The sequence below is a fragment of the Triticum aestivum genome, chromosome 6D (genome assembly GCF_018294505.1).
Source record: "Triticum aestivum cultivar Chinese Spring chromosome 6D, IWGSC CS RefSeq v2.1, whole genome shotgun sequence".
NCBI classification, from domain to species: domain Eukaryota; kingdom Viridiplantae; phylum Streptophyta; class Magnoliopsida; order Poales; family Poaceae; genus Triticum; species Triticum aestivum.
Genome location: NC_057811.1, coordinates 351013666 through 351157844, shown reverse-complemented (window position 1 = coordinate 351157844; position 144179 = coordinate 351013666).

The window sequence follows — 144179 nt, the reverse complement described above, 5'->3', positions numbered from 1 at the left end:
GGTGCACTCTCCTGCTCCCCAGCCGCCGCGGGCGTCGGCCCATCGTGACGACGCTTGTGATAACATCTCTATAGCGTCGTCCGACCCGCGAACCCACCGCGACCAACGCAAGTTCTTCGAGAACGAGCTCACGAAGATGCTCGACCCACTATCGAGCGCCGGCGTGATACATGCCACCAGTCGGACAAGCGGGCGGGACCCACTATGGACCACCCAGCACCGGGGGGCTCCGGCGGCCTACCTTACGAGGTGGGCTGCCCAGCCTTTACCCGCGAGCTGCGGTAGTTCTAGTGGCCGTCCCACCGCACGTTCAAGCCCGACGTCGGCGAGAAGTACACTGGCAAGACCCATCCGTCCGAGTTCCTCAGCATCTACACCATCGCGATGCAGGCTGCCGGAGCTCGCGACGACAAGGTGCTTGCCAATTACTTCCCATTGGCAATGAAGCCCAATGTTATGTCTTGGTTGATGCACTTGCCGGCGGATTCCATTTCTTCTTGGTCGGATCTGTGCCATGAGTTCGTTGGCGCCTTCACTGGAGGCCACCAAGCTCATGGCCAGGCTAGTGATCTGCATATCATTCCCTAGAAGGAAGGGGAAACCCTGCGCAAGTACATCCAGAGATTCAGCCGGGTGCAGTACAACATCCCCGACATTCATCCCGCCGCTGTGATCAGCGCGCTCCATCATAACGTGCGCAACCGCAAGATGCACGAAGAGCTAGCGATGACCAAGGTTAAGGATGTGGCCCAACTCTATGTTCTGGCTGATAGGTGCGCCCGGGCTGAAGAGGGAAGGAAGTACCCCGGCGAGGACACCGACGCGGAAACCGACTCTACTGATGAAGACACTGCCGCCTCGATGAAGAAGGGCCGGCGTCACAACAGGAAACGCAAGGGCAAGGTCGTGCTTGCCGTTGAAGGGTCTGACGACACCGGCGCTGCCAAAAAGGTCAAGGCAGATGACCCCGGCAAGGAGATTGCCGGATGCGTCGCCTGCCGGGCCTTAGCAGCTGCCGACAAGCCAGGGGGCTCTGGCAAGCAGTATTGCAAGATCCACCGCACCAAGGGCCACGACCTCCAGCACTGCCGGCAAGTGGAGCTGCTTGCTGAAAAGCAAAAGGCCGAGTATGAGAGGCGGGACAAGGAGAAGGGCCTGGACGGTGCTGAGGGATTCGGCAAGAAGCGTGACAGCCAGGGAGGCCGCCGCGACAAGGACAGCCAGCAAGAGAGGCCTGCCCGGGGCCATGACAAGAAGCAAGAAGATGATGATCATGACGAGGACGATGAGTCCGGCGAGCAAGAGTTCCAAAAGGCTACAGAGGCCATGTGCGTTGACGGTGGCACCTCGCTACATACTTCTCACCGCCAGCTCAAGCAGTGGGCTCACGAGATTACAGCAGCGGAGCCGTCGTTCGACGCTTAGAAGCCACTGAAGTGGTCCAGCACGCCCCTCATCTTTGACACCGAGGACCACCTTGACCGCACAACCGCGGTCGGGTGTTTGCCATTGTTGGTCTCGCCAATGATACGCAACCTCAAGGTGAACAAGATGTTGGTCGACGGCGGGGCCGGCCTGAACTTGATCTCGCCCCTCGTGATCAAAAGGCTGCAAATCCCTGATGGAGACAACAAGGAAATGGGCACGTTTCAAGGGGTCAATCCGGGGAGGAGCCAGCCGAAGGGGAAGGTCACGCTGCCCGTGACGTTTGGAGGGGAGTTGAACCACAGGACGGAGAGGATCGTCTTTGACGTGGCCGAGATCCCCTTGCCCTACAACGGGATCCTCGGCCGCCCGGCCCTAGCCAAGTTCATGGCGGCGTCGCACTACGCTACAACATGCTAAAGATGCCCGGGCCGTTGACCATCATCTCCGTCCCCTCCGACAAGAAGGACGCGCTGATTTGCGCCGACCAACTCTACCGGGAAGCAGTTGCAGCAGCTGCCGCCAAGGCACTTGCTCCTGCCGCTGAAGCCCGGGGAAAGAAGAAGAAGCCCGGCAAGACCTCTCGCACCCACTCTGGCAAGCGCACCTCCTCGGAGTGTTGTGCTACCGTCGAGGACGTGCCAGAGAGCTCTACCGGCAAGAGCAAGAAATCCAGAGCTGAGCCACCACAGACCAAGAAGGTGTCCGTTAGGGAGGATGACACGGGAGGGGCTTTCACCATAGGCTCCACCCTCGACAGCAAATAGGAAGGCGCGCTCGTCACCTTCCAGTGGGCGAATGTCGACGTGTTTGCGTGGCAAGCATCCGACATCCCCGGTGTTCCCAGTGAGGTGATTGAGTACCACCTAGCTGTCTGTCCTCATGCGCGACCCGTCAAGCAGAAGGTCAGAAAGCAGGCTCTGGAGAGGCAGGAGTTCATCACAGAGGAGATCAGGAAGTTGGAAGCGGCGGGTTTGGTGAGAGGAGTTCTCCATCCGACGGGGTTGGCCAATCCGGTAGTGGTGCGCAAGGCAAATGGGAAGTGGAGGCTGTGTATTGACTACACAGATATCAATAAGGCTTGTCCTAAGGACCCCTTCCCGTTGCCGCGCATCGACCAGATTGTCGACTCCACAGCCGGGTGTGATCTGCTGTCATTCCTTGACGCCTACTCGGGCTACCACCAAATCTTCATGACAAGAGAAAATGAAGAGAAGACAACATTCATCACCCCATGTGGTACGTATTGCTTTTTACGGATGCCTTTCGGGTTGAAGAGTGCTGGCTCGACGTTTGCAAGAGCAATCCAAATTGGTTTTGAACCCCAGCTCCATAGAAATATGGAGGCATACATGGATGACATAGTGGTCAAAACCAAGGACGGGGCAACTCTTGTGCAGGATCTGGAAGAGACATTTGCCAACCTGCGCAAGATCAACCTTAAGCTGAACCCTGAGAAGTGTGTCTTCGGCGTTCTGTCCGGCAAGCTTCTCGGATTCTTTGTATCGCAGCGCGGGATCGAGGCAAACCCAGACAAGATCAAGGCTATTGAGCAGATTGAGGCGCCCAAGCGGATCAAGGATGTGTGTCGGCTCACCGGCTGCGTCGCCGCCATGAGCCGATTCATCTCCAAGTCCGCCGAGCGCGCCCTTCCCTTTTTAAAAATCTTGAAGAAGGCGGGCCCGATGGAGTGGACCCCAGAAGCCGAGGTGGCGTTGCAGGATCTGAAGAAATACCTTTCCTCCATGCCACTACTGGTTGCGCCTAAACCAAAAGAACCGTTGCTGCTGTATCTAGTGGCAACGAATCAAGTGGTCAGCGCCGCACTGGTGGCACAGAGGGAGGTCGACGAGGAGGCAGTGGCGACGGCAGAACCAGCGGACGGCGAGCCAAGATTCCCCCGGCAGGGCCTGGTGCTGGAAAGGCAAGGCCCTGGCAGAGTCTGACGCCATCAGGGCAACACCCGCACAGTCAACCGAAGTGGTGCAGAAGAAGATGATGCAGCACCCGGTTTACTTTGTCAGCTCCCTCTTGCAGGGGGCTAGGTCGAGGTACTCCGGTGTGCAGAAATTGCTCTTCGGCCTCCTTATGTCCTCGAGGAAGCTGCATCATTAGTTCCAAGCCCACGAGATCACTGTCATCACCCGCCTCCCGCTACAACGGATACTGCACAACCCAGATGCAACCGGAAGGATTGTGGAATGGGCCTTGGAATTGTCAAGCTTTGGGTTGAAGTTTCAAAGTACCTCAACAGTCCAGAGCAGAATCTTGGCAGAGTTCATTGCGGAATGGACCTCAACACCTGGCGAAGAAATCCAAGAGACTGCTCTCCCCGGCAAGGAAACGGACCGCGACTGGATCATGTACTTTGATGGGGCCTTCTCGCTGCAAGGCGCCGGTGCTGGTGTGCTGCTTGTCGCACCCACCGAAGAGCACCTCAAGTAGTTGATCCAGATGCACTTTCCCAGGGAGATGTCCACAAACAACACTGCTGAGTAGGAGGGGCTGCTTGCCAGTCTCAGGATCGCGGCAGACCTCGGGGTGAAGAAGCTCATCGTTGGGGGTGACTCGCAGCTTGTCGTCAGACAAGTCAACAAGGATTACCAGAGCCCATTGATGGAGGCCTACGTAGATGAAGTGAGGAAGCTAGAGGAGCGCTTTGATGGTATCCAAGCGGAGCACGTTCCTCGAGCGGAGAACGACATCGCTCATTACCTGTCAAAGCGTGTTGCATTCAAGCTACCTATGGAACCAGGTACCTTTTTGCTCCGGTTAACTCAGCCATCCGTCGAACCATCAACAGGGCAGAACAAGCGGAGGAAATCAGGTCCCAGCAAGTACTTTCCCGCCAATCCCCCTAGGGCTGCCGGCAAGGATGCTATCGTGGACGCTGAGCCTGCCAAAGAGCAACTGGCTCTGGCAGGGCGTCAAGCCCTGGCCGTGGAGACAACCGCTCCCATGGCGGAGGAAATGCCTTTGGTCCTTGCCGTTGAGCTCCGGGCTCTGGCGTGGGTGCAACATATTGTCCGATTCCTCCAAACAGGGGAACTTCCTGAGGAGCGGGAAGAAGCGGAAAAAGTAGGCCGTCCGTCTGCCCTATACCAGTTCGTTGATGACGTCCTGTACAGGAGAAGGCCGAACGGTGTGAAATTGAAGTGCATCCCCCGGGAGGAAGGACTGGAGCTGTTGGCAGAGATACATCGAGGCATATGTGGCTCCCACATAGGGTCGAGGGCCCTTGCTGGCAAAGCATTCCGGCAAGGTTTCTTCTGGCCCACCACCCTCGAGGATGCGACGACACTAGCAGTAACCAAGTGTGAAGCATGTCAGTTCCATTCAAAGAAGCTTCATCAACCAGCTCAAGCCCTTCAAACGATCCCTCTCTCCTGGCCATTCTCGGTCTGGGGGCTCGACATACTGGGCCCTTTCCCCCATGCTGTCGGGGGCTTTGAGTACTTGCACGTTGCAATCGACAAGTTCACGAAGTGGCCAGAGGTGGAACCAGTGAGGAAGGTGACAGCACAGTGAGCCGTCAAGTTCTTCAAAGGACTAGTCTGCCGTTTTGGTGTGCCAAATAGAGTCATCACCGACAACGGCACGCAGTTCACAAGCCACACCTTCATGCAGTACATTCAAGACCTCGGCAGCAAGGTCTGTTTTGCTTCCGTGGCACACCCGCGGAGCAACGACCTAGCAGAGAGGGCGAATGCTGAAGTGTTGCGAGGCCTGAGAACGAAGACCTTTGACAGGCTGCACAAGAGCGGAAGGCACTGGACTGATGAATTGCCGGCGGTTCTTTGGTCGATCAGAATGATGCCAAAATCGAGCCACCGGCCAGACACCCTTCGCCCTAGTATATGGGGTGGAGGCAGTTCTCCCCACGGAACTCATATACGGGTCACCTCGAGTGCTCGCTTATGATGAGCTTGAGCAAGAGCAGTTGCGGCAAGATGACGCGACGCTCCTTGAGGAAGATCGTCTTCGAGCGGCTGTGATAGCAGCATTCTACCAGCAAGCCTTGCACCGCTACCATAGCCGCAAGGTTCATGCCCGAAGCTTTGAGGAAGGCGACCTTGTTCTTCGGCGCGTTCAGTTGGCCAAGAATTCCAACAAGTTGACGCCAAAGTGGGAAGGCCCTTATCGGGTAATACGAGTCACCAGGCTGGCGCAGTCCACTTGGAGACCGAAGATGCTATCCCAGTGAGCAACTCCTGGAACATCGAGCATCGTCGCAAGTTTTACCCATAAGGCACAGCTTGCCGGGCCTCCCGGCAAGCCAGCTTTTGTACAAGATTTGCCGGCAAGGCATGTAACCCTTTGTACAAAGCCAGGCGCAGACCCTGAGCATAAATAAATGAAGCGCTGGCGCCCTAAGTTATAGCATGCATGCTAGGTCGAGTCTCTTCCTTGGTTAGGGTTGATAGTGCTTAGCGGCGACTAACCCCTAGCCTAGAGGTCGAGTGCGCGTCTCTCTGTTCTTTTCTGCCCTCCTTTGGTTCGCAGGGCACATGGGCACTTCTGCTGAGCTACTTGGAAGAAAGGGAACGGACCGGCGCCCCGACCCCGGCGAACCGGAGTTGCCGGGGGCTGCAAGTACAAGTATCCAACCGCGGCAAGACAAGGTTGCCGGGGGCTGCAGATGCAGATAAGTTTTTCATCCTCTATCATGCATTTCGGTACGGAACTGGGATATGTGAATACTCGTTTTATTTCTAGGCCACCGTGCTCCCCTTTTCTATACCCAAGGATTATCTCCTGGGCCTGGATTTGGTCGCAGTCGCGGCGGCGAGGAAATAGAACGAGGAGCCTAAGCCCACTTCATCCCTGCCTCCGCCAAGGGTGCGAGAATGGTCGAGCGAAGTGGGGGGACGGCAAGGCCTGTTGCCGGGCGGAAAACTTTTATCTTAAATAATAACAAGGATTCGCTCCTTGTCGCGGGTTCCACCCATGAACGAAAACCCCGGAAAACACCCCTTTTTCATTAAAAATATCCCGTACAGGTACAGTTCATATGAAATAAAAAACATGAGCAAGGGGATTACAAGTTCTAAATTTAACGAAGGCCCGAAGGCTTACAAGCTAAAAAGAGATAAAGTGCCCGTAATCCTTTTCATGTCCCTCTCATCAGAGGACAGAGAAAGATGGCAGAAGGGCAAAAGGGGCACCTAAGCGAGGTACGAGCAGCAGAAGACACCAAGAGAACACCTCGGTGGCTACCCAAGGGTGGGCCGGTGATGACGGTGCCGGGAAAGGAGCTGGAAGACGAGGCGGCAGGTCGCCAGACACGCGACGAAGGCGTCGGTGTCCGCGTACTCCGAGTTGACGGCCCTACTGCCCGCCCTCTTCCTCTTCCACAGCCTCCCGACGCCAGCCGCCCAAGGAGACGGCCCCGAGAAGTTCTAGGAGCTGGCCCCTCCCCCGGCAAAACTCCGCCGGAGGAGCGGCCAGGTGCAAATGCTGCTGCTGCCGCACCCGCCCAGGCGCGGGGCGTCTGACGCCTAGTCGGACTCATCCCCGTCATCTGCCTCGCTGTCCGCCTCGTCACTTTCGCTCGAGGAAGAGCTTCCATCGTCGGAGTCTCCGTCGGAGGAGCTCTCCACGCAGCACTTCAGGCGAGTTCCAAAGTCTCCGAAGACCTTGACGGAGAGCAGGCCGTCCTCCATTAATTTGAAGTAGAGGATGAGCCCCGCCGTTAGGCTGTGGATGTGAGCGAACGTCTTCCATCCACGGCGGAGGTACATGACCCGAGGAGCCGGGAAGTCGACGTCAACCCGCGTGCCCCCATTCCCGCAGCCCCTCATGTGCAACCTAAGGGTCTGGGACAGGTCACGCTCCATCCCCCGAGCAAACGGGGCGGGAAGGCGAAGACGACGATGCGGAGGCCGGCGCAGCCTGATGAAGAACTCACGGGGCTGGTCTCCAACAAGGCCCTCCATCGGGAAAGGCATCATTGGCGGGGGCGTGGCCGGCGCGCCGCCCCGTCCTCCTCTTCCCCAAGCACCACGACCTCTGCCACGGCCTCGCCCATGGCCTTGCCCCTCCCCCTTCCCCTCGCGGCTGGTTCCACCACCGCGGGCTCAGGAGGAGGAGGGACGCGCTGTCGAGCGGCGACCCTCGCTGCCACCATCGAGGGACCGGGATTCCCCTTCTCCATGGCGGGTGAAAGGAAGGAGCAGAAGCAGGAGGAGATAGATGACCGAAGAGTGCGGGATGCAATCCCCCCTTCCCTCTCCTTATAAAGGAACGGGACCGGGGCTCGGCCGCCCTGCTCAGCCAATCCAGCCACTAGAGGCGCAGGGAATTGAGATCGACCCGCTGCACCAACCAGCGACGGCCTGGTTTCCCGCCTCCACCGCTTGCCACCCCAGGCGCATGAAGGACGCGTGGCAAACGTGCAGAACCGAGGGGACGGGTGAAGCAACCTCTCCCCACCCTGTGATCGTGGGGTGTGGACGCCTTGAAGACCGCGACCCGGCCCCATTCAGTAAATGGGCCGCGCCTTTACGCCTCTTCCTCTTCATGGGGAAGGCGCAAGCCGCCCCTGTACCGTGATGTGACGCATGCCTGCGGAAACCGCCCCACGCATGTCGCCCACGGCACGCACGCCCCCTTCCCACGTCGCGCATTCAACGTGGGTCGTGGGGAAGCGCAGCGGACGAAGAGTTACTGCGGTGAAAATCCGCCGCGCCTGCCCGCGCACCGTTTTGGGCCTGGCCCAACAACGTGTCGCGCTTATGTGTGGCCCAAACCCGGGGGCTCCTGTCGGTGTACAAAAGTAGGGGCTCTCCTTTTGACCCCTTTACTTGTGCACGGGCAGTCAGAGCCACGCGCCGCGGCCACACGAAGCAGGGCAAGGGAGGGAAGCCAGAGAGAAGACGGAGTACAAGACAGTCAAGGCAACGCCAAGGCCAAGAACACAAAGAAGCAGAAGGACGAAGCAGGCTCCCCCGGCAAGATCCTTGCCAGTGACAGCCTCAGCGGCCCCGGCAAGACCCTTGCCGGGGTGGCTCGCCCACACCAGCGGAGAGAGCCACCCTCGAGCCCACGGGCTCCAACTCAACCAACCATGTTGGAACTAGGGCTCGGGAGGCACCTCCATGGTGGCATGCAAATCTTTGTCAAGACCAAGCTATATTCAAGATCAGATGAGGATTAAAAGACAACGGTCCTCGGCAAGATCCTTGCCGAGGAGAGCCACAAGACCCCCGGCAAGATCCTTGCCGGGGACGACAGCGCGCCACGGCAAGACCCTTGCCGGGCCACCTGGCAAGGCCCTCACCGAGGACGCCAGCAGGGCCACTGCCAGGCCCGCATCAACCAAGTCTCCACCGCTGTTCGCATGCAGCTGCCAGCCCAACCAGCTGGGCAGGTACCTGCGAGGCAACATGCAGCTCCGAGGCCAACTCATCAAGCGCCTGCGTGGCGGCATGCAAACCTTTGTGAAGACCCTACCATCGCGCCACCTCAGATGCATGCCTGCCTACATGGCGCCGCACGCATCGCTGGCCAGGGCGCATGTCGAAGCGAGAAGGAGCGGCGACGGACGGGACGGGCCTCGCTCCCGCCCCCGATAAAGCTAGGGGACACCTCAGCGGCGCATTAAATGTGTCTTGGCCAATAATACGGGCGATAAGCTCGCAATACTGTACGCCTTTCCACCTACTGTGTGCCACTGTGGCAGCCCCTTTTGACTATAAAAGGAGGCCCATGGCATACTGGAGAGGGATTCGGCTCTTTGAAACCACGCATCCACCATAGCTAGTTCGAGAGCACAAGAACTCTCTGAAATACATCCACCAAAGCAGGACTAGGGTTTTATGCATCCTCGCGGCCCGAACCTGGGTAAACGATCCTTGTGCTGATTACTAATCCTGCTCTTCTCACAACCCTGCGCCCCGGCAACCATAGTAGGGATTCTTGTGATCCCATAGGTGTCGTTCCACACCGAAACTGACGCACCACTCAGCCGTATTGGGGCTCCGAGATCTCTCTCAAACTTTATATCTCCCTGGTTCACACATACACATATCTTGCTCGCGCTACATAGACCCATCTAACACTCTCTGCCCTGGTTCTCTCTCTATGCGACCCCCCCTAAGTACCATAATCCCTCACCCCATCATAGGCACACGCACTCCCCCTAAGTATGACTATCTCTCACTATCCATCAGGAACACACGTATTGTCTCCTTCCATCCATACGTCTATCTCGATATCTCTTGGGGTATCTTCTATCGCGCACACACCTTGTCACACGATCTCCCACCCATGTAGTCCCATCACAATCTTCAGGGGATCTCTCTGTCACAAACACACACACTCTCCTCCCCATGCCTACATTTTCTCCATACGTCTCTCTCGACCTCTCTCCCTTGTTTGTTAGACCTCTCTTGGCCACGTGCTAGGGGTCTTTCTGTCTCGGTTGCAAACAACCACACACTGTCTCCTCACCTTGCTTCCGCCGTCGAAGATGCAAGTGTGATCATAAGACACACACGCTTTTTCTCTACTTTATCATGTGTTGTCCATGTCTCTTTCACACACGCACACACACTTTTTTCACTCACTCTTTCTATTTCACTCTCTCTCTCTCTCTCTAGTTAGGTACTCTCTCACGTCCATAAACATATGGATGTTTTGAAAAGTCAAACCTCAGAAAATTCTGACCAGGTATATGTGGAGAAAAACATTTACATCTAGAACGATCATTAGATTCATCACAATATGTACTTACTTCTTACTATCATTTATCTTTGGTATTGTAGATATAAGTAATTTCTTTATAAACTTGGTCAAAGTTTCAAAAGTTTGACTTTAAAAAAATATAGGCACTACATTATCGAAGGGAACGGAGGGAGTAGCTCTGTCTCTCTCTCTCTACTATCTCTCAGAGGCCTCCCCTCTCACTCGATCTCTCTTTACCGATGGATTATACGGTCATTGTGTCAGCGTATAGCTCCATATATTGTTTAGTTGACCGGTCAACCGGTCCACATGCTACCTTGTCAGCTCATGTTCTCTATCTTCGTGTGCTGGCCCATGTGGCAGTGGGTGACAACAAGTAAACTACATGCCCATCTGACATGTGGTGAAGTAAACAAAGTTGAAACCACTCGCGGTAGCACCCCACACGCTAGTAAATTGAGGGCACACTTCTTCTGCGTGAAGGACGCACTCGCGCACACTTCACCACTGCGCGGCGGCATGCACACAAGGACGCACTCGCGCACACCCAGTACACAATACACACCAGCACACGTGTACAGCGGCGTCGCCGCCGGCTTAGATGGACGGCCAGGCAGCCAACTAGCAGAGGCGGCTCGAGCCAAAACCGCATCCGGCGAGCCTGGACTTCATCACCAGCCTCCCCGACGATATGCTGCTCGTCATCATCAGCCTCCTCCCCACCAAATTTGCCGTGCGGACCACCCTGCTCTCCCGGTGGTAGCGCCCCCTCTGGCGCCGCGTCCCCCCTCAACCTCACCGTCGACAGCTGCCTCTACGACGGGGATTGCAAACACATGGCCGCAGTCTCCAAGATCCTTTCATCGCACCCTGGGCCAGCTAGACGCCTTGACATCTGCATGTTCAGTACCAACTGCAAGGTCCAAGCCAAGTTCGATGAGTGGTTCTTATCACCCGACCTAGATCAGCTCGAGAAGCTCAGGTTTGAAGCTGGAGCTTCGGAGCTTGCTTGCTAAGGGCTGCCCACTTGGTTCTCACACTATCACCTTCTCTCCAGATCTAAAAAAGATAGCGGTGTCCCCTCTCTCTCCCTCCTCACCGGTGGTCACAGATCCGTCGGGGAAGAAAAGGACATGCAGCGTTGACGCACTCGCCGTCGGCGAGCGAGGTCACACACTGACGAAAAGGCCGTCCTCTCAGACCTAGCGCCCGCGCAGGACGGCCTCTCCCCAAGCTCGCTGCCGTAGTGTGTGCAGAGGATGACGGCCACGAGCGAAGCCACTTCCCGCCGACCCTCAGGTATGCTACCTCTTTTCAAACCATACCCTTGTTCTGTTGCCCCATCTGCCACGTCGCTGCATGTGGATCTTTTTCCACTCCACCATCTCCCCAATTTGTATCCTCTGCTGTGCTGGTCACGCAGACTAAAACCTTAATTTGCACTATTAAAGGAAACCCTACTTCATGCACACTAATCCATGTCCGGGTTGAATAAGGAAAGGAAGGGAGAAAGTATTGTCGAAGAGACTAGGTATCGAACCTGCATCTAGGTTGAAAAGTGTAAAATCAATAGCTAAGGAACGCATCTCGTGCTCTTGGTTGAAAAAGGGTAGAAAGGCATGACAACACAATAGACGATGAACAGGTCGATCGGTTTGTTGTCCTCACATAGGAAAAAGGTGGCTAAAGAGAACAAAAATGGGACGTAACCCACATATGTTGCCTGGATATTTGTTGCTCCGGGCAACCATCCCTCCCTCACCATTCTATGCGTCCGTGGAGGTACATCGTACCGGGGCGCCCACTGTCCGAATGGGCCTCCCATGCTCTTATTGCCACTTTTTCTGCTAGTATAACGCCACTGATAAACTGAAGTAATGCTACTGCTAAGGTGATGCCACATTTAACTAAGGCCGCACTCAGTCTAATGCCATCGATAAATTTAAGCAATGCCATTTAATGTCACTGGATTATTTCAGGGTTAGCTGTTGATTGTGGATGTATTAAATTTTTTTTCAGCTAAGGTATTCTAATGCTGTTGCACAGCCAGTATACCAACGATGAAACTTTTTACTACCTTCAGATTTTTGCACTGTTAATGCTTATAGATTACATACCTCACTTTCATGAGATAAGTCAATTTTTTTTGTACAGTGTCACCAAAATGCCAAGGCGCTGATGTCATTTTATTTTGATGAAACTACACAAAAAATTATGAAGAGAAGAGGAAAGGTCAAGAGTGGGCACCTCCTCCTTCAGTTGTTTTCTTGATTCAGTTGATCAAGTTTTTATGTTTGATCGATTATCAAGATTGGGATAGCAATTTTTAGGTCCCCTCGAGTTCGAAATGATATTTATCTTGAAGGTACATGGTTTGTAATTTTTTTATACTGTCATTAGTTAATAATGCTAGTTACCTTCAGACTTTTGTATTTGGTTTAACGCTGTTGCACAACTAGTATACCAATGCTGAAACTTGTTACCTTTACATTTTGTACAGTTAATGCTTATAGAAATCTTCTAGTGCTAGTACTGTACCCCGTAATAAAAATACTACTCTACTGTTTCAATAACCATTGGATTAGTGTATATTTGTACTATTCGGATGGTGTTGCATTAACGTATAGACATATATAAGGTGTGGCAAGCTTTCCCAGATATGTGCTCAAGAAAACTACTACCTGTTTTTCTAAATACTAGACGTCTGGTTACTTTAAATTGAACTACGAAAACGTCTTATATTAAGGAACAGAGGGTGTAGAGTTCACTCAAACTATGCCGGTAAAGCTAGTCACACCTATGTTAAAATTAATGTTCATTATGTTATCGGAGGAGGTCTGCATGTTTGTCTCTAATGCCTATCGATTACATACCTGACATCATGATGTAATGGTAAGTCATTGCTTTTTGTACAGTGTCACTGAATTGTCAAGGTGGCGATGGCGTTTTAGTTTAGTTGAACTGCACAAAATATGCTTAAAAGAAGAGGAAAGGTCAAGAATGGTTCAATCTTTCAGAAAATACAATGTATGCCTTCCTGACATCAGCCGTTGTTGCCTTATTTATTCCTTCAAACAGGTGGTTAGAAATAGTCTTGCTACGTTTTCCCATTAAGAAATTGGAATGCTTATATTTGTGAGTCTATGCTTCAACTAGTGCCACTTTTATAGTAATCACACTTTCAATATCTGTGCAAACAGGGATGCTCGATTTTAGTGGAGCTGCACAAAACGTCCAAATGGTTCAACATTATGAGCCTGTTTTCTTCCAAATCGTTATATCCAATTGGTGGCACTATGAAGTTATAGACAGGGTGGACCTACATTGGAGGTGCAGGACATGATTTAATGATTGGATGGTCAATTTCGGTTGTCTCGATTTCACCTCTTCCATCACTGCAAACATGGATATCCTTGGTCTGATGAAGAATAGGTGCTATATTTCTACTCTGTACCAGCAAATCAATTCAGTATGAAATTGTCCAGGGCAAAACATGACAGTATCAAATTGTCAAGTGCAGAACATGACAAATGCTAAGCGAAAACGACTAGAAGAGACGTGTTTAAACCGAAAATACAAGGTGGGGTATATGTTTACTAGCTGCTTGATATTTGTGCAGACAGATGTCTGCCTGTTGCTATTTGGCAAACCAACAAAGTGACCTCAATTTTGGTGGAACTTCACAAGAGAATAGTATAGTCACTGCATGCAGTGCCATTTGAAAATAGACACAAAAAGATTGGATAGTTACTTCATGGAGTGCACAAAGGTAGTACTGTACTATTTATTGGCCAACACTAGGTGCTTCATTGCTTTGGTCTGATTATACAATGGGCATCATTTTTCCTAAGTTAAAGTTTGTATTCCGAAAATAGTCTCGCCGTGTGATCGAGAGAAGACCAAATCATATTGCAGTGGATGTTCCTCCATCATGTGTGGTTCATTCTCATGGTTCCAGTTGTTGGTGAAACCACTAACGTTGCAAGAGGAAATGTAGACTTCACAAACAAACGAATGTTGGTCCAGAGAAGCATCCATATTAGTAGCAAGAACAGATGCTTTTTTCTAGATCTTTGCTTTTAGAGCTACATATTTGTATATGATCTGTGAATCATTGAGATGCATTAACATGTTAATCTTATGTATGGGAATCACACTAGTTGGTTATGAATTTGGGCTACTAATGTGAACATACTACAATACTAGGCCTGTGAGTCTCGTGTGAACATTTCGAACGGATCGGCTCTTACTACTGTGCACAACATGATCCTTATTTTTGTGTGCTCAGTGTTTACAAGTTACTAACAGTTCCTTATTTCTGTTCGCTCAGTGTTTACAAGTTACTGATCAATCACTAGCTAGCCTACTAATACGCTCCTGGCAGTTTTAGTTGCGACGCAAGATCCGAAGGTGGCAGTTTTTTGAATAAAAATGCCTACCTCTGAAGAAACTGACATGTTGTTCTGAAGAAAATGCCATGCGAATCTGAAGAAACTGTTGGGTAACGTAGTAATTTCAAAAAAATTCCTACGCACACGCAAGATCATGGTGATGCATAGCAACGAGAGGGGAGAGTGTTGTCCACGTACCCTCGTAGACCGACAGCGGAAGCGTTATCACAACGCGGTTGATGTAGTCGAACGCACGGCACCTCCGAAGTTCTACACACGTTCAGCTTGATGACGTCCCTCGAACTCCGATCCAGCCGAGTGTTGAGGGAGAGTTTCGTCAGCACAACGGCGTGGTGACGATGATGATGTTCCACCGACGCAGGGCTTCGCCTAAGCTCCGCGACGGTATTATCGAGGTGTAATCTGGTGGAGGGGGGCACCGCACACGGCTAAAATATCGTATATCAAGTGTGTTCTTAGGTGCCCCCCTGCCCCCGTATATAAAGGAGCAAGGGGGAGGCCGGCTGCCTATGGGGCGCGCCAAGGAGAGGGGGGAAGTCCTCCTCCTAGTAGGAGTAGGACTCCCCTTTCCTAGTCCTACTAGGAAAAGAAGGGGGGAAGGAAAGAGAGGGAGAGGGAGAGGGAAAGGGGGCTGCGCCCCCCTCTCCTAGTCCAACTAGGACTCCTCTGGGAGGGGGCGCACCACCTCCTGGCTGCTGCCCTCTCTCTCCCCTCAAGGCCCCCTAAGGCCCAATACTTCCTCGGGGGTTTCCGGTAACCCTCCGGCACTCCGGTTTAATCCGAAACTTCTCCGGAACACTTCCGGTGTCCGAATATAGTCGTCCAATATATCAATCTTTACGTCTTGACCATTTCGAGACTCCTCATCATGTCCGTGATCACATCCGGGACTCCGAACAACCTTCGGTACATCAAAACATATAAACTCATAATAAAACTGTCATCGTAACTTTAAGCGTGCGGACCCTTTGGGTTCGAGAACTATGTAGACATGACCGAGACACCTCTCCGGTCAATAACCAATAGCGGGACCTGGATGCCCATATTGGCTCCCACATATTCTACGAAGATCTTTATCGGTCAGACCGCATAACAACATACGTTGTTCCCTTTGTCATTGGTATATTACTTGCCCGAGATTCGATCGTCGGTATCTCGATACCTAGTTCAATCTCGTTACCAGCAAGTCTCTTTACTCGTTCCGTAATACATCATCCCGCAACTAACTCATTAGTCACAATGCTTGCAAGGCTTATAGTGATGTGCATTACCGAGTGGGCCCTGAGATACCTCTCCGACAATCGGAGTGACAAATCCTAATCTCGAAATACGCCAACCCAACAAGTACCTTTGGAGACACCTGTAAAGCACCTTTATAATCACCCAGTTACGTTGTGATGTTTGGTAGCACACAAAGTGTTCCTCCGGTAAACGGGAGTTGCATAATCTCATAGTCATAGGAACATGTATAAGTCATGAAGAAAGCAATAGCAACATACTAAACGATCGGGTGCTAAGCTAATGTAATGGGTCATGTCAATCACGTCATTCTCCTAATGAGGTGATCCCGTTAATCAAATGACAACTCATGTCTATGGCTAGGAAACATAACCATCTTTGATTAACGAACTAGTCAAGTAGAGGCATACTAGTGACACTTTGTTTGTCTATGTATTCACACATGTATTATGTTTCCGGTTAATACAATTCTAGCATGAATAATAAACATTTATCATGATATAAGGAAATATATAATACTTTATTATTGCCTCTAGGGCATATTTCCTTCAGAAACTGCCAGCAAAGACGTTCGCAAATGCCTTATCTCCCAGTGAACGTTCATCAGCTATTGCGATCCTACACGTACACTATCCGACCGACTCGATCCTACGCGAATAACCAGCGGATCACGCACGTACCTCATCTGGATGAATCGAGTGCACTCGTTTGACCGTCATGCCGACGTGCGACCCAGCACGGGCGGGACGCACCACTGACGGGACGGGACGGGACATAATTTTAGTTTTTCTAGTTTTCCACGGCAAGCTGGCGCGCAAAGCCATACCTGCTTATGCATTGAATTCTGATGACTGCGATGACCGTCGCATTTCCCAGACACGCTGGTCACCTACCTTCCGCCTATAATTACTGGTTCCTAGCATTCTCCGGTGGCACCATCACCCAACTGGCCAACTCGCCCTATCCTCATAAGCCCCCACCGGCCCACAGTCACCGCCGAAACTAGTATTCGGTTTTTCACCGGAAGGCTGACGGAGGGAGCAGGCATTCTATCAGTCTTTAGATGGCAATGCGGAGTATGAGGACTTGTTGGAGCGCGACCGCCTGGCGGTGGAGCAGCATATCACCGATTTGTGCCACTAGCGGGGCATGGAAGAGCAGCGCACCGACGCTCTGAGTCGCGAGCAGAACGCCCGCAACTGGGCCGACTACGTGGAGGCCGGCGCCCGGAAAATAGCCCTGGAGGCTGTCGGGCATGCATGCGTTTGCGACGCCGAATTTTACTACCAGCTCGTCAAGTGGGTTTCCCGCTTAGAAGCCGAAGCTTCGGTGGACCACACCGTCATGGAAAGGGCCAACGCGCGCGAGCAACATGCCCTATCGCACCTCTGGCAAGTCCGAGGGGAGGAGGAGGACGTTGGTGCCGGCGTTTAGCGTGTACCGCAGATGGCGGCCGGCATCGTCTAGTTAGCTAAGAGTAAGTTAGTACTTGTACACTACTAGAGTATTAGTGGGAGTAGATAGTTAACTTGGCTATCATGGTTGTCAATGTGGAAGTTCAGTACTCTATATTTGGATCAGACCTATTACTTTGCTCTGAATGTTGAACTTTCCGTTTGAATGTATAGAATGTGTTGTTATTTTTTTTTAAATGGGCTGTATTTGTCTGCCACGGGTTTAGAGGTTGACTTGTGGGCCTACTAGGTTGACACGTACACAATAAAGAGATGATTGTACATGGGGAGGATGACAGCAGGGACCCACCAGGGTCATGGCAGTACGCAAGAAAGTGCCTCCATATTTCAAGCCAAAAAAGGTTCCTCCTAATGGATTTCTGACATCTGGGTCCCATGCCATTGCCAACATAGTCAATAAACGAGAGAATTGCACAACGAGCAGCTGACCCTAGGGACCCAGCAGCTCGCCCAATTCTTTTTGTTTTTGAGACGGAAGTAGGGTATCAACTGGGCTGCGCGGGGCACTCTTGCCTGTCTAGCCAGCCTTTTATTTTATGGTTACCACAAGACCATCCCAGTAGTTTTTTCCTTTCTAAAAATGGCTAGCCCAGTTTTTTTGTTCTTTTGCATAACACCCAACCAAGGCCTACTTGCTTTGTCAGCCCTGCTGGGCTGCAAATCTTTCAAGACAATGAGAGTTTCATTCGGCTTGCCCAGAAAATGGGCTATCAGTAATGAGAAATGGGTTGTACATTTTAAAACATATCAAACCGGCATTTAGTTTCATATCTCTTTTTTCTTGTTCAAGTTTGTAAATTCCATTGACTTTTATGCGTGGGCAATTATTTGGATTTTATATTGATATAAATTTATTTTTCAAATTAGTTTGAATGTGACTCGAAATTTCGGGATTAAAAACAGTTCGGACCGCACCAAAATATGCAAATTTTCATATAATTTTTTAACCGTGGCCACAATATTGGTTGTAATGCTAACAATACGGGCTCCAAAAAAATCCTTAAGAATTAGCAAATGGTCTATAAATTACTAGAAATAATGGCAAATGGGTTGTATGCTGTTTTCCACAGATTTGAGGCTGACTTGTGCGCCTACTATAGGTTGAGACGTACGCTTTCCTAAAAAAAGGTTGACGCGCACGCAAGGCCGTGTCAACTTAGTCAACAGACGAGTGCAGTGACTGTTGGATGTCCATCCAATGGCGATCGTGCTTCATCAATCTCTGCTCTTCCTGCTCCAACCGCTCAAACCAGCGCCGGCGGGACTGCCTGCTCCCTCCCACCGCGGCCGGATGTGCTGCCGCACAGGCCTCACCGCCCCACCGTACTCCCATCGCTGGCCTAGCTATCCCTCTACTCACCCAGACCTCCTGTTATTCTCCCACGACGACAGCCTCACACTACAGCAGAACCAGTAAACCCTCGTACTCCCCTCCGCGTGGGAAACAACTGCCGAGTCTTCCCCGGCTCCGGGTCATTCCCTTCCTAGGCCTCGCCGTCGTCCACCGCCTTTGTGCTCTCGGCATGGCGTGGTCAACGTGGTCAAGGAATGACTTACATCAGAAGAGGACTGTACGTGGAGAGGCTAGCAGCTGGGTCCACGACCGCAGCAAGGAAGTGCCTCCTTATTTTGCGCAAAATAATGATTCCTCCACCTGACAACGGGGACCCACCGGAAGGGCCTCTGTATTTTGGCTTAGCTGTATTTTGCAAAAAAAGTTTCCCCGTGACAACTGGGACCCACTAGCTACATCTTCGCACGCAAGGAGGTGCGTCCATATTACAGGTAAAAAAATGATTCCCCCCACTGACAGTTGGGGCGCACCATCTATATCTTCGCACGCAAGGAAGTGCCTCCTTATTCTCCCTGACAGCTGGGACCGACCCGGTCGAAGCATACGTAGCCTTGTCTGTCTGGTCGCGAACGTGTACGTACATACTAGTCGATCGGTCTCTCTACAACGATGAACCGTGGCCGAGCAAGTAGCAACACGTGTAGTAGTAGAGCCCCTGACATAGCAGTTCAGGCGGTCCCTTCTAAACCGTGTACACGTACGTACAGCCACATGCAAAAAAATACGGCCATGTATGTACATACTGATGGAAATATGCCCTAGAGGCAATAATAAAATAGTTATTATTATATTTCCTAAATCATGATAAAGGTTTATTATTCATGCTAGAATTGTATTGACCGGAAACTTAAATACATGTGTGGATACATAAACAAATACCGTGTCCCTAGTGAGCTTCTACTAGAGTAGCTCATTGATCAAGATGGTTAAGGTTTCCTAACCATAGGCATGAGTTGTCATTTGATAACGGGATCACATCATTAGGAATGATGTGATGGACAACACCCAACCGTTAGCATAGCATATGATCGTTCAGTTTATTGCTACTGTTTTCTTAATGTCAAATACATCTTTCTTCCACCATGTGTTCATGCAACACCCGGACTCCGGAGGAATACCTTGTGTGCTATCAAACGTCACAACGTTACTGGGTGATCATAAAGATGCTCTACAGGTATCTCCGAAGGTGTCTGTTGAGTTGGCATGGATCAAGATTGAGATTTGTCACTCCGTGTATCGGAGAGGTATGTCTGGGCCCTCTCGGTAATACAGCATCACAAGAAGCATGAAAGCAAAGTGACTAAGGAGTTGGTTACGAGATTATGTATTACGGAACGAGTAAAGAGACTTGCTAGTAACGAGATTGAATTAGGTATAAAAATACCGACGATCGAATCTCGGGCAAGTAACATACCGACAGACAAAGGGAATTACGTATGTTGTCATAAAGGTTCAACCGATAAAAGATCTTCATGGAATATGTAGGAATCAATATGGGCATCCAGGTCCCGCTATTGGTTATTGACTGGAGAGGAATCTCGGTCATGACTACATAATTCCCGAACCTGCAGGGTCGCACGCTTAACGTTCGTTGACGCTAGAGTAGTATTGGGATATTTGATGAGTGGTAACCAAATCTTGTTCGGAGTCCCGGATGAGATCCCGGACGTCACGAGGAGTCTCGGAATGGTTGAGAGGTAAAGATTTATATATGGGAGGTCATATTTTGGGTTCCGAAAAAATGTGCAGTTTTTTCGGTATTGTACCGAGAAGCTTCCAGAAGGTTATGGAGGATTCCGGACTTGTCCGGAAGTCCACAAGTGGGTCCACCACGACCCAAGGGATAGCATGGGCTGTGGGGAGAGGCCCTGGCCTTATTGGGCTAGGCGCACCAAGTCCTCAAAAGCCGATGTGGCTAGGGAAGGAAAAAAAAGGAAGGAGTCCTAGTAGGAATAGGATTGGACTTGGAGTCCAAGTCCTCTCCCCCTTAGCTGCGCCCTAGGGCTTGGAGGGGCTGTTTCCCACGCCCCTCCACCATATAGAGGGGAGGGGGCGCCCCAAGAGGATACACCAAGCCCTTGGCACCCCTCTCTCTCCCGTTACTCCGTAGTTCCATCGCCTCGTCCCGGCGATGCTTAGCGAAGCGCTGTCGGTGCTCCACCACCACCACGCTGTCGTGTTGGTTGTGATCCCATCTACTTCTCCTCTCCTTCTTGCTGGATCAAGAAGGAGGAGACGTCATCGAGCCGCACGTGTGCTAAAATCAGAGGTGCCGTCCGTTCGACACTAAATCGGTTGGATCGTGATCGGATTGCGAAGAGTACGACTACATCAACCGCGTTGATAAACACTTCTGCTTAGCGATCTACAAGGGTATGTAGATGCTCTCCCCCTCTTGTTGCTATGCATCTCCATGGATAGATCTTGCGTGTCCGAAGAATTTTTTGTTTTGCATGCAACGTTCCCCAACAGTGGCATCCGAGCCAGGTCTATGCGTAGTTGATATGCATGAGTGGAACACAAAGAGTTGTGGGCGGTGATAGTCATACTTCTTACCACCAACATCTTATTTTGATTCAGCGGTATTGTGGGATGAAGCTGCTGTCAGTGTCAAAACCGACGGATCTCGGGTAGGGGGTCCCGAACTGTGCGTCTAGGATCGATGGTAGCAGGAGACGGGGGACACGATGTTTACCCAGGTTCGGTCTCTCTATATGGAGGTAATACCCTACTTCCTGCTTGATTGATCTTAATGAATATGAGTGTTACAAGAGTTGCTCTACCACGAGATCGTAATGGCTAAACCCTAGAAGTCTAGCCTATGTGTATATGGTCATGAATATCTGCTTTCCGGACTAACCCCTCCAATTTATATGGACACCGGGGGGGATCTAGGGTTTACATGGAGTCGGTTACATAAGAAGGAATCTTCATAGTTGGTCGCCAAGCTTGCCTTCCATGCCAAGGAAAGTCTAATCCGGACACGGGTATAGTCTTCGGCCTTCGTATCTTCCCAGCCCATCCGTCCAGCCCAATGAATAACATGCCGGACGCCCGAGGACCCCTTAGTCCAGGACTCCCTCAGTAGCCCCTGAACCTGGCTTCAATGACGAGGAGTCCGGCGCGCAGATTGTCTTCGGCATTGCAAGGCGGGTTCCCCTTTTTCCGAACTCCAAGATAGTCTTCGGACATGATAATTGTATCCGGACCTATTATACACCACACACAACTGCAGAGAGGATATAATATTTGCACGAATCTAATCTGTTGACAGCTTCTTTTCAACACAACATCGCGTCTGTTCGGTCATAATTTCAAACCGTTTTTCTTCTGCCATCCCACGTTTACTGACACGGTTGCTATTGGCATGTCTTGTCAAAGCAGATATCGTGTCCCCTTATTAAGGGATTCTCATCAATGCGGGCATGGGTAACCCAACCGCGCCGTTTACACAGCCCTTGGGAATAGGCGAATCTTAAGGAGAGTGAGGAGGCGTTTAATGTTTGCTGCCTTTATAAGAGGATAAGGATCCCCTCTTCCTCTTCTCACGTTTTTTCTCCGTCTCCACCTTCCCGATCTCGAGCTCTAGCGCCCAAGTTCTCATCTCCTTTCCACTCAAGCAACCATGTCCGGCTCCGGTGGTCAGGGCAAGTGGATGGTCTCCTCCGTCAAGGAGGAGGACATTACTGAGCTCCGAGTGTCGGATGTGGGATTCTGACAAACCCTTAAGGTTCGAACACTGGGGTGCGCGCGAAGTCTGTCCCTCCTACCGATCTACGCCCCAGCTCACTAAGATCTCGCGGACGAACTCGACGAACTTGCAACACAGAAAGACACGAGGTTTATACTGGTTCGGGCCACCGTTGTGGTGTAATACCCTACTCCACTCTTGGGCTGATGATGAACAGTACAGGGGAAGAACAGCCTCCTGAGGTTGAGGTGTTCTTGTGCGTACGAGCTTGTGCGCGTCTCTGGATTCGATGGCTACTACTTTGGTGGCTAGACCTATTTATAGAGGCCCTAGTCCTCTTCCCAAATATCGAGCGGGAAGGGAGCCAACAACGGCGGGCAAATTTGAAGGGGGACAACTAGTACAAGCTATCCTGACAAAAGCGGTCTTCGCCTGCGAAAAGCTCTGGTGGTGACGCCGTCTTGGGCTCCACGATGACCTCCGTCTCGCCGTCCTCCTGGTCTTGGTCTCGTTGCACCAATATAGCAACCTTTGCCTGATGCATTGGTACTCTTCGCCTGCGCTGGCCTCCTTAGCACCAAAGAGGAAACAAGGACGCTGCGCGCGCTGGCGCCCACCTGGCGCCCGCCTGGTGCCGTTCGTCATGGCTCACGTCACTAGAGCCTCATGACGTTTGCCCCGCCTTGATATCTCCGCTCCTCGCGAGCCTGCCTGGCTAGGCCACTCTAGAGGAGGTCTTGCGTCGTCCGCCTCGCGAGGCTTGGACCCTCGCGAGGGTCTTGGATGCCTTGGTGATGAAGATGGGCCATACGGCCTGCTGGCTTAGCCACGCTGTGGGCGGCAGGCAGGCAAGTCTGGGGACCCCCGTTCCTAGAACGCCGACAGTAGCCCCCGGGCCCAAGGTGCGCTCGGGCTTGGCTTCGCGGCGAAGCCAAGGGTCAAGTTCGGAGCACCGCGGGCCCCAAAAGCCTACGGCCTCGATTGACATGTGGCGGTTGATTGGACGTGGGCATCTCCGCTTCCCACTGCCTCGGCAACTGCTTGACCTGACAAAAGGCTGGTGCAGGCAACAGTTGCCTTCATTGCTTCTTCCTTGCCTCGCTCCAGATCCCCTTTCTTGCTCCTCGCCACCGCTACCTTCAGATCCGCTCCAACCTCATCCTGCACCCGCAATCCATGGTGGTGCGGAAAGTCAAGACTTCCTCAGCGCCGACTTGGTATGAGCCGGCCCTTGAGGCGCCCACCGTCACGGAGAAAAGCCTCACCTCCGTGCGCCTGCTGATGGCGGGCGAGAGCAATGAGTGGGGGGCGACCGAGCTCCGGCTTGCCTCCGATGTGCCGGAGCCCGAGGGCAGCACCTTCTTCCCCTTCTTCTCGAGCGGTGTCGCCGTCGGGTTGGTTCCTCCCTTCTCTGATTTCTTTTATGAAGTCCTCGACCACTACGGTCTACAGGCGTTGCATCTCCATCCGAACTCTGTCCTCCTCCTGTCCATCTTTGCCTACTACTATGAGGCGTACCTGGGCGCGATGCCGTCCTTGGTGTTGCTACGCCATTTCTACTTCCTTCGTGTCAGCGAGGGTCACATCTCCGGATGCGCTAACTTCATCGCATGCGGCAAGGCCAACTCGATCTCGAGCACCGGGAAGAAGGCCGACAACATCCGATCCAAATGGGTCATGATGGATGCCCAGCGTGCCGATCCGTGCCTGGCGTTGCCAACGGCGGCGCCCTCTTCCAACGGGGGGTGGCCCAAGGCGGAGCTCACCGATGAGCGGGCATCGCTAGTGTTGGGGCAGATGGTGACCGACCTGAAGCCAGGCAATGCGAGGGCGGCCAAGGTGACGGGGGTCATGCTCGTGAGGAAGTTCCTGACGCTGCGAGTGGCCCCGCTCCAGGCGCGCGCGTGCCCCCTGTGGGAGCTTGAATAAGAGGGAAACAAGGCCCGCCTGAGGCCGGGGGCCCTGCCTGACGATGAATTGGCTGCTGTTCTGCGCCTCATAGTTGAGGACAACCAGGAGTACCCGCCAAGCGCCTTCGTTCCCCTGTTCCAGCGTAGGGATCGGGAGGAATTCGTCACCTCCAGGCCGACCTTCGACGTGCACGGGTTGGTGCCGCCGGCGCTCCCAGGGGCTCCTGTGGCGCCGAAACCGGTGGAGGTGTCCTCTGGCGAGTCCCTCGGGGAGGGGGAAGAGGAGGTGGACTCGGAGAAGACTCTGGAAGAGGTGGGGGAGACCTCCCCTCTGAGCAAGGCCGAGATCCTCCGCGCCTTGCCTGACGACGCCGAGGTCGACGCCCGCCAGGAGGTGAGGGAGCAACCCCTCATCCCGACAAGGGGTAGGTCGTCGTTGGTGCCTCGCGATGCCGCCTCCGCCCCGACGCCTCCTGGCGCTGGCTCCGGCCCTGCTGCTCCGCCTGCTGCCGCCGAAGCCCGCACGCCTACTCCCCAGGTCCCGACGCTTTCAGGCTTCAAGCTCCCCAAGCGGAAGGTGGAGTACTTCGCGGTGGACCGGTAGGTGTCTTAAGCTTCGCCTTGTCCTTGTTTGTACTCGTCGTTTCCTGACACTCACCCTTGGTCGATCAGGCCGGCATCTTCGGCAAAGAAGAAGAAGGAAGACACAGCGGCCGTGCCTCCCCCCGCAGAGAAAGGAGGCAGCTGCGCCCGAGTCACCCCAGAACGGCCGTCCTCGCGAGGCCAGGAGGAGCATCGCCGCGTGGAGTCAGCCCCCAGGGTCCCGCTGGCTCCGGAGGTGCCGGCGCCTGGTGCGACTGATGAGGTTCCAGCTGCTCCGGAGGCCGCGATCCCTCAGGCCCTGGTGATGATGTCGCCTCCTCCCGCTGCTGCACCTCCACTCCCAGGTTCTTCTGCTACTGTTGCTCTGGCGTGCTCTTTCGGAGATGACCCAGCTGCAGGCGGATCTCCTGAGCGCGGATCCACGTCTTGTGGCCGGGCGCCTGGAGCTGGCCTCAGGCTGGCTCCACTCCGATTTGGCTGTTCGCGCGGCGCTGGGCCAGGCCGCCGCGGCTTCTGAGAAGGAGAAGCCGAGCGCCGCCAACGCCGCAGCCGATCGCGAGACGACGCTGAAAGACGCCAAGGGCGCCCGCGACCGCTGCCGCGCACTTGAGGACGAGTTGCAGAGCCTGCGCGACCAGCACGCCGAAGAGGCACGCTGCCGCCAAGCGAAGGAGGAGGAGGTGAAGGCCCGGGAGGACGCCGTGAAGAACCGCGATGCCGAGCTGGCAGAGTTGGAGAAGACACAGGCCGCCGTGCGGAGCCGGTTGGAAGGGCTGAAGCGGAAGGTGAAGGCGAGGGAGGCCGATCTCGATGCCAAGGCGCGTGTCCTAGCCAAAGATCGCGCGCCCTTCGCCGACCTCGTGGAGAGGTCTCGCAAGGCGCTGAAGACGCTCTACGAGCAAGGCCTGGAGAAGTCGCTGGCCACTGATGAGGACGGCCCCGCCCGGCTGCTTCCTCTCTTGATGAAAGTGCTTGAGGAGGTCGTTGATGGCCTCGGTCCCATGGCGGAGGCGGAAGCTCGCGTCCTGTCTTCGGCTGCGCTGACTCGTGTCTTCAGCCACCTGCACCTTCGCGACCCGAACGCTTGCCTTAACGAGCTGCTGGAGCCTGTAGCTGAAGATCACTGCCAGGCGGCTGCCGCGGCCGTGCAAGGTCAGGTGGAGGCCTTGCTAAAGTTCCGCGGCTTTGTCTCCGCTCCTCTGTCTAGCGATGTCGCCGATCTCGCGGCGGGTGGTGAAGGCAAGAACATCGTTGCCCACGGGGAAGCGCCTTCCGCAGGCGATGGCGACGTCCAGGGGTGACCTGTAGCTTTTTCTCCCGTTTCGTTCCTGCAACATGTATTAGGCCTTGTGGAGGCGTTAGACTTTTCGTTTGATGTCGCGAGGACAATGTGTGTGTAATATTTGCTTCGAGATTTTGCGATTTCCTTCCTATTTGCTTTGCGTTCTGCGTCGGCAGAGCCCGGCCCCGCGCATACCTCGACTGCCATTGGGCCGACCGGAGACCAGGACGGACCAAGGAGTAAGGGGCTACGTGACCAGTTAGGCTCCTGAGTCGCGATGCTCAGGAGTCCCCCTTGACGCGCAAACAGCATATAGGGAGAGTTCGTGAGGATAGATTAATGTTCTACGTCGGCAGAGCCCGGCCCCGCGCATACCTCAACTGCCATTGGGCCGACCGGAGACCAGGACGGACCAAGGAGTGAGGGGCTACGTGACCAGTTAGGCTCCTGAGTCGCGATGCTCAGGAGTCCCCCTTGACGTGCAAACAATTTGCATACCTGCCCTCGCCGAGGCCTCGGGAGGGGCGCGCGACGCCCAGATCTGGGGGACCTGGTTGGGTGGCGTGCTCTTGGGCGTGACGCGAGTGCAGCCCCCGTGCCCAGCCCCGTCGTGCGGCTCTCCTGAGGGGAGGCGTTGTGGTGAGGCTGGGCGCTGAGCTCTGGGCTCCCTGAGGTTGGTACGACCGTGGGGCCGCCCTCAGTTGTTTATCACAAGCGCGGAGCATAGTGCTTCTGCTTGTGCACGGGCATAGCCGCTCCTCGGCAGTGTCGACATCCAGCGCGGAGCATGGTGCTTCCACTTGGGTGTGGGATGGGGGCCCACCTCCGGGAGGAGCCCCCAGGGCGTTTACAGCCCCGCTCTGCCACGTGGCTTGCACGGCAGGGCTGCGAGGTGTATCTGGGCACTCGTGAGCCAGCGCGGGACTCACGAGGCCCTACCTCAAGGCGGGTTGCGCCTGGTCTTGAGTCTTGGTGACTGTATGTTCCTGCAATGCGGTTAGATGCAAGCACTCTACGTCCTCTGGTCCTGGCCCTCGAGCGAGCTCAGCCGCCGCTGGTATGCCAGGTTGCGATGCCGTGGTCAAGGCCAGGGGGTGAGGGCTGGAGAGCCAGTAAGAGCTCCTGAGTCGCGATGCTCAGGAGCCCCCCTTTTAACGTGCAAGCGAATTGCATAGGATGAACAGACCCGTGGCGGGCGGCAATCGAGCAGGCGATAGCCGTAGGCAGGCCGGGCATAGAGAGCAATTCAACTTGGACAAATGCAGGAAGATACATGCCACTGGGTCCGGCCCGAGCGGCTTGGGGATGATGTAGCCCGAGGGGCGCTCCCAGCAAGGTAAGCTAAAGACATAAGCAAAAGGGATACATGCCACAGGGACGGACCCATGTGGCCTGGGAATAATGCAGCCCGAGGGGCGCTCCCAACTTAAACGAGCTTGGAAGATGTCACCTGGTTGTGTAGACGAAGTAGAGTTGGTGCAGCTGAAGGCGTGCGTTGAAGAAACGACTCCTCACGAGCCACCGGGACCCTGAGCCTCGGGAGGCAGGGGGCTCGGGAGGTTCCCTGAAGACCGTCCCCATCTCCTCCAGGACGGCGTGGTACCTGGCCTCCTGAGCTGCCAGGACACGCCGCAGGTCGCGTTGATAGGCTGACACCACGCTCGGCAAGCCGAAGGGCATGCGAACGTAGCTGTGTGGTGGGCCCTCGCAGCGGCCCACACACGATGGCCAGAAGCGCTCCTGAGATGTGGCCCTGTTGAGCCCGGGGACGTTGATGCAGACACGCAGCCCAGCATCCTCGCCAGGATGCGGAGCTGCGCCTCGTGAGCGGCTCTCGCCGCGCATGGCTCTTGCTTGTGGTCTTGGTGACGAACTCCTGAGTGGTGGGCACTCCCTGCCCTGTGCTCTCCTGAGGAACATGTGCCGCGAAACACGCTTCCAAGTGGTGCCCAAGCGCCTCCCTCGTGAGGTTGGCAAGGTCAGAGGCCCTCCAGAAGAGAGCCCCCAAGCCCTGCCCGAGGAGGGCGCTGGGTGCGCTTTCCTATGCGGTGGAGGGAGGCGCCCCTGGAGCGGGCGCTGATCCCGACGAGGCTCCTGCCACGACGCCATCATACTGAGGTCCTGCGCGGTGCGGCTTCTTCTTCTTGGGGATGGCTTCCGGGGGGCCTTCACTTCTGCTGTCGGGGTCGTCGATTGCTGCGGCTTGAAAGGCGCGCTCGAGGGAGCACACTGCATCCCTCTCTTCACACGGGACCGTGATGATTCCTCCACTTCCTAGCATCTTTGAGAACGTTGTAGCCGTGATGAGTGACTGCCATGAACTTGGCCAGGGCTGGATACCCGAGGATGGCACTGTACGGCAGGCGGATGTGCGCGACGTTGAAGTCGATGAGCTATGTGCGGTAGTTCTTGCGCTCCCTGAAGGTGACAGGCAGGCGGACCTGCCCTATCGGTGTGGTGGAACCGTCGGTCACCCCTGAGAAAGGCTTGGTGGGCTGGAGCTGTTCATATGGCACTTGGAGGTTGTCGAACATGTCGACGGACAGGACGTTGAGCCCTGCGCCGCCGTCGATGAGGGTCTTGGTGACCTGCACATTGCTGATGACTGGGGAACACAGCATAGGGAGGGCGCCAGCGGCGGCTGCGCACTTGAGCTGATCCACCGAGTTGAAAGTGATGGCGCATTGGGACCACTTGAGCGGGCGCGTGGCCTCGAGTTTGGGGAGCACCGCGTTCACCTCGCGAGCGAACTGTTTGAAGATGCGCTGAGAGGCTGGGGCCTAGGCGCCGCCCAAGATGCAGGCGATCGCGCGCGGCTCCTGGAAGCCCCCAGCCCCTCGTCCTGGTGGTGGTCGTCGTTCCTTCTTGGTGGCGGTAGCGGGGGAAGACCGGTGTTGCCCTGGGGGTGATCCTCACGAGGCGGGTCCCTCCAGGCACCCTCGCGAGGTTGGTCCTGCCAGCGGTCCTCACGCGGCCGGTCGCGCCACTCCTAGCGCGGGCCACGATCGTCCCAGCGTCCGCCTCCACGTCCTCCTCCGCGGCCGTAGCCCCGGTCGCTGCGCTCGGGGCATCGACCGAAGCGTCCTTCTCTTATGGCTCTGAGCTCTTGACAGTCGCTGGTGTTGTGGGTGTTCAGGTTGTGGAAGGCGCAGAACGGTCGGCCGTTCTTGGATGATTCGGGCTGATCTCTGCCCCGCTTGGTGTCGGGCTCCGCTGCGAGCACAGCTGCCTCCTTGTGCTTCACGTCCTTGGCCTTGGCCTTCTTCTCCTCCGCACCCACGGCTGGCAGCTCAAGGAGAGAGAGGCGCCCCTCCTCAGCTCTTGCGCACTTGGTCGCCAGGTTGAACAACTCCTGAGAGGTGCAGAGCTCCTCGTGGATGGTGAGCTCTTCCTTCATCTTGACGTCACGGACACCGTCGGAAAACGCGGAGATGATGGCCTCATCCATGACCTTGGGGATCTTGAGGCGGGTGTTGTTGAAGCGCTGGATGTACTTCTGGAGGGTCTCTCCTGGTTGCTGCCTGATGTGGCGTAGATCGTCCGCGGCCGGTGGGCGGTCGCGAGTGCCCTGGAAGTTGGCGACGAAGCGGTCGCGCATCTCGTCCCAGGAGGAGATCGAGCCGTGCTGCAGGTTCAGGAGCCAGGAGCGTGCTCCATCCTTGAGAGCCATGGGAAACCAGTTCGCCATGACTTCTTCGTCGCCGTTGGCCACTTCGATGCTCATATCATAGAGCTGTAGGAACTCCGCGGGGTCGGCGGTGCCGTCGTAGCGAGGAGGCAGGTCCGTCTTGAACTTGCCTGGCCAGGCGACGCTACGCAGCTCAGGGGTGAAGGCGCGGCGGCCAGCCGTGGTTGCCGGGGCTCGCTTCGGATGTGGAGCTTGGTCTTGACGAGGTCCACGCTGCGCCAGTGTGGGCGGTGCGCGGTCTTGACGAGGTGGTGCGGGGAGCGCAGGTGCAGCTTCTCGCGGCCGCGGAATTTCTTGGCAGTTTCTCTCTTCGCGCGCGGGCGCCGGGCGTGGTGGATCACACCACGGAGGCGCGCGCCTTGGTGCCAAGGCACCTTCTTGGGGCTGAGGTGGTGGAGGCACGCCATGAGCCTCGTCGCCCGTGGCTGGTTGAGGGGGAGGCACAGAGTGGGACGGCGCCGGAGAGCCCCCTGCGGCGCGGACCAGCTCGGCGACGCGGTCAAGCCACTCCTCATAGAGGTCGTCGACAGGGCGGTAGCGCAGGAGTTCGTTCGCTGCGAGGAGCACGGCCCGTGCCTCCATGGGAGCGCGGCGCGCGTGAGACGATGAACCGGCAGGGGTCAGCGATGGAGTGGCGGTGCGGCCGTCCTGCCGCACCGAAGGATGCAGCGAGGACGCCTGCTGCTCGTTCCCCGCCGGGCCGGTGGCAGCGTTAGCGACGGGAGACGGAGAACGATGAGGTGGCCCGCCAACGGGAGCCGTCTGAGCGACGATGGCGGTGAGGGCAGCCCGACGCTCAGCTCGAGCACGGCGAGCGTCTACCATGGAGACGACGGAGCGACGAACTGATGGAAGGGAAGCTACGGCGCACCCCTACCTGGCACGCCAAATGTCGGATGTGGGGTTCCGGCAAACCCTTAAGGTTCAAACACTGGGGTGCGCGCGAAGTCTTTCCCTCCTACCGATCTACGCCCTAGCTCGCTAAGATCTCGCGGACGAACTCGACGAACTCGCAACACAGAAAGACACGAGGTTTATACTGGTTCGGGCCACCGTTGTGGTGTAATACCCTACTCCAGTGTGGTGGTGTCGGATTGCCTCTTGGGCTGATGATGAACAGTACAGGGGAAGAACAGCCTCCTGAGGTCGAGGTGTTCTTGTGCGTACGAGCTTGTGCGCGCCTCTGGATCCGATGGCTACTACTGTGGTGGCTAGACCTATTTATAGAGGCCCTGGTCCTCTTCCCAAATATCGAGCGGGAAGGGAGCCAACAACGGCGGGCAAATTTGAAGGGGGACAACTAGTACAAGCTATCCTGACAAAAGCGGTCTTCGCCTGCGAAAAGCTCTGGCGGTGACGCCGTCTTGGGCTCCACGATGACCTCCGTCTCGCCGTCCTCTTGGTGTTGGTCTCGTTGCACCAATATAGCAACCTTTGCCTGATGCCTTGGTACTCTTCGCCTGCGCTGGCCTCCTTAGCACCAAAGAGGAAACAAGGATGCTGCGCGCGCCGGCGCCCACCTGGCGCCCGCCTAGTGCCGTTCGTCATGGCTCACGTCACAAGAGCCTCGTGAGGTTTGCCCCTCCTTGATATCTCCGCTCCTCGCGAGCCTGCCTGGCTAGGCCACTCCAGAGGAGGTCTTGCGTCATCCGCCTCGCGAGGCTTGGACCCTCGCGAGGGTCTTGGATGCCTTGTTGATGAAGATGGGCCGTATGGCCTGCTGGCTTAGCCACGCTGTGGGCCGCAGGCAGGCAAGTCTGGGGACCCCCGTTCCCAGAACGACGACACCGAGCGGCCGGATATTTGGCGAAGGGAATCGCCCACCGCTTGCCGGCTGAGGGACAAATCGTCCCCACGCCGGAGCCCAACAAGAGGGTAGTATTCCTTCCTCATTTCTTCGGCGGGCTGGGGTTTCCACTCCACCCTTTCGTTCGCAGGCTGATGTATTATTACGGGATAGATTTCCATGATCTGTCCCCAAATTCCTTCCTCAACATCTCGGCGTTTATCGTCGTGTGCGAGGCCTTCCTCCGCATCCAGCCCCACTTCGGGTTGTGGCTCAAAGTCTTCAACGTAAAGACGAAGGTGGTAGATGGCCAGCACGCGGAGTGCGGAGGAGCCATGGTGAGAAAGCTGTCCAATGTCTCCTGGCCCAAGGGCACCTTTGTGGATACGGTAAAAGAGTGGCAGAAGCAGTGGTTCTACATCACAGAACCACGCGGCACTACCTGGGCCGCAAGTACCGAATTCCGCTCCGCCACTCCTATGCGACTCACCTCCTGGGTCGAAAAGAGTTCGGACTGGTGTTCACCTAACGAGCTGATAGCGTTGCAGACGCGCGTTCAAAGCATGGTGACCAAGAATGTAAAGCTCGTCGACGTGATCCAGGTGATGTTAATTCGCCGGATTCAGCGACGAAGCCGCCCCCTGTGGGAGTTCAACTCGAAGAAGCACCAGACCTTGGTGAGGCTTTTTGAGACTACTCACGAAGGCACCTGGAAGTTGCTTTTTAAGGGCAACGAGAAGCCACCGGCCATGGATTCAGACCGTGGTCACGATTGTACACACCTCGCCGGCAAGGTATGTTATTTCGGACGTATCCCCAACCTTATTGTTTCGAGGATGATGTCTGAGCTTTTATTATGGTTTCTTCATGACTGGATGGAGAGGGCGAAGCGGATCCAGTGTCCGGCTCCGCTGGCTGAAGAACCAGTCATCCCGCGTCTAGCGAAGATGCTAGTGCCGGCGCCATATAAGGCGCTGGAGAAGAAGGCCAAGAAGAAGGCCAAGAGTGGCCTCCGCCATAAGGGCACTTCGGACGTGGCGTCCGAAGACGACGAAACTCATTCCTCTGTCCCTGAGGAAAATGATGAGGAAGAGGAGGAGGAAGAAGACAATCCTCCCCCTGAGGAGAGGAAGAAGAAGAGGGCGGCTCCGGCACATCTGGAGGTGGAGACGCCCAAGAAGGGGAAGGGCGTTCCAGCGGTCAACACCGCGTGGGACATTGACAGCAGTCCGGAACGACGCCCCCGCACTAAGCCCCAGGCCGCATTGTAAGTGACAGGGCTCGCTCGTGCGCACATCCAGCCCTTTCTCTCCATTATCTTGATGTATTTAACTGTACTATTATAGTCCGGCCCGCGACCTAATCCAGCGATCCTTGTGTGGAGGTTCGTTGGCTCTGTCGGAGATGGCGAGCCAGTCGCCACCGCCTGCTTACTCCCCCGGGGCCAGGGACGACATCAAAGTACTGTCCCGGAGGACCGCTCCGGAGGGAGGAGCCCAGGACGTTGTCCGGGAGGCGCCACCAGGCGAGACCTCCACTGCCGGACACATGGAGGAGATGATCCCCATGGAGACTGGCGAAGAGGGCCGCATCCAGTTTGGCCCTCAGCCAAACACAATTTCGGAGACCCATATGGCTCCGGGCGAACAACCCCCTTTGAAGGAGGGGGGTGCGCCGCTTCCGCCGGTGGTCCCTGTCCATCCAGGGGCGCCGGATAACCTGATGGAGGCGCTACGAGGCGCCTCCGTTATGGACGAGCACCGTGCCCTTATGGGCACGGTGATCGAGAAGGTTCAGTCCGCCAAGGGTGGACTGAATGAAGCCTGCAGCAAAATGTTGACAGGTTTCGAGGTAAGTGACATAGAAAGAGAAAAACACCCATGTAGTCAGTATCCCCTGAGACACTGTCCGGTGTTCGGCGAGAAGAATCGGATAGAGGATCTATTGAAGGACACTAACATAGCATGTATGCATAAGCAGGCGTCGCTGTTGGCCACAACCTCGCATGCTGCCGACATCTCTGAATTGAAGTAGAGGCTGGAGCGGACCGAGAACGAGCTCGGCGAGGTTAAAATTCGTCTTCAGGAGAAGCAAGGTGAGTATCGTCTTGCTGTGTGTTCGGAAAAGCATAGGCACTGTGTATTGACTGTAATGTCGTAATATGCGCAGGAGCCGCGACCGAGGTCGAGGTCCTGAGGAAGGCCTTGGGCGAGGCCGAGGAGAAAGCTGTCCAGCAGCAGGCCGCTTGTAAGAAGCTCAAGGCCCGGGTCAAAGAAGTCCAGCAGGCGCTCCAAGATGCGGTGAAAAAATGTGAGACCTTGGAGAATAATGCGTCGGCTAAAGAGGCCAAACTCACCAAGGCTTGTCAGAGCGCGGAGACCGCACGGAATGAGGCCCAGGCCGCCCTCCAGGAGATCAAGGAGGCCAAGAAGATCATGGCGGGTAAGGCATTTAAGATGCAAAGCAAGTATGCGGAGCAACAATACCTTTTACTAACCCAGGTTCGGAGTTCCCCAGGGGCTTTTGTGGATCTACCACACAGCGTATCAGATGCTGCAGAGTTCTATCGAGCCGCAGGAGGAGGTTCGACGGAGAAGCTATTCTGGTCGCAGTATGCGACGCCAGAGCATCCCGTGTCCTTCACCGATCAGCTGAAGCAGCTGGTGGAGCTGCACAGGGTGGTCGAACTAGCCATGAAGGATTTGACAATCCGGCTATGGCCAGCCGAAGCTATGCCCGGCAGCTACTTCGGACTCGGGAGGCGGCTGGTGAACGCCTGTACTCGGCTGGACGTCATCAAGCGCTCTGCCTGTATTGAAGGTGCCCGTATGGCCTTCGCTCGCTGCAAGATGTGGTGGGTGAAGATGAACGCTGTTGAAGTTGCCAGCGGGCCGCCGGAGGGCAAGGAGCACCATACACCCGAGCGATATTTGAATAAATGTATCCATGTTGCCCTTGCCTTGTATTATGGGAACAAAGCCACTTTTTGTAAAATAATTTTATTATGCTTTGAATTGTTTCCTCTTGTGCGGCCGTGTTATTTGTAATCTGAGGGTTGGCCAGTCGTCGGCTTCTGCCCTCGTGTAGGTAGTACGGAGGTGTTCGGGATGGATTCTAAACAATCTTGATCCAATTATATGGTCCTTTGGAGGAGTTGTTTAGCGCAACGAACAAGGCAATCGGACTATACGGCTTAAACGCCCTCACTTAGCCATAGGAGTTTTATAATTAAGCAAGTGCGCATCCCCTGGTCCAAGCCAGGGTGCTGTCAGCATTTGATCGGGAAGTGCCGATCCTTCACATGGCGCGGAAAAAATCTCCAACGATTTTGTAACCCTCGAATAGCTGACCGACTCTCGCCGTACCATGACAGTAAGTTTTCGGCTTTCTCTACTGAGGTGCTCATCCGGTCAAGGCCAGGGCACAATCGCAGTAGTTCTCCCTTTACTACCCTAGCCGATAGAGCGGAATGTAGGGTAGCAAGCACAGGAGCCGGGCAACCCAACTATTGACCAAAGACATGATTCAGAGCCAATGAATATAATGCTAAATTCGGGGTGCCGAACTTATGTGTAAGAAGAGTTCGGACTTTGCTGCCGTATTGTGGGGCGATAAGTAGCCCCTCGCGAATATCAAACGTACAGAAGAGTATCGATGCAGCAAATAAGCAGATCGAGATAAAACGAAGTAAGAAGCAAAAACCATAGAAACTGGGCCATGAACCATTTTTATTATAACTGGATGGATACGTCAAGGCGTATCTTGTACAGATGGTGCTAGAAGTATCTGGGCTATTTAACATGCTAGAATAAGTAGGGCGCCATGTGCGGGTCCTGAGAAATAAGTATGAATACCGTCAAGAAGAATGTATAAAGGTTACCCTACACACCTATGCTGCTTGCCTCCGTTGTATGCCAATCCTTCTAAAGGACTTGCGATCAGGCCCGCGAAACAACAAAAAGGAACCTGAAACAAAAAAAGTTAAAGTATGTGTGTCCGGGATCGGTCTGGCCGAACTGTAGGCCCCGGGTTATCTTGTGCCTCCGTCGATGTCCATGGAATTTTGAGTGCGTAATTGTGTACGCGTGGTACAAATGCCAGTACCTTATTGGGACTGGACGGAGGCCGAATTGCTAGTCGAGCTCTTGACGAGCCGCGCCGTCCTGTTGCAGTGTAGTCCGGAACCTCTTAATGATGTCCGAGGGCTCGACAGCCGTACTATGGTGCTGCTTGAGAAGGCCGCTCTGTACTTCTGCTGCTAGGGCGGCGGTGTGCTCCTTTGTTCGGAGGGAACGTTCAGTATTGCCATTGACTGTTATGACGCCACGTGGACCGGGCATCTTGAGCCTGAGATAAGCATAGTGTGGCACTGCGTTGAATCTAGCAAACGCGGTTCGTCCGAGCAGTGAGCGATAGCCGCTGCGGAAGGGGCCGATATCGAAGATTAACTCTTCGCTTCGGAAGTTGTCTGGAGAACTAAAGACCACCTTCAGTGTAATTGAGCCCGTACAGCGGGCCACTACGCCTAGTATGACTCCTTTAAAGGTAGTCTTTGTTGGTTTGATTCACGAGGGGTTAATGCCCATCTTCCGCACCGTGTCTTGATAAAGCAGGTTGAGGCTGCTACCACCATCTATCAGGACCCGTGTTAGGTGAAACCCGTCAATAATTGGGTCGAGGACTTGTGCGGTTGAACGGCCATGGCGGATACTAGTTGGGCGATCCCGGCGATCGAAGGTGATCGGGAATGATGACCACGGATTGAATTTTGGGGCGACTGGCTCTACCGCGTAGACGTCCCTAAGTGCTCGCTTACGCTTCCTTTTGGGGATGTGCGTAGCGTATATCATGTTCACCGTTTTGACTTGAGGGGGAAATTTCTTCTGCCCTCCGGTGTTCGGCTGCCGGGGCTCTTCGTCCTCGTCCTCACTTTGTGATCCCTTTTCTTTGTTTTCGGCATTTAACTTGCCAGCCTGCTTGAAGACCCAACAATCCCTGTTGGTATGATTGTCTTGCTTATCCGGGGTGCCGTGAATTTGGCACAGACGGTCGAGTATGCGGTCCAGGCTGGAAGGTCCTTCGTTGTTTCTTTTCTATGGCTTCTTCCGTTGGCCGGACTTGGAGCCGCTGAATCCGGCGTTGACTGTGGTGTCATCGGTGTTGTCGCCGTTGCTTCGGCGTTTGTGTCTATTGGGCCGGAGCTTGTCGGTGCTGTTCTTGGCCTCAATTGGGTCTGCCTCGCTGGCTGTGTTTTTACTACGAGCCAGCCAGTTGTCCTCACCCGCACAGAAGCGGGTCATGAGTGCCGTGAGGGCTGCCATAGAATTCGGCTTTTCTTGGCCGAGGTGGCGTGCTAGCCATTCGTCACGGATGCTGTGTTTGAAGGCTGCTAGGGCCTCGGCATCCGGACAGTCAACGATCTGGTTCTTTTTGGTTAGGAACCTAGTCCAGAATTTTCTGGCTGATTCTCTAGGTTGTTGAACTATGTGGCTTAAGTCATCGGCATTTGGTGGCCGGACATAAGTTCCTTGGAAGTTATCAAGGAAAGCCTCTTCCAAGTCCTCCCAGCTGCCGATGGAATTCTCGGGCAGGCTATTCAACCAGTGTCGAGCTGGTCCTTTGAGCTTTAATGGGAGGTATTTGATGGCGTGGAGGTCATCTCCTCGAGCCATATGGATATGGAGAATGAAATCCTCGATCCATACTGCGGGATCGGTTGTGACGTCGTATGGTTCAATGTTGACAGGCTTGAACCCCTCTGGGAATTCATGATCCAGTACTTCATCTGTGAAGCAGAGAGGGTGTGCGGCGCCTCTATATCGGGCCGCGTCGTGGCGTAGCTCTGATGGAGTCCATCTGCGGTATTCGGCCCGGGCGTGGTTAGGTTTATCACGTCCGAGTAGGTAGCCGTCGTCGTGCCTCGAGGCACGCCCTCGCAATCCGTAGATCGATCTTGTATGTCCTGATCTATCGTCCAGGATCTGCCGGAGGTTGTATGTGTGACCCCGAATTCTTCTGTCTCTATTTTTACGAGGCGGTGGGGGAGGCTGCTGTTCCGCCTGAGTTGCCGCTTTATCCCGGCCGTGGGGTGGCCGGTCGGCCGCCCTGTCTCGACCACGTGGTGGTCGTTCCGTATTACGCGAGGGAGATGTGTGCTCCGGTGCTTCCTCATCGAATTGAGGTAGCAGTCTGCGTTTCGGGTAGCTCTTTGTTGGGCGCCTGAGGCCATATTCTTCGGCTATCAGGACATCAGTCCATCTGTCGACGAGCAGATCTTGTTCAGCTTGAAGCTGCTGCTGTTTCTTTTTCAGGCTCCTTGTAGTGGCTATGAGCTGAAGCTTAAAGCGCTCCTGCTCCAGAGGATCCTCAGGCACGATGAAGTCTTCGTTGCCGAGGCTTGTCTCCTCCTCAGAGGGTGGACGGTAACTATCGTCCTCCGAGTCATCTTCTATGGCCTGTTCATCAGGGTTGTCTTGCCTGTTGTCATGTTCCTCCTGTTCGGATGTAGCTCCAACAGGGTCTTCATTGTTTTCGGCGTCACCTGGAGTACTATTCTCTCCGGTGCCGGTGTTGCCTTACTTTGAGCGACGAGGCTTAGGACGACATTTGGGGCACCGGCGCTTCGGCTGCGTCTCGGAGGTTTTATTCGCCTCTTGCTCTTCTTTGTCGTCGCCAGATCCTTTGGGTGTATCAACCATGTACACGTCATACGAAGAGGTAGCCGTCCATCGTCCGGTGAATGGTGGGTCTTGGCCTTGCTCCTTATCGACATCGTCATCCATACCGTCGATGTCTTCGGAGCCATAGTCAAGCACGTCGATTAAGTCATTGACGGTGGCTATGAAGTGGGTGGCGGGTGGGAAGCAAAATTCTTCGTCATCCATCTCTAGTTCGAACCGGACGTAGTTCGGCTGTGAGTCCTTCTCCAAGGACAAATTCTTTAAAGATTTTAGCACGTCACACAAAGGTGAGTGCTGGAAAACGTCAGCGGCGCTGAACTCGAAGATCGATGACCGAACTAGCTCGGTGTCCTCGGGTGTACACAGTCCGGAACTTATAGCCGGAGACACGTCCGAAGTTCTGTTAAAGCGAATATTGCAGGGCGTTGAGTCCGTGTGCGGCTCCAACGCCGCGGACTCTGCGGCCTCGGATGGCACGATCCGCTTTGGCTCTAAGGCCATAGCAGCAGCAGGAACCATCTCCTGGGTGTGATCCGATGACCGATTTTGGTCACGTTCATCGGGGTGAGGGGGAGCGATCGCCGCGGGCTCAGATCCCTTGAATATCAAGTCTCCACGGATATCCGCGACGTAGTTCAAGTTTCCGAATCTGACCTGATGGCCAGGGGCGTAGCTGTCAATCTGCTCTAGATGGCCAAGCGAGTTGGCCCGTAGTACGAAGCCGCCGAACACGAAGATCTGTCCGGGGAGAAAGGTTTCTCCCTGGACAACATCATCATCGACGATTGAAGGGGCCATCAAACCTTTTGTCGACGGCACAGTGGAACTCTCAATGAAAGCACCAATGTCGGTGTCAAAACCGGTGGATCTCGGGTAGGGGGTCCCGAACTATGCATCTAGGATCGATGGTAACAGGAGACGGGGGACGCGATGTTTACCCAGGTTCGGGCCCTCTCTATGGAGGTAATACTCTACTTCCTGCTTGATTGATCTTGACGAATATGAGTGTTACAAGAGTTGATCTACCACGAGATCATAATGGCTAAACCCTAGAAGTCTAGCCTATGTGTATATGGTCATGAATATCTGCTTTCCGGACTAACCCCTCCAGTTTATATAGACACCGGGGGGATCTAGGGTTTACATGGAGTCGGTTACATAAGAAGGAATCTTCATAGTTGGTCGCCAAGCTTGCCTTCCACGCCAAGGAAAGTCCAATCCGGACACGGGTATAGTCTTCGGCCTTCGTATCTTCACAGCCAATCAGTCCGGCCCAATGAATAACAGGCCGGACGCCCGAGGACCCCTTAGTCCAGGACTCCCTCAGCGGCCCAGACCAACCTTACTTGTCCACGCACATGAGATCGGTTCCACCGACTTACGTGCACCTAGTTTTGCATAAAAGGTGGCTGGCGGGGGTCTGTTTCTCCTACTTACATGTCCGGTCCTTGAAGAAGGTTAAAACATCAAACTTGATGAATCACCGTTGTAGTTTTTGCGTAGGTAAGTACGGTTCTTGCTAGAAAGCCCGTAGCAGCCACGTAAAACTTGCAACAACAAAGAAGAGGACGCCTAACTTGGTTTTGCAGGGCATGTTGTGATGTGATATGGTCAAGATATGATGTGATATATGTTGATGTATGAGATGATCATGTTTGATAACATCGACAACCGGCAGGAGCCCTAGGGTTGTCTCTTTTATTGTATGAAGTGCAAGCGCCATGTAATTTCTTTATTTTATCGCTATGCGTTAGCAATAGTTATAGAAGCAATAGTTGGCGATACGACCCCGACGCTATGATGGAGATTAAGGTGTCGAGCCGGTGACGATGGAGATCAAAAGCACAAGATGATGTTGGCCATATCATGTCAAATATTTTGATTGCATGTCATGTTTATCCTTTATGCATCTTATTTTGCTTAGAACGACGGTAGCATTATAAGATGATCCCTTCACTAAATTTCAAGATAAAAGTGTTCTCCCCGAGTATGCACCGTTGCCAAAGTTCATCGTTTTCGAAGCACCACGTGATGATCGGGTGTGATAGGCTCTATGTTCACATACAACGGGTGTAAGACAGTTTTGCACATGCATAATACTCGGGTTAAACTTGACGAGCCTACCATTTACAGACATGGTCTCGGAACACTGGAGACCGAAAGGTCGAACGTGAGTCATATAGTAGATATGATCAACATAGAGATGTTCACCATTGATGACTACCCCATCTCATGTGATGATCGGACATGGGTTAGTTGATTTCGATATGTATCACTTAGATAACTTCAGGGATGTTAATTTAAGTGGGAGTTCAATAGTAATTTGATTAATTGAACTTAATTTATCATGAACTTAGTCTTAATAGTTTTTGCATATCTATCAATAGCTCGCGATATAGCTCCCCTATTTTTGATATGTTCCTAGAGAAAACTAAGTTGAAAGATGATAGTAGCAATGATGCAGACTGGGTTCGTGATCTGAGGATTATCCTCAGTGCTGCACAAAAGAATTATGTCCTTGATGCACCACTAGGTGACAGACCTATTGCAGGAGCAGATGCAGATGCTATGAACATTTGGCAAGCTCGATATGATGACTACTTAATAGTTTAGTGCGCCATGCTTTGCGGCTTAGAACCGGGACTTCAAAAACATTTTGAATGCCATGGAGCATATGAGATGTTCCAAGAGCTAAAATTGGTATTTCAGACTCATACCCATGTAGAGAGGTATGAGACCTCTGACAAGTACTTTGCCTACAAGATGGAGGAGAATAGCTCAGCCAGTGAGCATGTGCTCAGAATGTCTGAGTACTACAATCGCTTGAATCAAGTGGGAGTTAATCTTCCAGATAAGATAGTGATTGACAGAGTTCTCTAGTCACTATCACCAAGCTATTAGAACTTCGTGATGAACTATAATATGTAAGGGATGACGAAAACAATTCCCGAGCTCTTCGCGATGCTGAAACCGACGAAGGTAGAAATCAAGAAAGAGCATCAAGTGTTGATCGTTAATAAGACCAGTAGTTTCAAGAAAAAGGGGAAGGGAAAGAAAGGGAACTTCAAGAAGAATGGCAAGCAAGTTGCTACTCCCGTGAAGAAGGCCAAAGCTGGACCCAAGCCTGAAACTGAGTGCTTCTACTGTGAAGGAAATGGTCACTGGAAGTGGAACTGCCCCAAATACTTCGCGAATAAGAAGGATGGCAAAGTGAACAAATGTATATTTGATATACATGTTATTGATGTGTATTTTACTAGTGTTTGTAGTAACCCCTGGGTATTTGATATCGGCTCAATTGCTAAGATTAGTAACTTGAAACAGGAATTGCATAGACTAGTTAAAAGCGAGGTGACGATGTGTGTTGGAAATGATTCCAAGGTTGATATGATCACCATCGCACACTCCCTCTACCTTCAGGATTAGTGTTGAACCTAAATAAATGTTATTTGGTGTTTGCGTTGAGCATGAATATGATTAGATCATGTTTATTGCAATACAATTATTCATTTAATTCAGAGAATAATTGTTGTTCTGTTTACATGAATAAAACCTTCTATGGCATACACCCAATGTGAATGGTTTATTGAACCTCAATCATAGTGATACACATATTCATAATATTGATATCAAAAGATGCAACATTAATAATGATATTGCAACATACTTGTGGCACTGTCGTTTAGGTCATATTGGTGTAAAGCGCATGAAGAAACTCCATACGGATGGACTTTTGGAATCACTTCATTATGAATCATTTGATACTTGCGAACCATGCCTCATGGGCAATATGACTAAAACTCCGTTCTTGGGAACAATGGAGCGAGCTAATGACTTATTGGAAATAGTACACACCGATGTATGCGGTCCGATGAGTGTTGAAGCACGCAGCGGGTATCGTTATTTTCTGACCTTCAAAGATGATTTGAGTAGGTATGGGTACATCTACTTGATGAAACATAAGTCTGAAACATTTGAAAAGTTCAAAGAATTTCAGATTGAAGTGGAGAATCATCGTAACAAGAAAATAAAGTTTCTACGATCTGATCGCGAAGGCGAATATTTGAGTTACGAGTTTGGCCTTCATTTAAAACAATGTGGAATTGTTTCACAACTCACGCCACCTGGAACACCACAGCGTAATGTTGTGTCCGAGCGTCGTAACTGTACTTTATTTGATCGGTGCGATCTATGATGTCTCTTACCGATTTACCACTATCGTTTTGGGGTTATGCATTAGAGACAGCCGCATTCACGTTAAATAGGGCACCGTCTAAATCCATTTGAGATGACGCCGTATGAACTGTGGTTTGGCAAGAAACCTAAGCTGTCATTTCTTAAAGTTTGGGGATGCGACGCTTATGTCAAAAGGCTTCAACCTGATAAGCTCGAACATAAATCGGAGAAGTGCGTCTTCATAGTATACCCCAAACTATTGGATACACCTTCTACCACAGATCCAAAGGCAAGATCTTTGTTGCTAAGAATGGATCCTTTCTAGAGAAGGAGTTTCTCTCGAAAGAAGTGAGTGGGAGGAAAGTAGAACTTGATGAAGTAATTGTACCTTCTCTCGAATCAGAAAGTAGCACATCAGAGAAATCCGTTCCCGTGCTGCCTACACCAACTAGAGCGGTAGCTAATGATGATGGTCATGAAACTTCGGATCAAGTTACTACTAGACCTCGTAGCTCAAACAGAGCATGTTCCACACCAGAGTGGTACGGTAATCATGTCCTGGAAGTCATGTTATTAGACAATGGCGAACCTACGAACTCTGAAGAAGCTATGATGAGCCCATATTCTGATAAATGGCTCGAGGCCATGAAATCTGTGGTAGAATCCATGTATGAGAACAAAGTGTGGACTTTGGTGAACTTTCTCGATGATCGGCAAGCCATTTGAGAATAAATGGATCTTCAAGAAGAAGACAGACGGTGATAGTATAGTGACCATCTACAAAGCTCGACTTGTCGCAAAAGGTTTTCGACAAGTTCAAGGGGTTGACTATGATGAGACCTTCTCACCTATAGCAATGCTTAAGTCAGTCCGAATCATGTTAGCAATTGCCGCATTTTATAATTATGAAATCTGGCAAATGGACGTCAAAACTTCATTCCTTAATGGATTTCTTAAAGAAGAGTTGTATATCATGCAACCCGAAGGTTTTGTCGATCCTAAAGGTGCTAACAAAGTGTGCAAGCTCCAGCGATCCATCTATGGACTGGTGCAAGCATCTCGGAGTTGGAATATACGCTTTGATGAGGTGATCAAAGCATATGGTTTTATACAGACTTATGGTGAAGCCTGTATTTACAAGAAAGTGAGTGGGAGCTCTGTAGCATTTCTGATATTATATGTGGATGACATATTGTTGATTGGAAATGATATAGAATTTCTGGATAGCATAAAAGGATACTTGAATAAGAATTTTTCAATGAAAAACCTCGGTGAAGCTACTTACATATTGGGCATCAAGATCTATAGGGATAGATCGAGATGCTTAATAGGACTTTCATAAAGCACATACCTTGGCAAAGTTCTGAAGAAGTTCAAAATGGACCAGTCAAAGAAATGGTTCTTGCTTGTGTTGCAAGGTGTGAAGTTGAATAAGACTCAAAACCCTATGTCTTAGCCATAGGTTCTATAAAGTATGCCATGCTGTGTACCAGACCTTTTGTGTGTCTTGCCATGTGTCTGACAAGGGATACAATAGTGATCCAGGAGTGCATCACTAGGCAGTGGTCAAAATTATCCTTAGGTACATAAGAGGAGTAAGGAAATGTTTCTCGGTTGTGGAGGTGATAAAGAGTTCGCCGTAAAGGGTTACGTCGATGCAAGCTTTGGCACCGATCTGGATGACTCTGAGTAGACATAGAAATTTGCAAAATACATACGGATCTGAATGTGGCAGACCCATTGACTAAACCTCTCTCACAAGCAAAACATGATCACACCTTAGTACTCTTTGGGTGTTAATCACATGGTGATGTGAACTAGATTATTGACTCTAGTAAACTCTTTGGGTGTTAATCACATGGCGATGTAAACTAGATTATTGACTCTAGTGCAAGTGGGAGACTGGTGGAAATATGCCCTAGAGGCAATAATAAAATGGTTATTATTATATTTCCTAAATTGAGATAAAGGTTTATTATTCATGCTAGAATTGTATTGACCGGAAACTTAAATACATGTGTGGATACATAAACAAATACCGTGTCCCTAGTGAGCCTCTACTAGACTAGCTCGTTGATCAAAGATGGTTAAGGTTTCCTAACCATAGACATGAGTTTTCATTTGATAACGGGATCACATCATTAGGAGAATGATGTGATGGACAAGGCCCAACCGTTAGCTTAGCATATGATCGTTCAGTTTATTGCTACTGCTTTTGTCGGGGGTATACCCCGCTGTATAAACTGCCAGATGTATGACCTGGCTAGAGCTTGGCGATTCACTGGCGACCTGCCCTGACCAGACGGTTTACAAGCAACCTGCGTGAACATTATGATGCACTGGTAACCCGGCAGGCGGCGGATGGATGACAAGGCCCAAGGCCCAGAAGGCCGGTTTATGTTAATGGTGGGCCGGTTTGAGAGGAAAGGCATGAGGAATATTTACCTTACAAGGAGTTAAGACCCGGGCTTGTATCCAGTTTGTATTAGAAGGTAGACTAGTCCTAATCCTAATAGGACTCCACATGTAACCCGCCCCTCCAACTTATATAAGGAGGGGCAAGGCTCCCCAAAGAAGGACAGGCAACAATCAATAATCTCTAGCGCTAGACATAACTAGAGGAGAGCCGGTTTACGACGACTCCCTCATGAGCGTAATGAGATCTAGCCTCAAACAGATGTAGGGCTATTACCGGATGATGTTTTCCGGGGCCCGAAGCTATCTAAATCCTTGTCTTGTGTGATGATCCGCCTCGCGTCTCTCATCCCGATCAACCCCTCTCAAGCTACTACATAGATGTGCTGGCCTCACGACTAAGTCCTTACGCCTAGGACATCTGCCGTGACAAAACCACGACAGTTGGCGCCCACCATGGGGCCTGCGCACGGTGGTGTTGAGTTCTTGGAGGGATCTTTCCTAGGGTTTGAGAAGTTTGCAATTTTCCGGTTCGACAAAAAGCCGGCGTGGAAAATTTCACATCAACCATGTTACACGCTGTGCTGTTGCTCTGGCACGCGATCTGTCCACCGACGTTTGGATACGCCGAGTCTGAGACAATTTATTTACGGTGTTTTGTACTCAGAGGTCAACCGAGGATTGATCTTTGCTGCTACGCCGCCCTGTAAAAGTTGCTAGCTGCCGAAATCAAATTTGAAGATTCCGCTGCGTGTCCGAGACTCCGATTACTAGCTGTACAAATCACTGCAGCCTGTTTTGCTGATTGAAGGCGTCAGCTGATTTTTGTATTCATGTTCGCTGCAACTCCCAAGAAATTGATCAGTCGCGACATTGCTGCTACTCCATCAGCCATAGCTACTGGTTCCAGACGTGAAGGAAAAAGTGACCCATCCATTGATCCATTAGCACGAGGAAAAGTCAAACCAACGGCTGCTCGGAGGAGGATTTGATCTCCGAGCCATTTTCAGTCTCGCACGCGACGACTCTGAGCCGTCTCCAAACTTGCGCTGACCAGACCCATTTCTCCTTGGCCGTTGTGGACACGGGTGCGGCCTCAGTCCGCCGGCTGCCTCCGAGTCGACCCGCTACTGCTGCAACGCCCCGCCTCCTGGGCCTTGTGCTGCTCCGCCTGCGGTCGGCCTCCCTTGCCGCCGTGGGAGACACCCTGTTCAGCCGTCCTGTTCCACTTTTGCCCTAACCAAGGTTCAGGCCACTGCCGCGCCACCAGAGTTGCTAAGCCCCTCGCTGGCTCCTGCTCCTGCACGCCCATGTCGAGGCGCCTCGACCCTGAGCCCTCGAGCCAGGACTCGCGTCGCCTGCTGTCATCTCGGCCTCGTACCGCCCCAGCCTGTGGGTCGCCTTCCCGTCGGACTTCTGCAGAGAGTCGCCCTTGCTGGCCGTGCCACAGACTGCTGGCGCCTTACTACTCCTTCCTCGTCCTACGCCGAGTCGCCCACGGCCTCATCCCTGTGGCCCTGTTCCAAAATTGCCCTGACCTCAACCAGCTGGCCGCCGCTCCGTGGCGGACCCGCCTGCGCCGAGCCACCGCCGTGGCCTCGCGGCAGCCGTCGAGCCGCCCGCGACCTCGCCGTGCGTCGAGCCGCTCCCTCACCGTGGTTCTGCTTGCCGCCGCCTTCAAGTTTCCATTTTTTCTCCTAAGGCCCTGGCAAGTCGCTGTCGCGCCTAATTTTCTCCGCGACGGGTGACCAAGCCAGCCCCAACAGTGGAGTTGATCAAAAGGAGTGTAGTACATGGACATGTATTACAAAATCAATACAAGTAGTTTTTTCCTTACTGATCTGCTGATCTGCTAGCAACAAGACATGAGGAGTCAGAGTATGAGAAACAAGCATTATGGCTTGGCCCCCTAGGTCTGATGGGAAGCTACTGCCATTGGAAAACAAGGAAATTATTATCACCTGCAGTTAATACAGGGGAAGATCGCTTTAGCAGTATGTCACTTCAGCAATTGTTATGAGCAAGGCTAGCTGTTGCGCGGAGACTTTGTGAGTTTATACGTAGACATACTGGGGAAAACATCAAGTGGTTTCAGGGCTTTCTTTGCGATCGGCTACTGATTATTATTCAAAAAATGGGAGAGATGGAGTCAACGAGTGCTTGACTACAACAATCATTTAAAGAATGGTGTCTTGGAGGCCTACTCTGGACAAAGTGGCTAAAATTGCCATTGAAATTACTGGAGGATATGTATGGACGCTACTTACGGACCATTGGTCATCCTTACAAATTAGGTGATATTCATCTAAAATTTATTTTTTAACACATATTGTTTTTGTCAAAGAACAATTACTTGGTCTATGATATTTTTTTCGCAGGACAATTATTCCTTACAAAAAGGTGTTGCAAAAGGGGCGTGATCAAATATTATTTTTGCACTAGCGCTCATCCTGCGCAAGTTGCCACCCCCACTACATCAACACACGCGATTGACTTATTGTCTGCCCCTGCGGCCGATTCTCCCGCCCGCGCCGGTTTACAACGCCGCGGTCGATTCAACTGTCTGTGCCGCCTCTGATGCTGCGGTCGTATTTTCCGTCCGTCTCTCGCGGCCTGGTCTACATCAACACGCCAGGCCGCACCTGTCTACATGAGCTATTTATTGAGTATGAGCAAGTCACAGCTTGGGTAGCCCGGTTTCCTTTCGAATAAAATGGAGGCAAATTATCATATACTATCAACCGTCGTCTGCACTGGGTGGCTCAATGGGCAGGTGCACAAGTCGTCGCCACTACAGTTTGGTTAACTTCAAATCGCCATTTGGAAGGAACCATTAGCCGAGTTTCTGACACGGCTCATACGGGATCATTTATAACCCGCCGCAGTCACCTCAACCTTCTGTGGATTCACATCGGGCTATCAACACCAATGATATACAACTTATGCCAGTTTATAGCACGGTCAAAATTGGAGAATCTCAAGCCAACTCCTCGAGTCACCTTGAGACTCGGGGGCGACAATGATATGACTTAGCAAATATTGCTGGTTTTCAGTGAAGTCAAGAACCCCAGGACGTTGAAGGGGAAGATAACCCGGTCCCAGAGGCTGCCGTTATATTAATGAAAATTTAAAGGCCGTCAGAAAATTTCTGGCTTAGAAAGTATATGACAGTTACAAAATCACGGCTCAATGAAGAAGTTCCGGGTCATCAGAAAGGATTCCGGTTTAAAATCCGGCCCAAGGGAAGCCAGTCTCACTGAAGCTCTCAAACATCCGGTTTACAATCCGGTTCAAGGGAAATCTGTCTCCCACAAAGCTCTGAAGCTCTCAAATCCGGTTTAAGAATTTCCGGTTCAAAAAGGAATTAACTTCTCGCAAGTTCAAGCTTAAAGGCCGTCAGGAAAATTTCCGGCTGAAAATGAAGATTCCGGTTTAAAATCCAGTTCAAGGGAAAGATGTCTCCCACAAAGCTTTGAAGCTCTCAATATCCGGTTCAAAATCCAGGTTCAAGAAGAATTTATCTTTTGCAAAAAGTTAAAGGTTGCCGAAGAGGACCTGCTGCCATGATGCGCGGTTCAAACATGGGTATCCTGCCTTATTGGCTTATCATATTATTGATCACCTAGTTGCTTCTGTTATAAAGCGGCGTCCTATTTGCTCATTGATCCGGCTTATAAAGTCATATATGAAGAATCACTTGGGGGCTTGGTCGTACCCGAACCATAGCTACACCTCTTGATCGGCGCAAGGCCACCAGAAAAATCACTTGGGGGCTTGGTCGTCTCCGAACCATAGCTACACCAGAAAACTACTTAGGGGCCAAAGAGAGTGTTGCAACAGAACAACTCAAACATAGGCACCCACTGAGCACAGCTCAAAATGTTACTTGGGGATTCTTTGCCGTCGCAATGAACAAAGAATCTACACTTGTAATAGGCTATGAAGCCACGGCTTGGAAGCCTGGTGTATACACCTAAAACCCCGGGTTAGCCTGCCTTTTTAAGTAAGTCACTCCGCCCAGGTAAACCTGGTATGACCCGTTGAACTTTGACAAGTTACTCTGATAAGACCCTGAACTTCTCAAACGACGATTGGTTAAGGATTGAGGACCATCTTAAAAGGCTTTCAAAATAGTTTAACTCAGTGGCCTGGCAGCCCATGAAAAGCCTCGAATTTGGGGCCTGGCAGCCCGTGAAAAGCCTCGACTACAAGTTTTCATCTGCTTTTATTTGCTAAGTTTTTTCTCCTTTGATGAGATTTATAATGTTTTTGATAAACCGGCGTTCATTAACCCGGTTCAGCTTTCAACTACAAGTTGTGAGTACATGATCAGTTATAATCCGGTGCTTATTAACCCGGCCTGGTTTCAACTATAAGTCACCAGTATTATATATGTTTAATCCGGTGTTTTTCACAACCCGGTACGGTTTTATCATAAAACCGGCACAATATGGAAGGAGTTATCAGTACTCAAGATTGGGGTTATCACCCTTACTACAATAAAGTTGGCCAACCAATGATGTGATTCAATGTCACAGGTATGATATATTTCATATTTGATTATTCTTAAGTGCAGCCTTGGTTATCAACCCGGGTTATATGTTGGGCACTATGACCCGTCCGGCGATAAACCGCCAGGACACTTTAAACTTGTTGTATGCAGAATCAGGTTGAATAAAGCATGATTATAAATCACCGGTGTTTATTAACCCGGCCTGGCTCTCGACTATAAGTCGCCACTATGATGATAAATTATCCAGTGTTTATTAACCCGGACTGGCTTGGGATTATAATTTGCCAGTATATATTTGGATTGCGCCATTGGAATCATGCGCTCATAAATCATTGGATTATATTATTCAAATCTTCAAATAGCCAACATGGCTGGATTTTATTATGGTTATCAGTAACCAGTATTATGATTAAGGTTTTCAAAGTCACTTTAGTGCAATGGCTATTATATTATCAATGGATATGATGTATTCTACAATTGAAGGAATAGTCCCGAGTCGCTGCAGGCTTACGACCTGGCACTTGGGGGCTACATTATTTAAGTTGAGACTATATCAAATATGCAAGTCTCATGTCACCGCAAGCATGCACCATGACACTTGGGGGCTAATGCAAGTCATTTTTCATCACCTTATTGAAGACCCGACTCATCACACATTGTAATGAGCCGGCCCTTGGGGGCTACCAATTTCTCCTATCAATGATTCAAGGTACACAAGTCTTAATCCATTATATTCAAGGGTCCACTGCTCAGTTGGTAAAGCACAAGGCTCTTAACCTTGTGGACGTGGGTTCAAGCCCCATGATGGGGGTTACATCATATGATGTTCTTTTCAAAGAAGTATATATAAAGTCACAACTCAATATTATCTTACTGACCCGGCCCTTGGGGGCTACTAGTTGCTGTTCAAATCTACATGATCATATTTATAAAGTCCCTGCTCATTATTGCATAATGACCCGGCCCTTGGGGGCTACACTGGTTGAATTTTTTTAAGCATCAGGCAATTACAAGTCCCAGGTTGCTGCAAGCATGACAACCCGGCACTTGGGGGCTACATAATATGGAATATTCAGTTGTGACTAGTGACTGAGATGAACAATCTGGATTTCTTCAAGGTTGCAACATTTATATTGAAACAAGTCTTAAGCTATCACTATGTTCTCCTCTTAAGACTTGGGGGCTACAGTCATAACCCAGAATCATCAGCTTTTATAACCCGGCAATTTTGGCAATGAATAAACCGGCAAGTTCTACATTTTCAAACCGGCAATATCAGGTTGAATATCTGAAGACCAATATTTTATCAAGTCAGAGCATTGAAGGCCGACTCAAATGGATTATTTTCTTATAATGTTTCTTTACAAGAGCCAATGTCAACAATGGTTATGAAGCTAGCCTCGTTGACCCGGATTTTTCAGGAGAATATCAGGATTTAAGGATGATCAAGTACCGGTTTATAAAATATTTAAACCAGAGCACAAACCGCCAAATTTTGCTTGTTTATATTGCAGATCAGTTTAACATGGATAAATCCAAATTAAACTGGGGCTAATGCCGGGGATATACCCACGGTAAAACCGCCAGATGTATACCCGGCTAGAGCTTGCGATTCACTGGCGACCCGCCCTGACCAGACGGTTTACAAGCAACCTGCCTGAACATTACGATGCACTGGTAACCGCAGGCGGGGACGGATGACAAGCCCAAGGCCCAGAGGCCGGTTTATGTTAATGTGGGCCGTTTAAGAGGAAAGCATGAGGAATATTTAACTTACAAGGAGTTAAGACCCGGGCTTGTATCCGGTTTGTATTAGAAGGTAGACTAGCCTAATCCTAATAGGACTCCACATTAACCCGCCCTTCCAATTAATATAAGGAGGGCAAGGCTCCCCAAAGAAGGACAGACAACAATCAATAATCTCTAGGCAGACACAACTAGGAGAGCCGGTTTACGGCGACTCCCTCTATGAGTGTAATGAGATCTAGCTCAAACATCATTGGCTATTACCGAATGATGTTTCCCGGGGCCCAAGCTGTCTAAATCCTTATCTGTGTGGGATGATCACCTCGCGTCTTCGTCCCGATCAACCCTCTCAGCTACTACATAGACGCTGGCTCACGACTAAGTCCTTACGCCTAGGACATCTGCCGTGACAAAACCACCGACAGCTTTCTTAATGTCAAATACATGTTTCTTCGACCATGAGATCATGCAACTCCCGGACACCGTAGGAATACCTTGGGTGCTATCAAACACCACAACATAGCTGGGTGATCATTAAGTGCTCTACAGGTATCTCCGAAGGTGTCTGTTGAGTTGGCATGATTGAGATTGGATTTGTCACTCCGTGTATCGGAGAGGTATTTCTGGGCCCTCTTGTAATACAGCATCACAAAAGCTTGCAAGCAAAGTGACTAAGGAGTTAGTTATGAGATGATGTATTACGGAACGAGTAAAGAGGCTTGCCAGTAACGAGATTGAACTAGGTATAAAGATACCGACGATCGAATCTCGGGCAAGTAACATACCGACGGACAAAGGGAATTGCGTATGTTGTCATTAAGGTTCAACGGATAAAAGATCTTCGTGGATATGTAGGAATCAATATGGGCATCCAGGCCCCCTATTGGTTATTTATCGGAGAGGTGTCTTGGTCATGACTACATAATTCCCGAACCCACAGGGTCGCACGCTTAACGTCCGTTGAAGCTAGAGTAGTATTAGGATATTTGATGAGTGGTAACCAAATGTTGTTCAAAGTCCCGGATGAGATCCCGGGCATCACGAGGAGTCTCGGAATGGTCGAGAGTAAGGATTTATATAATGGAATCATATTTTGGGTTCCGGAAAAAAGGTGCAGTTTTTCCGGTATTGTACTGGGAAGCTTCCAGAAGGTTCCGGAGGATTCCGGAGGGGTCCGGAAGTCCACAAGTGGTCCACCACGACCCAAGGGCTATCATGGGCTGTGGGGAGTTCCCCTGGCCTTATTCGCTAGGCGCACCAATCGCTCAAAAGCCCATGTGCTAGGGAAAGGCAACAAAGGAAAGATCCTAGTAGAATAGGATTGGACTTGGAGTCCAAGTCCTCTCCCCCTTAGCTGCGCCCTAGGGCTTGGAGGGGCTGTTCCCACGCGCCCTCCATCTATATATAAGGGGAGGGGGCGCCCCAAGAGACACACCAAGCCCTTGGCGCCCTCTCTCTCCCGTTGACTCCGTAGTCCACCGCCTCGTCCCGCGATGCTTTAGCGAAGCGCTGTCGGGGCTCCACCACCACCATCACCCACCACGCCGTCGTGTTGGTTGTGATCCCCATCTACTTCTCCTCTCCCTCTTAATGGATCAAGAAGGAGGAGACGTCATCGAGCCGCACATGTGCTAAACTCGGAGGTGCCGTCCTTCGACACTAGATCGGTTGGATCGATTGGATCGCGAAGATATGACTACATCAACCGTTATGAAAACGCTTCCGCTTAGCGATTACAAGGGTATGTAATGCTCTCCCCTCTCTGCTATGCATCTCCATGGTTAGATCTTGCGTGTGCGTAGAATTTTTTTTGTTTTCCATGCAACGTTCCCCAACACATACGGCCGGGGTCTCGAACGCCTAGCTACTCGCGCATACGTACGGCCAGGGCTTGTGTACATCTAGAGGCAGCAGACGGCAGCAACGGCGTCATGTTCATCGGCAGCCAACCGGCTTGGTCGGAATGGAGAAACTGCATCATGTTCATCGGAAGGCTACAGAATGCGTCGTGTTCATCGGGAGCCAACCGGCTTGGATGGAACAACCGAAACGAGGCCTGGTGTACCACACAACGGAGGAAACGGACTTATGTTCGAGCTCCTACAGTCGAAACAGGGTGCTGTTGATCGGGAGGGGTGTGGCATACCACAAAATGGAGGAAACGGACTTGTGTTGGAGCGCCTACGGTCGAAACGGGGACCTATTCATCGTGAGGGGTGTGGCAGACCGCAAAACGGGACTCCACGGGCTACTGTTCATCCACCACTGCCTCGCTCCAGCCTCCACGGGCTATTGTTCATCGACCGTTGACTTTCTCCAGCCTCCACCTGCTATTGTTCATCCACCGTCGACTTCCTCCTACCTCGACGGGCTACTGTTCATCCAGCCTCCACCGATTACTGTTCAACCAGTGCTCCACGGGGTCCTGTTCAACCAGCCCTCCATGGGGTCCTGTTCATCCAGCCTCCACCGGCTACTGTTCAACCAGCCCTCCACGACTGGGGTCCTCCTGTTCATCCACCCCCAACTGGCTCGGGTGTGTGGTGGCCTCCACTCGATCGGGGTCCTGTTCATCCAGCGGCAACGACCTCTACTACCACGGGGTCCTGTTCATCCAACCCCCACTGGGATCTGTTCATCCAACCCCCAACAATAGTCACTATTTATCAAGAGGCAGCAGGTTCGGTCAGCTTCAGTTAGCAGCAGTAGCGAAGGAATCGGTCGGGTTCAGTTAACAGCCAAGGGATCGATCGCTCGGGTTCAGTAACGTAGCTAGTGCAATCGCTCGGGTTCAGTAAGCGAACGCCACGCTCGGGTTCGGGTAGAGCCCAAACGCCTCGCACACACATGCGTACGTGTACGAGAGAAACGCGCAAACCTCCGTGCATCGCTCGGCCCCGACCACCCATCGTAACCGGGAACTCCTCGATATTTTCCTCGCCCTCGCTTCTACCACGATTTTTTCCATCATGGACGACCCAAAGAATGTCATGCAACTGTGTCCCCGGCCCGCCCAAAAAAGCCCATTTTCTATCATGATTTTGTGTCATAGAAGTAGGAGCCCACCACATCTATGATGATACGTGCTTTTGTCACAATTACCGTCATAGAAGTGTCATAAGCATGACAAAAAATCCGTTTGGCCCAAAATGTCACGGATGTGTCTTTTTTTTGTAGTGATTCTATAATTCCTAATACGTCCAGATGTCACATATACCCCCACTCAAAGGAACTGACATCCTCGTTGGCCCACAAGATTATTTCCCCTTTGTCACATGTCTGTGCCTCTAGTCTAGCACATATGCCATGCCATCTGCATGATGAGACACAAATGTCATGTACCACATGCTTGTGAACCTGACCCACCCACGCTCGTGTTACTGTGAGGGTCGACTCTGATACTAATTGTAACACGCCGTCCAAACCCACCATTTCCTGTTGGTTGCACCTCCCTACCACCAAGGATCCATACTGGCCCAGAGTCCAAAACTAGTCTTTCCTACACACTTTGTCCTCACTCATGTGCACCCTGGATCAACTTGCCTGTCAGTCAACCATTCTAAAATTTCTCCAAGACAAGCATGATTAACTTTGAGGTTCCTTTTAAATGGCCGCCCATAAAAGAAGCTATACCTTGTTGACATGAAGTAGTCTATCATTTCTATTAAGTCTGGATGTAACATGTATGCACTTGTGCAAAAACTTTCATAGGTAGATTTTAAATGTCCATATGATTATACTCAATAAAATTTGATGGTTCGTATGTTCTTTCAGAGCTTCATTCATGGAGATAGGGACACATCTCGTTGATAGAATTTCGTAACTGGAGCGTGCAAGTAGAAGTTAAATGGATATATTATTATACTCCATAAATTTGGTGGTTCATATCTTATTTTATAACTTCCATGCAGATATAACAACATTTTTTAGATAGAATATTAGAAACTAAACATACATATCTTCTAGATAGGATCAAACAATCATATCTTTGACTTTTTTAGGTCTCATCTTTCTCGACTATTATATATGGTGCAACCTATTTTGATGTGCGTATATTCTATGATCGCTTAGTTGCTTTTGTGACCGATTATTCTCGAAGACATGGGATTCATCAAGGTGACAAGCCTATTATGCCTACTACTTCTCACACCACTTCTTTTAGTTCCTGGTAAGCGTTGTCTAGAAATTTCACATGAATAACAAGGCACGTCATGCATTCTTTTTGCATTTTCTACTCATATGTGGCATTCATACTCCATGCCAGTTTTTATATTTTGTTCCTCTGTGTAACATTGTAGAATCTGAATTTTCCATACACCATATTGTGTGGTTGTTTTTTGTAGGCTCGGAAGCTAAGACCTGCACTTCATATAGTAGGACCTATATGTCTTTATTATGCAAGAAGGATTCATGTGTTGAGGCCTGCCATAAGGAGGGATTTACGAACGGGTTCTGTTTCGTATTCCCAGAACCCATTATGTTAATTTGTTTCTGCGAAAAGATTGTTGAATAAAAAGAATGTTGCAACTATCATAGGATGCGGGCTATAAGAAATAAAAAGGTTGTGTAGTATGATGAATTGACAATGTGCCATGGAAGAAGTTGAGAATCCACTCAATGTTCCTTTCTTTTTTCACTTCAAAGTACGAAGAGGACTGCTCACGACACAGGAATATCTAACATATGTTGCAATGGTAAAAAAATAACATGCTAGAAATGTGGGATCCAATTATTTTAATCCCCACCCAGTCATCAAAAATTTGTTCTTACCATCTTATCGCAGATTTGTCCTTCCCTTTTGTGGTTCTTCATGGATTCTTAATGAGAGCATTTTGCATGACGTTCTGCTTAGTTTTTATTTTTACATCATACACTACTGGAATCAGCTTCTTTGCCGTCCGCCATGGCGGACGGCAAAGGCATAGATCACGGACAGCAAAATTCATTGCCGTCCGCTAGCGGACGGCAAACTGTCCAGATGAACGCCTGCCAGCAAAGGCCTTCTTTGCCATCCGCTTCTTAGAAGCGGACGGCAAAGGATTACATCGTCCGCCATCCGAGGCCAGCAGACGGCAAAGATAGCGTACGGCAGTGTGGTGGCGTGAGAGCCGTTAGGGGGTTAACAGCGCTCTTTGCCGTCTGCCAGCGGATGGCAAAGAGTCAAAGATCTTTGCCGTCTGCTGACAGACGGCAAAGAGCCCAGCTAGGAAGCACTGGGAAGCTGCCACGTTTCCATATATGCCGTGCGCCAGCAGACAGCAAAGAGGTTTGAATCTTTGTCGTCTGCTGGAAGACGGCATACCTGGTCACTTTGCCATCTGCCAGCAGACGGCAAAATGACCAAATAGGCAGCCAGTGTTCCCAGTTTGAACAGGTGACTGCCACATGTGCTCTTTGCCGTCTGCTAGCAGACGGCAAAGCTCTTTGCCGTCCACTAGTCGATGGCAAAGAGGCTATATATCCCCTGTTTTTATTTAAATCCCATTAATTAGACATGGTTTCAAACACAGATATACATGCATACATATCCAACAGCATGTCCAACAACATATTTCATCCAATCCAACAACATAGTTCAACAAAGTCCAACATATCCATATATACATAACCAGAAACAAGTTTCCAACAACATATCCATATAGACATACATATCCAAACAAGTTTTCATAAACAACAAGGAAGCACCAGAAGAATAGTACACTCCATGAATCCAAGCTTCCTCATGTAAAGCAAATCTGCAAATTGGGAAAGATGAAAGTTAGAAGAAGAAGAAGAAGACTAGTTAGAAGAAAGTTAAAAGAAGAAGAAGAAGACTAGTTAGAAGAAGAACAAGAACAAGAAGATTTTTTCTTCTCTTTCTTTTTCTCCTCTCCTCTTCTTTATCTTCTTCTTCTTCTAACTAAGGTAGGTAAAAATGTCATTTTATTGCTAAGCTAGGTAAAAATGCTAAGTGTAGGTTATTTTAGAGCTAAGGTAGGTAAATAGGTCATTTTGGAGCTTAGTAAGGTTATTATGTCATTTTCGAGGAAAATAAGCTAAGTCTATATCATTTTGGAGCTAACAAAGATTATCATGCCATTTTTACCTAAGTATGCTAAGTATGTCATAAATGAACTGAATAAGCTATGTATAGCTTATTTTTTTATCTAACTTAGGTAATTATGCCATTTAGGAGGAAAATAAGTAAGTATCCATTTGTAAAGCAAAACACTAGAGAAAACTTACCCTCATCACAACAAATGTGATGAAGATCGCAACTAAGGTAACAATTGATCCAACGGCATAATGATACCAAGCCTCATTATCAATGGCATATTTTCTAATCTTCTTAAGCTTCAGGCGCATTGCATCCATCTTCATCTTGTGATCATCGATGGCATCGGCAACATACAACTCCAATGTCATATTCTCTTCTTCAATTATTTTAATTTTTTCTTTCAAATACTCATTTTCTTTTTCAACTAAATTTAACTTCTCGACTAGAGGGTCCGTTTCAAATTCGTGTTCATATACCTCCTAGATTAAAATATCTCTATGTCAACTTGATGGCCATAATTGTCATAAATGCGAAATGCAACAAATAGTTATGAAAGAGAATTTACCACATCCGAATCATAAAGTGGGCGAGGGCCGACCGGGACGGAAATCAAGACCATGGCACTATGTATAAGAAACAATCATACAAAGTAAGAAAATTATAAATACCAACTATATAAATCATACAATCATACAAATAGCTATGTAAATCAAGTACAACATAAAAATTTGAATACCTACTAATCATTATCGGCAATGACGTGCTCGTCATCATCATTAATAAAAGCATCATCATCATCACTATCGGTAATGACGTGCTCATCATCATCATTAATAAATGCATCATCATGTGGAAGGCCACCTTTACGTAATCGTTCAAGCATTGACAGGTCATCTGCAGCAAAACTTCTTCTTCTTCCAGCTCTTCTTGTTCCGACTCAGCGGTGAAGTTGGCTTCACTATTGTTGTCTACTTCAATGTTCTGGGGTGTAGAGCGGTTCTTGAAATGTTTTTTGGAAAGACGTGTTTCTCGGAAGAATTCTCCTGCGTCATATGTGTCTTGGTTAATGTGAGGTTCATAATCCTTTTCATTGGGGGGAGGTGGTCTAACACGTGGCGGCACTTCATAAACGACGTCCCAACCACTGAGATTTGGATCACTTTGACAGGCCCACGGTAGATAGAGAACTTGGGTTGCCTGTTGAGCCGTAATATAGACATCGGGAACATCCAAATGGGTATTTTGTTTGATTTCGACTAGCCCTATATGTTCATGAGTCCTTCTAGTCTCCCTCGGCTGGAACCAATAACATCTGAAGACTACGACGTTTGGTGGGTTTTCACCATAGAATTCAAGTTCATAAATTGCTTCAACTCTTCCATAATACTAGATACCTCCTTCGCCGATAGCAGAGACACAACAATTTGTAGACTTTCGGTCGGCCATAGATAGCTCTTTGCCATAGGTACGAAAGCGATACCCGTTGATGTCGTATTTGTCAACTGAACGGACCTTATAGTCAAAACCATTAGCTACTTGTCTCAATTTGGCATCCATAATCTCTGAATTAGCCTACAATTTTAATACGAAAGGATTGTTGCATTAGTCGCAAATTAGCCAAAGAAAAGAAAGGGTCTAATGGAAATTACCATTTTCTGAACCAAGAGATGAAACCGGGATGTTCGGCTCCTTGTTTTGCCAGAAGCTCATACTCTTCGACGGAATCCTTTTGGATCACCGCTCCATAAGAGAATATGGCGACGTATCGACTGCATCAAATATCCAGGAATAAGAGAAGTTCAAAGGAATTAGAAGTTGTGAAACAATGTACCGAGATCTTACTCGATGTACGGCCGCACTTCTGTTAGGTTGTTGAAGACATACAGAAAAATGGCCCGCCATTCTTCAACATCCAACCTTTCTGGTTTCCAACCACTGGCTGGTGCGAGATTCCCTTTGAATAGGCTGAGGTTGGATTGACCCTTTTGAGGTTCGTCAGCATTGTACCGAGGCTTCGGATTATGCAAATGACGATTTTTGGCTTCGTAGTGTGCTGTCACGAAGTTTGCCGCCTCCTCAGTGATGAATGCCTCCGCCATCGATGCTTCTATTGTACGTTTATTTTTACATTTTGCTCGAAGCGTCTTCTGCATCCTCTCAGTTGAGTAGCACCAACGATTTTGCACGCCCCCCAATCGTGCCTCGGTCGGGAGATGCAAAATCAAGTGTTGCATTGGATTAAAGAAGCTTGGCGGAAATATCTTCTCTAAATTTACAGATCAACTCCGGTGCGAACTGTTCCATTTCTTCTAGGAGGCCAGGCGATAGTTCTTTCGCACAAAGAACACGGAAGAAATAGCTCAGCTCTGCCAGTACTAGCCATTCATCCTCAGGGATGAAGCCACGCAACATCACCGGCATTATCCGCTCAACCCATATGTGCCAATCATGACTTTTTAGACCAAATATTTCAATTTTTGAAGATTCGCTCCCCTCTTTAGATTTGCTGCATAGCCATCAGGGAACATCAACGGCATTTTCACCCACAAAATAATTTCCTTCATAGCTGGCCTTCCAAGATTGAACCATGCCTTTCGCTTCGTCCAGTTCCCCTTTCCTTTCGGTTCTTTCATGTTTTGTAACGGTCTATCACATAGCTCCTCTTGATCGACTCTAGCCTTAGTATTATCCTTTGGTTTCCCCTCTATGCCGAACAATGTACCAAAAATGGCTTCGGCGATATTCTTTTCAGTGTGCATCACGTCGATGTTGTGTGGGCAAAGGAGGTCTTTGAAGTAAGGCAGATCCCAGAAGCATGTCTTGTGAGTCCAGGCGTGTTCCTTATTATACCCCTTGAAATACCCTGGACGCTCTGGATCTAGCTTGAGAGCGTTTAACTGATCTAGGGTCTGTTGGCCTATCAACGCTGGTGGTGCAGAGTGTTTGACAACTCTACCTTTGATGAAGTTCTTCTTGTCTTTCCTGAACTTATGGCCAGGATGTAGAAACGGTCTATGCAAGTCGAAGCAACTATACTTGTGCCCTGCCGTCAGCCAACGAAACTCAAGAGCTCCTTTGCATGTGGGGCACGGGAACCTTCCATGCACACACCAGCCAATGAATAGCGCATACGCCGGCATGTCATGCGTCGAGTACATGTACCAGGCACGCATTATGAAGTTCTGTTTGCTAAAGGTGTCGTATGTCTTGAACCCATTATCCCAAGCTTCTTGCAATTCGTCCTTAAGAGGCTGCATGTACACATTCATATTCTTCCCCGGATAGTTGGGCCCTGGAATTATCAACGTCAGGAAAATGTTCTTTCTTTGCATAATCTGCCCGGGGGGGGAGATTGAGTGGAATGACAAACACGGGCCAATAGTTTTATGGGGTTGCCATCTGACCAAACACACTAAACCCATCTGTGTTGACAGTGACTCGAGGATGCCTTGGATTTGCCTTTTTTCCTTATGTAATGCATCGAAGCGCTTCCACGCTTCACCATCCGATGTGTGCACCATCATCACATTCCCATCTGCATCTAGTTCAGTTCTTTTGCCCGTTTTGTGCCATGTCATCTGTCTGGCCGTCTCTTCGACCATGAAAAGACGTTGAAGTCTTGGTACGATTGGCATATACCGAAGAACATTAACGGGTATTTTGGTCTGCGTCTTCTCACCCATACCGTTGTCTACCACAACATACCTTGAAGAATTGCAAATGGGACATTAGTTCAAGTCCTCATACTGAAGCCTAAATAAGACACATCCTTTCTCACAGGCATGTATCTTCTCATTGGGCATCTTAAGAACACGGAGGATTTTGGCTGACTGTTACAGGTTTGGAGCTAGCACATGGCCTTTGGGTAGAAATCATCCGAATACTGTCATCATCGCATCGTAGCATTCTCTGCCCAAGTTGAATTGAGCCTTCAAAGCCACTATTTGTGAGATGGCATCTAGCTGACAAAGCTTAGTGTGCTCATGGAGAGGACGTTTTGAGGACTCCAACATTTCAGTGAAGGCCTTTGCAGATTCCTCCATCTCCTCGTCCGAGTCCCGAGCATCGTCAAAGTCTTGCACCATGTCTGCGGTCCTGGTACCATGCTCGTCGGTGCGACGACGAACCTCGGCTCTGGCATGTTGGGCAGACTCACCATGTAATGCCCAAACCGTGTAACCAGGCGTAAAACCAAACTTCTGCAGGTCTTTACTCATTTCAAGCTCGTCCCTGTTTTTATAGTTGTTGCAACGGGCACAGGGGCACCATCTAAATTCCTGGCCATTTGCAAATGCGGCTCTAACAAACCCCTTGGTTTTTGTTAACCATTCCTCGGTCCAAACTTTCTGACTAGTGTAACCGGTGTACATCCATGCACGATCACTCATATTGACTTCCTACTGCACAAACAAGAAATATATACATAATTAAGCAAATCATATCCATCAGTTAATGGAGTTTGTTAGTTTTATTACGTCCATGCAACCTACACGCTAATAGGTAAAGATAGGTCCTAATCCCACCTGAGTATGTGTAGATCGGGTTCGTTTTCCCATGCTCTGCTCCGGATCCGACGCAAAATTTCGGCAGCACCTCCCCGCTGTTCTCCTGATACATGTCTCGGCAATAAGCAGAGAGGATGTGTACCCGGAGAACAACATGGAGGCACTGACGAAATTCTGCATCGGATCCGGAGCTGGGCATATGGGAAAACGAACCCTATCTACACATACTCGGGCTGTCCATGGATAACGTTGGACAATTTAAAAGAATCATGATTATAAATATGCAAATGCATGCATATTTATAGATGTAACCCTTTCGAACGGGAGATGCATAGTGGTTACGCATACTGATGATTGACACCTATAGCTAGCAAGTTTTATCGGCATGAAGATCGGAACAGAGCAAATGAAGGGGGGAGGAGGAGATGTCATTTGTGCTCACCAACGAACGCAGGGGCAGAGCTCGTCGAACACCAGACCCTCACAGCGACGAAATAACTGCACATTTAAATCGATAGATGAATAACATAGCAAGTATTCGACACCGACGGCCACATGTACCTCGCACTGACGATACTTGCTATTTACGGTACCATCGACACCGAGGAACCCTCTAACCCGCTCGTCCCCGGGTAAACTAAATAGCAACTACCATCGGTGCAAGGTACATGAGGTGGTCGGCGTTGAACAATAGATCCACATCCCACAAGTGAAGCCGGCGCCCGTCGTCCCGCAACAATAGTTCTGGTGGCCGATGACGGTCGAACACCTTGGAGAATTTGTCTGGCAGCCTCTGCGATGAGGATTAAAGCCAAGTTTTGAAATTTCAAACAACCAAACCGACTTGAGTTAGTTTGGGTGTTTCAAGTTTCAACACTTAGCTTTCAATCGTCATCTCTGAGGCTGCCAGACAAATTTGCAATGGTGTTCGACCGCCATCGACGCCGAGAACTGTTGCTGCTGGACGCAGGACCCCTGTGTCACTTGTGGGACATGGATGTAGTATTCCACACCGACGGCCACATGTACCTCGCACTGACGATACTTGCTATTTAGGGTACCATCGACACCGAGGAACCCTCTTTTTCTTCTTCTTCTTCTTCTTTCTATTTTTTCCTTTTCTTCTTCTTCTTCTTCTTCTTCCTCTTCTTAAACCTAGCACTAACCTAAAACAAAACAGGAAAAAACTACACCTAAACCTAGCACTAACCTAAACCTAAAAACTGAAAACTACACCTAAACCTAGCACTAACCTAAACCTAAAAACTCAAAACTACACCTAATTAAACCTAGCACTAACCTAAAACAAATCAAGAAAATAGAGAACAAAAAATAGGAAAAAGACAGAAAAAAATTACCTCGGGGAGGAGGACGACAGCGGGGCGGGGCGGCGCAGAGACCTCGGGGAGGGGTCCGGCACTGGGGTGGCCCGGCGCAGGCCACTCCGGCGACGAGGTGCGGCGGGGCAACTGGGCGCGGCAGGGCGACGGGGCGCGGCGGGGTGACGGGGCAGCGGGGCGACGGGGCGCGGCGGGGCGACGGGGCGGGGATGGCCGGCGGCGGCGACAGAGGAGAGAGGCGGGCGCACGGGAGGGAGAGAGAAAGAGAGAGAGGGGGAGACGGCTCGGCCCGTTAAGTGGGCCTTCTTTGCCGTCTGTTAGCAGACGGCAACGAGGGCCACCGTTAGGGCTGGCCCACGTCTCCTCTTTGCCGTCCGCAAGCAGACGGCAAAAGACTAACATTGTCGTCCGCTAGCTGACGGCAAAGTAATCACCTCTATTGCCGCCCGCTAGCGGACGACAAAGAATCTGACCTAGCCACGCCGTGCCCTGTGGGGCCCACCTGGCTCTTTGCCGTCTGCCTTCTAGCTCTTTGTCGTCAGCTGGCCGACGACAAAGAAGCAGCTGACAGCAAATAGCATTTTTGCCATCTGCACTTTCTTTGCCGTCTGCGTTGTGGAAGCGGACGGCAAAGTGCCTCTTTGCCGTCAGCTGGCAGACGGCAAAGACGTGGCGGACGGCAAAACGCCAGATTCCAGTAGTGATAGACATAGTATTTTCGACACTTACAATGTTTGCTCAACCATTTTTTCCTTATTGTACGAGGATCCCAGGAATGAGATGATTTGGAGTGTTAATTGTTAAAAGCCTATTTTTTGGAAAAAATTGTTAAGTGGACATCATAAAACTTTCCGTACGATGAGGTGAACACGTGGGATGAAACTGCACTATGTTTGGTTCTCCAAAAGAGAAGACTACATGTGGTACAAGCATGATCGCTTGTACAAATGGTGGTACCACGCACCACCTTCTTCTTCTGGTGAATTATTTCCAGCATGTGCGATTCGTTATCATAGACGATGAACCTAGAGACTCCAACTGTAACGACTTGCATCTAGTACACTCTAAAATTCTATGTTTGTTGTGCGACTAGATTACCCGTTGCGCTGAATGGCGCAAGGTACCAGGCCATAACCAAAGTTATTTCAGAGAAGATGATTTCCAATATAGCAATATTTTGTATCCCGTTGCACCAAATAGAGCAAAGTACAATTCAAACCAAGAACTAAATGCAAATGTTTGCTTAATGCAAGAATATAACATAATAGATGATGAGACAATTACAAATTTCCCCCCTAACTTTGGCCCGACCTCATCTTTAACCCTAAATAAAAATAGTGCTCAACTATACCCCTCTTCCATAGGAGCCATTATGGAAATACCCTTTTGTGTCGTTTTCATCCGGTCAAAGCGGTTTGACTTCGTTCAGGACATTTCCTAGAAAAATTTCCCCATGCCTTCATCCGTCACATACATGTGGGGTCAAGAAAAAAGTATCACTAGTGGGAAAAGTGCTAGCCACAACTTTCGTTGGTGGCGCGCCATTTTCCATCCATGCCAGCACTATTATTTTCAAATAGTGCTGGCGTTGGCCAAATCAGCACGACAGCTTTACAAGCATAGTGTCGGGGTTGCTTTTTGTGGAAACGCCACAAATCTATTGGCCCATATGCACTCACCATTTGGAAAGCACTGGTGACGTTGGTTTTCTTTGCATGCCATAGTTAATTTGTTAGTGCTGGTGTTCTTTTTCTTCACACGCGAGAAACACTTTCCCCATTTGATTAAGTGTTTTAAGTATTTAATTATATTATGCTTTCTTTGACATTATTATTTTAACAATTTTTATCATTTTAGGAATTTTATTTCTTTACCACTAGTTCAAACTTTGAGTCTTTTATTTTGTCAAGTCTTTCTTTGATTTTAGTCATTTTTATTTGGCCTGTGATTAGCTATGGTGTTGCCATTTTGTGCAACCCCAACAATAACCTATCTGAGTCAACTTAGTAAATGACCTAAGTCACCGCTCTCTCTCATTTCACACCCTACCCGGCCTGGTCGCAAACACAACTCTGCCTGGACCAAAGCCGCCGCCGCCGCTGCTGATGTCTACTACGCAAATTTATTCTTGTAGACTCGTGTTGGGTCTCCAAGCATAGAGTGTTGTAGGACAGTAGCAATTTTCCCTCAAGTGGATGACCTAAGGTTTATCAATCCGTGTGAGGCGTAGGATGAAGATGGTCTCTCTCAAACAACCCTGCAACCAAATAACAAAGAGTCTCTTGTGTCCCCAACACACCAAATACAATGGTAAATTGTATAGGTGCACTAGTTTGACGAAGAGATGGTGATACATGTGTAGTAATGATAGTAGATATTGATTTTTGTAATAGGAACAATAAAAAACAGGAAAGTAGCAATTGATAAACCAGAGCACAAACGATATTGCAATGCTTGAAAACAAGGCCTAGCACTGGTGCGTGTCGGTGCAATACAAACGGTTTTTAACCCCTTTCCACGACGACATTTGGAACCGTCGCCAAGTGAGTGTGTGCGATAGGGGGGTTCTTCCCACATGACCTAGAAATAGTTGGGGATAGGCCCTCCTGGGACACAGGCTAGGGCCGTGTGCGATCGGGCGAGGCATCGAAACCCAATCATTTCCGTAGGTATGTACATCCCACACGGTAATCCGAGAAAAACATTTCCATAGGTATGTACATCCCACACGGTGAATCCTAGAAAAACATTTCCGTTCATATGTATATCACACACAGTCAATCCAAGGAATACGTTTCCATTCTTATGTACATCCCACACAGTCATTTCAGGGAAAACGTTTCCGCTCGTATGTACATCCCACACAGTTTTATATATACGCTCATGTGTGAAAGGTGTAACTATCACACAAGCTCTGCCTTGGTTAACTGTTTGCTTTCATTAACTACATCACACACGATTTGATGTAGAAAACTGTGTGGCATTGGGCTATCCATCACAAGCGCTTTTACTGCCAGAACCGTTTGCAAAGTTCCATGACCGTCTGTTCTCTTTTTATTTTTGCCTGTAATTTATTATTCAAATTGGAAAATTTGAAATATGAAACATGCAATTCAAATTCTCAGCACAATGGTTCAACAACGAATCCATAAATAAAATTGCCAGTACAATATGTTCAGTAATTACAGGATTAGGCAGCAATTAACTATGATGAACCACAATATTTAAAGGCGGTAAAGGTGAAGAGACATGTGTAAATCATTTTGACTGCCGACGGTGTTGAAGAAGCGGAATGCCCATAATGTGCCTTCCTGCATGCCATAGGCACGTACCACTTTTGTCCAACCCCTTGTGACGATCGCCCGCCCATCCTTGACCGCCTTCAGGAAGACTTCTAGAGCATTATCATGGTAGCATGAATTATATACCTTAACCTTAGTTGCCTCCACTCCGGTCATGTAGTTTGCAAGGTAATCATCAGTAAATAGCTTCGGAAACCACTGAAAAGAGAAAAATATCAGATACTGAGGTCTAATAGAGTAACTTGTTGTGGGCAGGGGGAAAAGGCAACACATTACTTACCATCCTAAAGTTCACTGTTGTCTTCGACAAAGTGTAAATAAAGAGCTTAATTCCAATCACCCTTTTTTTCACCTAACAATCTTTCTTAGTTTCCTCACTTGACGCTTGTTCATGAATATCTCATTGCCCCATACGCAAAAGGGATCAAAGCGTGGATCAGTACCACTCATATATGTACCTACAAGCAACCAGTAAATGTTAGAAGCTAAACTGAGATTGCACAAATGATGTAAAATACAACTACCTATGTTCCTAAGTACAAGTATTTTTTTTGAGATTTCAATATGAACTACATACGGATGTATATAGAATTATAGATATAGTTTAGATTAGAATCTAGATTCACTCATTTTGCTCCTTATGTAGTCTATATTGGAATCTCTAAAAATACTTATATTTAGGAATAGATGGTGTATACGACATGGGATGCAGCTAACCTCGACGGCAAACAACAGCATCGCCCATTGTAGCCCTGTGTAAGTACATGGAAAGCCAATGTTAACTACAACAGGGTTAACATCCACCAAAAATAGCAAATGGTAATAAAACGGCAGCATCTATAGTGATATCTTCATTTCGAAAGAGTAGCACGGTAGCAAAGGAACGGATTAAAAAAAGGATACAACTGTTAATTGCAACAGGCTTAACAACATCCTAATTCATGTTTTGTAAGTTTGTAGCCATTGAAAAACAACTCTTCAAAAATGGATACAACTGTTAATTGCAACAGGCTTAATGGCCATTGAAACCGGTACTGATAAAAATGCAATTGGCAGAGTTAAACATCACAGGGCAGGTGCTGCCAGAGCAGATAATGGCCCAGTTGTCTATAAAAAGGTAGGGAAAATAGCTAAAACGTGTTAGGCATTTTTTGCTACAACATGCTTAATACATCGACCGTACAAAACATAGCCATTAATTGCAACTAGTATTGGTATGATTGAACTGGTGAGTACATACTTGGTAAGTCCTGAGAGGTAGTTGCTGGGGCACTTCATCTTGGCCAGAGCCCGCCCAAAGTCAGCGGCGGCGGAGGCAAGCTGTTCCCCCGGGTCGAAGCGTGGATCAGTGCCACTGACATCTGTACCTACAGGCCACCAGTAAATGGTAGAAGTTAAACTGCAATTGCACAAATTATGTGAAATACTATAAGACATGGGATGCAGCTCACCTCGATGGCAAACAAAAGCATCGGCCGTTATGATCCTGCGTAAGTACATGGACAAGCATGTTAAGTACAATAGGGTTAGCATCCACCAAAAATAGCAAATGGGCAACATCTCTAGTATATCTTCATTGCGGAGAGTAGCATGGTAACAAATGGACAGATTAAAAAATGGATACAACTGTTAATTGCAACAGGCTTAACAGCATCCTAAGTCATGTTTTGTAAGTTTGTAGCCATTGAAATACAACTGTTTAAAAATGGATTCAACTGTTAATTGCAACAGGCTTAATAGACATTGAAACCGGTACTGATAAAAATACAATTGGCATAGTTAAACATCACAAGGCAGGTGCTGCCAGAGCAGAGAATGGCCCAGATGTCTATAAAAAGGTAGGGAAAGTAGAAAAAACATGATAGGCATGTTTACTAGAACATGCTTAATACATCGACCGTATAGAACATAGCCATTAATTGCAACTGGTATTGGTAAGATTGAACTGGTGAGTACATACTATTGGGGAACGTAGTAACTTCAAAAAAATTCCTACGCACATGCAAGATCATGGTGATGCATAGCAACAAGAGGGGAGAGTGTTGTCTACGTACCCTCGTAGACCGTAAGCGGAAGCGTTATGACAACATGGTTGATGTAGTCGTACGTCTTCACGATCGACCAATCCTAGCACCGAAGGTACGGCACCTCCGCGGACTGCACACGTTCAGCTTGGCGACGTCCCATTAACTCACGATCCAGTAGAGCTTCGAGGGAGATCTTCATCAGCACGACGGCGTGATGACGGTGATGATGAAGTTACCGACGCAGGGCTTTGCCTAAGCACCGCTACGATATGACCGAGGTGGAATATGGTGGAGGGGGCACCGCACACGGCTTGGAACAATCAACTTGTGTGTTCTAGGGTGCCCCCTGCCCCCGTATAGAAAGGAGCAAGGGGGGAGGCCGGCCGGCCCTTGGGGCGCGCTAAGGAGGGGGGAGTCCTCCTCCTAGTAGGAGTAGGACTCCCTTTTCCTAGTCCAACTAGGAAGAGGGAAGGGGAAAGGAAAGAGAGGGAGAGGGAGAGGGAAAGAGGGGCCGCGCCCCCTCCCCTAGTCCAATTCGGACTCCCCTTGGGGGGGGCGCCACCTCCTGGTCTGCTGCCCTCTCTCTCCCCTAAGGCCCACTAAGGCCCAATACTTCCCCGGGGGGTTCCGGTAACCCCTCCGGCACTCCGGTTTTCTCCGAAACCACCCGGAACACTTCCTGTGTCCGAATATAGTCGTCCAATATATCAATCTTTATGTCTCAACCATTTCGAGACTCCTCGTCATGTCCGTGATCATATCCGGGACTCCGAACTATCTTTGGTACATCAAAACACATAAACTCATAATACCGATTGTCACCGAATGTTAAGTGTGCGGACCCTACGGGTTCGAGAACTATGTAGACATGACCGAGACACGTCTCCGGTCAATAACCAATAGCGGAAACTGGATGCTCATTTTGGTCCCTACATATTCTACGAAGATCTTTATCGGTCAAACCGCATAACTACATACGTTGTTCCCTTTGTCATCGGTATGTTACTTGCCCGAGATTTGATCGTCGGTATCTCAATACCTAGCTCAATCTCATTACCGGTAAGTCTCTTTACTCATTCCGTAATGCATCATCCCGCAAATAACTCATTAGTCACATTGCTTGCAAGGCTTATAGTGATGTGCATTACCGAGAGGGCCCAGAGATACCTCTCCGACAATCGGAGTGACAAATCCTAGTCTCGATCTATGCCAACTCAACAAGTACCATCGGAGACTCCTGTAGAGCACCTTTATAATCACCTAGTTACGTTGTGACGTTTGGTAGCACACAAAGTGTTCCTCCGATAATCGGGAGTTGCATAATCTCATAGTCATAGGAACATGTATAAGTCATGGAGAAAGCAATAGCAGTAAACTAAAACGATCAAGTGCTAAGCTAATGGAATGGGTCAAGTCAATCACATCATTCTCCTAATGATGTGATCTCGTTTATCAAATGACAACTCATGTCTATGGTTAGGGAACTTAACCATCTTTGATCAACGAGCTAGTCAAGTAGAGGCATACTAGTGACACTCTGTTTGTCTATGTATTCACACATGTATTATGTTTCCGGTTAATACAATTCTAGCATGAATAATAAACATTTATCATGAAATAAGGAAATAAACAATAACTTTATTATTGCCTCCAGGGCATATTTTCTTCAGTCTCCCACTTGCACTAGAGTCAATAATCTAGATTACACAGTAATGATTCTAACACCCATGGAGTCTTGGTGCTGACCATGTTTTGCTCGTGAGAGAGGCTTAGTCAACGGGTCTGCAACATTCAGATCCGTATGTATCTTGCAAATCTCTATATCTCCCACCTGGACTTGATCGCGGATGGAATTGAAGCGTCTTTTGATGTGCTTGGTTCTCTTGTGAAATCTGGATTCCTTTGCCAAGGAAATTGCACCAGTATTGTCAAAAAAGATTTACATTGGCCCCGATGCACTAGGTATGACACCTATATCGGATATGAACTCCTTCATCCAGACTCCTTCATTTGCTGCTTCTGAAGCAGCTATGTACTCCGCTTCACACGTAGATCCCGCCACCGCTTTGCTTAGACCTGCACCAACTGACAACTCACCGTTCAATATAAACACGTATCCGGTTTGCGATTGAGAATCGTCCTGATCAGTGTCAAAGCTTGCATCGACGTAACCATTTACAACGAGCTCTTTGTCACCTCCATAAACGAGAAACATATCCTTAGTCCTTTTCAGGTATTTCAGGATGTTCTTGATCGCTGTCCAGTGATCCACTCCTGGATTACTTCGGTACCTCCCTTCAAAACTAATAGCAAGGCACACATCAGGTCTGGTACACAGCATCGCATACATGATAGAGCCTATGGCTGAAGCATAGGGAACACTTTTCATTTTCTCTCTATCTTCTGAAGTGGTCGGGCATTGAGTCTGACTCAACTTCACACCTTGTAACACAGGCAAGAACCCTTTCTTTGCTTGATCCATTTTGAACTTTTTCAAAACTTTATCAAGGTATGTGCTCTGTGAAAGTCCAATTAAGCATCTTGATCTATCTCTATAGATCTTGATACCCAATATTTAAGCAGCTTCACCGAGGTCTTTCATTGAAAAACGCTTATTCAAGTATCCTTTTATACTATCCAGAAATTCTATATCATTTCCAATAAACAATATGTCATCCACATATAATATTAGAAATTCTACAAAGCTCTTACTCACTTTCTTGTAAATACAGGCTTCTTCAAAAGTCTGTATAAAACCATATGCTTTGATCACACTATCAAAACATTTATTCCAACTCCGAGAGGCTTGCACCAGTCCATAAATGGATCGCTGGAGCTTGCACACTTTGTTAGCACCTTTTGGATCGACAAAACCTTCTAGTTGCATCATATACAACTCTTCTTCTAGAAATCTGTTGAGGAATGCAATTTTGACATCCATTTGCCAAATTTCATAATCATAAAATGCGGCAATTGCTAACATGATTCAGACAGACTTAAGCATCGCTATGGGTGAGAAAGTCTCATCGTAGTCAACCCCTTGAACTTGTCGAAAACCTTCCGCAACAAGTCAAGCTTTGTAGACAGTAACATTACCGTCAGCGTCAGTCTTCTTCTTGAAGATTCATTTATTCTCTATGGCTTGCCGATCATCGGGCAAATCAACCAAAGTCCACACTTTGTTCTCATACATGGATCCCATCTCAGATTTCATGGCCTCAAGCCATTTTGCGGAATCTGGGCTCACCATCGCTTCTTCATAGTTCGTAGGTTCGCCATGGTCAAGTAACATGACCTCCAGAATAGGATCACCGTACCACTTTGGTGCGGATCTTACTCTGGTTGACCTACGAGGTTCGGTAGTAACTTGATCTCAAGTTTCTTGATCAATATCATTAGCTTCCTCACTAATTGGTGTAGGTGTCACAGGAACCGGCTTCTGTGATGAACTACTTTCCAATAAGGGAGCAGGTACAGTTACCTCATCAAGTTCTACTTTCCTCCCACTCATTTCTTTCGAGAGAAACTCCCTCTCTAGAAAGGATCCAGTCTTAGCAACAAATTTCTTGCCTTCAGATCTGTGATAGAAGGTGTACCCAACAGTCTCCTTTAGGTATCCTATGAAGACACATTTCTCCGATTTGGGTTCGAGCTTATTAGGTTGAAGCTTTTTGTAACGCCCACGATGCGGCTATATCTCCCACGTGTCGAGGCACGACTTAGAGGCATAACCGCATTGTGGTATTGTCGCAAGAAGGGTTATCTTCACACAATCCCATGTAATGAACAAGAATGGGATAACGAGAGTTGGCTTACAATCGCCACTTCACACAATACATAAATATAATTCATACATCATCCAAAATCCACACATAGACCGACTACGGTCAAGATCCAAATGAAAACAAGATAACCCCAAATGCTAGATCCCCGATCGTCCCAACTGGGCTCCACTACTGATCATCAGGAAAAGAAACATAGTAACGACCACGTTCCTCGTCGAACTCCCACTTGAGCTCAGTTTCGTCATCTGCACTGGCATCGTCGGCACCTGAAACTGTTTTGGTAGAATCTGTGAGTCACGAGGACTCAGGAATCTCACACCCGCGAGATCAAGACTATCTAAGCTTATAGGAAAGGATGGTGTAATGAGGTGGAGCTGCAGCAGGCACTAAGCATATATGGTGGCTAACATACGCAAATGAGAGCGAGAAGAGAAGCAACGCAACGGTCGCGAAGCTAGAAATGATCAAGAAGTGATCCTAAAACTACTTATGTTCATGCATAACTCAAACCGTGTTCACTTCCCGGACTCCGCCGAGAAGAGACCATCACGGCTACACACACGGTTGATGTATTTTACTTGGGTCAAGTGACAAGTTCTCTACAACCGGACATTAACAAATTCCCATCTGCCTCATAACCACGGGCACGGCTTCCGAAAGATAATACCTTGCAGGGGTGTCTCAACTTAGCCCATGATAAGCTCTCACGGTCAACGAAGGATAAACCTTCTCCCGAGAAGACCCGATCAGTCTCGGAATCCCGGTTTACAAGACATTTCGACAATGGTAAAACAAGCCCAGCAAAGTCGCCCGAATGTGCCGACAAATCCCGATAGGAGCTGCACATATCTCGTTCTCAGGGCACACCGGATAAGCGAAGCGTACAGGTACCAACATAACCCAAGTTGCCAAGGGACGGTCCCGCACGGTGCTCTAGTTTGGAACAGCACTCAGAGGAACACTGGCCCGGGGTTTAAATAAAGATCACCCTCGGGCTCGCGAAAACCCATGGGAAAAGGCTTAGGTGGCAAATGGTAAAACCAAAGTTGGGCCTTGCTGGAGGAGTTTTATTCAAGGCGAACTTTCAAGGGGGTCCCATAAATCACCCAACCGCGTAAGGAACGCAAACTCAAGGAACATAATACTGGTACGACGGAAACTAGGGCGGCAAGAGTGGAACAAAACACCAGGCATAAGGCCGAGCCTTCCACCCTTTACCAAATATATAGATGCATTAACTAAATAAGAGATATTGTGATATCCCAAAATATCCATGTTCCGACATGGAACCAATCTTCAACTTCACCTGCAACTAGCAACGCTATAAGAAGGGCTGAGCAAAAGCGGTAACTTAGCCAAACAACGGTTTGCTTGGAAAGGATGGTTAGAAGCTTGACATGGCAAAATGGGAGGCATGATATAGCAAGTGGTAGGTAGCGCAGCATGGCAATAGAATGAACAACTAGCAAAGCAAAGATAGAAGTGATTTCGAGGGTATGGTCATCTTGCCTGCGAGGTTCTCAGAGTTGTCGAAAGCTTGATCCTCGTAAGCGTACTCAACAGGTTCCTCGTACACGAACTTGTCTCCCGGCTCTACCCACAACAAGAACACAAGCAACGGAACCACAATCAATCACGGGAAATGCACAAACAACATGATGCAATACATGTATGATATGCGAGATGTGGTATCCGATGCATATGCGTGCTCCGGAAGAAAAATGATGAACAAGGCAGTAACTTGGCAAACCAAGCATGCCAATGGAAAGATGAGATGATTTCGGTCGAAAACGATATAAAGATCACCGGAAACGGATGCATGGTTTGCAAATGGCAAGCAAAACAGGAATGACACGAATCTGCGATTAACAGCATAATAGCACTTAGAATACATCAACTAACTATGCTACAGCACTCCAACATAGCAATAAAGCATATGAAAGTAATCTACAGGAGATGCTTGACAAAAGAGGAACACTGAGCTACGGCTAGATCACAACATAACAGGTTCAAACAAGCATGGCAAAAGTGCAAAAGATATATGGTTCACAGACTTCGTGAAATTACTGGACATGGCAGAAACAACATCAGGTAGCAATGTTCAGAGCAAAAAAAATACATGCTACAGGAACTTAACATGGCAAAACAAGGCATGACATGAATATAATAAATGCATATAACAAAAGTCCCTTACTGACCCTAAGCCAAAAAGAATCAGAAGATATGATGGGAACCATGTAAACATAGCAAGTTTCGTTAACAGGTTTCAGACTTGGCAGAAAACATAGCATGGCAGAAACAGACATTATGAGGGCATCTTTGCGAGCTTGATGCACTCATCACAAAGCAATGCATGACAAAACAAGCATACCTACAACAATATGACAGGTTTATGAAGCTATACATGGCAAGAGCAAGTTCATAGCATGTATGAAACAACTACAACAACCTTGGCAAAATTGAATAACACGTAAACAATCTGCCAGGAACATTTTATAGCAAAAGTAGAGCAAGATTGAGTCATGCTATGGCTCTCCATAATTGCAAACAAGGGCATGGATGGATAGAGAACAACTATATCTACAAAACAACCTTACTGAACATCACCAAAAGGAGCATTGATCTCTCTGTAGCCACAAGGATACATGGCAACAAAATAACAGCAGTCACAGACTTAACAAAATTACTGTCCATGAAATCAGAAACATCACGAAGCCTAGTTTGCATGCTTTTCCTAGTCACCACAGAGATTACAAAAATACATGGCATACACCTATGTAAAGATGGCATGGCATACATCAAAACACATGTAGAGCTCATGCCCATAAGATGCACACATCATATGCAACAAAAATAACAAATCCTCAAGTTCTGATAAGTAACAACAGTTAACAGCAATTAGCACTCTTGCACCAGAGATTTTGGCATCAATATGGACTCAAATGAACATGGCACAATGGAACACAATGAAGAGCATCTCGTAACGAACATTTCGATATATTACACGCACGAAACGGAGCTATATGCAGAGAGTTATGATGCAATGAACATGGCAAGATATTGTAAAATCTTCAGGACTTGGAGATTTCGGGGGAGGAGGAGAAAAGTCAACCGAGATTTGACCCGATCGGATCTGGATCGGGGCGCGACCGAAGCTCGCCGGGCTGCTCGCCGGAGCTCAGGGCGGAGCCGGCCGGAGGAGAGGGCGACGATGAGACCGGCGACGTGGGCTCGGGGAGGCGCTCGGGCGGCGGGGCAGCGCGGAGGAGGAGCAGCGACGGGCGGCGCCGGCGGCCACCGAGGCGGCGGCGTTGGCGGACGGCGCCTCGGGCGGCGATGGCGGCGGAGGGCGGCGGCGGCGCGGGGCCCGGCGGGCGGAGGCGGAGGCGCTTGGACCGCGGGGGAGGAGACGGGCCTCGGGGCCGGCTGCGGGCTCGCCGGGCCACGGGCGGCGCGGGGGACGCGGCGATGACGTGGCGCGCAGAGATTGGTCGGGCGCGGCGGCGGACGCGTCCGGCCGCGGGGAGGGGAAGGGGACTAGGGTTTTGCACCGCGAATATTTCGGAGGGGGAGGTGTTTTTATTGGTAGAGGGAGCTAGGAGACTCCAAATGAAGTGCGGTTTTCGCCCACACGATCGTGATCGAACGACCTAGAGCATGGAAGTGACTTAGATGGGTTTTGGGCTGTTTGGAGGGGGTTTTTTTGCTGCAACACACAAAAGGACTTTGCGGTTACCCGGTTAACCGTTGGAGTACCAAACGACCTCCAAATGGAACGAAACTTGACAGGTGGTCTACTGGTGGTATACCAAGGCCACTTGGCAAGACTCAGTCCATTTGGGGAACGTTCAACACCCGCTCACGAAAACAAACAAGAGGGGTGCGCCGGAGGAGGTGGGAGTGCCGGATTGCAAAACGGACAACGGGGAAAATGCTCGGATGCAAAAGACGAACACGTATGCAAATGCAATGTACATGATGACATGAAATGAGATGCATGACATGAACAAAATGCAAAAATGAAAATGAAACCCAACCACGGAGGGAAAATCATAACACATAGCCGAAAATGGCAACAGTTGGAGTTACAAATATGGAAAGTTACATCCGGGGTGTTACACTTTTTCACATAAGCATCACAGCCCCAAACTTTAAGAAATGACAACTTTGGTTTCTTGCCAAACCATAGTTCATAAGGTGTCGTCTCAACGGATTTAGATGGTGCCATATTTAACGTGAATGCAGCTGTCTCTAAAGCATAACCCCAAAACGATAGCGGTAAATCAGTAAGAGACATCATAGATCGCACCATATCTAGAAAAGTACGATTACGACGTTCGGACACACCATTATGCTGTGGTGTTCCGGGTGGCGTGAGTTGCGAAACTATTCCGCATTGTTTCAAATGAAGACCAAACTCGTAACTCAAATATTCTCCTCCACGATCAGATCGTAGAAACTTTATTTTCTTGTTACGATGATTTTCCACTTCACTCTGAAATTCTTTGAACTTTTCAAATGTTTCAGACTTATGCTTCATTAAGTAGATATACCCATATCTGCTCAAATCATCTGTGAAGGTGAGAAAATAACGATATCCGCCATGAGCCTCAATATTCATCGGACCACATACATCAGTATGTATGATTTCCAACAAATCTGTTGCTCACTCCATTGTTCCGGAGAACGGCGTTTTAGTCATCTTGCCCATGAGGCATGGTTCGCAAGTACCAAGTGATTCATAATCAAGTGATTCGAAAAGTCCATCAGTATGGAGTTTCTTCATGCGCTTTACACCAATATGACCCAAACTTTTTTTCGGTAGTGCCACAAATAAGTTGCACTCTCATTATCAACTCTGCATCTTTTGGCTTCAACATTATGAATATGTGTATTACTACTATCGAGATTCAACAAAAATAGACCACTCTTTAAGGGTGCATGACCATAAAAGATATTACTCATATAAATAGAACAACCATTATTCTCAGATTTAAATGAATAACCGTCTCGCATTAAACAAGATCCAGATATAATGTTCATGCTCAACGCTGGCACCAAATAACAATTATTTAGGTCTATAACTAATCCCGAAGGTAGATGTAGAGGTAGCGTGCCGACGGCGATCACATCGACTTTGGAACCCTTCCCCACACGCATCGTCACCTCGTCCTTAGCCAATCTTCGCTTAATCCGTAGTCCCTTTTTCGAGTTGCAAATATTAGCAACAGAATGAGTATCAAATACCCAGGTGCTACTTCGAGCTTTAGTAAGGTACACATCAATAACATGTATATCACATATACCTTTGTTCACCTTGCCATCCTTCTTATCCGCCAAATACTTGGGGCAGTTCCGATTCCAGTGGCCAGTCCCTTTGCAGTAGAAGCACTCAGTCTCAGGCTTAGGTCCAGACTTGGGTTTCTTCTCTTGAGCAGCAACTTATTTGCCGTTCTTCTTGAAGTTCCCCTTCTTCTTCCCTTTACCCTTTTTCTTGAAACTGGTGGTCTTGTTGAACATCAACGCTTGATGCTCCTTTTTGGTTTCTACCTTCGCAGCCTTTAGCATCGCGAAGAGCTCGGGAATTATCTTATCCATCCCTTGCATATTATTGTTCATCACAAAGCTGTTGTAGCTTGGTGGCTGTGATTGAAGAATTATGTCAATGACACTATCATCCGAAAGATTAACTCCCAGTTGAATCAAGTGATTATTATACCCAGACATTTTGAGTATATGTTCACTGACAGAACTATTCTCCTCCATCTTACAGCTGTAGAACTTATTGGAGACCTCATATCTCTCAATCCGGGCATTTGCTTGAAATATTAACTTCAACTCCTGGAACATCTCATATGCTCCATGACGTTCAAACCGTCGTTGAAGTCCCGGTTCTAAGCCGTAAAGCATGGCACACTAAACTATCGAGTAGTCATCAGCTTTACTCTGCCAGACGTTCTTAACGTCATCAGCAGCATCTGCAGCAGGCCTGGCACCCAGCGGTGCTTCCAGGACGTAATTCTTCTGTGCAGCAATGAGGATAATCCTCAAGTTGCGGACCTAGTCCGAGTAATTGCTACCATCATCTTTCAACTTTGCTTTCTCAAGGAACGCATTAAAATTCAACGGAGCAACAGCACAGGCCATCTATCTACAACAACATAGACATGCAAAATACTATCAGGTACTAAGTTCATGATAAATTAAAGTTCAATTAATCATATTACTTAAGAACTCCCACTTAGATAGACATCCCTCTAATCATCTAAGTGATCACGTGATCCAAATTAACTAAACCATGTCCGATCATCATGTGAAATGGAGTAGTTTTCAATGGTGAACATCACTATGTTGATCATATCTACTATATGATTCACGCTCGACCTTTCGGTCTCAGTGTTCCGAGGCCATGTCTGCATATGCTAGGCTCGTCAAGTTTAACCCGAGTATTTCTGCGTGTTCAAAACTGGCTTGCGCCCGTTGTATGTGAACGTAGAGCTTATCACACCCAATCATCACGTGGTGTCTCGGCACGACGAACTTTGGCAATGGTGCATACTCAGGGAGAACAATTGTACCTTGAAATTTAGTGAGAGATCATCTTATAATGCTACCGTCAATCAAAGCAGAATAAGATGCATAAAGGATAAACATCACATGCAATCAATATAAGTGATATGATATGGCCATCATCATCTTGTGCCTTTGATCTCCATCTCCAAAGCACCGTCATGATCACCATCATCACCGGCTTGACACCTTGATCTCCATCGAAGCATCATTGTCGTCTCGCCAACTATTGCTACTAGGACTATCGCTACCGCTTAGTGATAAAGTAAAGCAATTGCAGGGCGATTACATTGCATACAATAAAGCGACAACCATATGGCTCCTGCCAGTTGCTGATAACTCCGTTACAAAACATGATCATCTCATAAAATAAAATATAGCATCATGCCTTGACCATATCACATCACAACATGCCCTGCAAAAACAAGTTAGACGTCCTCTACTTTGTTGTTGCAAGTTTTACGTGGCTGCTACGGGCTGAGCAAGAACCGTTCTTACCTACGCATCAAAACCACAACGATATTTCATCAAGTTAGTGTTGTTTTAACCTTCACAAGGACCGGGCGTATCCACACTCAATTCAACTAAAGTTGGAGAAACTGACACCCGCCAGCCACATGTGTGCGAAGCACGTCGGTAGAATCAGTCTCGCATAAGCGTACGCGTAATGTCGGTCCGGGCCGCTTCAACCAACAATACCGCCAAACCAAAGTATGACATGTTGGTAAGCAGTATGACTAGTATCGCCCACAACTCACTTGTGTTCTACTCGTGCATATAACATCTACGCATAAACCTGGCTCGGATGCCACTGTTGGGGAATGTAGTAATTTCAAAAAAATTCCTACGCACACGCAAGATCATGATGATGCATAGCAACGAGAGGGGAGAGTGTTGTCTACGTACCCTCGTAGACCATAAGAGGAAGCGTTATGACAACGCGGTTGATGTAGTTGTACGTCTTCACGATCGACCGATCCTAGCACCGAAGGTACGACACCTCCGCTGACTACACACGTTCAGCTCAACGACGTCCCACGAACTCACGATCCAGTAGAGCTTCAAGGGAGAGCTTCGTCAGCACGACGGCGTGATGACGGTGATGATGAAGTTACCGACGCATGGCTTTGCCTAAGCACCGCTACGATATGACCGAGGTGGAATATGGTGGAGGGGGCACCGCACACGGCTTGGAACAATCAACTTGTGTGTTCTAGGGTGCCCCCCTGCCCCTGTATATAAAGGAGCAAGGGGTGAGGCCGGCCGACCCTTGGGGCGCGCCAAGGAGGGGGAGTCCTCCTCTACGAAGATCTTTATCGGTCAAACCGCATAACTACATACGTTGTTCCCTTTGTCATCGGTATGTTACTTGCCTGAGATTCGATCGTTGGTATCTCAATACCTAGCTCAATCTCGTTACCGGTAAGTCTCTTTACTCGTTTCGTAATGCATCATCCTGCAACTAACTCATTAGTCCCATTGCTTGCAAGGCTTATAGTGATGTGCATTACCGAGAGGGCCTAGAGATACCTCTCCAACAATTAGAGTGACAAATCCTAGTCTCAATCTATGCCAACTCAACAAGTACCATCGGAGACACCTGTAGAGCACCTTTATAATCACCCAGTTACGTTGTGACGTTTGGTAGCACACAAAGTGTTCCTCCGGTAATCGGGAGTTGCATAATCTCATAGTCATAGGAACATGTATAAGTCATGGAGAAAGCAATAGCAGTAAACTAAAATGATCAAGTGCTAAGCTAACGGAATGGGTCAAGTCAATCACATCATTATCCTAATGATGTGATCCCGTTTATCAAATGACAACTCATGTCTATGGTTAGGAAACTTAACCATCTTTGATCAACCAGCTAGTCAAGTAGAGGCATACTAGTGACACTCTGTTTGTCTATGTATTCACACATGTATTATGTTTCCGGTTAATACAATTCTAGCATGAATAATAAACATTTATCATGAAATAAGGAAATAAATAATAACTTTATTATTGCCTCTAGGGCATATTTCCTTCACATACTTGGTAAGTCCTGAGAGGTAGTTGCTGGGGCACTTCATCTTGGCCAGAGCCCGCCCAAAGTCAGCGACGGCGGAGGCGAGCTGCTCCACCGGGTCAAAGCGTGGATCAGTGCCACTGACCTGTGTACCTACAGGAAACCAGTAAATGGTAGAAGTTAAATTGCAATTGCACAAATTATGTGAAATACTGTAAGACATGGGATGCAGCTCACCTCGACGGCAAACAAAAGCATCGGCCATTATGACCCTGCGTAAGTACATGGACATGCATGTTAAGTACAACAGGGTTAGAATCCACTAAAAATAGCAAATGGGCAGCATCTCTAGTGATATCCTGAGTCATGTATTGTAAGTTTGTTGCTGGTATTGGTGAAATTGAGCTGGACATGGTAATATTTGAACATCACACAGTGTGCAATATTGAAATAAACAAGGCACGAACATGCTTAATACATCAATCGTACAAATCATAGTCGTTGCAAGTGGTATTGGTAAGATTTAGCTGGTCAGATCTTTACCTGTTAAGTCCTGGGGGGTAGTCGCTGGGGGACTTCAACTGGGCCAGAGCCTACACCATGTCGGCGCCGGCGGCGGAGGCGAGGTGTTCCTCCGGGTTAACACGCACAGCGGCCATCGCGCCATGGACCTCCATCATCTCCTAGCGGGGGGGGATTTGGAGGCATGAGGATGTTTTGCAAGTGCCATTTAAGCAATCAGTCCAGGGCCATGATAGAGATCAGTGGGTTACCTGACTGGATCCGCGCAGAACGTAGATGTGGTTGAAGCTGTGGTTGCGGCGGCGGCAGTTTGAGATGCCGGTAGGGGGAGGCACGAGGGGGGGATACTGAGGGTGGGGATGTGGTTGGAGGAGTAAATTCTGAAATCACGTGCATAACGAAAATTTCGCTGCGAAACTTGAAACTTGGGCGGGGGAAACACACAACACAGACGAAGCGCGTAAAATACTCGTGTGCGAGAAAAAAGAAAGTTGGCAGATCCCGTCTCCAAAAAAAGGTACACGTGTACTTGATTTTTTCGTTCAATGGTACGCCTGGTTTATTAGGAAACATCACACAGGTAACTGACTTGTGGGTCATTAACGCAAAAAACACAGACGGGTACGGCATAGAAACTGTGTGTTTTGTGATCTTCTAATGATTAACACAAAAAAAGCACACGGGCACACATGCTAATCAACGCTCAAAGCCCTCAAAGGATGCTCTTACCGACATTGTACGTTAATACTACAAACTTAAAGTACTACTGGTAATTTGCTCTAATACTACAAACTTAAACTACTTCTCACATGCTGCCATCGAGGCATGCTGGTCAGATGTCGGTGTTCTCCTTCCCGGCCTTGTAGGCGGCAGCACACCGTGCTTTCATCTCCGCCAAGCTCTTCTCACCATGGCGTGAAGCCTCTTTTTTCTTGCGGCGGCGGGACTCTCTTTTCTTGACTGCTTTCTGCCTTTTCCCCTCCTTCTGTGCGGCTTTGGACGCCTCTAGATCCACTACCCATTCAACCATGGCAGCCTCAAAGTCCGCCAATGTAACTGTTTGGCCGCCGGTGGCGGTGAACTCGGTGCGGCGAGATGCCTTCGCTTCCTTACCATGAGTGCGGTCGCGGGCGGCGAGGAACGCGGCGCCGCGGGATGCCATCGCTTCCTTACTAGTTACTATGTGCTGCAGTGCCATGGACGATGCCTGGAGAGAGCTCTAGGACGGAGGGGCCGGGCACCCGTACAGTGCGGTGGTATTCAAGAGCTCAACGACAAACGACAACAGAAATTTGGCTTCCCTTACAATTTCGCTCGTTCATTATCGCATACGGTTCATATCTGTCGCTTCCGGAAACAGTGTTCGCTGAGCCTATTGTGTGTTGCGTCATGATTGGCCGAAACCCCAGCCACGTGGATCGCGCGTGTGCACCGTAGGATGTGCTATCTCTTGAGCATGCGTTGGTTTTCCCTTGAAGAGGAAAGGGTGATGCAACAAAGTAGCATAAGTATTTCCCTCAGTTTTTTAGAACCAAGGTATTAATCCAGTAGGAGGTTACACACAAGTCGCCTAGTACCCGCACAAACAAATAAGAACCTTGCAACCAACGCGATAAAGGGGTTGTCAATCCCTTAACGGCCACTTGCAAAAGTGAGATCTGATAGAGATAGTAAGATAAATATTTTTGGTATTTTTGTTGCATAGATTGAAAAGGAAAGATTGCAAAATAGTAAACGAGATGCGATGTAAATAAAAAAGATATAATATGATATAAAAGAGACCCGGGGCCATAGGTTTCACTAGTGGCTTCTCTCAAGATAGCATATCTTGCGGTGGGCGAACAAATTACTATCGAGCAATTGATAGAAAAGCGCATAGTTATGAGAATATCTAGGCATGATCATGTATATAGGCATCACGTCCGTGACAAGTAGATCGAAACGATTCTGCATCTACTACGATTACTCCACACATCGACCGCTATCCACCATGCATCTAGAGTATTAAGTTCATAAGAACAGAGTAACGCATTAAGCAAGATGACATGATGTAGAGGGATAAACTCAAGCAATATGATATAAACCCCATCTTTTTATCCTCGATGGCAACAATACAATACGTATCGGTTCCCTTTCTGTCACTGGGATCGAACACCGCAAGATTGAACCCAAAGCTAAGCACTTCTCCCATTGCAAGAAAGATCAATCTAGTAGGCCAAACCAAATATATCAAATCATACATAAAAGAATTCAGAGAAGAATCAAATATTGTTCATAGATAATCTTTATCATAAACCCACAATTCATCGTATCTCGACAAACACACTGCAAAAAGTATTACATCGAATAGATCTCCAAGAGGATCGAGGAGAACTTGGTATTGAGAATCAAAGAGAGAGAAGAAGCCATCTAGCTAATAACTATGGACCCGAAGGTCTGTGGTAAACTACTCACACATCATCGGAGAGGCTATGGTGTTGATGTAGAAGCCCTCCGTGATCGATTCCCCCTCCAGCGGAGCGCCGGAAAAGGCCCCAAGATGGGATCTCACGGGTACAGAAGGTTGCGGCAGTGGAAATAGGGTTTCGTGGTGCTCTTGGATGTTTTCGGGGTATATGAGTATCTATAGGCGAAAGAAGTAGGTCGGTGGAGCCACGAGGGTGGGGGCGCGCCCTCCTACCTCGTGGCCGCCTCGTTGCTTCCTTGACGTCCACTCCAAGTCTCCTGGATTGCGTTTTTTCCAAAAATAACTCTCCCGAAGGTTTCATTCCGTTTGGATTCCGTTTGATATTATTTTTCTGCGAAACACTGAAATAGGCAAAAAACAGCAATTTGCACTGGGCCACCGGTTAGTAGGTTAGTCCCAAAAATAATAGAAAAGTGCATAATAAAGCCCATTAAACATCCAAAACAGATAATATAATAGCATGGAACAATCAAAAATTATAGATACGTTGGAGACGTATCAAGCATCTCCAAGCTTAATTCCTGCTCGTCCTCGAGTAGGTAAATGATAAAAACAGAATTTTTGATGTGAAATGCTACTTAGCATAATTCTCAATGTAATTTTCTTTATTGTGGCATGAATGTTCAGATCCGAAAGATTCAAGACAAAAGTTTAATATTGACATAAAAATAATAATACTTCAAGCATGCTAATTAAACAATTGTGTCTTCTCAAAATAACATGGCCAAAGAAAGTTCATCCCTACAAAATCATATAGTTTGGCTATGCTCCATCTTCGTCACACAAAATACTCAAATCATGCACAACCTCGGTTTCAGCCAAGCAATTGTTTCATACTTTAATTTTTTCAAACTTTTTCAACTTTCACGCAATACATGAGGGTGAGCCATGGATATAGCACTATGTGTGGAATAGAATATGATAATGGAGGTTGTGTGGAGAAGACAAAAAAGGAGAAAGTATCACATTGACGCGGCTAATCAACGGGCTAGGGAGATGCCCATCAATTGATGTCAATGCAAGGAGTAGGGATTGCCATGAAACGGATGCACTAGAGCTATAAATGTATGAAAGCTCAACAAAAGAAACTAAGTGTGTGTGCATCCAACTTGCTTGCTCATGAAGACATAGGGCATTTGAGGAAGCCCATTGTTGGAATATACAAGCCAAGTTCTACAATGAAAAATTCCCACTAGTATATGAAAGTGACAAAACAAGAGACTCTCTCTCATAAAGATCATGGTGCTACTTTGAAGCACAAGTGTGGAAAAAAGATAGTAGCATTGTCCCCTTTCTTCTTCTTTTATTTTGGCCTTTCTTTTTTTATTTGGCCTTTCCTTTTTTATTTGGCCTTTTTTTCTTTTTTTTCAAGGGACAATGCTCTAATAATAATGATCATCACACTTCTATTTATTTACAACTCATGGATTACAACTCGATACTAGAACAAAATATGACTCTATATGTATGCCTCCGGCGCTGTACCGGGGAATGCAATGAATCAAGAGTGACATGTATAAAAATTATGCATGGTGGCTTTTCCACAAATACGATGTCAACTACATGATCATGCAAAGCAATATGACAATGATGAAACGTGTCATGATAAATGAAACGGTGGAAAGTTGCATGGCAATATATCTCGGAATGTCTATGGAAATGCCATATTAGGTAGGTATGGTGGCTGTTTTGAGGAAGATATAAGGAGGTTTATGTGTGATAGAGCGTATCATATCACGGGGTTTGGATGCACCGGCGAAGTTTGCACCAACTCTTAAGGTGAGAAAGGGCAATGCACGGTATCGAAGAGGCTAGCAATGATGGAAAGGTGAGAGTGCGTATAATCCATGGACTCAACATTAGTCATAAGGAACTCACATACTTATTGCAAAAATCTACAAGTCATCAAAATCAAGCACTACACGCATGCTCCTAGGGGAAGGGTTGGTAGGAGTTAACCATCGCGCGATCCCGACCTCCACACAAAGGATGACAATCAAAGAAATACCTCATGCTTCAAATTTGTTACACAACGGTTACCATACGTGCATGCTACGGGACTTGCAAACTTCAACACAAGTATTTCTCAAATTCACAATTACTCAATTAGCACAACTTTAATATTACCATCTTCATATCTCAAAACAATCATCAAGTATCAAACTTCTCATAGTATTAAATGCACTCTATATGAAAGTTTTTATTATACCCCTCTTGGATGCCTATCATATTAGGACTAATTTTATAGCCAAAGCAAATTACCATGTTGTTCTAAAGGACTCTCAACATAATATAAGTGAAGCATGAGAGACCAATAATTTCTATAAAATAAAACCACCACCGTGCTCTAAAAGATATAAGTGAAGCACATAGAGTATTTTAATAAATTCCAATTCATTTGTGTCTCTCCAAAAGGTGTGTACAGCAAGGATGATTGTGGTAAACTAAAAAGCAAAGACTCAAATCATACAAGACGCTCCAAGCAAAACACATATCATGTGGTGAATAAAAATATAGCCTTATGTAAAGTTACCGATAGACAAAGACGAAAGAGGGGATGCCTTCCGGGGCATCCCCAAGCTTAGGCTTTGAGTTGTCCTTGACTTTTACCTTGGGGTGCCTTGGGAATCAGCAAGCTTAGGCTCTTTCCACTCCTTGTTCCAAAATCCATCAAATCTTTACCCAAAACTTGAAAACATCACAACACAAAACTCAACAAAAAATCTTATGAGCTCCGTTAGTGCAAGAAAACAAACCACCACTTCAAGGTACTATAATAAACTCATTCTTTATTTATATTGGTGTTAAACCTACTGTATTCCAACTTCTCTATGGTTCATACCCCCCGATACTAGCCATAGATTCATCAAAATAAGCAAACAACACACGAAAAACAGAATCTGTCAAAAATAGAACAATCTAAAGTAATCTGTATCAAATGCATACTTCTGGAACCCTAAAAATTCTATCAAATTAGGAAGTCCTGGGTAATTTGTTTATTAATCTTCTGCAAAAAAGAATCAACTGAAAAGCACGTTTCTGTGATTTATGAAAACTAATCTCGTGCGCGCAATTTTTTTTGTTTTTCAGCAAGATCAAATTAACTATCACCATAGGTTATCCTAAAGGTTTTACTTGGCACAGACACTAATTAAAACATAAAACCACATCTAACCAGAGGCTAGATGAATTATTTATTATAAAACAGAAAAGAAAAATATTGGGTTGTCTCCCAACAAGGGCTTTTCTTTAAAGCCTTTTTAGCTAGGCATTGAGATTTCAATGATGCTCACATGAAAGACAAGAATTGAAGCACAAAGAGAGGATCATAAAACACGTGACAAACACATCTAAGTCTAACATACTTCCTATGCATAGGCATCTTATAGGCAAAAAAAATTCAAGGCAAGCAGAAACTAGCATATGCAAGGTAGCAGAAAGAAACAATAGCAATCTCAAAATAATGAGAGGTAATTTAGTAACATGAAAATTTCTACAACCATATTTTCCTCTCTCATAATAATTACATGTAGGATCAAAAGAAAATTCAACAATATAGCTATCACAAAACATATGCTTAACATGATCCACATGTATGCAAAGTTGACACTCTTCCAAAATAGTGGGATTAACATTAGCTAAAGTCATGACCTCTCCAAACCCACTTTTATCAAAAACTTCATAAGATTGAACATTCTCCAAATATGTGGGATCTAAAGTTGACACTCTTTCAAACCCACTTTCAATATTATTGCAAACATTATTATCAATCTCATATTTATCATGGGGCTTAAATAAATTTTCAAGATCAAAAGAAGAATCACCCCAATCATGATCATTGCAACAAATAGTAGTCATAGCAAAACTAGCACCCCCAGGCTTAGGGTTTTGCATATTATTATCAAAATTGACATCAAGATAATTTACAGTAAAATCATTTCAATCATGCTTTTTATTCAAGGAGCTATCGTGAATCTCTTCATAAAGTACTTCATCACAATTTTCAGATTCACAAATTTCAAGCAAAATTTCATAAAGATAATCTAGTGCACAAAACTCACTAGCAATTGGTTCATCATAATTGGACCTCTTAAAAATATTAGCAAGCGGATGAGGATCCATAGATCTTAGGTTCTCTGTTTAGCAATAAATAAATAATTATTCCAACCAAACGAGCAAACGAGCCAAGTAAGACATCAAGGCAAATGAAAATACGAACAGAAGAAGGGCGAAGAAAAGGCAAAGGTGAAGTGGGGGAGAGGAAAACGAGAGGCAAATGGCAAATAATGTAATGCAAGGGATAAGAGTTTGTGATGGGTACTTGGTATGTCTTGACTTGTGCGTAGATCTCCCCGGCAACGGCGCCAGAAATCGGCGAGTTGTCGGGAGATCAAATCTTGACTTGACTTGGCGTAAACCTCCCCAGCAACGGCGCCAGAAATCCTTCTTGCTAGCTCTTGAGCATGCATTGGTTTTCCCTTGAAGAGGAAAGGGTGATGCAACAAAGTAGCGTAAGTATTTCCCTCAGTTTTTTAGAACCAAGGTATCTATCTAGTAGGAGGTTACACGCAAGTCGCCTAGTACCTGCACAAACAAATAAGAACCTTGCAACCAACGCGATAAAAGGGGTTGTCAATCCCTTAACGGCCACTTGCAAAAGTGAGATCTGATAGAGATAGTAAGATAAATATTTTTGGTATTTTTATTGCATATATTGAAAAGTAAAGATTGCAAAATAGTAAACGAGATGCGATGTAAATAAAAGAGATATAATATGATATAAAAGAGACCCGGGGGCCATAGGTTTCACTAGTGGCTTCTCTCAAGATAGCATATCTTGCGGTGGGTGAACAAATTACTATCGAGCAATTGATAGAAAAGCGCATAGTTATGAGAATATCTAGGCATGATCATGTATATAGGCATCACGTCCGTGACAAGTAGATCGAAACGATTCTGCATCTACTACTGTTACTCCACACATCGACCGCTATCCAGCATGCATGCATCTAGAGTATTAAGTTCATAAGAACAGAGTAACGCATTAAGCAAGATGACATGATGTAGAGGGATAAACTCAAGCAATATGATATAAACCCCATCTTTTTATCCTCGATGGCAACAATACAATACGTATCGGTTCCCTTTCTGTCACTGGGATCAAACACCGCAAGATTGAACCCAAAGCTAAGCACTTCTCCCATTGCAAGAAAGATGAATCTAGTAGGCCAAACCAAACTGTAATTCGAAGAGACTTGCAAAGATATCAAATCATACATAAAAGAATTCAGAGAAGAATCAAATATTGTTCATAGATAATCTTGATCATAAACCCACAATTCATCGGATCTCGACAAACACACCGCAAAAAGTATTACATGGAATAGATCTCCAAGAGGATCAAGGAGAACTTGGTATTGAGAATCAAAGAGAGAGAACAAGCCATCTAGCTAATAACTATGGACCCGAAGGTCTATGGTAAACTACTCACACATCATCGGAGAGGCTATGGTGTTGATGTAGAAGCCCTCCGTGATCGATTCCCCCTCCGGCGGAGCGCCAAAAATGGCCCCAATATGGGATCTCACGGGTACAGAAGGTTGCGATGGTGGAAATAGGGTTTTGTGGTGCTCCTGGATGTTTTCGGGGTATATGAGTATATATAGGCGAAAGAAGTAGGCCAGTGGAGCCATGAGGGGCCCACGAGGGTGGGGGCGCGCCTACCCCCTGGGCGCGCCCTCCTACCTCGTGGCCGCCTCGTTGCTTCCTTGACGTCCACTCCAAGTCTCTTGGATTGCGTTTGTTCCAAAAATAACTCTCCCGAAGGTTTCATTCCGTTTGGATTCCGTTTGATATTCTTTTTCTGCGAAACACTGAAATAGGCAAAAAACAGCAATTTGCATTGGGCCTCCGGTTAGTAGGTTAGTCCCAAAAATAATATAGAAGTGCATAATAAAGCCCATTAAACATCCAAAAAAGATAATATAATAGCATGGAACAATAAAAAATTATAGATACATTGGAGACGTATCAGGATGCGTCGCGATCGAACTGCAATCCACGTCCCTCACATCACACCTGTGCACGTGTAGCTGGATTGGATTTATATGCGCTAAATGCCTAGAAAATGCACATAATCCCCTAAATATGGTAAATGAGCCCGGAAAAATGCCAAATTTGAACACGGTGATTTTCAGGGTGTATGTTCGTCGTAGAAAAAAACTCCAGGGCAAAGAATGAAGAAAATTTGGATTCGCCTTCAATCATGGGGATTTCCCTCTCGAAAGCGTGGAACTTCCTCGGTGATGGTTCGATTTATGAAGGGCGTGCATGACATCATAAGCCAAACCTTCTCAAATTTTTTTCAGGGCATGGTGAGGTCATACCATGGCACCATGCGAGGTATCATGTTTTGTAAGCATTTATTTCATTTTTTCTATAGTTGAAAACCCAAAAACAAACACTTGTGGTTGACCATTGCCACACATTTCATCGAAATATCTCTCCATTCCTTGTAAAAGGCATGAGAATTTACTAAATGGCACGAGCATGGTTTTCCAGGCCGTTCTTGTGGACCCTTTCATGCACCGATTGTTTGAACTTGAATTATTCGCATTAATGCCTAGGAAATGCACATAATCCCCTAAATATGGCAAATGAACCCGGAAAAGTGCGAAATTTGAACACGGTGATTTGCAGGTTGTATGTTCATCATAGAAAAAAACTCGTGGACAAAGGACAAAGGAAATTTGGACCCCCCCTTCAATCTTGGTGATTTCCCCTCGAAACCATGAAACTTCCTCGGTGATGGTTCGATTTTATGAAAGGCGTGCATCACGACATAAGGGAAACATTCTCCAATTTTTACTAGGGCATGGTGAGGCCATACCATGGCACCACGCCAGGCGTCATGTTTTCCAACCATGTGTTTCATTTTTTGTATAGTTGTTAACCCAGTAAACAACGCGTTTATGGTTGACTATTGCCACACATTTCCTTGAAATATCTGCCCATTCCTTGTAAAAGGCATGAGAATGTACTAAATAACACGAGCATGGTTTTCCAGACCGTTCTTGTGCACCTTTTCATGCACCGATTGTTCGAATTTGAATCATGTCTATTAATGCCTAGAAAATGCACATAATCCCCTAAATATGGTAAATGAGCTCGGGAAAATGTCAAATGTGAACATGTTGCATTTGAGGCGGTATGTTGACCGTTGAAAAAAACTGAATGACAACCTAGGATGGAAATTTGGATTCCCCTTCAATCTTGAGGATTTCCCTCTCGAAAGAATGGAACTTCCTCAGTGATGGTTCAATTTATGAAGGGCGTGCATGAAGACATAAGTCAAACCTTCTCAAATTTTTACCAGGGCATGGTGAGGTCATACCATGGCACCATGCCAAGCGTCATGTTTTTTAAGCATTTATTTCATTTTTTTCTGTAGTTGAAAACCAACAAACAAACATTTGTGGTTCGCTATTGCCACACATTTCATCGAAATATCTGTCCATTCCTTGTAAAAGGCATGAGAAATTACTAAATGGCACGAGCATGGTTTTCCAGGCCGTTCATGTGGACCCTTTCATGCACTGATTGTTTGAACTTGAATTATGTGCATTAATGCCTAGGAAACACACATAATCCCCTAAATATGGCAAATGAACCCGAAAAAGGGCCAAATTTGAACACGGTGATTTGCAGGTTGTATGTTCATCATAGAAAAAAACTCGTGGACGAAGGACAAAGGAAATTTGGATCCCCCTTCAATCTTGGTGATTTCCCCTCGAAACCATGAAACTTCCTCGGTGATGGTTCGTTTTATGAAAGGTGTGCATGAAAACATTTTTACCAGGGCACGGTGAGGTCATACCATGGCACCACACCAGGCGTCATGTTTTCCAAGCATGTATTTCATTTTAGTTGTTAACCGAGTAAACGAAGCGTTTATGGTTGACTATTGCCACACATTTCCTTGAAATACCTGCCAATTCCTTGTAAAAGGCATGAGAACGTACTAGATAGCATGAGCATGGTTTTCCAGTCCGTTCTTGTTCACCTTTTCATGCATCGAATTTTTGAATTTGAATTATGTGCATAATTAATGCCTAGAAAATGCACATAATCCCCTAAATATGGTAACTGAGTTCGAAAAAATGTCAAATTTGAACACGTTGCATTGTAGGCGGTATGTTGATCGTTGGAGAAAAACGGAATGACAAATTAGGACGGAAATTTGGATTCCCCTTCAATCTTGGTGATTTCCCTCTCGAAGGCATTGAACTTCCTCGGTGATGGTTCGATTTATGAAGGGCGTGCATGACGACATAAATCAAACCTTCTCAGCTTTTAACCAGGGCACGGTAAGGCCATACCATGGCACCATGCCAGCCGTCATGTTTTTCAAGCACATATTTCATTGTTCTATAGTTGATAACCGAGTAAATGACGCGTTTGTGGTTGACTATTGCCACACATTCCATTGAAATCTCTGCCCATTCCTTGTAAAAGGCTTGAGAAATTACTAAATACCATGAGTATGGTTTTTCCAGACCGTTCTTGTGCACCCTTTCATGCATCGATTGTTTGAATTTGAATTATGTGCATTAATGCCTACAAAATGCACATAATCCCCTAAATATTGTGAATGAACCCAGAAAAGTGTCAAATTTGAACACGGTGATTAGCAGGGTTTATGTTCATCGTAGAAAAAAACTCATGGATGAAGGACAAAGGTAATTTGGATTCCCATTCAATCTTGGTGATTTACTCCCGCAAAAAAAATCTCGGTGATTTACTATCGCACATGATTCATCTCCATCGCCTCTGTGAACCATGTGTGTTCACTCACACATGCAAAAGGAAAAAAGAAAACCCTCGCCCACTTCGTCCCCACTCACTCGCCGCGGACTCCTCCGCAACTCTGCACCCTAAGCTCGGCGGCTTTTGGCGGCGGGCGTAAGTCACGCTCCAAACAGCACCGGATTTCGCCCCTACCGCTTTCCGCCGCCTATCTGCACCGACATTCTAGACTCTGGTCGACTGGGGTTTTCTGCGGGATTGGGCCGGGGATTTTTCTCATGGAGAAGGTAATCAACTTAATTAGCGAAATATTCACTCATCTCTTATCGCAGTCCGTCCATCACTGTTAATCAACCGACGAAAATCGCCGTGGAATCGTTTTTGTTCTAGCAGATTCGTGGGTGTTCATTCATGTGTCCATAGTGCGAGCACAAATCGGGCAACTGTGGTCGTGGCTAGTCGGAAACGAGGTTCTATCTCACCATTCCGGATGACTTCAGGGAGCGCTCGGTATGTTCAATCTCAACCTACCATGGTCGGCATGGCCTAAATTTGTGAACATATACCGTCTGTTGCTACATTATCTATATATTTGCATCAAATCTTTGTTACATTATCTATTTTTAATTCTATATTTTTGTAGTTTGCTTTCATCTATATATGGATCTGTTCTATCAGTTACTCCCATATTTGCATCTTGCTCTGTTATTTCAATATATCTAATTTACGATCTTAATTTTCATTTCAAGCAGTACATCCCTTGCTTTGCAAGAATAGGAGTAGAAGGGAATCTTGGGATTTACTTTGCTGATGACTGCGAGGATGTCATATTGACAACACAACATGGATTTACAATGACGGTTAGCGTACAACTTGATAAAGATGGTCACTCCTATTTTAATGCGGACCTTTGGAGAAAAATGTCTAAGTGTTATGAACTGAAAGCTGGCAATTAAATTCTAGTGCGCGCACCAAAGCCTGGTCTAATTAACATGGATGTTTACTTCCCCAACGTCATCAGCGATCAAAGTCTGATCGAGGTTAGTGTCCTTTCAACTTTCTCCATGCTGTCATATTACTATTTAAGCAACCAATTGATCACTATTTAGGCAACCAATTGTGATATCATATTCTGACTCCGTTCCTAGGCAGTAACAAATTCTATTTACCAATTTATGCACACTATATATTCTTCTGCCATGTTCTGAATAAATAATACCGTTCCACCTTTTAAGTAGGATATGTTGGATGCATAGTGAACAATCTGTATGTTACTAAGAGTGCCAAATTTCACTGGAAGGACTTGAAGCATGTCATAAACTTTGTTGATAATCTGACAGAGATAGCACAGCGTATGAACACTGGATTTTGGATGGGATTAATTAGACCTATGGTGCACACACTGAGCAAGACCAATTGTGTGCACAAAACGCTGGTAAAAAGTCTCATTTTAATGTTGATGCTCATAAACTACATATATCTTCAACGATATGTTACAATTGTTTTTTATTCTACATGTCAACAAAAATTGCCCCCTGTAGCAGTTCCTGGATCGATTTCCCGGCGTGGTCAAATTACACTTGTGCCTGCTAATAACGCCAAAGTGATTGCAATGTACTGCATTTCCCGCAGAAATGGAACCATTCAAATTAACAAGTTCTCGCTTCTCGTGGCAATGCATCCATATTGGAAAATTGGGGACACTGTTCTACTCATGCTCTACCAAGGCACGGGAGGGCTCTTCCTCTTCATTGATGAGATGCCGAGTCGCCGTGATCAAGCTGCTTCCAGTGGATAGTTGTGGTTGTTGGCCCTCAGCCTCTTAAAATGTGCTAGCTGTTACTATATATGTTAAGTATGTAGATATGGACCATATATGTTAAGTATGTAGATATGGACCACATATGTTAAGTATGTAGATATGGAACATACTAATCATTGCACACGAGTACTCGCAGACGCATCATGTGCAATACTCCGCCACCGCAAGTCCGCAAGCAACTAGTTTGCATTTTTCAAAGTTTTTTGTACACACAGAATCGCACACGAAGTAACTGTATTGACCGTCTGTGTTGTAATTTCTCATCGCAAATCCGAGTCGGCTGTTTGCCACGTATCACACACATCTTGTTTACACGACTCGTTTGTGTTCTTTTAGCTCATTGCAAATAGTTCATCCATGTGAACTGTATGCCACATATAACACACATCTTGTTAAGTTAAACCGTTTCTGTTGTGTTCCCTAATCGAAAACAGTTCGTCCGAGTTAACCATATGTCGTATATCGCACACACATTGATATGGCTACCCGTTTCTGTTGTTCTACCTCATCGCAAATAGTTCGAATGGATTAACCGTGTGTCCTGCATCGCACACACATTGTTATGGCTGCCCATTTCTGTTGTTCTGCCTCATCGCAGACAGTTTGAATGGATTAACCATGTGTCCTGCATCGCACACGCAACTAAAATCTGAATCGTGTTTGATGGCTCCGCCATCACAAACATTTTGCACCTTTTTGACGGTGTTTTACACCACCGTTTGCGATTATTACGTCGCACACAGTTTCGGCAAAGGGTCTCTGATCGTAGTGTCGCGTTAGCAGTATCCTACAGTAGTGTAGGGTTCGTACTTTCGCTAGTGCAATCTCTCAACAATGCTAATATAATTGGATCATATAACATTCCCTCAACGTGCGATGAAAAATCACTCCAAAGTTCCTATATAGCGGAGAACATAAGAAGAAATTGTTTGTAGGGTACAAAACCACCTCAAAGCTAATCTATCCTAGAGTTCGTACTAAAATAACACCAAGCTATTCTTTCCGATCGATCTAACCAAGAGTTCATACTAAAATAACAACATATATATGATACACATCAACCAACTATAATGTCACCGAGATACTCCAATGTGACCGCGAGTATCCGTGAGTTGATTATACGATATGCATCAAACAATTTCAGATTCATAATACTCAATCCAACACAAAGAACCTCAAAGAGTGCCCCAAGATTTCTACCGGAGAAACAAAGACGAGAACGTGCATCAACCCCTATGCATAGATTACCCCAATGTCACCTCGGGAATCCGCGAGTTGAGTGCCAAAACACATATCAAGTGAATCAATATGATACCCCATTGTCACCACGGTTATTTATAGCAAGACATACATCAAGTGTTATCAAATACATAGAAGTATTCAATCTGATAAAACAAAATCTCAAAGGTATAACTCAATTCACAACAAGATAGAGATGGGAAAACACTATATGATCCAACTATATTAATAAAGCCCATGATACATCAAGATCATGACATCTCAAGAACACGAGAGAGAGAGAGAGAGAGATTAAACACATAGCTACTTTTACAAACCCTTAGCCCCGAGGGTGGACTACTCCCTCCTCATCATGGTGGCCGCTAGGATGATGAAGAAGGCCTCCGGTGATGATTTCCCCCCTCCGGCGGAGTGCCAAAATGGGGTCTAGATTGGTTTTTCATGGCTACAGAGGCTTGCGGTGGCGGAACTCCTGATCTAGGTTTATTTCTGATGGTTTCTCTATTTATAAAAAATTTTGGCGTCGGTTTCACGCGAAGATGGGCTTCGAGGTGAGCACAACCCACCGGGGCAAGCTGGGCCCCTCAAGGGCGCCCTGGTGGGTTGTGCCCTCCTTGTGGCTCTTCTGGCACTCCCACGAAGCTTCAGGGGTCTCTTTTGTTCAAAAAAAATCATCAAAAAGTTTCAGCTCATTTGGAGAACTTCCATTTCTGCACAAAAAACAACACCACGGTAGTTCTGCTGAAAACAACGTCAGTCCGGGTTAGTTCCATGCAAATCATACCAAATCCATATAAAATTGTTGTAAACATGGCATGAATACTTCATAAATTATAGATACGTTGGAGACGTATCAGCATCCCCAAGCTTAATTCCTACTCGTCCTCGAGTAGGTAAATGATAAAAGAAATAATTTATGAAGTGTGAATGCTAGCATAGTGCATATGTTTGATCAATGATAATTTCAATCACTTTTCCTAGCATCATAACAGTAACTCTTTTTCATAACTCATCATGACAAAGTAGCAATCAATTCACATGTTAAGGTTCAAACAATGAATTCTCTTAAAACTCAACAACCTATATTATTAGTCACCAAACAATTGCAATTCAACTTATAGTCTATGTAAGAGCTCGATATACTCAGTCATCATATAGTCTTCCATGATTGCTAGTACTCAAAGAATATTCTTAGAACAAATGGCATCCATCGAACACAGAGAAAGATAGGGGTTAATATTTTGCCTCCCAACTCATTTATCATAGAGATAATTGTCAACAATAATAAATCATGATCAAATATATTTGACTGGTCATATGTGCCTAGATCTTTCCCCACCACATGATGCTTGCCAACTAGAGAATAGTTGAGGTTGAAATGAGAATTCATACTATTGACTCTTTGCATAAAAGTAAATACAGAGAAGTAAAAGATAGGCCTTTCGCACAGGGAAGCGGAGGTTGTCATGCGCTTTTTATTTGGATGTCCAAGCTCTTAAAGCAAAGGAACGTCACGTTATGTTGCCCCTTATGATAGCAACTTTTATTATGCAGTCCGTCGCTTTTATTACTTTGCCATCACAAGTTCGTACAACGCTCAATTTTCCCTTACAATAAAAGATCAAACATATTCAGGAGCAATTTTTATTGCTTTATGCACCGATGACAACTTACTTGAAGGATATTATTCAGTCCATAGTTAGGTATGGTGGACACTCATGGCACGAAACTGAGTTTAAGGGTTTTTGGATGCACAAGTAGTATCTCTACTTAGTACGATTTTTTGGCTAGCAAAAGATCCTAGGCAAACACCACATGTTGGAGGATCCATAACAATATAACTTCTATGCAAATATACACAAACATAACTCATTATGTTGTCTTCCTTGTCCAACTTCAACTAATTTTCTCAAGTATGAAAATAATTAATGTGTATTCACAATCATACAAGATGTCCAAGATAATATATTTGCATGTGAAAGTTCTCTTCCTTATAGTAATCATTCATGAATTGCTTGTATGACCAATATTGTGATTGTCAAGCTTCAAAAGATTTCACTTTCTAAACCCAATGTGAAGCTACCACTAGGAATGATATAATTTCAACTTAATGATATTCAATTCATTCAACAATTTACTCATAGGGTATATGTGAAGCACAAGAGTAAATGACAAACTACTCCAAAACGATATAAGTGAAGATCAAGTGAGTAGTTATGTAAATGGGTAGAGATTTAAATATTTTATTAAAGAGCAAGCAAAACAAAATAAAATGACATTCCAAGAATATCACAACTCATGTGAAGAAGAAAAAACTTAGGCTCAACCGATACTAACCGATAATTGTTGATGAACAAAGGTGGGACGCCTACCGGGGCATCCCCAAGCTTAGCTGCTTGAGACTTCTTGAAATATTATCTTTGGATGCCTTGGGTATCTCCAAGCTTGAAATTTTGTGTCTCATTAATTCCTTTTATATCACGGTTTCCCTAAATCTCAAAAACTTCATCCACACAAAACACAACAAGAACTCGTGAGACAAGTCAGTATAAATCAATGCAAAACCTTATCATTATCTACTATAGAGAATCACTAAAATTATTATTAAAAATTGCATACTAAATGCCTCTGCATATTTAATACACCTATCCTCAAATAGAATCATTAAACAAGCAAACATATGCAAACAATGCAAACATAACAGCAATCTGCCAAAATAGGACATTCTGTAATGGATGAAGAAGTGTCCATACTTTTTTAACTCAAAAAATTCTGAAAATTTACCACACTGTATAAAATTTATCATAGCTTATTTTGCAGAAAATTTCAAAATTTTATCACATTCTGACTTTTCTTGGGAATTTTTGCAACAGCGACAAACTTTCTGTTTTGAAACAGCAACTCATATACTTGCAAAATAAGCATGGTAGAGGCTATACTTGACATTTTTATTGAAATAAAAGATGCAAAACATTACCTAACTAACAGCAAGTAAATACTAACAAAAGAAAATGATGCTCCAAGCAAAGCTCATATCATGTGACGAATGAAAATATAGCTCCAAGTGAGGTTACCGATAATGTTGGAGACGAAAGAGGGGATGCCTGGAGGGGCATTCCCAAGCTTAGTTGCTTGGATCTTCCTTGAATATTACCTTGCGGGTGCCTTGGGCATCCCCAAGCTTAGGTTCTTGTCACTCCTTATTCTCCTCATATCGATATCTCACCCAAAACTTGAAAACTTCAATCACACAAAACTTAACGGAACTTTGTGAGATAGGTTAGTATGATAAAGACAAATCATTCACTTCGGTACTGTCAAAGACAAGATTCATAATTGTTCTCACATAATTCCTACTGTACCTTGTCATTTCCACAATTTACATTGAGCAATATAAGCCATAGGAACTAGATAACAAGCAAACTATGCATTGAAAAGAAAATCTGTCAAAAACAGAACAGTCTGTAGTAATCTGTTCTCTAACCATACTTATTTAACTACAAAAACTCTAAAAAAATAGGACAACGTAGGTAATTTGTATATAAATCTTGTGTAAAAAATTCAGAAATGTTCGTCACCTCTGTGATTTTTGAAAATTATTTTACTTGACGCAAAAGTTTCTGTTTTCCAACAAGATGAAATCAACTATCATCATACTATCCCAAAGGCTTTACTTGGCACTTTATTGAAACAAAAGCTATAAAACATGATTACTACGGTAGCCAAATCATGTGAACACACAAAAACAACAGGTAAAAGTGTTGTGTTGTCTCCCAACAAGTGCTTTTGTTTAATGTCTTTTTAGCTAGGCATGATGATTTGAATGATGCTCACATAAAAGATAAGAATTGAAACATGAATAGAGCATCATGAAACATATGACTAGCACATTTAAGTCTAACCCACTTCCTATGCATGGGGATTTTGTGAGCAAACAACTTATGGGAACAAGAATCAACTCGCATAGGAAGGCAAAACAAGTGCAACTTCAAAGCTTTCAACATAAAGAGAGGAAACTTGATATTATTGAGATATGTAAAAGCATATGTTCCTCTCTCATAATAATTTTCAGTAGCATCATGAATGAATTCAAAAATATAAATATCACATAAAGCATTCTTTTCATGATACATAAGCATAGAAATTTTGTTACTCACCACATAAGCAAATTTATTCTCATGAATAGTAGTGGGAGCAAAATCAACAAAATAACTATCATGGGATTGAAAATTAAAATCATGATGACAAGTTTCATGGTTATCATTATTCTTTATAGGATACATGCCATCACCATAATCATCATAGATAGCAACTTTGTTCTCATAATCAATTGAAGCCTCTTCCAAAATAGTGGATTGATCATTAAATAAAGTCATGACCTCTCCAAATCCACTTTCATCAATATAATCATCATAAATAGGAGGCATGATATCATCATAATAAATTTTCTCATCAAAACTTGGGGGACTAAAAATATCATCTTCATCAAATATAGCATCCCCAAGCTTATGGCTTTGCATATTGTTAGCATCATGGATATTCAAAGAGTTCATACCAACAACATTGCAATCATGATCATCGTTCAAAGATTTTTTGTCAAACATTTTATAGAATTCTTCTTCTCTCAATTGAGCACAATTTTCCTTTCCATCATTTTCACGAAAGGCATTATAAAGATGAATAATATGATGAAACCTCAAATCCATTGTTGGTAGTTTTATTTTTATAAACCAAACTAGTGATAAAACAAGAAACTAAAAGATTCAATTGCAAGATCTAAAGATACACCTTCAAGCACTCACCTCCCTGGCAACGGCGCTACAAAAGAGCTTGATGTCTACTACGCAACTTTATTCTTGTAGACTCATGTTGGGCCTCCAAGCGCGGAGTTTTGTAGGACAGTAGCAATTTTCCCTCAAGTGGATAACCTAAGGTTTATCAATCCGTGGGAGGCGTAAGATGAAGATGGTCTCTCTCAAACAACCCTGCAACCAAATAACAAAGAGTCTCTTGTGTCCCCAACATACCAAATACAATGGTAAATTGTATAGGTGCACTAGTTCGACGAAGAGATGGTGATACAAGTGTTGTAATGATAGTAGATATTGATTTTTGTAATAGGAACAATAAAAAACAGCACGGTAGCAATTGATAAAACGGAGCACAAATGTGCAATACTTGAAAACAAGGCCTAGGGTTCGTACTTTCGCTAGTGCAATCTCTCAACAATGCTAATATAATTGGATCATATAACCTTCCCTCAACGTGCGATGAAGAATCACTCCAAAGTTCCTATCTACCGAAGAACATAAGAAGAAATTGTTTGTAGGGTACGAAACCACCTCAAAGTTATTCTTTCCGATCAATCTATCCTATAGTTCATACTAGAATAACACCAACTATTCTTTCCGATCGATCTAACCAAGAGTTCATACTAAAATAACACCATATGATACACATCAACCCACTCTAATGTTACCTAGATACTCCAATGTCACCGCGAATACCCATGAGTTGATTATACGATATGCATCAAACAATTTCAGATTCATAATACTCAATCCAACACAAAGAACCTCAAAGAGTGCCCCAAGATTTCTATCGGAGAAACAAAGACGAGAACGTGCATCAACCCCTATGCATAAATTACCCCAATGTCACCTCGGGAATCCGCGAGTTGAGTGCCAAAACACATATCAAGTGAATCAATACGATACCCCATTGTCACCACGGGTATTTATAGCAGGACATACATCAAGTGTTCTCAAATCCATAGAAGTATTCAATCTGATAAAACGAAATCTCAAAGGGAAAACTCAATTCACAACAAGATAGAGAGGGGAAAACACCATACGACCCAACTATATTAACAAAGCCCGCGATACATCAAGATCATGACATCTCAAGAACACGAGAAAGAGAGAGCTTAAACACATGGCTACTGGTACAAACCCTCAGCCCCGAGGGTGGACTACTCCCTCCTCATCATGGTGGCCGCCGGGATGATGAAGATGGCCTCCGGTGATGATTTCCCCCTCCGGCGGAGTGCCAAAATAGGATTTTTTTTTGGCATCGGTTTCACGCGAAGATGGGCTTCGAAGAGAGCATAACCCATCGGGGCAAGCCGGGCCCCTCAGGTGCGCCCTGGTGGGTTGTGCCCTCCTCGTGGCTCTTCTGGCCCTCCCACGAAGCTTCGGGGGTCTCTTTTGTTCCAAAAAAATCATCAAAAAGTTTCAGCTCATTTGGAGAACTTTCATTTCTGCATGAAAAACAACACCACGGTAGTTCTGCTGAAAACAACGTCAGTCCTGGTTAGTTCCATGCAAATCATACCGAAACCATATAAAATTTTTGTAAACATGGCATGAATACTTCATAAATTATAGATACGTTGGAGACGTATCAGCCGCCCCGTCGCCGCCCCTCACCGGCACCAAGGTTAGATCCACTACTCCTCGGTTCGCGGACACGCCAAATGGCCGGATTTTCTTTGTGTCATGTAGATTCCAAAGTTAGTTGCATGGATTGCTTTGTGTAGAAATTGTAATGATAATCGTCTGATTGCTATTGTGTAGAATCCGATATTTATAATGCATTTTTACTCGTGTGTCTCCCCTCCGTTGGCGGATCTGAGCTAATTTAGTAGAAATTGATATATATATATATATATATATATATATATATATATATATATATATATATATATATATATATCTTTCCCTAATAATAAAGCACGGATTGACTCCGTGGGTTCACCGTCACAATACACTTCTTTCCGTGAGTTTACACTTTCAGTTTTTTTCACCTTTATTATTTTCTACATCCGATGTGGTACTATTCATGTGATCATGTACCTATAGTTTTCGTCCGTCTACCCGTCCGTAAAGGTTACGACTCAGGATTCCTTCAATTTTCTATGCTCATATATAAATATACGGCTAGACACACACGCGTCACTTCTGGGTTTCACGCGAACCATTGGATGGAAGCAGCGGCGGCGTGACAAATAAAAAAGGAAGCGGCGGCGGCGTGACGCAGTCCGGATCTCACAGGACATGAGCCGGACGGCTTGGTTATGAGGCTCAGGGCTTCTCGCCACCACCGCAGCCACCTGATGTACATAGCGTACGGGTGGTTGCAGTCTGCTACACTCCAGCGATTCCCATGATTCCGACGGCGTGGTCCTCTGCATCCTCGGTCGTCTCCTCCTAAACATCTGCCCATCTCGCTTCACCAGGCCATGCCCGGAGCAAGCGGCATGCCAAGGCAGCCTTGTCCCTCTTTCTTGTGGCCAATGGGGGAATCCATGCCGGGGAGCAACATGCACCAATGGAGTTCCTGCAGAGCAGAGCACGGAGACCATGGTGTCCGTCACAGTCGTCGTGACCGCTCGCGCCGGATTTCCTCCTCCGACAGCAAAAAAAGGTTCGCGCGCGCCAACTCCTACAGATAGTTTGCGGGTTCTTTGTATCGAGTACAGAGTTGGGAAATTTGTTGTGGATTTTGTGAGATTGATATACCTGAGGCGTAGCCATCCGCGTCTTCTATTATCCATGAAGCTGCTATATATAGATGTGTTTTTTTTCGTCTGGATACATGCACCGGTTCCGCTCAGGACTGTACTGATTCATACTTTCGAGGTAATTTAGGTGAACCCGGGTGATTAAATTTTGTCGTACTTCCATGCATGCTCCCCTCTCTCAGTTTCTCTAGCGATGTGTTGCTTCTGTGTTTCGTTGGTGGCACCAGACCAATTCATCTCTACCACATGACCTGATGCTCTGTATTTTTTGGGACTTATTTGTCTTCTGGAAGAAGCTAGCTTTCACGTATTTAGGTGTGATTTATCTAGAAAAGGAAAACTATATGAGGCAAGCCAACGGCAAGAAAGACAAACCGGACGACGCCAGACTGTTGGAAGCTGACATGCTGGATCCATGGTGGGCTGGTGCTTTGCAGATGAACTGACTAAGAGATTTATGCGCTTTCCCATCAAGAAGGTGCGGCGCTATTCTACACTCTTCTCAAAGTAATAGCTTATTGGATGCATACATCATCTGTTTTTCTTCCATTGACTCAGAACTACCTATTTATAAAGTAGTAATGCTTTTCCATGTCATGGACATGTCGCTGACCTCTGCGAGCGAGCGATGGTGGTGAGAGTATGCAATATAGAATGGACTTGAAAACGGCATCCACAAATTGCATTGTAAGAGGCGGTACCTTGTAGAGGCAAGGCCTATGGGGGCGGCATCTAGGCCCTGATGACGGCAACGGTAAGGTGTACATTAGGTACAAAGCTACACAACCTCACCTTCTATCTGGAGTTCTCGACAAAGACGGGCCAGGCACCAGCTTCATCATACACAGGTATGATATTTATTATCTCACCACTCTCAGACACAGGACACCATACTCATCCGCAACCCTCGCTGACCAGAGTCGAGTTATGTCACCACCATGATGATGAATGGCGACCCGTCTTTGAAAATCAAACGAGCGGAAGCAGAATGACTCTTATCGACTTTCTCGACTCCAATCTCCCTTAGAATGCTCTTTTTTATATTTTCTATATTTCCTCCTCAATACCTATCGGTATTGCATGTCGGATGTGCCATTGCTTATAGCGACAATCTTGAATTGGGGGATAGAGATAATGGGTGGAATAAGAAGAAGAAAAGTGAGTTAAACGTTAACAAAAATCGGCAATGCTATCTGACGTGTACGAGGATCCTAAAGGTACATATTTGACAGGTTTGATAATATTGCTCAATTAGAATATCTATGCCTTCGAGCCTGATTCTCAGGCCTTGCATTCTTCCATTGCAGCGCACGGGCTCTTTTGCTAGTATATATATATATATATATATATATATATATATATATATATATATATATATATATAGAATGTGTTATGTTTAAAAATTAGGGCAATTAATTGTTGTAGGGCCAGTCTTGTATGGGACTCTTATACATTCATACAATATTTGATTCATCCAAATTTAATACTTATCCGCTGCTGGCAGTCGACACCAAACTTCCATCTCTATATTGGCGGAGTGCCAGAACGGGGTCTAGATTGGCTACCAATGAACCGGACGTCGTTGCTGCCGTCTGTTGCCTCTCCATGTACACGAGCCCTGGCCGTACGTATGCGGGAGTAGGTGTTCGAGACCCCGCCCATATGTACGTACGTGGTCGTATTTTTTGAAATGTGCCTGTACGTACGTGTACACCGTTTTGAAGGGACTGCCTGAACTGCTACATCGTGGGCTCTATTACTACATGTGTTGTTGCTTGCTCGGCCACGGTTCATCGTTGCAGAGAGACCAGTCGACCAGCACTACTACAGGATGCTGCTAACGCGACACTACGATCAGAGACCCTTCGACAAAACTATGTGCGATGCCATAATCGCAAACAGTGGTGTAAAATAACCGTCAGAAAAGGTGCAAAACGTTTGCGATGGAGGATGCATCAAACACGGTTCAGATTTTAGTTGCGTGTGCGATGCAGGGCATACGGTTCAATTCAATCAACCGTTTGTGATGAGGAGGAACAAAAGAAACAGGCAGACAGATGAAGGTGTGTGCGATGTACAGCATGCGGTTCACTCGGATGAACTGTTTGTGATTAGGCAACACAAAAGAAACGGTCAGCAAGATCAAAGGTGTGCGCGATATACGGCATGCGGTTCACTCGGATGAACTGTTTGCGTTGAGACATGAGAACAGAAACGGTTCAAATGAACAAGATGTGTGTGATATGAGGCAAACAGGTCTGTAATCAGAAACGTGTGCGAAGACCGATAAGAACACAGATGGTTACTGCTAACAAGCCATGTGTGTTGTGAGCAAACGATTGCTGGTATACAAATGTGAGTGATTGATGAAAACACACCGACGGGTTCCATTGTTTAGTCCGTGTGCGATGTGATTTTCTTTCTCCGCACACCATCTACGCTCTGTCTACAGAGCATCAACATATATACTTAAAAAGACAGCATTGCATAACCAAATTAATCATACAATTACACAAGTGACTACACACATAACATTTGCACACACCAAAGTAAGCAATTACATGCATACTAAAGTAGGAGAAACAAAGATCTAATCATCTACTTATTGTTGCGACGACACTTGCCATTGCTATGCTTCCGGCTGGATCCCTGGCCGTTTTGGGGAAGGAGGCACTTCCTCATGTCAACGATTCGCCTGTACATGTCGTAGCTCGTGTACGCCTCCTTGGCCGCGTACATGACGTGAGCTTTCTCGAGTTTCTCCATCCAGGCCGAGTGCCAGGCACGCTTGTCCTTGTTGCACGAATCCTTCATGTCTCTGTAGTAGGAGTCGATGATGGCCTCAGTGAGGTGAACCAGTGAGTCCTTCGCATACTCCTTGCTGCCCCAGATCTTGTATTGGCCCTGGATGTCGACAAGATTCTGGCAGGCGATGCCCGAACTCTTGAGCGCCTTTACATCGTTGGTGATGCCCACCATAGCGAGCATGTAGTGGGGGTTGTTCACAAACCTGGCGAAATGCTCGCAAGGCCTTGTGGCCAGGCAGTAGTGGTAGACGAGGACGTGGTGGCGCAGGCACATCTGGGCGACGGCGACCTTGGGACGAGACCCAGCACGAGCGCGGGTGTACTCGAGGTCGAACCCGACCACCTTGTACTTCTCCTCGGCAAGCAAAAGCTCCATGATGTGGATGGATTGCTCCACCCAGACCGGATCGTTGGTGTACACCACCGAGAGATCCATGAACCTTCTGTGGGTGTCCACCACGGCACACATGCTAAACTGCTGCTCGTCGTCGGCAACCTCTCGGAGCACCATTGTAGCCGCGCAGGATACCCTCTAAGAATTTCTCGTGGCGGGTGTGCTTCTTGCAATGGTGGGGCGCGATCGAAAGGTTGAAGAGACACAAGGGTAGGTTAAATGGCCGCTGTAAAAAATGGGGGCCGGCCGGCCTGTAATCGTCACGTCTTGTCACGGCGTTCATAGCGGAGGATTCCAGAATCCAGTGCATGCTTGACAACACCGCACCCCAGGCGTGGGCTCGAAGAGGCGCCAAATGAATCGTCGGTGAGCCTGTTCCCGAGCTATTGTGTTGTTTACCGCGCAAGCTTCCCGCCCGGCTAGTTTGGCCACGCGTTGGTTAGAAGAGGGACAAATCATGGGCGTTTATTGGCAAAAAGCTTTGTAAAAACAAAGTGTGTGGAATGACTTCGGTCATAAGTTTACCCTTGGGTGATGAGGTCAAAGTTACACAGAAGGGTGATGATGCACACTCGAGTGCGATAATTAATTTTGCGCTCTACAATGCACACGGTGGAAGAAACCAACTGTGTGCAATAATGTCGAAGATCGCAGTCGAGTTAGCTATACAGATCATGTGCTGTGAGATCGACAAGGTAAACTGATTCGAGAATGATTAATAAAATCTAAGAGCATTGCATATTAAGGTCAAAATAGTGCTAGCAATATACGAGTCTCATACAATGCCATTTCAACGATTGTACCACAAAAGCTCGAAATGTTACAAGGTTCAAATTCCAGAGTTATATGGCTCAAATTCGAAGATTAAAGGTTCAAACTGATATTAGAAATGAAATTAAGATCATCAGTTGCAAAGGCTCGCGCTGATGCGCTGAACATGGATATCACAGAGGTTCAAACTAATATCACCGCTTCTAAGTCTGGCTTCGAAACCTCACAATTTTTGCAAAGGGGTCATCCACTGAGAAGTCAAGTATGGGGTTGACCCAATGACTTTCGATTACTCTGTCATCTGAAGTTCCAAAATGAAATTCAGCATTTTTGGAGCCTACTCCATTCTGCCGCAGGCGCCGGTGCTGATCAACAGACCATTCATTTTTGCGAAATAAATGTAGGGCAAACCTCATTTCCTTGAGCACCCTTGCTCTGAGAACAAAGAACCTGGCAAATATAATCTCCAGTAAGGTCCCTCAGTAGGAGTTCAAAGTAATTTCTGAGAGATGCAGATCTAGGCATTCGACGTGATTGTTATATTGTATCACATTATCCACCACTGGGCCTAATCTTATCTGCAAAAGAAGAAAACATGTTAGTGCCTACATGCAGTTTTGAACATTACTACAGGCCTAGCTATTTGGTTTGCAGGATTTGTAAAATGCACTAACATGCCAACTTCGATCTGACATGATTAACATGAGCATTTGATTACATTCTAGAAAAATGTAGCCTTCTTCACAAGTGGTTGGAGTGGATGAGAAGTCCCCTAAGAAAACTTGTACAGATGAATCCAAAGGAGAAATGCTTATTGATTGTAACCATATGGATCAAGCAACCAATATGGGGGGGCATGTATGTACTGAAATCCTCCAAAAGAACCTTCAGAAATCGTAGTACATTGTCATTGTAAACTTGGAAAAAGGTGTCACAAATTGAACTCCCTTATGGTTAACATTTAACAGGAAAGGAACATCACCTCGATATATAGCTTCTCCAGGCATGGAAAGCATCTCAGGAAACTGACAACTTGCTCCAGGTCGGGCCCGATAGATTCTAGTGCCAAGACCTTCACCGTGCGCAGTTTCGGGGTCAAGCTTGTCGGAATCATTTTCTGAATGACAGATGAACAAACATCTTCAAAATTAGAAATAATGTTAATTTGTAGAAGGAGAGGTAGAAGGCGGCTGTTGTACCTGAACGGGTGTGGATCCAATAACAAGTTCGGAGTATTTGTCAGATGAGTAGCCCACCACTGTCAATTTCGGCGCAGAAATGACATTGATTCTTGTTGGACCTTCTTGATCAACTACAAGTAATCTCTCAAGTGTAGGTGTGTCCTGGATGACCATACTGTTGTCCACCTTTTGTGATGTCTTCCTGCCGCACCAGCAACACACATAAATAGTCCGGGGAGTCATGGAGGTGATGTGGAAGGTACTCAACCCATTGATCGCCTGAAGACGAAGGTACTCGAGTGCAGTACAGCCATGGAGCAGGCTCTCCATGTCACCCTTTGAGAGGCAGATGGCGACGAGCTCGAGGTGCTTCAGTCATGGTAGAATAAGAGCGGGCGCATCATTAAGGGGCGGGAAATGGCAGTTCCTGAACTTGGCGATGCGCAGCGTGGGCGCGAGGTGAAGTGCGGACGTTGGCAGCGACCGCATATGCCCATCATCAAAAGTGAGCTCCTCGAGCTGATCTAGGGCGGGGGATCGGAACCAGTCATCAAGCTTGGCCCGGTCCTTGCCGTTGGAACGGAACTTGCCCATTCTAAGGCCTTTGGTTGGGCCAAGGTGACTGCCGAGGATCTTGGAGAACGCATCCAAGATTTTGCGATAGCCATGGCAGAGCTCGTGGGTGTCGATGAGGTCGAGAGGGCTGGAGTTCCATAGGGGGCGCCACCGCCGGGAAAGAAGGGTTGTTCGCGCCCCATATTTGATTGGGAGGAGGGAGATGATGACTCTCAACATATCATCGGGGAGGCTGCTGATTAAGTCTAGGCCTGCTGGAGTCGCTTGCGGTTCTAGCTTGCCCCGCCTCCGCTTGTTGGCAGCCCCGTTCTCCACCTCCGGAGTCTCCTTGTCAGCGGCTCTTTCTGATAGAAATGGGAGTACAGGGAATATTTAGTTAAAACAGGGCAATAGAAAAGTGTATTGATAACTAGAAGTTATTAGGTAGGAATATAGTAAGATAAGGGAATAACAATAGGGTGGGCTTGGAATCTGAAACCTTGGTTTGCAAAATGAAGCTCTCCTTCTTAAGCATCTGAATAAATTTTATAATAAGATGGATGTGCCATGGGTTCATTTGGTTTGGGATTCTTACTATTTCCAAAGGGTCCCACATGATACTATACTATGTGGTTCTTTTTGGTGGAGAGATGTCTGCAAGTTAATGGATAAATTCAGAGCAGTTGCTTCTGTTGATGTTCATAGTGGAGATACTGTTCTATTCTGGTGTGATCATTGGCAAATTGGGAACAGTTGTGTTCCTCTTCAAGATCGTTTTCCTAGGCTTTATTCCTTCTGTCTCCACAAAAACCTCTCAGTCAGGGAAGTCTTTCAGGCTAATAATTTCCAAGATCTTTTTTATTTGCCTCTGTCTGAGCAAGCCTTTCAGGATCTACAGCAGCTTTCGTCCTTGATGAGATCTTTCCAAATGGACAGTGGCTGCCATGATTCTTGGGGGTGGAGGCATGGTAAGAAGTCTGAATATACTGCAAAGAAGTTTTATGACTTTGTTTATCAGCCAATGGTAGCAAACCCCATTCTGGGGTGGATCTGGAAGAGTTGCTGCACCATGTCGATCAAAATGTTTGCTTGGCTTGTTATAATGGACGGGGTTAACACTAAGGACATGATCCAGAGGAGGCATTGGAAGATTAATGATGGGTCTGAATGTGTACTCTGTCCAACTGGGACACTTGAGGACAGAAACCACCTTTTTCCAGTGCAATTTCAGTGTCCGTGTGTGGAATTATCTGCAAATTATTTGGAAAGACAGTGATGACATGGTGGATATTGCGTGCCATGCTAGAAAGGATTTCAACAAACCTTTCTTTGGGTAAGTGGTCTTTATTGCTTGGTGGAATATTTGGAAGGTCAGGAATGACAGAGCTTGCAGGAACATCAGACCTTCTTTCAGGGCGTGGAGAAATGGCTTCAATTGTGATCTTACGCTCCTCTCTCATAGAATCAAAAGGAAGTATAGATATGCTTTGCTTAAGTGGATTGATTTCCTACCTCCTTGAGGGGGGATTTTTGTGTGTAATGCTGTAATTATTAGGTATAGTATCCTCCCCCTTCCTTTGTATAGCTTTTTTTAGGTTCTGTAGTTTCCTTTTCTTTTCCTCATCTTGAGGAATCCATGTATTGTTCTACTTCTTTTTATTAATAAAATGTTGTGGGGTGCAAGCCCTGCAGTCTTCAAGGTAAAAAAACAATTGGTTGCTTAAATACTACACAATTCATTTGACATTGCTGGGTAAGTCAACATATGCAGATAGTTGAAAAGAAAACTTACTTCGAACAAAGTCTGGACGGATGATTTTTTCGGGGAAGTTAGCATATATCTCATGACCAGGCCCTTCTATGTGCAGTGCAATTTTAGTGCCAGCTTTCAGTACATAAAACTTTGCAATTTCATTCCGAAAGCCAGTGCCAAAATAGGAGTCACCACGTTCATCAAGTCTTACAGTAGCAACGATTGTAAATCCATGGTTTGTGTGCAGTATGACATTCGTGGAGCCTTGATGTATGTAAAGGAAAAAATTGTGCACTACATAATCTATTGCATAGCGAGGGATGTCCTGCAGAAAATGGTAGGATTGTTAAAAAAATATGGTAACATGCAAATATGGGCCCAAATTGAAAGAACTGTACAACAGTTGAAATCGAAGGACAAAAGTCTATAATTAAACAGATAGGGTAAACATGATGTCATGGAAATATGAGAGTAATCGAAAGAACAATACATCATTAATTTGCCTAATATAGAAAGAAGAGGGGAAAATCCCCTTTGACGTATATGGTGCATGTGGCACCTTTTATCCAAATGTAGTTATATTTATAATAAGTTCAGGAAAGTAGGCCATGCCAACCGATTTAGGGTGAGATTGAACATACCGCGCGCGTCCTCAAGTTATCTGGTACGATGAGATGGAATCTCTGGCGGCAGTCGCCATGTCCTGAAGTGTCGGTGCACTATACATTCTATGAATGAAAGAAAACCCTCAAATCAGCTCTAATAAAAATGAATTCACCGCGATTTCCGCCGGGTTATTAAAGGAGGCAGATGAACTGGGATAAGAGATGAGATAATATCTCGTTAAATAAGTTACCTTGTCGTCCATGAGAAAGAACCCTCAGTACGGCAGATTCCCCAACCGAGCGGAGCTGGGTCGACTGGGAGCAGCGTCGAGAAAGTCAATGGCTATAGGCAGCGGCAAGCGGAAGTGGCGAAATGCGGTGGGCTTTGCCGGCAGCCTGGCGGCGGCGGCAGGCGTCGAGCTAAGTGTTTACCGCCGTGATAGGCGGTGCCATGGCATAGACGCGGAGGAGCTTGTGCAGGTGTGAATGGGGAACGTACTGGAGGGGCCGAGGGGGTGGCGGACGGGGTGAGGGTTTTTGTGACGTGGGGATGGTGAGGGTTTTCTTTTTTTTGAACTGGTTGGTGAGGGTTTTCTGTCCCACAAATAATTTTGGGGACGACGGTTTGCTAGAGCGACCGTGTGTGATTGACGCAGCAGGCAAAATGATAGTCATTGCACACGGTTCCAATTTTGGGAACCGTGTGTGATCGACGTACTACCTCCGTCCTGGTTTATTGGTCCCCCGTTGTAATTTTTACCAAAATTTGGCGAAATATTTAACATACTCAGACATAGATAATAAGCGTACATGTACATAAGCATAGTTCAACCGTCATTAAGCATACTCAATCGTACATAGTTTGATCCATCCCACATCTCATCTCACATGCGGCCGGCACGATCCTGAAGCTTCTCCAGGTACTCGGCGTACGCGCCGTGCGCCACCCTGCGAGAATACTTCTGCTTGAAGGAGCCAACGGTCCGTCCTCTTGCATGCGCCAGAACACTTAGTTACGCGTCATGAATCTTGTGGTTGCAAAATGGGCATCCATAGCCGTCGTTCTAGGTCCTAATACGCGTGTTATGCATTCCCGCATAAAGGTCCCTCAGGATTCGCCTCTTGTACCTCCTCTGGGCATCTTCATCCTCGCTGTCCACATCGTCAGAGAGCACCTATACATATAGTAAAACAAATTTGGCATCAAATCACTGATTACATGACGTGAAGTAGGATTAGGAATTTATGGCTATTTATTTATACATATTCAGAGATTATGGCTCGATTTTTAAGCACAGTCGTCTATGTACAGACCAATCTTGAAGAAAATAATGGCACAAACATATGTAGGTCATTCAAAATCAATTGTCAAGTCCTGCCTAGGAATTATTAGCAGGAACACTAACCCTTGTCGGATTACTAGCAGAAATCATTTGCACAGATGAAACAACTAATCACTTATCACCTGTACCATTCAAACAATCAATACACTACACGGATGTAACGAAACTTACTCAGATTTCATGGATTGGGAGAACATAACCACAGGATTTCTATTCCAAAAAGGGTGAGCCAGGAGTAACCAGAGAAACCCTATGATCTATTTGACACATAAATGGGTATAGGTGACTAACCAGCTGTCCGTCATCGTCGGAGTCGTTGCCGGAGTGGTCGTCGGAGTCGTCCTCGGAGTCGTCGTCGGAGTCAGTGTGGAACTCCGCCTCCGGTTGTGGAAGCTCGACATCGTCGACGACGTCAGGGTGCAGCGATAACTCGCCAGCGGTGACGACAACCTCTGTCTCCATCTCCACGCCGTGCTCCGGTGCTTTAGCAGCCCCGGCGTTGCCACTCCCTCCGATGGGGCGCTTCGGCAGCATCCTCATACACTGACGGCTTTGAGGACTGAGAGCAGCGTCGAGGATGCAAGCACAGAGAGAGGATTGTGTGTGCGTAGCGAGGATGGGGGGTACGGCCGCTCGGGCGCACCATTAATATGGAGTAGTGGGAGTTCTGGGAGAGAGGCGGCCGGTGGTCAAACCGATGGCTCGCCTCCCGGTGAGCCTGCGAACCGGACTGCTGGCATGCCTACCAAAGTTTCGCACAGCTACTCGCACGCCTCCCGATAACACTGCGTAGCGAGCACGCCTCCGTCAATTCACACACTTGCACGCACGCCTCCCCGTCTGCCTGCGCGGCGGACTGCTCGCATGCGTCCCGTCAACTCACGCCTGCTCGCACGCCACACGGGTCACGCCGCGGCACGTATATTGTTTTTCTATTTGGATGATTAATGCTGCCGCTTTATTGCTTAACCGAAGCATGGCACGTATCCATTCTTGGTCTAACGCTCATGGTTCAAATAAATAATCCGTTTGGGATATTGGCTCCCAATTATTAATAATCTCCCGTTTGTAATTAGACAAAGATTACATCAAAACTGGTCTCAAATTTGACAAAACAAAAGACAATGCCACTTTGTATTGGTGTCCATATGACAACAGGATAAGTTTCATGAACTTCAAATAAGTTTTGGATGTACTAGAATTTAAAAATCAAGATTCTCAATGTTTGAAATTTGTTGCACGGGGAGTAAACATGCACCTAGTGAGACACATGTGTTTTTGCAATCCATTTAGGTGCATTGTCACGTGTGCATGTAGCTCAAATTTGATTTTTGCACATTATACCCATAGAAAATAAATCAATCAATGTACTAAAACGTCTTAATGATCTCTGTGATTTTCATGAAATTAAAACGTCCCTCCTTTGGTAACATGTACGTTCACCGCGGGATAATTAATTTAACATGCATCGTAGTTGCGGTGGATTCGCGGTGTGTGTGTGGGTGTGTGCGTCTGGGGGTGGCAGGTGGCTCGCAGTACACTACGAGTTGTGAGCCACCGTGTGGGTTGGCCGTTTGTTAGGCAGGCTGGTGCCACATCAGAGTCATGAAATCGTTATTTAAAACATTACACAACCCTTTCATACATAAATGTTTTGGCCACATGCAGTCGATGGTTGTCCTACATGACACTCGATACTCGCGTGTGACGCTTTCTGTGGGCCCGCGAGGTCGTCGTCCATCACTTTGACGAACAGCCGGCAGTGAGGTTAATTTGACCAGCAAGGTAGAATCTTTTTTGTTTGTGTTATGGTGGTATATAGTACGCGTCGAAGAGGTGGGAGGGGACTAGCATATATACTATACGTATGCGTCCGTGAACAAGTACACCTCACTCAGTGTCGGGACTTTTTGGTTACCGAGGCACGCGCCACATCAAAATTGTGAAATTGGTTATTCAAACATCACACAACACCTTTTTGGGCCACATGCATATATATCCTATCTAGGACACCCACGTGTGACGCTTCCATCTGTGGGCCCACGAGGCCATCGTCGATGCATGCATACATGCATCACTTTGACCTACATCGGGAGAGGTTAATTAATTTCACCATCGATGAGGATTCTTTTGGGTTGTACATATATTACGGCAGGAGCATATAGTATGCGGTGAAGAGGGGGGAAGGGGACCATCATATGTAGTACGCTTGATATGAACCTCGCACTCTGTGGGTGCATGGTTTACGGTTTTTGAGGCATGTGGCACATCAAAGTTGTGCATTTTGGGTATTCAACATATATATGTTTGGCCCACATGCAAAGTGGTGGTGGTTGTCCATCTGTGGGCCCGCTTGGTCCATCACTTCTTTTTGCCTGACAACAAGAGAGGTTAATTTGACTTAGGAGGGGATTATTATTTTTGCTCTGGGATGACATGCATGATATACTTTGAGCACACACACATGCATGTGTACGCATGAATCCCTCCCATCGAGTCAAAGTGGCTAGTACAACGACACCATCATGAACCGATCTCGCTCTGTGTGGGGAGCTAGTGTACGATTTTTTGACACACGCGCCAGATCAATGTTGTGTATTCAAACATGCATGCACGCATCACCTCCATATATATGCATGTAGTGGTTGCCTTCGAACGATACACTCCCTCGCGTGGTTATCGGCGACAAGCCTATATATTCGTGGGCCCGCGTGGATATCCATGATCACCTTCACCAACAACAAGATAGGTTACCATGGCGGATTCTTCATTTGGTTCATGTTATCGTAGTATAGGTCATGGTGAGATTCAAACCTAATTAAGTTTGAGCGCATATACTGTGCATGCATGCATGCATATATGAATCCCTGTCGTTGGCTTGAAGTGTGGTGTAACATACATATGTATCGTCAACCTAACCCTCACTTAGTGTGGGGATTTCTAGTTCGAAATCACGGTGCCACATCAAAGTTCTTCATTGTTACTAAAAAACACACCTCTCCATACATATGTTTGGGCCACAAGCATGCAGTGGTTGTCTTCGGGGACTAGCTACTTACATGATTATTGGCAAGCTAGCCCATCTCCGGGGTCGCATGGATGGCCATCACTTTGAGCAACAACAAGAGAGAGGTTGTACGACCAAGGTGGATTATTCTTGGTCCGTTTTACGATCCATCTTGGTGAGATATATGCCTCTCTGGCCCACCGACTAAAAGTGTTTGTGTGTGGGGGGGTGCTACATCGCACTTTGGTAGGTGAACCTCGGTTGGGGGGAGGCATGCATTCATAGCTTAATTAGGATTCCCTTCGTGGCGACACGAGGGGGGTGGGGGCTGCTAGCTACTTCGCACTTTGCTAGGTGAACCTCGGTTGGGGGGGAGGGGGGCATGCTCATAGCTTAGGATTCCCTTCGTGCCGACACGAGGGGGGCTGCTAGCTACTTTGCACTTTGCTAGGTGAACCTCGGTTGGGGTGGGGGGGGCATGTGCATTCATAGCTTAGGATTCCCTTCGTGCCGACACGAGGGAGGGGTGGTTGCTAGCTATTTCGCACTTTGCTAGGGTGAACCTCGGTTGGGGGGAGGGCTGACACAAAGGAGGGGGTCTACTAGCTACTTCTCACTTTGCTAGGTGAACCTCGGTTGGGGGGGGCATGTGCATTCATAGCTTAGGATTCCCTTCGTGCCGACACGAGGGAGGGGTGGCTGCTAGCTACTTCGCACTTTGCTAGGGTGAACCTCGGTTGGGGGGGGAGGGCATGCATTCATAGCTTAGCTAGGATTCCCTTCGTGCCGACACGAGGGAGGGGGCTGCTAGCTACTTCGCACTTTGCTAGGTGAACCTTGGTTGGGGGGCATGCATTCATAGCTTAGGAATCCCTTCGTGCCGACACGAGGAAGGGGGGCTGCTAGCTCTACTTCACACTTTGCTAGGTGAACCTCGGTTGGGGGGCATGCATTCATAGCTTAGGATTCCCTTCGTGGCGACACGAGGGAGGGGGGCTGCTAGCTACTTCGCACTTTGCTACGGTGAACCTCGATTGGGGGGGCATGCATTCATATATAGCTTAGGATTCCCTTCTTGCCGACACGAGGGAGGAGGGGGGCTGCTAGCTACTTCCCACTTTGCTAGGTGAACCTCGGTTAAGGGGGAGGGGGCATGCATTCATAGCTTAGGATTCCCTTCATGCCGACACGAGGGGGGTGGGGGCAAGCAATACCGTGCGCTTTGCGAGAGAGGTGCCACATCGAAGTTGCATTTGGTATTTGAAAATCAAACCACACTTTTGATACATAAATCTGGTCCACATGCAAGTGTGTTCGTGTTCTGAATCTCCCCCGCATCATTTTTCGCCAAATTTATGAACATTAGACAAGTCGGATGACGCAACAGACATAGTTCACTCAAACTAACCATGTGCCATGCCAGTGCACCTGTCACGCACACATCCGCACAGTACATTGGGCTCCACGAGGCTCCCCCTCTCAAAAATATCTGCCCGCTTCGAGGGTTTTTCTGTTTCATAACACACGGTTGTATCTCCGGACCGTGTGCGATGTTTCTTGTTCCCAATCGCGCCTGCATCGAAAATAACTGCCCGCCTCAAGGGTTTTTCTTTTTCATAACACACGGTTGTTATCTCTGGACCATGTGCGATGCACTATCATCAAAATTTTCAATAGCCCGGCATTTCACTCCCGCGTTTGACTCCCGCGTAGTAAAATTTTCAGTACACGCGTCATTTTCTCAAACACCCCGCGCCCCCCTCCACACACACACACGCCAAAACCTCCTCGGGCGTGCGCGCGCGCACACACACACCCTCCCTCGCTCGAAACCCTAGCAAAGTCCCCGCTGCCACAAGGCATCCATTGTCAACATCTGCCGGTTTGCCCGTGCAGCTTACCCACCGATCTCCATACCCAGGTTGCCCTGAGTTTCTTAGATGACTGCTGCCAAACACCCCCTTTCCCACAGATCCCCATCGCCATCCCCCACTCTAGAGCGTCGCAGCCTAAGCCCGGCTATGCTTCCCGTGGAGCTCGAGGAGCGACTGGCCCAAAAGAGATGTATAGCGGTCTCTTCGCCCAACGTCACCGAGGAAGCTGACGACCATTACTTGCGGCAGACACTCAAGGAGCGGGCATGTCTCATCCGCCGGCTACGACATCGAGGTCATCCACAGCGACGCCCTGAGGCGGGCTGTGTCACAGGTTAAGTGGCCCACCCCCAACCCCTCAGGTTCAACCGCCGTTGATCTCATCCATGGCCCCGCCGCTGATCTCCTCTGGCTCGCTGTCAACAATTTGCCATTCAACATCGCCATCGAGCCCCTTTTGTCATTTCTGAAGGACACGTTCTGCGACGCTGGCTTGAGATCCATAGCTTCCAATTCAGACCTCATCGACGGCGACCAGGAGAAAGGCACCCTCTCCGGCTCTTCCAAGGGGAAAGAGCCCATCTTCTCTTCCAAGGGGAAAGCGCCCGTCTGCGACATCAGGGAGGGCACCCTACAGCCGTGCTCTTTCAAGGGGAAGGAGCCCATCTGCGACAACATGGAGCGCATCCAGGGTTCGTGCTCTTCCCACGGGAACGAGCCCATCTGTGACAAGTGAGGAAACCCATGATTTGTTTATTTCAGTTGTTCACAATGTGATGCTCTATATGTGCAATTATTTACTGTGCAGTACATTTCATCAATCCAGTTTTAAACATACCGATAGGAATGCATATATTTGCTTGCTGTTAAGCCTGTTATAGCTAGCATCTGCCTCTTTTAAATTGTTTTGATTGTTCGGTTGTTTGCAGTTAGCATATGTTCAGTTTCAAATGCTATCTTTGGTTGTTCGTAGTATGCCTTGTTTATTCCAGTTATTCACAACGTGATGTTCTATATGTGCAAGTATGAACTGTGCAGTTCAATTTCATCAGTACCAGTTTCAACAATACCACTATGAATGACTACATTTGGGTGCTGCTTCTTGTAGCTAACACGCCTTTCCATTTTTATTTAACCATAACCAGTGTACTTAGACCGGCACAATACCAATTTGAATGACCATGTTTGCTTGTTGTTAAATGTTAGGCCTGTTGCAGTTAGCACACCTTTCCACTTGTTTTGCTTTACTAGCATGCTTAAACCTGCACACTGAAGCTATCTTTTGGAGATTATTTTGTCTGCCATGTGTAATTTTGGTTGATGTTTAGCCTGTTGTGCTTAACATGCTACTTGATGTACCTACATCGGACAATTTTGGGAATGACTGCTGTTTAACATCGAGGTTAGTTTCATCCCATGGCTTATATCTGCACACTGTTCAGGATATCCGTAGCTGGTACCATATAGGCCGGCGGCTGATAAGGGACTAATCGGTGAATCGGACTTTTAACTGAATATATCTGCAACCCATTTTTCCTTAGGTTAACTAGGGACATATGTAATATATCTGAGGCTAAACAGCAACATGCACTGTACTTAATGTCTAAATATGCAATCCTGGGCTACATAGCAACAAGGAAGAGTGTTACATTAATGTTCTAATTATGTCTAGATATACGTAGAAGAGCAGCAGCAACAACAACAACAACACATCCCTGTTTGGATACTCAAGTTAGCTAGAGGTTAGAGTTAGTTTCTAGCTCATTACTAACCCTGAACTAACTCCATCCAAAGAGTTGTTTGGATGGCAGGGTTAGATTAACAATAAATGCACTAGGAGAACTAGCTCCAATTAGCACCTCTTGGGTTGGATACTAGTTTTTTGGGTGGGTTATAGATGCAACTAGCTCAAACTAGCCCTCATGTTTAGATATACTTTAGGGCTATTCGAGCCCGAACTAGCTCAAACTAACTGTAACCTGTGGATACAGCAGCAGATAATTTGTAAGAATGAACTAACCTCCTTCCGGCCCATAATATAAGATGTTAATTCATCTAATATGTGAGTATATTGGATGTTATAAGATACTCCCTCCGTTCCTAAATATTTGTCTTTTTAGAGATTTCAAATGGATTACCACATACGGATGTATATAGACATATTATAAAAGAGTGTTGTACTACATCATTGTACAATTGTTGTTTAGCTTCTAATATTAACTTGGTGCTTTTAGGTACATATGTCATTGGTAAAGATCCGCGTTTCGACCCTTTGTGCGTATGGGGCAATGAGATATCGATGAACCATCATCAAGTGAGGAAGCTGATAAAGATTGTTAGTAAAATGGGTCCAAAGATGGCAATTAAACTATTTGTTTACACTTTATCCAAGACAACAGCGAACTGCAGGATGGTAAGTAAGAACTCTACAGCCTTCTTTTTACTGCCCATAATGAGTTGTGTTAGATGACAATGTCTGAAATCTTATTCCTTTGTAGTGGTTGCCAAAGCAGTTTACTCAAGATTACCTCTCAAACTATATGATTGGTGGGCATGCAAAGGTTAAAGTATTTCTACCAGAACATGATGATTATCTAGATGTTTTCATGAAGACCATGAGGGATGGTCGGTCGGCCATCACAAGGGGTTGGACTAGAGTCGTGCGTGCCTTCTGCATGGAGGAGGGCACAATATGGGCATTCCACTTCATTTTGTTCAGCAACCAGAATATATTTCGCCTCTTTCTTTACCGTCTTTAATAGTACAAGTATACAACTGTGGTTCATCATTCTTTATTTGGTTCTTATGTAATTCTTGAACATATATACCTATGAATCGAATAATACATTGGTTGTTTGAACCTGGTGGATATGAATAAGGCTGTAGCATACATTCAAATTCATATCCAAATCCGGTACAATTTGGAAAAGCAGCAATTAAATTACAGTGAAATTACACTCTCCAGGTTGTTACGGCACACACGGTTGGTAAAACACAAACGTTTTTGATATGCACCATAATCCGAGACGGTTCACAGAGGGGAAATGTGTGCAAGCATGCACACAGTTGCCGTTTGCAAAGCGTGTGCGATGTTAGACAATATCACAAACGGTGCGGGCAAACTAAACGTTTGTGTTAGTTGCCTTGTCGTACACGATTCGCAACCATGAACTGTTTCTGATGAAGTATGCATCGTAAATGTTGCACCACAGAATAGCGTGTGCGATAGTTGTCATGTACGACGATGTTACGACGGTCCGACGTTTCGTAATCCTGTCCGACACTCGTACGGCGATTAGCTAATCTTCTTAACGGTGAACCGTTTGTGATGGGCCGTGCATCATACCCGTTCTATAATAGTGAACCGTTTGTGATGGGCCGCGCATCATAAACGTAGCACCACAGAATACCGACTGCGATGGCAATGCGAGCAGAAACGAGTAGGAGTACTGTAGGGGCCCTATCCCCGACGGTTTCTGGGTCGTGTGGGAAGGACCCCCCTATCGCCCACACTCACTTGGCGACGGTTCCAAATGCCGTCGCGGAAAGGGATTTTAAACCGTTTGTTTAGGACTGATGCGCACTAGTGCAGTATGTATGTACACATTCACGACCAGACAGACAACACTACGTATGCTTCGACCGGGTGGGTCCCAGCTGTCAGGGAGGATAAGGACACACTTCCTTGCGTGCGAAGATATAGCTGTTGGGTCCCAGCTATCAGGGGAGGAATCATTTTTATTTTGCGAGTAATAAGGAGGCACTTTCTTGTGTTGGAAGATGTAGTTGGTGGATCCAGCTGTCAGCCTCACCGACTAAAGTCCTCTTCTGATGAATATCGTTCGTTGACCTTGTTGACCACACCGCGCCGAGAGCATCAAGGCGGTGGACGACAGAGAGGCCTAGGAAGGGAACGACGCGGAGCCGGGGAAGACACGGCAGTGGATGCCCATGCGACGAGGAGTACGAGGGTTGACTGCTTCGGCTGCAGTGTGAGGCTGCCGTCACCAGAGAATAACATGAGGTGTGGGTGAGTAGAGGGATGGCATGGCCAGCGGTGGTTGCACAGCCGAACACGGGAGGCAAGAGCAGGCAGCACGGCCGGCGCTAGTTTGGGCGACTGGAGCAAGAGGACCAGAGGTTGAAGAAGCACGACGGCCGTTGGATGGACATCGTACGGTCACTGCAGCTAGAATCATTTATATTGACTAAGTTGACAAAGCCCTTGGTATGCGTCAACTTAGTAGGCCCACAGATCAGCCTCCGAACTGCTGCGCCCCAGATGTCAGGGGGAGGAATAATTTTTTTCGCGTAATAAGGAGGCAGTTGCTTGCGTGCGGGCATGGACCATGGGGGTCCCTACTCTCAGCCTCTCCACGTACATCCCTATTCTGATGGCTGTCGTTTGTTGAATGTTGACCACGTTGAGCACGCCGCGCCTAGAGCACCAACGCGGTGGATGACAGTGAGGCCTAGGAATGGAACGGCCTAGAGCCGGCGAAGACACAACAGTGGATGCCCACGCTGAGGGTAGTATGATGGTTGGATGGTTCGGCTGCGGCGTGAGGCTGCCGTCGCCGAAGAATAATAGGAGGTGTGGGTGGGTAGAGGGATGGACAGGCTAGCGGAGGGAGTAGTGTCACGCCCAATATCGACCCTATCCTAATGGAACTCGAAGGTCCCACCAAGGATAGAAGCGCATATTGGAGACGATTTTGCAAGGTGGATATCATTACATCGTACCATTACATAATAGCTGGGGATACATACAAAGGCATACAAATGCCACAAGAATACATCAAACATCATACATGAGAACAACATCCGACTACGGATGAAACACAAACAGAAACTCAAACAACATCCACCCTGCTAGCCTAGGCTGCCGACCAGGAACCTATCCCAAGATCGATGAAGAAGAAGAAGAACTCCAAAATAAGTAATCATCGCTCTCACGTCATGATCATCGCATTACCTGAACCTGCAACTGTTGTTGTAGTAATCTATGAGCCACGAGGACTCAGCAATCCCATTACCATGGGTATCAAGACTAGCAAAGCTTAATGGGTATGGAAAGGGTAAGTGGTGAGGTTGCAGCAAACGACTAAGCAATGTATGGTGGCTAACTTACGAGTACAAGAGTAAGATGAGAAACTACGCAACGGTCGCAAACTAGTAATGATCAAGAAGTGATCCTGAACTACTTACGTTCAAACATAACCCAACCGTGTTCTCCTCTCGAACTTCCCCGAAAAGAGACAGTCACGGTTACGCACGCAGTTGGTGTATTTTAGTTGAGTTTACTTCAAGTCGTCTACAATCGGATATTACCAAATTCCCATCTGCCACATAACCGCGGGCACGGCTCTCGAAAGTTTAAACCCTGCAGGGGTGTCCCAACTTAGCCCATGACAAGCTCATGATCCGCGGAGACAATCCTCCATCGCGGGACCCTCCGATCAGACTCAGAATCCCGGTGCACAAGACATTTCGACAATGGTAAAACAAAACCAGCAAGACCTCCCGGCGTGCCGACACCCTGATAGTAGCCGCGTGTATCTCGTCTCAGGCCACGACCGGATGAACACTACGTACGGCAACCAAATACCCCAAGTTGCCTAGTGGCGGCACCGCAAGTGGCTCTGTTTTGGACGAACACTCATGAGGAGCACTGGCCCGTGGGGTTGATTAAGTCCTCGGGGTCCGAAAAGTCCCTACGCAAGTTTTATTTATTATTAGGCAAGTGGTAAAACCAATGTTGGGCCTTGCTGGAAGAGTTTTATTCAAAGCGAACTGTCAAGAGGGGCCCATAAACCCTCATCGTGTTAGGGACGCAAAATCAAGGAACATAACACCGGTATGACGGAAACTAAGGCGGCAAGAGTGGAACAAAACACCAGGCAAAAGGCCGAGCCTTCCACCATTTACCAAGTATATATGTGCATTAATTAAATAAGAAATATTGTGATATCCCATGATATCCATGAACTCCATGTCCCAACATGGAACAACCTGCAACTGGACCTGTAACTAGCAACGCTATAAGAGGGGTTGAGCAAAGCGGTAACATAGCCAAACAACGGTTGCTAGGAAGGGTGAAAAGGTTAGAGGCTATCATGGAAATTTGGGAGGCTTGATTAACAAGTGGTAGGTAGTGTGACATAGCGATAGCATCGAGACAACTAGCATAGCAAAGATAGTAGTGAGATTCAAGGTGACGGTCATCTTGCCTGAAATCTTGCTAGGAAGAAGAACGAGTCCATGAAGAAGACGATCCCACGTAGTCGAACGAATCCTCACAATCGCAACGAAACAGGAACTATCGAGAAGGAGCACAACCGGAAAAGAGCAAACAACATGGTAAACACACAACACATAAACATGACGTGATGATCGTCCAAGTATGATGCATGACAAGGCTACATGATGCTACTCATGGCAAGAGAGGATGCATACAAGAACATCACATCAAGGCAAGTTTAAAAGAGGCCGAAAACAACATATAACAATTCCGGTAAGTCCTCATATGCAAATTTCAAAATTGGTCCAGATCTGAATAACACATAATGTTGAAGTTGTTAAATAGCAAGTTAAAGTGCACCATGATGATCTATGCGTCTTTCTAGTTAAGTTACATATAAAGTTCATTTAATTCGGAGCTACGGCCTGGAAGATATGAACAAAACAAGTTAAACATGGCATTGATGCAAATGCAAGCAAAACACAATCACAAACACTCCCAAACATGGATGCAACATGGCATGATGAAACTACATGCAAAACCAAGCAAGTTTCATATAGAGCATGCTCCAAACGAAGCCACAGTTCAACACATACACTCTATATAAGTTACAAACACAATCTGCCCAAAACAGCAACTAGGCACTTTGCAATCAAGGAAATAACATGCTATAGGAAACATATGGGCATAAACATGATATGCACTCAAAGTATAGATAACATACTTCAGATATCATTAAGGTTCACGTTCACAGGCATCAAGATTAAACAAATATTATCAATGCAAGAAGCAACTTTATAACACAGATTAAGAAAAACAAGGCATACCTGTGAGCAGGAATAACATGTTGACAGGTTGGAGGCATGAAACAATGATGCTACATTGCAAGATAATAGCAACCAAAAGCATGGCATTAAATTACAGGTCATACATGGCAAAACATGGTTAATAAGCATCTCCATATAACCTATAGATCAATGGCATTCATCAAAACAAGATTGCAAGTCAAAAGAGATTCTTAGACTTAGTGAAAAACAGAGCAAGGCTGAAAACAGATTCGCAATGCACACTTTGAGACAACAAAAGTATATGCTACATGAACATATCATGGTATCAAAAGGCATGGCAAGCATGTACATGTCAAGTACTAAAAGACATGAACACTGAGCTACTGCTAGAAAGCAAAGAACATGCTCAAAACATCATAACAAGATTGCAAATGATAACAGTTTTCAGACTTGGTGGAATTTAGTGAACATGGCAGAAACAGCGACAAGTAGACATGATTGCAAGCTTGGTTAACTCAATACAAAGCATATCGTGGTATGTGAATACAACCAACAGCAAGAAGGCATATTTGTGCGGCTACTCATGGCAAGAACATGGTCATATGATTCAAAGAACACTAGCTATTCACATGGCAAGAATGAACTTACTGTTAACAGGCTGACAGAAACATTATTTAACAATTTTGGAGCATGGTAATAACAATCTAAAGCAGGTCATAATTTCAAACAAGGGGATGGATGGATAGATCATAACAATATCTACAAATTATCCTTACTGAGCATCTCCATATTATGCATGGATTCACTTGTAGCATCAAGTTAACATGGCAACATAATGTAGCAGATTCAGACCTGGCAGAAACCATCATCACTGAAATCAGCAACAGCAAGTACCCTATTTTGCATGCTTGTGCTAGTCACCACAGGGCACATAAAAATACATGGATTGCATCATTGTAAAGATGGTATAAAGATACTCCTAAAACATGTTGACATGATGCTCAAAAGATAAACACACAAAATAGTATGAAAAAGACAAATCAGCAAGTTATGGCAATCTTCAGCAGGTTATAACATTTAGCACTTTCGCAACGAGGATTAAGGCATCAACATAAATAGTAACATGCATGCAAATGACACTAGCATGTAGAGCATTCAGAGATGAACTATTTGACATATTATACACACAAAACGGATACACATGCACAAGGTTATCACATGGCAAACATGCATACATGATGCTAAGATTCACAGACAGCCAAATTCGCACTGATCGCCGGATAGCTAAAATAGTGAACGGGCGCTGGATAGTCGGCTGCTCACATTGGGCTCTTGGACCAGGAGGTGGGGAGGCGCAGCTGGGCATCGGAGGCTTCAGGCCGGCTGGGCGCTGGGGAGGCCGGCCCACGCAAGCGAGCGGGGAGGCCGCTCGAGGCCAGGTGGTATGTCTCCAACGTATCTATAATTTTTTATTGTTCCATGCTATATTATATTCTGTTTTGGATATTTAATGGGCTTTATTATACACTTTTATATTATTTTTGGGACTAACCTATTAACCGGAGGCCCAGCCCAAATTGCTGTTTTTTTTGCCTATTTCAGAGTTCCGCAGAAAAAGAATATCAAACCGAGTCCAAACGGAATGAAACCTTCGGGAACGTGATTTTCGGAACAAACGTGATCCAGAGGACTTGGAGTCCACGTAAAGAAAGCAACGAGGAGAGCACGAGGCAGGGGGCCCGCCTACCACCCCCCCCCCCAGGCGCGCCCTCCACCCTCGTGGGGCCCACGTTGCTCCACCGACGTACTTCTTCCTCCTATATATACCTACGTACCCCCAAACCAACAGAAGCATCCACGAAAACCTAATTCCACCGCCGCAACCTTCTGTACCCGTGAGATCCCATCTTGGGGCCTTTTCCGGCGTCCTGTCGGAGGGGCATTGATCACATAGGGCTTCTACATCAACACCATAGCCCCTCCGATGATGTGTGAGTAGTTTACCTCAGACCTTCGGGTCCATAGTTATTAGCTACATGGCTTCTTCTCTCTTTCTGGATCTCAATACAAAGTTCTCCACGATTCTTGTGTAGATCTATTCGATGTAATCTTCTTTTGCGGTGTGTTTGTCGAGACCGATGAATTGTGGGTTTATGATCAAATTTATCTATGAACAATATTGAATCTTCTCTGAATTCTTTTATGTATGATTGGTTATCTTTGCAAGTCTCTTCGAATTATCAGTTTGGTTTAGCCTACTAGATTGATCTTTCTTGCAATGGGAGAAGTGCTTAGCTTTGGGTTCAATCTTGTGGTGTCCTTTCCCAGTGACAGTAGGGACAGCAAGGCATGTATTGTATTGTTGCCACCGAGGATAAAAAGATGGGGTTTATATCATATTGCATGAGTTTATCCCTCTACATCATGTCATCTTACTTAAAGCATTACTCTGTTCTTATGAACTTAATACTCTAGATGCATGCTGGATAGCGGTCGATGTGTGGAGTAATAGTAGTAGATGCAGAATCGTTTCGGTCTACTTGTCGCGGACGTGATGCCTATATACATGATCCTACCTAGATATTCTCATAACTATGCTCAATTCTATCAATTGCTCGACAGTAATTTGTTTACCCACCATAATACTTATGCTCTTGAGAGAAGCCACTAGTGAAACCTATGGCCCCGGGTCTATTGTCCATCATATTAATCTTCCAACACTTAGTTATTTCTATTGCCATTTATTTTACTTTGCATCTCTATTTACTCTTTATCATAAAAATACCAAAAATATTATCCTATCATATCTATCAGATCTCACTCTCGTAAGTGGCCGTGAAGGGATTGACAACCCCTTTATCGCGTTGGTTGCGAGGTTCTTGTTTGTTTGTGTAGGTGCGTGGGACTCGCGCATGGTCTCCTACTGGATTGATACTTTGGTTCTCAAAAACTGAGGGACATACTTACGCTACTTTACTGCATCACCCTTTCCTCTTCAAGAGAAAACCAACGCAGTGCTCAAGAGGTAGCAAGAAGGATTTCTAGCGCCGTTGCCGGGGAGTCTACGCACAAGTCAAGACATACCAAGTACCCATCACAAACTCATCTCCCTCGCATTACATTATTTGCCATTTGCCTCTCGTTTTCCTCTCCCCCACCTTACCCTTGCCGTTTTATTCGCCCTCTCTTTTCCGTTCGCTTCTTTTTTCGCTTGCTTCTTGTTTGCTTGTCTGTTGGATTGCTTGATTGTCATGATGGCTCAAGACAATACTAAATTGTGTGACTTTTCCAATACCAACAACAATGATGCCGATTGTTCTGTTTGGGTTAGTTACAGATTACTACAGACTGTTCTGTTTTTGACAGATTCTGTTTTTCGTGTGTTGTTTGCTTATTTTAATGAATCTATGGCTAATAAAATAGTTTATAAACCATAGAGAAGTTGGAATACAGTAGGTTTAACACCAATATAAATAAAGAATGAGTTCATTACAGTATGTTGAAGTGGTGTTTTGTTTTCTTTCGCTAACGGAGCTCACGAGATTTTCTGCTAAGTTTTGTGTTGTCAAGTTTTCAAGTTTTGGGTAAAAGATTTGATGGATTAAGGAACAAGGAGTGGCAAGAGCCTAATCTTGGGGATGCCCATGGCACCCCAAGATAATCTAAGGACACCAAAAAGCCAAAGCTTGGGGATGCCCCGGAAGGCATCCCCTCTTTCGTCTACTTCCATCGGTAACTTTACTTGGAGCTATATTTTTATTCACCACATAATATGTGTTTTGCTTGGAGCGTCTTGTATGATTTGAGTCTTTGCTTTTTAGTTTACCACAATCATCCTTGCTGTACACACCTTTTGAGAGAGACACACAAATCAGAATTTATTAGAATACTCTATGTGCTTCACTTATATCCTTTGAGCTGTATAGTTTTTGCTCTAGTGCTTCACTTATATCTTTTAGAGCACGGTGGTGGATTTGTTTTATAGAAACTATTTATCTCTCATGCGTCACTTATATTATTTTGAGAGTCTTAAAATAGCATGGCAATTTGCTTTAATTATAATATCATGAGAAATTTGATGCTTGATAATTGTTTTGAGATATAAAGGTGGTAATATCATAGTTGTGCTAGTTGAGTAATTGTGAAATTGAGAAATACTTGTGTTGGAGTTTGTGATTCCCGTAGCATGCACGTATGGTGAACCGTTATGTAACGAAGTCGGAGCATGAAGTATTTGTTGATTGTCATCCTTTGTGTGGCGGTCGGGATCGCGCGATGGTTAACTCCTACCAACCCTTCCCCTAGGAGCATGTGTAGTAGTACTTTGCTTCGAGGGCTAATAAATTTTTGCAATAAGTATATGAGTTCTTTATGACTAATGTGAGTCCATGGATTATACGCACACTTACCTTTCCACAATTTTCTAGCCTCTTCGGTACCGTGCATTGCCCTTTCTCACCTTGAGAGTTGGTGCAAACTTCGCCGGTGCATCCAAACACCGTGACATGTTACGCTCTATCACACATAAACCTCCTTATACCTTCCTCAAAACAGCCACCATACCTACCTATTATGGCATTTCCATAGCCATTCCGAGATATATTGCCATGCAACTTTCCACCGTTTCGTTTACCATGACACGCTCCATCATTGTCATATTGCTTTGCATGATCATGTAGTTGACATCGTATTTGTGGCCAAGCCACCTTTCATAATTCTTTCATACATGTCGCTCTTGATTCATTGCATATCCCGGTACACCACCGAAGGCATTCACATAGAGTCATATCTTGTTCTAAGTATTGAGTTGTAATTCATGAGTTGTACGTAAATAAAAGTGTGCTGATCATCATTATTAGAGCATTGTCCCAAGTGAGGAAAGGATGATGGAGACTATGATTCCCCCACAAGTCGGGATGAGACTCCGGACTTAAAAAAAGAAAGAAAAAAAGAGAAAAGGCCCAAATAAAAAAATGAGAGAAAAAGAGAGAAGGGACAATGTTACTATCCTTTTACCACACTTGTGCTTCAAAGTAGCACCGTGATCTTCATGATAGAGAGTCTCTCATTTTGTCACTTTCATATACTAGTGGGAAATTTCATTATAGAACTTGGCTTGTATATTCCAATGATGGGCTTCCTCAAATGCCCGAGGTCTTCATGAGAGAGCAAGTTGGATGCACACCCACTTAGTTTCTTTTGTTTGAGCTTTCATACACTTATAGCTCTAGTTCATCCGTTGCATGGCAATCCCTACTCCTTGCATTGACATCAATTGATGGGCATCTCCATAGCCCGTTGATTAGCCTCGTCGATGTGAGACTTTCTCCTTTTTTGTCTTCCTGCATAACCCCTATCATGATATACGCCACCCATATCCCCAAGAGGGAACACAAGCGCGCACTAAGGGACGTCTACGCCATAGAGCCTTTCGCCCCTAAATTCAACTTGTGGTCGGCTTGTCCGATCACCTTCGATCGCAGGGACCACCCGACTAGTATCCGTCATGGAGGCTCGGCAGCCCTGGTCCTCGATCCCATTATCGAAGGATACCATCTCACTCGAGTCCTTATGGACGGCGGTAGTAGTCTTAACTTGATCTATCAAGAAACTGTCCGTAAAATGGGTATTGACCCATCAAGAATTAAGCCTAGCAACACTACCTTTAAAGGAGTGATACCCGGCGTCGAGGCCCGCTGCATGGGCTCATTAACATTGGAAGTAGTCTTCGGTTCACCGAACAACTTCCGAAGCGAAGACTTGATCTTCGACATCGTCCCCTTTTGCAGTGGTTATCACGCACTGCTCGGACGTACTGCCTTTGCCCGCTTCAATGCAGTCCCGCATTATGCTTACTTAAAGCTCAAAATGCCTGAACCCCGCGACGTTATCACAGTCAATGGAAACATGGAACGCTCCCTCTGTACTGAGGAGCACACCGTGGCCCTTGCAGGCGCGGTACAGAGCGGCCTTATCAAGCCGAACACTTCATCGGCCATCAAGCCTCCGGACACTATTAAACGAGTCCGGCCTACTCTGCAGAACAACAGCTCGGTCAATCCGGAGCTGGACTAGCAGTGTCGCCTCTGTCCACCGCCCCATCTAATCGCAACATATGTACCATGTGTGCATAACTTCGCACTCAAAATATCTTGGGCGACGACAGAGGCACTCTGCGGACGAGGCCCATACTACGGCTCGACCCTATTCGGACCTTAATCTACTTCTTTCTTTTTCTCTTTTCTCTCATATTACAGGTTCTTTAAAACCTATATCACTTTACGGTGGTACAAGGGCCCTTTCCCAGGCCCCTTCTATATACACGATCGTCGATCCTTTCAATGGATCCTCCACCAAGGCGAAAAGCGTCGCAGACGTGCGGCAGGGTGTCCAAAGGATCTTCACGACTACCTTTTTCTTTTTTAGGACCTGCATACAGCTTTCCCTTGTTATCAAATTCTCGGCATGTAAAATAGCCCTGATGCTTACAAAATTATTTGTAAGGGCATGTTTTGACGTATCAATCAGACTATAATGGAAACAGTTTTTTACCAACCCTATTCGGTATTGGTTTATCTCATAGTCTGTATTCCCTCTTCACGTCAGATTGGCATATACACTTTGGCATGGCCTAAAATGCCAGGGGCTCTATCCGGCCACATATATTTTCAAAAAAAGTTCGAACACTTTCAGAGTATACTTCAGCGTCCCGAATATTGCATTATATGCATCAGCTCCGAATCATGTCTTTGGTCAATAGTTGGGTTTCCCAGCTCCTGTGGTTACTACCTTACGTTCCGCTCCTTCAGCTAAGGTAGTAAAGGGAGAACTACCGCGATTGTGTTTCTGGTTCGTCCGGTCAAGCACCTCAGTAGAGAAAGCCGAAAACTGATCGTCATGATACGACGAGAGCTGGTCAACGATTCGGCGACTTATTACAAATCTCTTGTAATTTCTTTCATATTATACGAAGGACCGGCTTCCGACCAGTCATGTGCCTAAGGCATCCCAGTTTGGATGACCGCATACACACCAGGGGCTAGTACTTAGCCCCACCGTCAAACTCCTATGGCTAAGTGAAAGTGCTAAAGCCGCATAGTCTAACTGCCTGGTTCGCTACGCAGACACCTCCTTTACGACCAAGACGTTGGGTCAAGAGTGATCATGCGTTATTCCGAACACCCCGTAATATCTACGTGGGGGATGAAGCCGACGACTGGCAAACTTCCAGAATAACAAAGTACGGCCGCACAAGAGGCAAGTAATTTCAGATAAAGGCATAAATATATTACAAAGCCTTAGTTCATAAAACAACGTCTGGGAAGTTCGGATACATTCACTCCAACATGATATCCTTTGAGCACTGGCCCTCTATTAAACGGGCACCCTCTAGGACGTCTTCAAAATACCGCTCCGGCTTGCGGTGGTCCTTGCCTTCGGGTGGGCCCTCGACCGCCATGACGGCGGCCTTCATCTTTGCCCAGTGCATCTTGACACGGGCAAAGGCCATCCGCGCACCCTCTACGCACGCCGAGCGCTTCACAGCGTCAACTCAAGGCAGGGCGTCGGTGAACCGCTTGACCAGGCCGAAATAGCTGCTAGGAATGGGTTCAGCCGGCCATAGCCGGACTATGATGTCCTTCATGGCCAACCCAGACATCCTATGCAGCTCCGCCGGCTGCATCATCTGGTCGTTCAACAGTGCTGGACGCTCCGGCGCTAGGTACTGTGACTAGAAGATCTTCTCCGTCATGTTCCCCTCTTGCGCCCGGAAATACTGTGCGGTGTCGGCAGCGCTCTTTGGGAGATCCGCAAAGGCGTCTGGAGAACTCCATAGTCAAGTGAGCAAGGCATATTTCTGACTGCCGAATTTACTCTGCAAAAGAAAGGGCTTACCAGCAGCTATCTGTTCGGCCTGCTTGATCTCCTCGCGAGCCGCCCGGGACTCGGTCCGCGCCTCCTTGGCCTCCTAGAGAGCCTTGGCGAGATTGACCGCTTGGGCCTTACTCTTCTCCTCCAAGGCCTCGCACTTGCCGGCGGCGTCCTTGAGCTCTTGCTCCACTTCGGTCACCCGCTCCTCATACTGGCGGCGGGCGACCTGCTCGGCCTTTAAATCCGCAGCCGCTTTATCAACGGCCATTTTGCTCACCCGTGCCTGCTCCTTGGCTTGGGCGAGGGCGCTCTTCAGGGTCTCGACCTCAGCCGCACTACCTGCAATAATGATCAGGGCAACGCACAAGCTTAAACTCTGCATTGGGCATATCACTTCAGGTATATAAATAAATTTTCAAACATACCTTGCGCCTCATCGAACCGCTTGTTAATGTGACGACATCATCATCGGCCAGCTTCAGCTTCCGCTGGAGTTCGGACACTTCAACGTCCTGGCGGTCACTGCTAACCGGGAGGCCTATTTACCAATAGACCAATCTGTTACCTCCTGTGATTATTATTTGATCCTCTATTCGGCCGTTTTTCAAAACCGAACAGAGTCTCAGGGGCTACTATCTATACACAAGCATATTTTTTCATATGAAAAGCGGCTAAGAATAATACGTCACATACCTCGAAGCCTGTTAGCAGGCTGGTGAAGGATTCGTTCAGCCCGCTCTTGGCGGACTGAACCTTCTCAACCACCTCACCAATCAGGGTACGGTGCTCCTCCACAATGGAAGCACGTTGCAATGCTTCCATCAGAGTGTTCGGCGCCTCCGGATTAGTGGAGGTCATCGATGTAGTTGGCGCTCCCCCTCCTTGGAAGGGGGTTGCTCACCCGATTCCGGAGCCACATGGGTCTCCAGAATGGTGTTTGGCTAGGGGCCGGGCTGGTCAGGGCCCCCGTCGTCAGTCACCAGGGGGGTTGCACCCCCATGTTCTCGGCAGCTGAGGCATTACCCTCTGGCGCCGTCTTGGCGGCCTCCCACACCTCTCCGTGGCCAGAGGCCCTTTGGGACAACACTTCGGTGTCATCCGCGGCGGCTGGTGGAGAGGCTCGCGGAGGCATCTCGGTCTCCACCATCTCTGATGCCAGAGAGTTCCCCTCAGACAGCGATGGTTGGGGGAGGTCACGAGCCGGACTGAGACACACAACATAACGTGTTATATTAAAAGCATGAAAGGCCGAATACTTGAATACATCCTTTGGTGCTTACGATTCGGCCAGGGGCTTTGCCCTGGGGCGCCTCTTGGGGTATGTTCGGCATCTGTATCCAAACCGTCCAAGAGGGTTATCTTCTCCCTCTTGGACGCCCCCTCCTCCTGGTCTGTGGAGGCCGCCCTCTTCTTTTTCTTCCCCTTGAGGGGAGAGTTGCTTTCTGCCTCCTCCTCCTCTCCGTCTTCATCTCTCTCGTGGGAGGAGTGGGCTTCGGTTTCTTCGGACACTGCGTCCGAAGTACTTTTACTGCGAAGGCCGCCCTTGGCCTCCTTGCCCTTCTTCTTGGCCTTCTTATCCGGCGCCTGATACGGCGCCGGGACTAGCATCTTTGTTAGCAGAGGAATGGCTGGGTCTTCGGGTAGTGGAGCCGGACACTTGATCCGCTCCGCCTTCTTTGTCCAGCCTGATTGAAGGATGGAAGGCTCAGCATACCCTTTGATTTGTGAACTTATGTTATGTTTGGAAACTAAATACTTATCGGGGTAGCCAGATGCGCGTTGTTGAGGCCGATGTCGTCGGTCGTCTCTGGCCACATCTTCTGGGCCTTGAAGAGCAGCTTCCAGATCTCTTCGTGCGTTGTGACGAAGAATCTTTGCAGGGTTCGCGGACCTTCCGGATTGAACTCCCACATATGGAGAGGCCGGCGCTGGCAGGGGAGGATCCGACGGAAAAGCATCACCTGAATCACGTCAGTGAGACTGGTGTTCTTCTCTATCATATTTTTGATGCGCTTTTGCAACATCATCACTTCCTCAGTCAACCCCCCGTCTAGACCCTTGTTAGTCCACGACGCGAGCCACATTGGAAGTCCGGATCTAAACTCAGGAGTGGCCGCCCATGTGGCACCACGAGGTTCGGTGATGTAGAACCACTCCTGCTGCCATACCTTGACAGTTTCCATGAAGGCCCCTTTTGGCCAGGTGGTGTTGAGAAGCTTGCTCACCATGGCGCCGCCGCAGTCCGTGTGCTGACCGTCAACCACCTTCGACTTCACGTTGAAGACCTTGAGCCATAAGCCGAAGTGTGGGGGGGGGTGCGGAGGAGCGCCTCGCACACGACGATGAACACCGAGATGTGGAGGAAGGAATTTTGGGCTAGATCATGGAAATCTAGCCCGTAATAGAACATGAGACCACAGACAAAGGGGCGGAGGGGAAACCCTAGTCCGCGAAGGAAGTGGGGGATAAACACCACTCTTTCGCTAGGCTCCGAAGTGGGGATGACTTGCTTTTTGGCAGGGAGCCTGTGCGCGACGTCTGCGGTCAGGTACCCCGCCGCCCGGAGCTCCTTGACATCCTTCTCCGTGATGGAGGAGGCCACCCACTTGCCCTGAGAGCCGGATCCGGACATGGCCGGAGAGGTTGGTGGCGGTGGGAAAGTTCAAAGCTTGGGCACTAGAGCTTGAGGATGGGAAGGCAGAGGAAGGAAGAAGGGGTGGGGTAAAAAGGAGGATCTTTATCCACTTATATAGGCAGTGAATATCAAATGCCTCCCCCCTCAAGCCTTAATACTCGCCTGTTCCCAAGGGGTCATGCGAATGGCGCGGTTGGATTACCTAGACCCATATTGATGAGAATCCCACAATAAGTGGACACGATATCTGTTTTGACAAGACGTGTCAATGGAGGCTATACCTCGAAAGGCTAAGCGGGGGGCCAAAAAACATTTTGAAATATAAAGAAGCCAAACGTAAGGTTTCACCAAAAAAGTTGTCAGTAGACAGATCTTATTTTGCTTAAAGTATTGTGCCTTTGTGGTTGAGGGTTGCGACTGTTATACAGAGCTGGATACAGATCTCTTATCCAGAATACTGCTTTAAAGTATTCGGAGGACGAACTCGCCTTGCAATGCTGAAGACAATCTGCATGCCAAAGACATCGCCATTGAACACTGGTTCAGGGGCTACTGAGGGAGTCCTGGATTAAGGGGTCCTCGAGTGTCCGGGCTATGTAACATGGGCCGGATTGGTGGGCCGTGGAGATACAAGGCAGAAGACCTTTCCCCGTGTCCGGATGGGACTCTCCTTTGCGTGGATGGCAAGATTGGCGTCCGGATGAGTAGTTTCCTTCCTATGTAAACCGACCCTGTACAACCCTAGGCCCCTCCGGTGTCTATATAAACCGGAGGGTTTAGTCCGTAGAGGCAATAAGAAATTACATAGGCTAGACATCTAGGGTTTAGTCATTACGATCTCGAGGTAGATCAACTCTTGTAACACCTATACTCATCAAAGTCAATCCAGCAGGAAGTAGGATATTACCTCCATTAAGAGGGCCTGAACCTGGGTAAACATCGTGTCCCCTGTCTCCTGTTACCTTCGACCCTCAGACGTACAGTTCGAGACCCCCTACCCGAGATTGGCCGGTTTTGACACCGATAACGGGCATCTTATTATATATAGTACTACCTCCATCCTAGTTTATTGGTCCCCATTGTAATCTGTGCCAAATTTTGACCATAAATTTAACTAACAAAATGCTCATGCATATCACCAAAAATTATATCATTGAAAACTATGTTCAAATATACTAGTTTTTGTTGACATGCACCAACATTTTGTCAGTTAAATCTTCAGTCAAATTACATGGGGGACTAAATAAACCACGACGGAGGTAGTCCTAGTGTAGAGGGCGGCACTGCACAGAAGTCCCACCCCGCTCGTGGCGCGGCAGTAAAGCCGTCATATCACAAAACCCCACCACTCCCAATAATAAGTGGCCTGGTAAAATAAACCGACAAGCAACCATCACATCCCTCCGTCTTTTTTGCATTTCATCTCTCTGCATTCATCTCGCACACTAGATCCCTAGATACTACGCCTACTACTAGTAGTAGTACTCAAGTTGGAATTCCAATTGCATGACACAACTTCTTAGGCAAAATAATTTGATGCGTACGAAGAGGTTTGGGAATTTTCATGCCTTCCCGACCAGTGAGATACTCCGTACAAACTACGATAGAGAAATAACCACAAAGAGAAGGAAGCTAAAGTAAACAATCAAACGAGCATTTTTGCATTTCTTTTGCATCTAATCATTTCACAAGCTTGACTAGTGTTGTTTTTCTACTTTTACCAAAACCGCATCATAATTTTAAAACATGCATTTGCACGTGTGTGTGTGTATACATAATAGTAGTAGTACAGTCTACAAGTGAATATAGAAAGAGACATGTACTGTGATATATAGTTAATTTTGTGGTATATGCACATACTTACAAATGCGTACGGATACAAAAGGTTTCCAAACTTTTCCTTTTACATACTTAATTAAGGACACTAATAATTCCCGAAAGTACGGGATTTATCATTTCCGTCCCAGAACTAATGAGATCGGCTTATGAAACTAAATTATTCCTAATAAAAGCCACTACGCTCCCTGGAGCGCTTGCGGTGCGGCACGAGTGCCCTGGTGTGCGCCCGTTTCCAAGCGTGGTGACACAACGCCTCTTCCTCAGCCTCGCAACTCGCGAGGTGCTGATTGGCGGCTTGCCGATGGGCGAGCACGATCTCACCGGTCCGGTGATCCGGTGCCAACAGGTACTCCTCCTCGCTGGAAGTGTGCACCCGGTCCATGTACCGCCAAGCGCAGATGAGGCGCTTGGGCCCGACTACACTCAGGGCTTTGGCACGGGCGTCCTCCTCCACCCACACAACCCTCGCATGAGACTTCTGCCAAAGAGAGAATTGACTGAATCTCTTGGATGCGACATAGGCCTGCCAGGCAGCATGCCTCGCGGCGCGCTTGTCTTCCTCGGCCTTCTTCTTCATCTCTCTTTTGGTGCGCTCTACCGAAGGCAAAGCCTCCCACAAGGCGACCTCCATTTCTTTCCAAAGCTCCTCCAAGCTGGGGGGGCTCAGCGGGTGGCGTGCTGTTCTCCTCATAGTGGGGAGCCGACGCCTCCTGCAATGCCCGTGGTAGCAAGTCTGGGAACGCCGACGTGTCCACCTTGACGCGTCGCGGCGAGGAGCGGAACACCGACGCATCATCCTCCACTGGTGGCAGCGAGGAATGGAACACCGACGTGTCCTCCTCGACTAGTGGCAGCTGTTGTAACACGCGGTACGCTACGCTAGCGCCAAATAAAATTTTCTACCGCGCACCCAAGATCGTGCTGCTGGAAATAGATCACGGGATCGGGTTTACCACTAGACGCGCAGTCACCACAGCGGAAGTAGAGTTGGTGATGCGTGTAGCCGATCTCCCGGGCCGTCTCCTCCTCGCGTTGCCGATCTCCCGCGAACAGCGAAGACCCATGAACGGTGATCTCCCGCGAATGGCACCTCGCGGTTCCCTCAAACGGTTCATCCAAGCACCGCAGATGCGATGCCTCCAAGGTATCCACACTTACGGGGAGCAGCGTCGAGCGGCGGACTGCTAGGTCCGGTCGCGCGGCATGGGCATGGGGAGTGGCGGTGGCTAACCAGGGTTCAATGCCCTCAACCCTAAGTGGTGTGCCCACTCCCCTTTATATATACCTCCGAGGTGGGCTCAACACTTGAGCCCACTAGGAGTCCACATCCATTTTCCACTCAGATCCAATCCGAATGGGCTGCAGCCCCTTAAGTGTGCGATCCTATAGGTTCACGTACACATGGACACGACCAGAGTCGATAGTTGGTAGCGGCTCCTAGAAGAACGTGCCAACTCCCATGTGGGCGTAAAGTCGTTTGACGAACCTCAACAATGTGGCATATGCAACATTCCTTTTGCCTCACGATATTTGTTGTCGAGCTCAAGGCGAGTACTTGTCACCCTTGTGTTAGCTCGACCTCTCTTCTCGAAACCATGATACAGATTCCCGAACTGGGTTAACACTTAACCCAAGTCGCATGGCCATGCTTTCCGAATCTGATCACTCGAGAGGGCCCAGAGAATATCTCTCCAAATAGGAGGGGCAAATTCCATCTTGGCCAACCATGTCTCGCGGCATGTCTCACGACTCACCTGAAAGCTACCTTTATAACTACCCAGTTACGGAGTAGCGTTTGATAGACCCTAAGTGAGTCGATCCTCATCCCGAGAACATGCGAGGACCTCAGGTCTAGGACATCGCATAGACATTGCACTTGAGACTAACAGATGACTATATCTCGCTGCGTCTCAAAGTGGGTCTGTCCGGCTCGGTGATCTCCATCCCCGAGCCCATACTATCGGTTTAGCATCTCCATGCACATGACTTGTGAAACATTGTCATCAACCGAGTCGTATACTAGTCAAGGATATGTGTCCGCATAACCTTATCAACTAGGGACCATTAAAACAATCATCATACAATACATAGTTCCACAAACAAGTCACATACTTATTGATACATATCATTGATGATGTTCAAGGACAATACAAAGGACTCATGAATACATATGGAAATATCATCATCACATGATTGCCTCTAGGGCATATCTCCAACAGCAGCGAGGAACAGAACACCAATGCGTGACCCTCCGCGCAGGGCAGCGAGGGGCGCCTAGGGCTTGGGAGGGGTGACCATGGTGGTCGACGAGTCCTTAATTGAGAGGGAGGGGGTGATAAAGGCAATGAACGTGAGAATTCTTGCGAATGCCGTTGGATGTGCAGTATTTATAGCTAGCAATGCCACACCTACGTAAGATATGTTGCGTGATTAACGTAACAGCTAGGTGGGCATATTTTTGTTGGAGTAAATTACGGGGGAAGGGAGGTCACAACAGATTGGACGAGCGCAGGGGAGGAGAGTCATGCATGCGGATTGTTTTCACACGGGGAGGAGTGGTGGGACTGCTGGAGGGAGAAGGAGAGTCAAGCATGCAGATTGTTTTCACACATGATGGAGAGGAAAAGATTTGGAGGCGAACATGCTTCCTGCAAGTATGGGGAATGTTTCATAAGTCTTCTTACATGCAATGAACTAACCATTGCATGCTGGGCTAGGTAGTCTCAAGTCATTAAAAATATACACGCCCCACACGTGTTCAGATTTCAAGGTGCACTAAATTATTGCATGCGAGGATTAAGAGAATACTACCTCTCTCTCAGTTTATAGGGCGTGCGCGTATCCCTAGGTCGTCAATTTGACCAACCTAATACAAGTCATATATTACAAAAAATATACCAACATAAACTTTGGAGTTTCTACTTTCAAAAGATATAATTTTTGTGTTATATAGTTTATATTAGGGTGATAAAATTGGCAACCTAGGTATACGCGCAGGACTTGTAAACTGAAACGGAGGTAGTATTGACTAATGCATGTAAAAATTCTTTGTCATTTAGTATTCATGCATGCATGCAATGCAACAATGCATTGGTAAACACATTTTTTTGGGAAGAACGAGAGCATTAATTGAGTACTTTTGCAGACTATATAAAACTATTCCACCGCCTCTATCTTAGTAAGAGTAGGTGATATTTTTGAATCGAGCCCTTTAAACAAGAAGGGAGGTAGTAGTACTCTTATAGCTAACCTTGTTGCGATGACTATATATGACATGGCAATATCATAACGCACCTAGACGGAGGAACTAGTCTGCATATTGCATATCAGTTTTGTCTGAAGTCAAAGTACCTCTACTTTGACCAAACTTATAGAGAAATGTATCAACATTCACAATGTCAAATCAATATTTTTATATTCATTACGAAATGCAGTTCCATAAAATATAATCTGCATGCTTGAGTACACCATAGTCCTGGAAACAATCTGCATGAGTGGGTCGCTGGGCTAGATGTTGAGTACACCATAGTCCTGGAAAAGGAGAAGCTTCTAAAGGTAGCAGAGATGAAGAAGCCCGCCGTGATCCAGGTTTGCGTACATAACTTGTGATTGGTCTACCACGTATGCCATTCCGACGTTAGGTGCCAGGATTTTGAGGTCTTCCTCAAAGACAAAAGAGTGAAATTCGTTACTCTAGATGTTGTGGGGTGAAACCCTAGAGGGGATCTTTTCACACTTGGAGGAGGGAAAAGTGATGAACACACAAGAACACAAGAGGGAGATCACTCAAACAAGCCCAAATAACACATCTACTAGAGTAGCATACATGAGATCCACAAGCATACAAGAACAATTCAAGGAAAATAGCACTAGGGTGAAAGTTCTTCCCACTAGGTGAGGTCTTGAAATCCACAAGAGGATCTTCTCCAAGAGGAGGCCTTGATCTCCAAGAGGAGCTTCTCCAAGAGGAGGTCTAGATCTCCAAGAGGAGGAAAATGATCAAAGCTCTCTCTCTCTCTCTCTTTCTCTATCTAATACTTTGATAACCTCAAGAAAGAGCTAGGGGAGGAGTTTATATAGGCTAGGGACGAAATTGGGGGAAATGGGGGTACAAGGGTCAAAAGCCCATTGTGCACGCTGGCACACCCGGAGGGGTGCGGGCACCCGGGGTAAAGGGGTCCGGGCACCCGGACCAGTCAGAGGTAGGTGCCAAGGAGGGGGTCGGGCACCCGAACTGGTCAGAGGGCTGGCGCCCTTAGCGGCTGGCGGGGTTGGGCACCCGGGGTGTGGTGGCCCGGGCACTCGGGGGCATCTTTAGCGCCCAGGCGGGGAAGGGCCGGGCACCCGGGGCTCCAAGGCCGGGCACCCGGGGTCGGCTGGGCAGCGCCCAGGGGGTGGCCGGGCACCCGGGCCCCACATAGTCGGGCACCCGGGGCTGGCAGGGGCCGCGCCCAGGTAGAGGCCGGGCACCCGGAGTGTTCAGGACCTCCCGTTCTTCGTTTCTCCTCGCTCCTTTCTTCCTTCTCCCCATCCATAGTTGCTTGCACCTCCATCCTTGCATCTTCACGGTCTTCTTTCTTATACCTAAGAGTGCATAACACTTCCGTTTGAGGTAGGACACATCTCTCGTGTGCATTGTAATGGAGTTCGATGAGGAAGGAGTTAACCTCGGTTTCGATGGCACGTGCGCGAGCTCTCGTCATTGGTCCTCTTAGTGCTTGCGGTGGTGAGGGGACGTCCATGGGGATGGTTGAGGGATGCTCCGCATCATCTCCCCCCCTTGGGAGATCGCCGATCGTGATCTTCGTCACCATGGTACTTCACCAGGTCCGTGACGTTGAAGATGTCGCTTACATTGTACTTGTCACGTGGAATGTTGATCTTGTAGGCGTTGTCATTGTAGCGTGCGAGCACCTTGAAGGGTCCATCGGCTCTCGGAAGTAACTTGGACTTGTGCTCCTTGGGGAAGCGGTCCTTGCGGAGATGTAACCATACAAGATCGCCAGGTTGGAACACCATCGGTGACTTGTTGATGTTTAGCTTGGTGGCGAGGCATTGTACTTGACCCTCGATCGTGGACCTTGTTTCTTCATGCACCTTCTTGAGATAACTTGCTCTTGCACTAGCATCCATGTTCGCGCGTTCTTGGAGCGGTAGAGGAAGAATGTCCAAAGGCGACAAAGGACTGAAGTCGTAGACGACCTCGAAGGGGGACTTGCCAGTAGTAGAGTGTTGTGCGCGGTTGTAGGCGTACTTGGCGATGGGTAGGCACTCCTCCCACTCCTTGATGTTCTTCTTTATCAACACGCGTAGGAGAGTTGCGAGCATTCGGTTGGTGACTTCCGTTTGGCCATCGGTTTGAGGATGATAAGCCGTAGAGAAGAGTAGCTTGATGCCGAGCTTGGCGCATAGTATCTTCCAAAAGTAACTTATGAACTTGACGTCGCGGTCCGACACAATTGTCCTTGGCACTCCATGTAATCTCAAGATCTCCCTACAAAAAAGATTTGCAACATGTGAAGCATCGTCTATCTTATTGCATGGAATGAAGTGTGCCATTTTAGAGAATCGGTCCACAACAACAAAAACGGAATCCTTGCCATTTTGAGTCCTAGGTAATCCAAGCACAAAATCCATGCCAATATCTTCCCATGGTTGAGACGGAATAGGAAGTGGCATATGTAACCCATGAGATTGAGCTTTAGACTTAGCTTTGCGACATGTGGAGCATCGGTTGGTGAAGCATGAGACATCGCGGAACATCTTGGGCCAAAAGTAGTTCTTGGAGAGCGTAGCAAAAGTCTTGTCGCGTCCAAAGTGTACCATAAGTCCCCCTCCACGAGCCTCTTGCAAAAGTAGCAAACAAGGAGAAGACTCGGGAATGCATAGTTTGTTAGCTCTCATTAGATAACCATTTGTGAGATGATAGTGCTCCCAAGATGTATGCGTCAAACACTTAGCATAAGGATGAGAAAAAGTGACATCATCCGCATACAAGTCTTTGATATGCTCGAATCCAACAACATTCAACTCAAGTTGGGTAACTAACATGCATTTGCGGGAAAGAGCATCCGCCACCACATTTTCTTTGCCCTTAATGTACTTGATCACATAAGGGAAAGATTCAATAAATTCACTCCATTTAGCATGCCGTTTATTTAACTTGGTTTGACCTTTAAGGTACTTAAGTGTCTCATGATCGGTATGTATGACAAATTCATGTGGGCGAAGATAATGCTCCCAAACATGCAACACACGCACTAAAGCATACAATTCTTTGTCATAGATGGGATAGTTAAGTTGAGACCGGAAAGTTTTTCACTAAAATATGCAATGGGGCGCTTTTCTTGCATCAAAACTCCACCTATTCCATTACCACTAGCATCGCAATGAACCTCAAAAGTTTTGTCAAAGTTAGGCAAAGCAAGAATCGGAGCATGTGTAAGCATAGATTTGAGCTCATCAAATGCGGTGGATTGCAAAGGTCCCCAAACAAAGGGTGCATTTTTCTTACTCAAGGCATGCAACGGTGCGGCGATAGAACTAAAGTCTTTCACAAAGCGACGATAAAAATCCGCTAGACCAAGGAAACTACGCAGTTGTTGCAAATTAGTGGGTTGAGGCCAAGTTTTAATTGCTTCAATTTCTGACTCATCCACATGAACACCCTTTGAGGACACAACGAAACCCAAGAAAACAAGTTTGTCAATGCCAAAAATGCATTTCTCCATATTAGCATAGAGACATTCTTTCCTTAGGGTTTGCAAAATACCTCTAAGATGGTTAACATGATCTTTTAGAGACTTGCTAAACACGAGTATGTCGTCAAAATAGACCACAAAAAATACGCCAATGTTTGGGCAAAGCATGATGTCTACTATACAACCTTCTTCTTGTAGACGTTGTTGGGCCTCCAAGTGCAGAGGTTTGTAGGACAGTAGCAAATTTCCCTCAAGTGGATGACCTAAGAGGATGAAGATGGTCTCTCTCAAACAACCCTGCAACCAAATAACAAAGAGTCTCTTGTGTCCCCAACAAACCCAATACAATGGTAAATTGTATAGGTGCACTAGTTCGGCGAAGAGATGGTGATACAAGTGCAATATGGATGGTAGATATAGGTTTTTATAATCTGAAAATATAAAAACAGCAAGGTAGCAAGTGGTAAAAGTGAGCATAAACGGTATTGCAATGCTAGGAAACAAGGCCTAGGGTTCATACTTTCACTAGTGCAAGTTCTCCCAACAATAATAACATAATTGGATCATATAACAATCCCTCAACATGCAACACAAAGTCACTCCAAAGTCACTTATAGCGGAGAACAAACGAAGAGATTATTGTAGGGTACGAAACCACCTCAAAGTTATCCTTTCTGATCGATCTATTCAAGAGTCTGTAGTAAAATAACACAAAGCTATTCTTTCCGTTCGATCTATCCTAGAGTTCATACTAGAATAACACCTTAAGACACAAATCA